Source organism: Balaenoptera physalus (genome assembly GCF_965194825.1).
Source record: "Balaenoptera physalus genome assembly, contig: HAP1_SCAFFOLD_1171, whole genome shotgun sequence".
NCBI lineage: Eukaryota > Metazoa > Chordata > Mammalia > Artiodactyla > Balaenopteridae > Balaenoptera > Balaenoptera physalus.
The window spans coordinates 2,984-107,898 of NW_028125623.1; the positions used below are offsets into that span (position 1 = coordinate 2,984).

Sequence of the window (104,915 nt, forward strand, 5' to 3'; positions counted from 1 at the left end):
TGAAGAATAAAAACCATATGATCATCTCAATAGATGCAGAAAAAGCTTTTGACAAAATTCAACACCCATTTCTGATAAAAACTCTCCAGAAAGTGGGCATAGAGGGAACCTACCTCAACATAATAAAGGCCATATATGACAAACCCACAGCAAACATCATTCTCAATGGTGAAAAACTGAAAGCATTTCCTCTAAGATCAGGAACGAGACAAGGATGTCCACTCTCACCACTATTATTCAACATAGTTCTGGAAGTCCTAGCCACGGCAATCAGAGAAGAAAAAGAAATAAAAGGAATACAAATTGGAAAAGAAGAAGTAAAACTGTCACTGTTTGCGGATGACATGATACTATACATAGAGAATCCTAAAACTGCCACCAGAAAACTGCTAGAGCTAATTAATGAATATGGTAAAGTTGCAGGATACAAAATTAATGCACAGAAATCTCTTGCATTCCTATACACTAATGATGACAAATCTGAAAGAGAAATTATGGAAACACTCCCATTTACCATTGCAACAAAAAGAATAAAATACCTAGGAATAAACCTACCTAGGGAGACAAAAGACCTGTATGCAGAAAACTATAAGACACTGATGAAAGAAATTAAAGATGATACCAACAGATGGAGAGATATACCATGTTCTTGGATTGGAAGAATCAACATTGTGAAAATGAGTATACTACCCAAAGCAATCTACAGATTCAATGCAATCCCTATCAAATTACCAATGGCATTTTTTACGGAGCTAGAACAAATCATCTTAAAATTTGTATGGAGACACAAAAGACCCCGAATAGCCAAAGCAGTCTTGAGGCAAAAAAATGGAGCTGGAGGAATCAGACTCCCTGACTTCAGACTATACTACAAAGCTACAGTAATCAAGACAATATGGTACTGCCACAAAAACAGAAACATAGATCAATGGAACAAGATAGAAAGCCCAGAGATTAACCCACGCACCTATGGTCAACTAATCTATGACAAAGGAGGCAAAGATATACAATGGAGAAAAGACAGTCTCTTCAATAAGCGGTGCTGGGAAAACTGGACAGCCACATGTAAAAGAATGAAATTAGAATACTCCCTAACACCATACACAAAAATAAACTCAAAATGGATTCGAGACCTAAAGGTAAGACTGGACACTATAAAACTCTTAGAGGAAAACATAGGAAGAACACTCTTTGACATAAATCACAGCAAGATCTTTTTTGATCCACCTCCTAGAGTAATGGAAATAAAAACAAAAATAAACAAGTGGGACCTAATGAAACTTCAAAGCTTTTGCACAGCAAAGGAAACCATAAACAAGACGAAAAGACAACCCTCAGAATGGGAGAAAATATTTGCAAATGCATCAACGGACAAAGGATTTATCTCCAAAATATATAAACAGCTCATTCAGCTCAATATCAAAGAAACAAACACCCCAATCCAAAAATGGGCAGAAGACCTAAATAGACATTTCTCCAAAGAAGAGATACAGACGGCCACGAAGCACATGAAAAGATGCTCAACGTCACTAATTATTAGAGAAATGCAAATCAAAACTACAATGAGGTATCACCTCACTCCTGTTAGAATGGGCATCATCAGAAAATCTACAAACAACAAATGCTGGAGAGGGTGTGGAGAAAAGGGAACCCTCTTGCACTGTTGGTGGGAATGTAAATTGATACAGCCACTATGGAGAACAATATGGAGGTTAAATTTTAAAACCAAAATGCTAATAATTCCTACTTAGAAAATTATTAGTTTAGTAGCATAATGTTACTTTAAAGTATTTTCAAGCTCCCATTTTCTCTCAGAGATGAATTATTTTACTCTCAATATTAAGGCAATATATACCATTGAGTAGGTTACATGACATTGTCTACTAAATTATAACCTTCCTCTTGCTCTTTTCAAAGACCTGGATAACAATAAATGTTTGAAAACTTAATTTTAAAATGCTTACTACACGTAGACAAAATTACACTACTCCCCAAAACAAAAGCTATAAGCTAAAAACACAGGGCTCAGTGAAGCAGAAGACATTTCTGTGAAGCCAATTTTTCAATTTCTGATACAAGTAAACACATGATACGAAAAAGTGAACTCTAACATAGATGCAAAGCTAACAGACAGCACTTTAACCACTCCCCGTACGGATCATTTGCAGCAAGCCTCCCTTAGTTATCTAAAAAAGCTAAACTGAGTATGACTCTGCTCAGCTCTCTGGACTTGAACGCGGCAGTTCATGCTTAACCTGGCCTGTCCTAGAAGACGAATGGCCCAGGCAGCGTTGCTGAAAGTGTCAACCACTGTGACACCACGCGCCATAACACACAGGCACAGGAAAAGCAAAGACCACTCAACCCAGCCTTTCTCCACCTCTGAGCGGTTGTAGAGATGAGAGAACAACACATCAAATGCAGGAAAGTACCGGCACCCAGGCTGAAATTCCACCTCCGATCTGCAAGTGGACTTTCCATGACTGGCTCGGGCTACTCCACGTGACTCCCAGAGGTGTCTGGGGACAACCCAGACACCCTCAACAAGGAGGTTTCTCAGGCATCCCAGCTCTGAAGCAGGTTCTACACCCAGGAGGGGGAAGGGGCAGGAGGGAGTCGCTGTTACCCCATCAAAGACAGCCCCCCCCGCTCCCCGGGGCTGCTAAGGTGGGTGGGAAAACACATTCGCACAATAGCACATTTAGCAACACCCGAGGACAATGGCTTCACAGCTTGTTGTTCACAGCCCTTCTGAGAATCCACAGCTCTCCTCAGAACCTAAGTCCAGAAAAACATACACGCATAATTTTGCCTTCCACTTCAGAGGGGTACACAGACACACCATGCTCCCCTCTACACGCAGCCAGCCTGTGGACCCCAGGTTCAAACCCTGTCCCACCGTCAGGCAGACAGAGAAGGACCATGGAGTAGTCTCACTTCTCAATTCCCTAAGCATGTCTAGCCTGCACCAACCATGTCCCAGAACCATCCTGGTCCTCAAGGACTGTAGTATTAGCTTAGCTAAGAGGAAGAAGTGACACAGCATAAGTTTCAACCGTGTGGGTCAGGTGAGCAGGGGATGGAGTATAGGAGACCTGCTGATAGGAGGAGTGAGGAAATTTCCAAAAAAGTCAACTGAATCTGGTCTGACCTAATACTTCCTCAAAAGGGACCCTGAATCATCTTGTGAGCCATCCTTAGGGCTTGTCCAAGGGATGTCAGCCAACCACAGCTCTCAAGTGAACTAAGAAAAAAAGGAAAGAAAGGAAAGGAAGGAAAGAGATTTAGGAAGTAGCTTATCCATATGATTTTTACATCTTTCTTCCCCACTATTTCTCTCCCTTGCAAAACACAGTGAGCTTAGTCACAAGGAATTGGTGTCCTACAGTACAGCCTGTAGGAAATGAGCCATCCCTTCCCCTACCCTTCACTGCACCTCTCAGAGTCACAGCCCGAATGTACAATATAATGGCTACAAAAGTTGGGCTGTGATTTGTATTCGTAATTTCTATCCACTGAATGAATTAAAATGACTCTGCGGGGTATCTCAAAACATCTGCATTTTATGGTGTTTCATATTTCCAGATGCAAATATTTTACTCAATTCCTGTGCACGTCAAACCTAACTCTCTGGGTGGGAAGAAGGGATTTGGCTCCAATGACAGAACAGCACAAGATTCAAAAACTATTTTAGGACCTAGTTCAGGCATTACACTATTTATTTATATCTACACTCAACTATTAGGCTGCATATATCATCATGTAAGAACTGATGTGCACACATTATACTGCAAACTATATAATGGCAATGTTTATATGCTGCAGTACAGTTTCTCTAGCCCTTAAGAAAATATCAGAGTGCAATGAGAAGTAGCCCCACTGCCCATATAATAAACAGGAAAGCCCAGAACGTACGATATGATGTTCAGAAGCTGATATTTGAAGTTATCTTCACCTCCTTTCCCTGGCTCCCCCTTGTTCTCTTATGAGAGTTAAAAGAGAATGAGCTCATCAGAGACAACAAAAATAGGAAGAAAAAGAAATTAAGCTAGTAAATAAACAGCAAATTGGAATATCTACTCCAGAAAAAAAAAAAAAGTGAAGTCTGCACGATTATATGTCATGTTCCTCTACCTAGTTTTGCTGAGGAAGCCAGAAAGACATGGGGGGAGGTCCCCACCCAGGCATCAGGGAACCTGGCCCTGAAACCTACTCCCTGTGCCTCCCTGGCCAAGCTGCACCTATCAAATCTGCAACTCAGTTTCCTAATGGATAAAATGACAAACCTAGGCTGGGTTGTTTACATTCCCTTCAGCTCCACGCCCATAATTCTACTGACAGTAGAGAGAAGAGGCACCTGTGCCACAAAACCTTTTCGCCAGGGAAGAGTGTTCCTTTTGCACCATGACCCATTTCCTCAGGTGCTCAGACTCCAGGAACCACCTCCAGTAGAAAAGCTTGCCAAATAACTCTGTGTATTTGGGGGACCGTGGTTCGGACTTCAAAGTTTCTGCATCTCCCAGGAGGGCACGACACAGCTGAGGCTGAGAAGCAGCATCTGAGGGCCAGGGCCGCTAGGTGGGAGCACAGCTCAGACCACCGGGGCCTAAGTGAGGTAGCAGCAGTCAGCCTGGAAGCTGCAGGCAGGAACCAGCACGGGCTGGGAAGGGGCAGAGGCAAAGACCACCCCCATGCCCACCCCAACTTTACCCGCTGCAGCGTCTCAGGTAGGGCTCAAACCCAGGGAGCAAAACTGCAGCCACATCTGCTCACATGGGCTCACATCTGCACACACACGGGCGTGCACAGTGGTTTCAATTAAAAAATAAAATAAAAGGTTACTATTTAAAAATCAGGGGAATTCCCTGGAAGTCCAGTGGTTACGATCTCTGGCGGGGGAACTAAGATCCCGCAAGCCGTGTGGCACGGACAAAAAATTTTAAAAAATAAAAGTGAAACACCTGGATGTAATTTGAAAATAAAATAAAAATCAGGACATTTCAAACAAAAGTCAGAATATCTGGAATCTTCTATAGGCTGGAACCTAGTGGACCCTGTCCCCATAGGACTCAGCTCTCCAGGAACCCATGGGACACCTGCCTAGCTCCTGGGGGCAGGAGTTTGAGACCTCCTGCTCTAAATCTTAACCCATTAAGTGTGGATAACACTATCCCAAGGGGCTTGGGTGCTCAATGAGAAGGTCAAAGCCCACGATAAAGAGCCATGCAAGCGAGAATTATTATAATACATTATCTGCAATAACAGCTCCCCCAGGACCCCTTTTTAGGAAATGGGGGGGAAAAAAAGCACACTTTCCGGCCAATTAAGATCTCTGTCAAACTGGTTACCTGAGTACTTTCGTCAATTTTGGAATTCCAAAGGCATTTATATGTGACTAAAACTTGAAAGTGCAGAAAAGTTTCAGCCTTCAAGTTTATATTCTGCTTCCACCCCTGCCCCCAAATCCTTGCAGAAACTATAAACTCTTCCGATGTACGCAGCCGCCTTTACAGTTCAATAAGGAATTGATCTAAGCAGCACTGCCTTTCGCATTTGAAAATCAAGGCGGTTGGGGACATCGAGTTAAGCAGCTAACGGGCAAAAGAATTGGGGCAGACTCCGTCCAAAGTCTGTCCAACAGGTGGGACGCTCATCAAGCGCAGACTTGCCTTCCAAGAACAAACAGGTCGCGTGGCTCAGCTTTCCTGGGGTTGTGACAGCGACAACCTTAGTCCCTTCCCGCGACAGGTTGGGGGGAAGCGCTAACGGAGTGAGTTATAAGATAATATGCTTCTGGAGTCTGTTTCCCAAGTTGCTGGAGATTTCTTTAGCTTTAGAGCTATGGAAATGTCATAAAAGCGGGGGAGGGTACTGGATAACCAGAATTTTAAAACGCGCCTTCCGGAAAAACTTTTGTCATCGGACACATTGGATACAAAAGTGCCTTCACCGACGACCTTACTTAAAAGCAAGGGGGCGAAGGGCCCTCCGCCGGCTCCTGCTCCGCCCACCCCACCCCACTCCACGCCCGCCCGTGGGTGCCGAGCCTGGGGCCCCAAGCCGCCCCGCCGTCCCCGCCCCGCGACCCGCACTCACTGCTCAGCCGGGCACCGCACCACGGCTCGCGGCTGCCCCCCGGCCACCGCTTTCTCGCCCTCCAGCGCCGCGGCCCCCGCCTCCCCCGCCGGCTTCTCAGCACAGCTCTCCCCCGGCCACGCTCCGGGCTGAAGCATCGTCCCCCGACTCATGGGGCCTCCGCCGGCGGCGGGGCCGCAGGGGTTCGGCCGCCTCCCAGCGATCCGGAGCCCCTCCCGTCGGGGCACCCGGCAGTGGCCGCCACTGCAGCGCTGCTGCCTGCCGGCTACCGACGGCGCACAGGACGCTTCCGCGCGCGTCACCACCGCCCGCCCCGCGGCCTCTGACCCGCGACGAGTGGGCGGGGCCCGCGACGGCCGGGAGTCCTGCGACGCGGAGCCTGCGCCTGCGCCTGCGCCTGCGCCTGCGCCTGCGCCTGCGCACGCGGCTGCGCCTGCGCACGCGGCTGCGCCTGCGCACGCGCCTGCGCCTGCGCACGCGCCTGCGCAGCGCCTGCGCACGCGCCTGCGCACGCGCAAGCGCACGCGCATGCGCCTGCGCGGGCCGAGCAGCCCGAGAGGACCGCCCACGCGAAGCGCTATGGCGAGTGCTCCACCCCCGCGCGCCGCCGGCCCGCCCCAGAGTTCCCCGCGCGTGGTCATTGACCTCAGGCTCGCGGTAGCTGTTCGTCCTCGCGTACCCGGGCGTGAGAGAGAGAAAGCGCTGGACAAGTGGCGGGACTCGGCCTCGGTGAGGAGGAAGAGGGCCGGCCTGGGGCGTGAAGGGCACTAACATGTTTGGGCGCCTTACAGTGTCGCTCTGGGCTTCGGAGCCTCGCCCTCCGCCGGAGGAGTTTCCTCGGCTGTAGAGCGAGGGATGTGGTCCGAGTGGGTGATGTGCGGCTTCCCCGGCCTCCCAGGGGCGATGCCGTCACCACCCGCCCCGAGCCTGGAGCCCGGCGGGCTCTGGCCTTCGGCATGGTGCCGCGCTTGTCGCTCCAGAGCTGAGTTAACAGCCATCCCCTCCGTGAGAAGGGGGACACGGTCCTACCCAGCCGGTGGGCCAGCGTAGCTGCTTGTGTGTGTGTGTTGTTGGACTACATTCTTTCAAATAGGAAATTTGGGGGGCTTCCCTGGTGGCGCAGTGGTTAGGAATCTGTCTGCCAATGCGGGGGACATGGGTTAGAGCCCTGGTCTGGGAAGATCCCACATGCTGCTGAGGAACTAAGCCCGTGCTCCACAACTACTGAGCCGCCTGCCACAACTGCTGAGCCTGCACTCTAGAGCCCACGAGCCACAACTACTGAGCCTGCGCTCTAGAGCCCGCGAGCCACAACTACTGAGCCTGTGCTCAAGAGCCTGCAAGCCACAACTACTGAGCCCACATGCCACAACTACTGAGCCTGCACTCTAGAGCCTGCAGGCCACAACTACTGAGCCCACGTGCCACAGCTGCTGAGCCTGCACTCTAGAGCCCGCGAGCCACAGCTACTGAGCCCGCATGCCACAACTGCTGAGGCTGCGCTCTAGAGCCCGCAAGCCACAACTACTGAGCCCGTGTGCCACAACTACTGAGCCCGCGTGCCACAACTGCTGAGGCTGTGCCCTAGAGCCTGCGAGCCACAACTATTGAGCCCTCGTGCCATAACTACCAAAGTCCGGAGCCCATGCTCTGCAACGACAGAGGCTGCTGCAGTGAGAAGTCCATGCACCACAACAAAGAGTGGCCCCCGCTCACCGCAGCTAGGGAAAGTCTGCAGCGACGAAGACCCAACGCAGCAAAAATAAATTAATTAATTAATTAAATAAATCTATTAAAAAAAAACCAAATAGGAAATTTGATTGAGAAGGAGCAAGAGCAAAGGGAAAATATTAACAGACTTCAAAGATGAGAAGACAAAAATGTTTCCTGTCCAGGGAGGGAATAGCAGAGTAGCTGCTAAAGATGAGCAGCAGTCATGGGTGCAGGGGGCAAAGAGCACAGGGCCAAAGTATGGAGGAAGGGAATGGCTTGGGCAGTTCGGAAACCTACAAGGGGTTCTGGGGTAAAATGGGTTCATAATGGGGTTTTATTGAAAGATGAACCTGGAAGAAGGGTACTGGAGACCAGATCTTGAAAAGCCTCCTTCAGCTAACGGGAAACCTTGTGTTTGATCCTCCTTGAAAGATCGGAAGGAGATTATTTTAAAAGGTCATTTTGTCTGCAGTTAGAGAAAAGGTTGGAAAAGGGACAGGGAAACCAATATAGGGAGACTATGTAGTAATGGGCATCAAAGGGAGAAACTGGCTGGAAAGAATACTTGCATTTTATGGCAAAGAACTGTGGCGGGTTTTCCACTTTAATTTTATTTGAAAAAGTAAAATACACATGCTAAAAAAATTCAGAGCATACAAAAGAATATGCAGTCGAATTTTGTATGGATGTTAAGGGTGTGGGATTATAGTGGGATGACTAGTGTCCCCTAAAATTCATTCTCCAACTGGAAATGCAATGTGACCTTATTTGGAAATAATCTTTGAAGATGTAATCAGGTAAAATGAGGTCCTGCTGGATTAGAGTGGGTCCTAAATCCAATGTCTGGTATCCTTATTTAAGAAGAGAGGATGCAGACATATATAAACACAGAAGGAATTAGGATATGTGAAGATGGAGGCAGAGATTGGGGTGATGTAGCTAGAAGCCAAGAAATGCCAGGAGCTGCTGGTAGCTAGGAAAAGACAAAGGTTATTCCAAAGAGCCTTCAGGAGAAGCATGGCCCTGCTGACAACTTGAGTTCAGATATCTCCTCTCAAGAACTGTGAGAATAAATTGCTGTTGTTTTAAGCCTCTCGGTTTGTAGTACTTTGCAGTAACCACCCTAGGAAACTAATACAGGGATAAAGATGAAGGCTTGTAAAATACTATCAGGCTGAATTTATTGATAAGAGCCTACAAAGCAGATACATTTTACCTCAAAGGGTTAGAAAAAGATTAAGTTTGTTTGATTGTTTGCTGAGTATGTCTCTTCCAGTTGTACCTGTGGAACTAAGAAAATAACCACAAGATGGCTTTCAGAGCCCAATGGACTCACTGTGAGAAGAAACTGGCAAAAACACCATTGATCACTGACTTCCTTCCACCCAAAAGTGTCTACACTAAATGAAGTTGAAGTGCCAGAACTGCCAGATCTCCAAAGTCTTGGGAAGATGGGAATCTTAGAGTTGATTTATCATGTAAGACTTTCTCACCCACCTCAGGAGGGTCCAGAGGACATTACCCTTCAACATGACTATGAGAAGTAATTTGTGAAGTGAGTCCCAGCACCTTGAAGAGATCTGCAATTGCTCCTCTCTGTATTCAGATGTATCTTACAATGGAATCTGTTATCATCAAACAGATTCTTAAATGCAGTGGTGATGATGGGATCTCAGGGTGGCAGGTAGGGACCAGTGTGGTTGCTGTAACGGACAGCTGAGCCAAAGCAGTAATCAGAATTATCTGACTCGCAAAGACCTATGGTATTGGCTAGTTGATCATGGTGTCCCTAGAAAAGAAATAGATGGATAATTACTAAATTCTTACTTGGTCTTTATAAGCAGAAGAGTTCTGGGAACTCCCTGGTGGTACTCAGTGCTCTCACTGCCGAGGGCCCTGGTTTAATCCCTAGTCAGGGAACTAAAATCCCACAAGCTGCACAGCGCAGCCAAAAAATATATAAGCAGAAGAGTTCCAGGTCTATGAACAGAAACCCTAACTTGTGTTACCAAAACAGAAAGTCACAGCCCCTCAATCAGTTCCCAGGCTTGAGCCAATTTACATACCCAGAACTCTGAATGAAGGGGAGGCCAGGTCTTCTTGAGGAAGGACCCTACTTCAGTGCCAAAAATGTATAGTGTTAATTTTTTCCCCAGCCTACCCCACAGGGTCCTATAGCCATCAACAAGAGTGACTGTGCATTGGGGGAAAGGAAATAACCAGACTTTTGGGGCTTAGTAGACAGTGGGTTTGACCTAATTCATGGAAACCCAAAATATCACTATCTACCTATCAGAGTAGGGGCTTGTGAAGGTCAAATTATCAGTGGAATTTTAGCTCAGGTTCATCTTATATTAGGCCCAGTGGGTCTCTGAACACATCCTGTGGTTATTTCCCCAGTTCCAGAATGCATAAAAAAAGGACGTGCTCAGCAGCTGGCAGGATTCCCCACAATGGTCCCCTGACCTGTAGAGTGAAGGCTGTTACTGTAGGAAAGGACAAATAGAAGCCACTAGAACTGTTGCTACCTATAAAAATGTAAACCAAAACAATACCACATTTTTGGAGGGATTGCAAAGATTAGTACCACTATCAAGAACTTGAAAGTTGCAAAGGTTGTGATATGCATCACATCCCTTTTCAACTCACCTATTTGGCATGTGCAGAAGACGGATGGATCTTGGAGCATGACTGGATTTTTGTAAATCCGGTTATGTGATGATCCCTGTTGCACTGCTAAACCAGATGTGGTTTCATTGCTTGAGCAAATCAACACATTTCCAAGTACCTGGTGTGCAGCTATTGATCTGGCAAATGCTTTTTCCTTTATATGTGTTGAAAAAGACCACCGGAAGGAGTCAACTGACAAGGTCAGCAGCACACCTTCGCTGTCCCACCACAGGTTATATCAACCCTCCAGCCCTATGTCATGATTTAGTCTGCAGAGACTAAATCCCCTTCCCCTTCCACAGAACATCACACTGGTCTATTACGTTGATGATGATATGCTGATTAGTCCTGGTAGACAGGAAGTACCAATTACTGTACACATATTGGTAAGATATTTGCATGTCAGAGGATGGGAAGTAAATCCCCCCCAATTCAGAGGCCTTCTACCTCAGTGAAATTTCTAGGGGTCCCTTGGAGTTGAGTATATCAAGATATCACTTCTAAGTGAAGGATAAGTTGTTACATCTGGCCCCTCCTACTGTTAAAAAAAAAGAGGCATAACACCAAGTGAGCGAAGAGAAGTCTCTGCAACGGTCCAGGCTGCTGTGCAAGTTACTTTTCCACTTGGGTCATATGATTCAGTTGACCCAGTGATGCTTGAAGTGGCAGATAGAGATATTTGGAGTCTTTGGCAAGTACATATAAGTGAATCACAATGCAAACCTTTAGGATTTTGTAGCAAAGCCCTGCCATCCTGTGAAGATAACTACTCTCCTTGTGAGAAACAAGTTTTGGCTTGCTGACGGACCTTAGCAGAAATGAATACTTACCCATGGGCCAGGTTACAATGCGACCTGAGCTCAGTGATCAATCATACTGATGGTATGTAACCTTGATATGATCGGATGCAAAGGGCACCGCACCTCTGTGATCTTCCAAACACCCATAACCCCAGTCTAATGAGAGGAACACCAGACAAATTGCAAACTCCATTAGAGGGGCATCCTAAAAATTACTTCACCAGTTCTCTTCAAAACTGTCAAGGCCACCAAAAACAAGAAAAGTCTGAGAAACTATCACTCAAGAGGAGCCTAAGGAGACATGACAGCTAAATGTAATGTATTCTGGATGGGGTCCTGGAACAGAAAAAGACATTAGGTTAAACAAAAGAAGTATGAATAAACTATGGACTTTAGTTAACAATAATGGATCAAAATTGGCTCATTAAGTAATAAATATACCATACTAATGTAAGATATTAGTAATAGGAGAAATTGGGTACAGGGTATATAGGAGCTCTGTACTATCATATCCATTTTTCTATAAATCTAAAACTATTCCCCCCCAAAGTCTATTATATTAGAAAGAAATCAAACTCAAATCACCATGTCACAAAATGATAAACCAAGACTTTCCAAAATAAGGAAGAATGTCAAATCATGTTCTTATTTTGTACTTCAATAGAAAGATTTAAATTTAATTATTTCATCTTTAATCCTTTAAAATTGCTATTGTGTATGTGTTTTATAGTATACATAGTACATAAACACAGAGGTATGTGTGTGTATTTTTAATGTATATGTGCATATTGGGAATGTCCAAAAATTTTTTAACCAGCATTACAGAACTAAATTATTAGAGAACAAGTGTGTAAACTAAATAAGTCACAAACTAAATCAGAGTTTCTAAGAGGGAGTTGTGAAACATAAGCCCATGGACTGTGATATAATTACAGTTAGCCTATTGTTATGTCAAGATGAATAAAAAATAGCAGAAAAATCTATAAGCCTAAGTAAAAGCCTATATAATAACATTGCTAGAGACAATTCCAGTTAGTTTCCAGCTTCTTCTTAGAATCAAACATTCCTAAATTAGATAACTAAAAGTAAAATTGTGATATAATAATGTGTAAGTCCTTAGACTTGGTAACATATTTTGAACCATCTCAAACTGATATTACTTCTTCAATGGTCTTGCCTAGAATAGTTAATGCATGAAAGATTCTGAGCTCCTTTTCTTTGAATACTTCAGCCCTTATTTACAGTAACTGTTCATGAAGAATACTACTGAGCCATTACAGTTTTTATTTGTTGGAATGATTGATTTTTTAAATTCTCTATAAGGAACTTAGTACAAGTTGGATGCATATCTCCCTCTTCAATACCAAAAACTCGTATTTTACAGCAAAGTTAAAACACCCTATATTTTTACTCTATGGAATTTCCCAATGTCACAGCTATAAAAAATAGACTACAAGTGTATTCCGTACATCAGTTTCGAAAGTAGTCACAGGTACTTTTTAGTTTATTCTAGTTTCACAGGTTCATGTACTATACTCATGCTTGGCAGGAAGTATCACTAGTTTCACTTAAAAATTAACTACTCTAGGAATACCTGTGTATTTATTTGAAAGACACCCCCCCCCTTTTCAGCATGTCTCTTGATTGTAGAATGCTCATTATTTTTAAATAGGACTTTGGGGGTGGGAGCTACTATGTCTTTGCAGTTCTGAGACTAGAAGAAATAACTTTACAGGGAAAAAATTAGAAATAGTTCATTAAAAAATATCTTGCACTAGTAATAGTTTACCTAAAAACCCCCAAAATTGTCCACAAGAGTTTTTCTTGGGAGAAGTGTGTCATCATGAAATTTTATCATGAAATTCAAACCATTTCATACATAAGGAGACGACAGAGGATGATGTTATAAAAAGACTTGGAATTCTGGAAAATATTAAATGAGTCTTTTGCCTCCAGCTAAACAGAATTTCATCCTAAACAAATAATTCAGGCAGCTGATTATCTTAAATTATTTGAAGAGCTTCTAAAATGGAATTCCATACCCTTAGTGCCTTAATATCTGCTATGGACTGAATCATGGCCCCTCCAAATTTATATGTTGAGACCCTAACCCCCAATGTAACTATATTTGGTGATATGAGTTGAATATTTGTGTCCTCCCAAAATTCATGTGTTGAAACCCTATACTCAAATGGGGTGGTATTAGGAGGTGGGGCCATTGGGAGGTAATTAGGATCAAATGAGTCAGGAGGGTGGAGTCCTCATGAATGAGATTAGTACCTTATAAGAGTCACAAGAGTATCTGGTCTTGCATTTAGGTCTTTAATCCATTTTGAGTTATTTTTGTGTATGGTGTTAGAGAATGTTCTGATTTCATTCTTTTACATGTAGCTGTCCAGTTTTCCCAGCACCATTTATTGAAGAGACTGTCTTTCCTCCATTGTATATTCTTGCCTCCGTTGTCATAGATTAATTGACCATAAGTGCATGGGTTTATTTCTGGGCTTTCTATCCTATTCCATTGATCTATGTGTCTGTTTTTTTGTACCATACTGTTTTGATTACTGTAGCTTTAGAGTATAGTCTGAAGTCAGGGCACGTGATTCCTCCAGCTCTGTTCTTCTTTCTCAAGATTGTTTTGGCTCTTTAGTTTCTTTTCTGTTTCCACACACAGTTAAAATTTTTTTGTTCCAGTTATGTGAAGAACGCCATTGGTAAATTGATAGGGTTTGCATTGAACCTTTAGATTACTTTGGGTAGTATGGTCATTTCAACAATATTGATTCTTCCAATCCAAGAACACGGTATATCTTTCCATCTGTTTGTGTCATCTTCATCGTATAGTTTTTGGAGTACAGGAACTGCTAGAGGAAAATATAAGCATAACACTCTTTGACATAAATCGCAGCAATATATTTTTGGGTCTGTCTCCTAGAGTAATGGAAACAAAACCAAAAATAAACAAATGGGACCTAATTAAACTTAAAAGCTTTTTCACAGCAAAGGAAATCATAAACAAAATGAAAAGACAACCTACAGACTGGGAGAAAATATTTGGAAATGATGCAACCAACAAGCGATTGAGCTCCAAAATATACAAACAGCTCATACAGCTCAATATCAAAAAACAAACAACCCAATCAAAAAATGGGCAGAAGGGACTTCCCTAGTGATGCAGTGGTTAAGAATCTGCCTGCCAGTGCAGGGGACATGGGTTCAAGCCCTGGTCCAGGAAGATCCCACATGCCGCGGAGCAACTAAGACCATGTACCACAACTACTGAACCTGTACTCTAGAGCCTGTGAGCCACAACTACTGAACCCGAGTGCCACAAATACTGAAGCCTGCACACCTAGAGCCGTGCTCTGCAACAAGAGAAGCCACCACAATGAGGAGCACATGCACTGCAATGAAGAGTAGCCCCCACTCGCCTCAACTAGAGAAAGCCCACACACGGCAACGAAGACCCAACACAGCCAAAACTAAATAAATAAAAATAAATAAATCTATTTTAAAAAATGGGCAGAAGACCTAAACAGACATTTATCCAAAGAAGACATACAGATGGCCAGCAGGCACATGAAAAGATGCTCAACATCGCTAATAATTAGAGGAATGCAAATCAAAACTGCAGTGAGGTATTACCTCACACCAGTCAGAATGGCCATCATCAAAAAGTCTACAAATAATAAATGCTGGAGAGGGTGTGGACAAAAGGGAACCCTTGTGCACTGTTGGTAGGAATAAACTACTGCAGCCACTGTGGAGAACAGTATGGAAGTTCCTTAAAAACTAAAAATAGAGTTACCATGTGATCCAGCAATCCCACTCCTGGGCATATATCTGGAAGAGATGAAAACTCTAAATCAAAAAAATGCATTCACCCCAATGTTCATAGCAGCACTATTTACAATAGCCAAGACATGGAAGCAACCTAAATGTCCAATGACAGATGAATGGATGAAGAAGAGGTAGTATATTTATACAATGGAATACTACTCAGCCATAAAAAAGAATGAAATAATATGGTTTGTAGCAACACGGACCTAGAGATTATCATACTAGGTGAAGTAAGTCAGAGAGAGAAAGACAAATATCCTATGATATCATTTATATATGGAATCTAAAAAATGATACAACTGAACTTATTTACAAAACAGAAATGGATTCACAGACACAGAGAACAGACTTACACTTACCAAAGGGGAAAGGAGAGGGGATGGATAAATTAGGAATTTGGGATTAAAAGATACACACTACTATATATAGAATACATAAACAACAAGGACTACTGTATAGCACAGGGAACTATATTCAATATCTTGTAGTAACCTATAATGGAAAATAATCTGAAAAAGAATATATATATATATATACACATATATATATATAACTGAATCACTGCTGTACACCTGAAACATTGTAAGTTGATTATATTTCAGTAAAAAATTATAAATACCAAAAATAAATTACATTTATTAATTTTTTAAAAAAGAGTCACAAGAAAGTTTGCTCTTCCTCTCTGCTCTCTGCCAGGTGCAGATATAAGGAGAAGTCAGCAGTCTACAAATCAGAAAACTTTCCTTACCAGAACTCAACCGTACTGGCACCCTGCTCTTGAACTTCCAGTCTCCAGAACTGTAAGAAATAAATTTCTGTTGTTTAAGCCATCCAGTGTATGGTAGTTTGTTACAGCAGCTTGAATTCACTAAGACATTTAGAGATAGGACCTGTGAGGAGGTGATGAAGGTTAAATGAGGTCATAAAGGTGGGGCCCTAATCTGACAGGGTTGGTGTCCTTATAAGAAAAGGAAGAGACACCAGACTTCTCTCTCTACCATGGAGGACACAGAAGGCAGCCATCTGAGAGCCAGGAAGAAAGCTCTCAGCAGAAACCAAATCAGGTAGCACCTTGATCTTGTACTTCCCAATCTCCGGAACTGTGAGAAAATAAATTTCTGTTGTTTAAGCCACCCAGTCTATGGTATTTTGTCATGGCAGCCCAAGCCAACTAAGACAGTATCATAGAGTACTTCTTTATACTTACCTTTTAGGACAAGCATCTGGGTTCCTTTGGAAAGGAAGCCCAACATTCATACTGTACACTGGAATTTAGAAAGAGCTAGAGGGACAAATTGTAGAAGTTTCCTAAGAAAATAGAGGTAAGGAAGAGATTCTTAGTCATTTCTGTGCCCTAACATAGGAAATCTTCACCTCCTAGAGTAATCTGATGTTAGGTTGATGATTTTCATATAACCTCATCTTGTCTCCATCAAAGTCAGAGGAGAAAACATCACCCTACTATTACCAAAAACTCTCCACTTGCAATAAGGTAGGTTGTCAACCATACTTGGTATGACTTAAAAAAGTCATACCAGGATATTGCTGACAAAGTAACAAGGGCTTTCTAGATCTTTTGCTAATCATTGTCTCATGAATTTTTTCTTTTTACTTGCTCCAGAATTTTAGAGGATAGTTGACTAGGTCTTCTCCAGAAGATAAGGCGGCATAATTTCATTATCATTGCATCATTTTCCAAAGACCCTGGCAGCTAGAATTCACCTTAAAATAATGATCTTCAAAGTGGGGTACCTCTATCTCTTGAGGTACACCAGGGCCACTTCATACAGCTGTGCAGCATAGGCCCTGGGGTGAAAGATACCTTTCACAGCTGTACGAGGGCATGGATAGGACTATTTTCCTTTCTGACCACTTCGCTTATGTTCACCATGTTCTTACTTTACAAAAACAAAAGACTGCTCTCTTATCCATCCCAAATCTTACTACAGTGTGTCTCTCAAGGGCTGTGTTGCCCAATACAATAGTCACTAGTCACATGTGGATATTGAGCACCTGAAGTGTAGCTGGTATGAATTAAGATTTGCTGCTTGTATAAAATACTACAAGGAATAGTACCAAAAAAAAAAAAAATGTAAAACTACCTCATTTTTAACTTTTTATATTGACTGAATGTTGAAATGATTATATTTTGGAAATATTGCATTACATATAACATTAATTTCACCTGCTTCTTTTTGCTTTTCAAACAAATTTTAAATTACATATATGGCTCACATTGTATTTCTAATGGATGGCACTTCTACTTTCAGAGAAGTCTCCAAAATAAGGCATCAAAAATTTGCATTCAGGCTTTGTGTCTTTCCTTTTCTTCTCTTTAAGAGTGGGTATTTTGGTATTCAGTGGAGCAGTTTGGCCAATATGTTCATTCAGATATAATGTAGAGTGTGGTTATAAGAGTGATGATAATTTTACTCAAAGAAAGCATTGCTCCTGAGGGAGAGTGTTGAGAGAACCAAGCAGAGTATAGGTAAGAAACATTGGTAGCATCTTAGGTCATCCAGGTGACATGCAAGGCTCTCTGCCTTACTTAGCACTCTTCCTTAGAATTAGTGTTTATAAGTGAGATGATTGTCCTATAGTAGTCCCAGATTGACTGTAAAGACTGGATAATCAATCCTTTTGTAATTCAGGGGGTTTCTAATTCTTTGCTTTCAACAAATTTGATGGAGAACCTAAAGTTGATGATTTAAAATAACATTTAATGAGAGATTACTGTGAGATACTTTTGGCATGCAATTCAGAAGTTGAAATAATTGAATGACTTTACTATAATAAAACTATTTTCATCTATTTATGAGAACAGTGTCTCTGAGTGCTTATATCTGTAAAACCCCAAAATAGGAATTGAATCTAGATTAAATTGTATCTCTTTCTAACAATAAATAACATTCATCAATAGATTTTGAGAGATGTATCCAATAAAATTTTACTAATTATGTGTAATTATTATCAAAATTTATCATATATTGTTTCAAATTTTAACTACTGATAATTATGATAATAAAACTTTCAGGTAATTTTAATTTTTAATTTTAATTTTAAAAGACTTTCAAACATAAAAATACACTGCATTACATAAAATTCTGGGAATGGAGAATGGAGTGAAAATAATATTTCATTGAGAAAAAGGAATGATGTGAAAGGCAGTCTTTTTTATGAATGATAGTGAATTTCTAATAAATATGTTATTTTGATGGTACTGGAAACATAAGAGTCATGTGATGATTTTATTTTAAAATGTCAACATTTATAGTATAATGGAAATGACATTCTTTAAAACTACATTTCTAATGGAAAATTTTAGATGTCAACTTTCAAAAGTGGAAACAGTTTCACAGTTTTTCAAAACTCTTCTAGGGACAAAGTGAGCAAAAAGATTCAGATGACTGCCTCAGATGGCAGCTAGTCAAAACCATCTCATCTGATAGATGTAGCAGCTGAGGACCACAGGTTCTGTTCCTGAACCAGAACCCAAAGCCACATTTAGTCACTGGCTCCGCAACTCCATCCCATCTCCTACGCAAAGAGGGCACACGGGGTTCTGAGAGAAAGTCCATGTTTATTAATGACAAGGTACCTCTAAGTAAGAGGTCATCTCTTAAATGTATTTGAGTTTAGAGCTGTCTGACATCTGTGGTAGCCTGTCACCACCAGTCTCATCAGGATTCTTTCTAAGGCAATCATTTAGAAATATGAGGTGTCCATACATCTATCTCAGCAAGTTGGGTTGTGATTTATCTAACAACTGACTTCCCTAACAAAGCTGGAAGCAGCTTAGGGGGAGTAGATATTCATTGTTTTAGTTGGCTTGGGCTGGGCTGCCGTAACAAAATACCATACACTGGGTGGTTTAAACAACAGAAATTAATTTTCTCCCAGTTCTGGAGCTGAAAGTGAGATAGGGTGCCAGCATGGTCAGGTTCTGTTGAGAGTTCTGTTCCTGGCTTGCAGACAGCTGCCTTCTTGCTGCATGTGCCTGCCGAGAGAAAGCAAGATCTGGATCTGGTCTCTCTTCCTATCCTTAAGGACGTAATCCTATTGGATCAGGACCCTACCCTTATAACCTCATTTAACTTTACTTCCACAAAGCCCCTACCTCCAAATATGTCACATTAGGGGCTAGGGCTTCAACATACGAATTTTAGTTGGACACAAACATTCAGTTCCCAACAGTCATAAATCTTTATATACCTTGTTCCTAACCCAACGGATGGTACTAGTGAGCATTAATAAATTTCTGCTGAATAAATTCATATTAATTCCTTATATCAGTGTCATAGTGGCAATGTAGTACAGCAAAGAGAAAACTAGCTCTATGACCTTGGGCAAGTCATATAACATCTCTGAGCCTCAGCTTCTTCAGATGTAAAGTCTAGATAGCAACTCTTATCTTATAAATATGTTATGAGGCTTAGAAGGGAGGTGTGTCAAGGGTATGGAATCGTATGTGTGAAATAATAGCTCTATATAATACTTCTGCTTAACATTTTATAGTTTGTGAAGCACTGCTGTATACCTCATTCTACTGAATGAAGACCTGAATGCCTCAGACACTTCTAGCACCAAGCTTCATGATCTTTAAGGTCTTGGATGAACTGGTATAGTGAAAAGAAAATAAGGTAACCTTGGACTTCACTAGGTCATAATTTCTGTGTTATGCAATGAAGTAATTCACTGCATTGGTCTAACTCTCGGGGTGATCAAGAGGGCAGGTTAATAAATCTTCCCGGCAGGGAGAGGAAAATATTAGGTGTTTTAATGTCTATTCTTTTGCAAAATTAATCAGTTACTTGCTATTTCCTTAAATAAATTATTTTTCAGAATACTTATAGCCAAAGTTTTGTAAGTCCAATCACGGACACTAGATGGCACCATAAGAACCTCACCTGCACCAATTCCTGACAGTCCAACAGCTCTTTCTCACAATTTACAGCCTGAAGATTTTTAACATAGAGTCTGGGGTGAAGAAAACTTAGAGAAAAGTTCTTTCATTTCTATGTAGAGACTATAAGTTTTCTCTCTAAGAGGTTGATCTCCTACTGTGAAGAGTACGCAGAGGATCAGGACTCTCATGGGAAACTACAGACAGCGTGGATCAAGTCAGGAGACGTGGTCTGCGTCCCAGTGCCGATGCTTCGCAGCTGGTTTTCGCGGAGAAGGTCTATTTCCTGCCCCGTATGCATCTCATGGGATTGCTGGGAGGACCATGCAGAGTCATGGATGAGAACTGCCACGTGCTACAGTTAAAAACCAGGGTTCTTTCTACCTCTGCAGCCCCTCTTCCCGGGAGGCTCGTGCCTTGCACCAGCTCCGGGCCTCTGCTACCCGGGCCCCTGCCTGCTCTGTTTTCAACCACAAGCTCACTCCTCAAGCATCTGGAAAGGACTCTGACATCAGATCTGTTTTTCAACTTTCACTCAAGCAGCTGGAACTCACGCTTCTTCGTGTCCTCCACACCAGTGGTGTTCAGCTTCTCTTCAGTAGTCCTGTGGCTACTCGTCATCACCTGGAAGTGAACCCCGTAAAACCGTCAGCTTCACCTCCCATTGTTCCACAAGTCATCCCTCCTTTCCCCTCCCCACCTGCTCATCCCTTTCACTGCGATTCCAGCTCCTCCGCGTCTTCCTTCTCTCCCTGTTCATCAGCCCCCGCTTCTCTGCGCATAGAGCCCCTCTTTCTCTTCTCGCCTAGGCTCTTTAGTCTCCCACCAGCACCTACGCCTCCCTCACCCCAGTCCTCCGAGGCCTCCAGCCCTCAGGCCGCCACGGGACCAGTGCAGCCCTTGGTTTGAGGCAGGGCAGAGCGCCAAGTGGAAGAGCACAGGCGTAGAATTGTTTTATTGCTCTGACAGTAAACAGCTGCGTAAGTAACTCTGCCCACATTACTGACCCCTCTGAGCATCGGCGGTGGGTATTTTCGGGGGATGAAGACATCTACCCACAGGAGAATTAAGGGAGTTAGTAGGTAAGAAGAGATGTCCTAAAACATATTTTTATGCCTTTATCTTTTGCCTCTTCCACATATGTGACCTCCCCCTGCGATCCAGAGGTCCTTCTCTGGAGGGCAAGTGGATGAATTAGGTAGGCTAGGATTATTAGAGTAAAACACAAATGAGAGGCAGGGTGTAGTTTACTTCTAAAACAGGTAACTGAGATATAAAACTAAAGGCCTGAAGAAAGTAGGGCCTAGAGATTATGCCAAAGTATACTTTGGAAACAAAACAGGGGAGAACCAGGTATACCTGCCTTCCGTTCCCCACCACAAGCAGAAAGGATCATGGGGACCACGGAGGAGGGGCCTCAAAGGAAACGGGCAGGGAGGGCGGAGGAGCTGGGTTGTCCCTGTATGGTCAGCCCCCCACGATGGCGGCTCCCTTGCTCGCTGTGCGTCCCCTGCCTGACCAGTCCCTGCCTCACCGACCCCTACTCACCTGACTGACCTTCCCTCCTCAGTACATGGCTGCATGCTCGCCCCGGCCCAGCTGGGAACGCTCATTAGATCAGAACGTCCGCACCTTGCTGGCTCATCAAAGGGGCGGTGAGGGGCAGGCTCCCATGCTGGTTTCCCTGGTAACCGATGAGCCACGCTGACGTCAATTCCCCCTGTAACTGGTAACCTCCCTCTCCCCGTGGTAGTGAAGACGGCCGCTGTCTGCCCCACAGGGTGGGGAGTCGCGCCCGGACCTCGCTTCCCACAGGTAAGATCCTCCTATCCATGAACACCATTGATGTCTCCGTCACTGATTCTGGGGTCCTTCTACGGTCTTCAAGCTGGGCAAACACTGGGCTTACAAGCCTGCGGGGTGCAGCCCAACAGTCCCTTTTCAAGAGTCCTACACTCACCTAATCAGGAAACCTAGGTGGGTCCCTTAACCCCCAGAAGCAGGGATGTGGAAAGAAAATCCACAGCATATATATAGTCATTTAGCCCTCGAAACAACTCCACAAAACCACTGTTACCCACGTAAAACAACACCACAAGACTATTATTGGCCCCATTTTACTGAATAGGAAAGTGACAGGATTTTGACTCAGGCCAGCTGACTTCAAAGGCCGTGCCCTTAACCATCACCCTACACAGCCTTTCAGTAAACATCAGTTCCCTACACCCACCCCAACCCCACCTCTACTCAATGCCAGGGTTAGGAAGCTGAGTTAGGAAAGGTAGGCTGCCGTGTGTTTCATGCTGTTACGGTTTAAGGTCTAAACTCAGCTGGGCCTTCGGTTCTGCTTCATCTCCTGTTGTTTGTGCTTCGTCGGCTCCCTTCACCAGGCCCTGCAATGGGCCTAAACCCTCCACCTTCCCTGCCCCGCTCACCTCCAGCAGTAAACTCACCTGTGATTCATAGACAAAATCAGTGCCGTTAGGGGTGGACTCCTGCAGCTTCCCTCCTTCCCTCAACTAACTTATCTTCAAGGGAAGCCTCTCCTCCTATCCAACCAGTTTTCGAAGGAGAGGTTCCTCTCTCTCTCCTCTTTCAGACCGCTCCCTCCTTTGCTCTTGCACCCCCTCCAGGAGTTCTCTCAGGTGTCTCTTTTTCCAGTATGTTCAGCCTTCCCCCTCTCTGCTGGGTCCTTTCAGCATATAAACAAGGTAAGGTCTTTCCTCTCCTTCATGTCATTTCCATCCATAATTGTCCTAGATGTCAGAAATTTCCAAGCACCAGTCCCTGAACTCTTCCTAAGTAGTGATGAAATCTCACTAATTCATGATAAAAAGTTGAGCAAATAAGGATAATATAGGGAGTTTCTCATTAAACTAAAGTAATTCAATTTAAATGATTTTTTGTTCTGAAATTATGACTTTTTTTTAAATGTTCTGTTATTCTTTGTATAGGAGGCCCTCTGCATCTGTGGGTTCCATGTCCTCGGATACAGAAGGCCGACTGTACCACACCATTTAATACAAGGGACTTGAGCACCCGTAGAGCTTGATATCCTTTGGGGGTCCTGGAACAGATCCCCCAAGGATCCCCAGGGATGACTGTATGCCACCTATCAGAAGTGTGAAGACTTCACTTGAGCAACGAACAACCCTCTTTGCTGTAAGACGTTGAGATTTGGGGCTTCTTTTTTACTGTGCATAACCTAGCCAAGAAGTCCTCAAACTCTTTGGTCTCTGAACATCTCTACACTCTTTACACTCTTAAAAACTATTAAGGACCTGTATTGACTGTGTTTCTTTACTTTCTGTCTTCTCAATGCTCTGGCAGCTGGGACCTTGCTAGTGCAGGAGAGACTGCTCCTTTGAGGACTAGCTAATTCCTAGAGATGACCAACTCCCCCCTTGTGAATATACCTTTCATGTGCAAGCTAACCAATCCAAAACCATACCCCTCCGCCCCCATTACCACCCCCTTTACCCAGCTCTCACAGGGCTCTTATACTTTGGGCCAATACAGCGATATGTTGTTTTACTGCACTTCACAGATACTGCATTTTTTACAGATTGAAGACTTGTGAAAAACCTGCATTGAGCAAGTCTATTGGTGCCATTTTTCCAGCAGCATTAGTTTTTAATTAAGATATGTACATTGTTTTCTTAGACATAATGCTATTGCACACTTAATAGACTACAGCATAGTGTAAACATAATGTTTATATGTACTGGAAACCAAAAAATTCGTGTGACTTGCCTTATTGCCCCATTTGCTTTATTGCAATAGTCTGGAACCAAACCAGCAGTATCTCCGAGGTATGCCTGTGCTCACCTGTCCTGGTCACCTCAGGGCCAGATCCAGGAAACCCTAGGACAGCCCCTACACCTAAGAGCCTGCTGAAATTATTCAAACTAGCCAACCCTAAACCTGCTTACCCTGCCTTGCCTGTTCCTTTCTGCGAAAACCACAATAAGGCTCTCACCCATGCTTTCCCCTCACTCCTTCAACCTTCTGACTGACTAGTGCTTCCCGGGTGGCCCTGTGCGGCCCTGTGTGACATGGCAGGCCTCCTACTCTTGGGAACAGACTTCCCTTTAGTGACAGTCATCTCCTGGTCTATTGACCTAACCATACCTAAGTAATAATAAAGCCAACATTTTAAAACAGGACCTCAGTGGGCTTTTGTTTATGTGGGTTCTATATATTGATATTTACTGTTTTAGATATTAAAACTGAGAAATTTTAAAAATATGTAAATGAATCCATTATACATTAGCATAGTAATATCTTAATGAAAAATATATTTTCTAGAACAAAAAAATAGCTGTGAGAAGAGTAGCACTGTTTCAGTTTTTACAAATCTCTTTAATGTCTCGCTAAGCAGAATAAAGCTGGATTTTGGGGTCTGCTTCTGCATTCAAAGAGCTGCAGTATCACATTCTGGAAAACTCCACAATACACTCATAAGAGATTGAGAATGAAAAAGGCAAATAACATTTTAGCATTTAATCATTGATTTTGAAACTGACCTCATAGACCCACGGAAAATGTCCCCAGACCACACTTCGAGAATGCTAACCTACACAATATTGACTAATACAAACAAGTTTTTTAGAATTTAATTTTTTTCCAGTTGTATTGAGATATAAATGACATAGAGTACTGTATAAGTTTAGGTGTCCAGCATAGTGATTTGACTTACATACATCATGAAATGATTATCATGGTAAGTTTAATGAGTATCCATCATCTCATATAAACACAAAATTAAAGAAATAGGGAAAAAACATTTTTTCCTTATGATGAGAACTCTTAGGATTACTCTCTTAACACCTTTGATATGTATAGTACAGCAGTGTTAATTATCTTTATCACGTTGTACATTACATCTCTAGTACTTATTTATCTTATGACTGGAAGTTTTGTAACTTTTGACTGCCTTCACCCAATACCCCACCCACACCCGTGCCTCTAGTAACCACAAATCTGATCTCTTTTTCCATGAGTCTGTTTGTTTGCTTTTGAAGTATAATTGACCTACAACACTATGTTAATTCCTGATATATAACATAGTGAATCAATATTTCTATACATTTCAAATTGATCACCACGATAAGTCTAGTTACCATCTGTCACCATACAAAGATATTACATAATTGTTTACTATTTTCCCCACACTGTACATTTCATACCCATGACTCATTTATTTTGTAACTAGAAATGTGTACCTCAGTCCCCCTCACCTATGTCTTATCTCCCCCTCAACTCCTCCCCTTGGCAACGACATGTTTGTTCTCTGTATCTATGACTCTGTTATGTTTGTTCATTTGTTTTGTTTTTTAGATTCCACATGTAAGTGATATCATAATTTGTCTTTCTCTGACTTATTTCACTTAGCATAATACCCTCTAGACCATCCATGTTATCACAAATGGCAAGGTTTCATTCTTTTTATGGCTGAGTAATATTCCACTGTGTGTGTGTGTGTGTGTGTATGTGTGTATCCATTCATCTGTTGATGGGCACTTAGGTTGCTTCCATATCTTAACTATTGTAAATGATGCTGCTCTGAACATAGGGTTGCATATATCTTTTCTAATTACTGTTTTTATTTGCTTTGGATAAATATCCAGAAGTGGAATTACTGGATCATATGGTAGTTCTATTTTTAATTTTTTGAGCAATTTCCATAATGTTTTCCATAGTGGCTACACCAATTTACATTCCTACCAACAGTGCACAAGGGTTCTTTTTCCAATCCTTGCCAATACTTGTTACTTGTTGTCTTTCTGATAATAGTCATTCTGACAGATATAAAGGGGATATTTCATTGTGATTTTGGTTTGCATTTCCCTGATGATTAGTGATGTTGAGCATCTTTTCATGTGTCTGTTGGCCATCTGCATATTTTCTTTGGAAAAATGTCTATTCAGATCCTCTGTCCATTTTTTAATTGGGTTGTTTTTTTGATGTTGAGTTGTATGAATTCTTTGTATATTTTGGATATCAACCCCTTATCAGCTACAGTAAGTCCCCTGCTTACAAACAAGTTCCTTTCTGAGAGTGCATTCATAAGCCCAATTTGTTCGTAAGTCCAGCAAAATTAGCCTAGGTACCCAACTAACACAATCGGCTATATAGTACTGTACTATAATAGGTTTATAGTACCTTTCACACAAATAATACATAAAAAACAAACAAAAAAAATAAAGAAAACATTTTTAATCTTACAGTATGTTTCCTTGAAAAGTACAGTAGTACAGTACAACAGCTGGCATCGAGGGAACAGGCAAGAAGAGTTACTGACTGGAAGAGGGGGAGGAGGTGGGAGAGGGTAGAGCTGAAGGATCGTCAGCAGTAGAAGACTGAGGGCAAGCTGCAGTTTCACTCATGCCTGATGTTGATGGAACGCACATTCACACCTTTGAAAGTTCAAAACTTGAAGGCTTGTATGTAGGGGACTTACTGTATGTCATTTGCAAGTATCTTCTCCCATTTAGTAGGCGGCCTTTTCATTTAGTTGATAGTTTCCTTATGTGAAAAGTTTTTAATTTGATGTAGTCCCATTTGTTTATTTTTGCTTTTGTTTCCCTTGCCTGTGGAGACATATTCAAAAACAATATTACTAAGACCAATGTCAAAGAGTATACTTCTTACTTTTTCTTTTAGAAGTATTTTTTTTTTAAAGTTATACACTTTATTTATTTATTTATTTATTTATTTATTTATGGCTGTGTTGGGTCTTCGTTTCTGTGCGAGGGCTTTCTCTAGTTGCGGCAAGTGGGGGCCACTCTTCATCGCGGTGCGCGGGCCTCTCATTATTGCGGCCTCTCCTGTTGCGGAGCACAGGCTCCAGACGCGCAGGCTCAGTAGCTGTGGCCCACGGGCCCAGCCGCTCAGCGGCATGTGGGATCTTCCCAGACCAGGGCCCGAACCCGTGTCCCCTGCATTGGCAGGCAGACTCTCAACCACTGCGCCACCAGGGAAGCCCACTTTTAGAAGTTTTATGGTTACAGGTCTTACATTTATATCTTTAATGCATTTGAGTTTATTTTTGTGCATGGTGTGAGTTGTCCAGTTTGCTTCTTTTGCATGTAACTGACCAATTTTCCCAACACCATTTATTGAAGAAACTGTCTTTTCCCCATTGTATATTCTTTCCTCCTTTGTTGTAGATTAATTGCCCATATAACTGTGGGTTCATTTCTGGGCTGTCTTTTCTTTTCTACTAATTTATATGTCTGTTTTTGTGCCAGTACCATGCTGTTTGGATTACTGGAGCTTTGTAGTATAGTTTAAAACCAGAGATTGTGATCTCTCCAGCTTTGTTCTTCTTTCTCAATATTGTTTTGGCTATTTGGAGTCTTTTGTGTTTCCAGAAATTTTTTTAAATTATTTGTTCTAGTTCTGTGAAAAATGCCATTAGTATTTTGATAGGGATTGCATTGAATCTGTAGATTGCCTTGGGTAGTATGGTCATTTTTAACAATATTAATTCTCCCAATCCATGAGCATGATATATCTTTCCATCAGTTTGTGTCATCTTCAGTTTCTTCAGTGACAAGTTGGTTGTTTAGTAGCGTATTATTTAGCCTCCACATGTTTATGTCTTTTGCAGTCTTTTTTCTTGAAGTTGATTTCTAGTCTCACAGTGTTGTGGTCAGAAAAGTTGCTTGATAGGATGTCAATCTTTTTAAACTTACTGAGACTTGTTTTGTGGCCTACAATATGACCTATCCTGGAGAACATTACATGGACACTTGAAAAGAATGTGTATTCTGCTGCTTTTGGATGGAATGTTCTATGTATACTTGTTAAGTTCACTTTGTCTAATGTGCTGTTTTAGGTCAGTGTTTCCTTATTGATTTTTTATCTAGATGATCTGTCCATTGATGTAAGCAGGGTTTTAAATTCCCCCATTATTACTGTGTTATTGTCAATTTCTCTTTTTATGTCTGTTAATATTTGGTTTATGTATTTAGGTACTCTTATGTTGGGTGCATATATATTTAAAATTATCATATTTTCTTCTTAGATTGATCCCCTTATCATTCTGTAATGCCCTTCTTTGTCTCTTGTTATGATCTATCTTGTCTGAAATAAGTATTGCTACACCCTGGCTTCCTTTTTGTTTCCATTTGCATGAAATAGCTTTTTTCATTCCCTCACTTTCAGTTCGTGTGTGTCTTTAGATCTCTTGTAGAGAGCATATATTTGCGTCTTGTTTTGTATCTATTCAGCCACTCTTTTATTTTTAAATTTAATTAATTTATTTATTTATTTATGGCTGTGTTGGGTCTTTGTTTCTGTGCGAGGGCTTTCTCTAGTTACGGCAAGTGGGGGCCACTCTTCATCGCGGTGCGCAGGCCTCTCACTTTCGCGGCCTCTCTTGTTGCAGAGCACAGGCTCCAGACACGCAGGCTCAGTAATTGTGGCTCATGGACCTAGTTGCTCCACGGCATGTGGGATCTTCCCAGACCAGGGCTCGAACCTGTGTCCCCTGCATTGGCAGGCAGATTCTCAACCACTGCGCCACCAGGGAAGCCCCACTCTGTCTTTTGATTGGAGCATTTAGTCCATTTACATGTAAAGTGATTATTGATAGGTATGTACTTATTGCAATTTTGTTAATTGTACGGGGGTTATTTTTGTAGTTCTTTTTTGTTCCTTTCTTCTTCTTTTGCTCTCTTTCCTTGTGATTTGATGACTATCTTTAGAGTTATGTTTGGATTTCTTCCCCTTTTTTTGGTGTGTGTATTATTATAGATTTTTGATTTGTGGTTACCATGAGGTTTATATATAGCAATCTATATATTTACCTGATTGTTTTAAGTTGCCAATCTCTCAAGTTCAAACACATTTTTAAAACCTGGGATTTTTACTCCCAGTCCTCATGTTTACTGTTTTTGACATCATGTTTTACATCCTTTTGTTTTGTGTATTCCTTAACTACTTATTGTGGATATAGATGATTTTACTACTTTTGTCTTTTAATGTTCCTACTAGCTTTATAAGTAATTGATTTACTACCACTACTGTACATTTGTCATTACCAATGAGATTTTTCCTTTCATAATTTTCATGTTTCTAGTTGTGGCCTTTTCTTTCCTGCTTAGAGAAGTCCCTTTAACATTTCTTGTAAGGCTGTTTCAAGGTGATGAACTCTTTTAGCTTTTGCTTGTTTGTAAAACTTTTGATCTCCCTTTCAAATCTGAATGATAGCCTTGAGGGGTAGAGTATTCTTGGTCATAGGTTTTTTGTTTCATCACTTTAAATATATCATATCACTCCCTTCTGGCCTGCAGAGTTTCTGCTGAAAAGTCAGTTGATAGTCTTAGGGGAGTTCCCTTGTATGTAATTTGTTGTTTTTTCTCTTGCTATTTTTAATATTCTCTCTTTAATTTCTGCCGTTTTAATTACAATGTATCTTAGTATGGTCCTCTTTCAGTTGATCCTGTTTGGGACTCTGTGATTTCTGGACCCGAACGTCTGTTTCCTTTCCCAGGTTAGGGAAGTTTTCAGCTGTTATGTCTTCAAATATGTTATCTGCCCCTTTCTCTCTCTTCTCCTTCTGGGACCCCTATAATATGAATGTTAGTATGCCTGATATTGTACCAGAGGTCTCTTAAGCTGTTGTCATCTCTTTTTATTCATTTTTCTTTTTTTCTGTTCAGTTCGAGTGATTTCAACTACTCTCTCTTTTAGTTTGTTGATCCATTCCTCTGTATCATCTAATCTACTGTTCATTCTTTCTAGTGTAGTTTTTATTTCACTTATTGTATTCTTAAGCTCCATTTCATCTTTCTTTATTTTTCCTTTTTGTTAAACTTCTCACTGTATTTGTTTATTCTTCTCCCAAGTTCTTCGAGCATCTTTCTGTTTTTTTTTTTTTTTTTTTTTTTTTTTTGCCTATGCCATGCAGCATGTGGGATCTTAGTTCCCTGACTAGGGATTGAACATGCGCACTTTGCAGTGGAAGTGTGGAGTTTTAACCACTGGACCACCAGGGAAGTCCCTCGAACATCTTTATGATCAGTACTTTTGAACTTTTTATTGTGTTGATTACCTAGCTCCATTTCTCTTAGTTCTTCTTCTGGGGTTTTATCTTATTCCTTTGTTTGGAACATATTTCTCTGTTGCCTCATTTTGCCTAATTCTCTGTTTTTATTTCTATAGGTTGGTTACTTTTCCCAATCTTGATGAGTGGCCATTTGTAGGAGATGTCCTATGCATTTCAGCAGTGCACTCCCCTCTGGTCACCAGAGCTATATGCTCTCGGAGTGCTCCCTATGTAGGCTCTGTGGGCCCATTACTCTGAACTCTTTCTCAGGTAGATTGCCTATCTCCACTTCACTTGGTTCTTCTTCTGAGGTTTTATCTTATTCCTTTGTCTGAAACATAGTCCTCTGTCACCTCATTTTTTCTGAGTTGCTATTTGTATTTTATATATGTGGTAGATTAGTCACGTTTCTCAACCTTGGAGAAGTGGCCTTTTATAGGAGATGTCCTATGCATCCCAGCAGTGCACTCCCATCTCATTACCCAAGCTATATGCTTGGTGGTTCCCCCTAAGAGGGCTGCATGGGTCCTTCTGTTGTGTTAGGCTGACTATGTGGGCGGTCTGGTAGGTTTGGTTGGCCCCTAGTCCAGTTGGTTGCCAGGCCCTGCCTTCTGTGGATGCTGTTGGCTGCTGTTTAGTGGTGCCTGGTTACAAGGCAGCTGGTTGCAGAACCCTAGGTGGCCCCAGGGCTAGTGTTGGCTCAGTGGTGGGCAGAGTCAGGGTCCAAAAGACTGGGGTGGTTGCCCACCCACTTGCAGGTGAAGCCAGATCCTGCAGTTAGTGCCAAACTACTTGCAGGCAGATCTGGTTCCTGGAATCTGGCTGCAGGCCTAGGGATCCCAGAGCTTGTTTCAGATTGTTGGGAGGGGGAAATTTCCTGACACAGTTGTGTATGGGGTCCAGGATGTTCCAGAGATTGCACTGACCTGCTAATGGGCAGGGCCGGGGTTCAGCTGGTTCCAGGGTAGGCTCTGGCTTGCTGCTGGTAGGCTCAGTCTGCAGGCTGTGGGATCATAGTTTTCTGCTGCTGGTGTCTGCCCTCTGAGTGAAGCTGGTCTAGAGGCTAGTGCAGGCTTGCTGGTAGGAAGGCCAGTGCCTGCCCACTGGTGGGTGGAGTTGGATCTTGGCCCACTGGTGGGCAGGGTCATGTCTAAGGGTATTTCTAGAGATGGCTGTGGGCTCAGGAAGTCTTAAGGCAGCCTATCTGCTGATGGTTAGTGCTGTGTCCCCACCCAGTTAGTTATTTGGCCTGAGGTGTCCCAGCACTTGTGCCTATAGGCTGTTGGGTGGGGCCAGGTCTTGGCATTAATGAACCAAGATGGTAGCCACCAACAGCAGTGTTCAGGTGTTTGAGTGTCCCCCAGTATGTCTGCCACCAGTGTCTATGCCCCCAGGGTGAGCCATAGCTGCTCCCTGCCTCTCTAGAAAACTCTCCAAGACCAGCAGGTAGGTCTGGCCCAGGCTTCTATCAAATTACCTAGCCCGGGGTCCCAGTGCATATGGGATTTTGCATGCCCCCTTTAAGAGTGAAGTCTCTATTTCCCCCAGTCCTGTGGGGCTCCTGCAATTAAGCCCCCCTGGCCTTCAAAGCCAAATGCTCTGGGGGCTCCTCTTCCTGGTGCTGAACCTGACACGGGGAGCTTGACATGGGGCTCAGAACTCTCACTTCCATTGAAGAACCTCTGCAATATTATTATTCTCCAGTTTGTGAGTTGCCCACACAGAGGGAATGAGATTTAATTATATCGTGAGTCCACCCCTCCTACCTGTGTCGTTGTGGTTCCTTCTTCTTTTTTTTTAAATTTCTTTGTTTTATTTATTTATTTTTGGCTGCATTGGGTCTTCGTTGCTGTGCACGGGCTTCCTCTAGTCACAGCAAGCAGGGGCTACTCTTCATTGCAGTGTGCGGGCTTCTCATTGCGGTGGCTTCTCTTGTTGTGGAGCACAGGCTCTAGGTGTGCGGGCTTCAGTAGTTGTGGCTCATGGGCTCTAGAGCGCAGGCTCAGTAGTTGTGGCGCACGGGCTTAGTTGCTCCACGGCATCTGGGATCTTCCTGGACCAGGGCTTGGACCTGTGTCCCCTGCACTGGCAGGTGGATTCTTAACCACTGCACCACCAGGGAAGTCCCGTGGTTCCTTCTTTATGTCTTTAATTGTAGAAGATCTTTTCTGGTGGGCTTTTGCATCGATGATTGTTCTGCAGATAGTTGTGATTTTTGTGTGCTTGTGAGAGGAAGTAAGCTCAGGGTTTTTCTATTTTGCCATCTTGGCTGCTCTGTTCTTCCTCATCATAAAAGGCCACCAACCTTATTGGATTAGGGACCCACCCTTATAATCTCATTTAACCTTACTTATCTCCCTAAAGGCCCTGTCTCTAAATACAGTCACATTGGTCATAGGGCTTCAACCTATGAATTTTAGACTGGGGCAGGGGACACAATTCAGCGCATAACAGGAGGTGAAAATTGAAAACAGTGAGTGTGAGGGGAAAAATAACCAAGGCAAAGTGATATAATGTGTTACCAGGCTGGCTACCACTTCATACAAAACTTCAAAAAAAGATAAAGAAAAGGCTGGTCATTGCTTGGCACATTGGACTCTTCCAGAAGGGCTGCAAGAAAGAATTCCATCTCAGACTATTCCATGGTAGGAAGATGCTACCTGCCTGACTTCCCACCCCCCATCCCCGCCTCCTATTTCCTGTAAGTCAAGGTTCACCCCCATGGAAAGCTAACTCACCATATTACACGTGTGGTGTCATCAAGCCTTTCAGTGGCCACTCAGGAGGCTAGATTCCATTCTGCATGGTGTAGCATTTCATCCAAACCCAGAAGTTAGGGAGGGAAACAGCATGTGAGACTCCAAGCCTGGACCTTTAACTCAGACTTCAGCCAGTCTGACAAATGCAGCAAAAGTGGTGCTGGAGGGGGCACAGTCTAGGAGTTCAGCCATGTCTTTTGAAGGAAGGAGTCAGTTAAGACAGTCAGAGGTGTCTGATTCAGAACTACTACTGTTCTATCTAAGTACAGAGGTGGCTATCCTAAAGTCACAACATTTCCTGAAAGGAGCACAATCCTGAATGAAGGTCATTGGGAAAGTATATTTTGAAAGTCATAGAAACAATAATTACATTTTAAATGAAATGTAATGAAAGTATTTAATAACTGAATAATATAATTCATCCAATTTGAACCTTGACAGATGAGTCTTAGCCTAGAACAAATATTACATTTGATATACTCTGTATCCAACTGTTAATGCTTGTTACTACACTGTATCCTTCAGATTTGCTTAAAAACCAATGGAGTAAATTATACTATAGTTTATTTTTCGCATGAAACATGTGAAACATCAAATTGCTGTGAAAAGTGTGAGAACTCAAGATACATGCAGAATGGCAGTCAAATTGAGAGCTGTCTTATCTCATCCAGGTAATTTTTAATTAAAGTGACATTGGGAAATGAGAAGGGAGATGACATGGGTTATACTTATTACAGGCCATCATGCCCTTGCTGTTTTAAAGAACAAAAATATATGACCTCTACTAGTTGACACTCAATAATAAGGAATGTCATGACTGCCTGCCAAATAGTCTTAAATACTGAACTGTAGAACATCTTCATTGCCATTACATCTTTTATGAGCTTTCAAATTACTTATTCCTGTTGTATTCATTGTTAGTTTCTAGGTTTATCACATGCATGTGTGTGTGTTTGTGTGTGTTTTGTGTTTAGGGAATGGAGCAGTTATTTCAAGTGGCTTATGGGAAGAGAGCAGACATGCTTAGCCAACCATATTAAATCTGTCCAAAGAATTGAAAATGTATATATAAGTTGTCACCTCCAAAGTAAACTGGAGTCAATGACAGAGTAGACAGGGATAGCCAGGCAGGTATGTGTTAGGTGTGGCCACAGGAACAGCATTCCCAATGGCCTTAACATCTGTAAAGCATACCTACAAATTCTGTGAACCAGAGGCAGATAATTAAGATGATAGTTCTGACGGCCAGAAGTCACACAAAACTCTGAGATCCACACACAGTACATCACGTCTCCTCAGTTAGAAATTTGTTCTTTTACTGATACCCGAGCACCCATGACCTCCAACTATCAATCTGTAGCCCCATCTTCTCTATCAAGTTCCAGACCATATATTCTACCTCGAAGTTCCACCTCAAAATCATCATGCCTCAAACTGAATCTGTCACAAGTCTCACAAACCTGCCATTCCTTCTATATTTCCTATCCTAGTTGATGATATTGCAAGTCACTTATTCTCTTAAGTTAGCCATTTAATTCATCCTTTCATAAGTAGGTTTTGGTGGTCGGCACTGGGGATATAACAGTAAACACAGCGAAATCCCTTTCCTTATGAATCTTATATTGTACTGGTGAAATGGGCACTAGGTAAAACACACAGGGGGGTGTGTGTGCACGCACGTGTGCATGTGTGTGTGTTAGTGTCAAGCTCTATGGGAAAAAAAATAAAGCAGAGTAAAGGGATAGTGAATGACAAAATATGCTATTTTATATAGGTTATCAGAAAAGTCCCAGTTTTATTAAATTCCTCTCCCTTCTTCACCTCCTGTGTCCAATTGGTCATTAAACCCTGCCATTGATCTCCCTGCCCCTGGTGTCTCTCCTCCATCTCACTCCATTTTCCATGCTTCCATCCAAGTCATTCTTTTAAAATTCAAATGACTGTTCCTATTGACGATTATTGATGTGACGTTCCACTTTCTTCATGATTTGGTCCATCCTACCTTCTAAACTATAACATCTACACTCTTCAGTTGCCTGTGAGAATTAATTTCTCCACCTATATTGGTTCCAAATGTAGATAGGAATAAAACAGCTTTATCAATATTTGTTTTCCATTAGTCTCTCAATTATAATATGATCTCCTTTGGGTAAAGACTATACCATCATTCTTTATGTCCCCACACCTGGCCTGGTTCCTGGCACAGAGTTAGTAACAAGTAAATATTTGCTTGGTTCGTTTGAAGTGCAAAAAAAATTTCTATTGAAATTAAATTTTCTTCTTCTTCCAGTAGAAGCTAGCTCTGGCAGAATTTCAGAGTGTCTAATTGTTACCTGATTATCCAGAGCTTTATAACTGTTGCCCTTGGAGACATCCCAGCAGAGTGATATTATCTAGACCACCAGGTGATAGGAAATTTTGTTCCCCAGGTGTCATAATAATTCCTAGTGAGTCCTTCCCAGAATTTAGCTTTGTGAACTCCAGGTGAGCTTTGTCAGTTCTGCATGCACTCTGAAATTCTTGACAAAGGAGAGGGTGGAGGTTGACAGAGCCCGTGTTTTTGTAAAGCTCTCATCTTTCTGACGTTATCTAGGGCAGGGTAATAACTGAAGTGGTGACTTGACTGAGAAGACTCTTATATGAGGATTTTTGTTGTAGACTATGTCTTCTCCATAACCCAGTAGTGAACAGTGGTTAAAGACAAAAACCAAAATCAAAAAAACCCAAAGCAAAATAAAAAAAAAAAATTCTTGCTTTACTGTAATTCTGGTGACATCAGCAGAGAAAAGTTCAAAGCCAATTTTAATCATTCATATAGCATCCTCAAAAGATGAAAAATTAAACCAGCAGTTTACTATCTTCTAGAGATCACAGTGACATCAAAAATAGAACTCAGGTCTTCTGACTCCCAGTATGTATTTATTTTTTAAAGTAAATGTACATAGGAATTATTTGGATAAAATGTAAAAAGTACTTCAGATGGCCCTGTAATGACTTTAAGATACTAGGGGAAAACACTTTGAAAGCTAAATAAATTAATAGTGAATTTCAGATGTTTGTAAATTTAACTATTAGATAACTCTCATTTCTGTCCAACAAAATAAGCATTTAAAAATAAATATTAATAAATATCATTTACCCTTATGAACATATTAAACTTTGAATGTTTGAATGATTCTTCAATTATATTGATAGCAATTATTGATTTTTAGCAGGAGGAAGAACATTCCCTTAACTGAAACAAATAATGGAAAACTACCCATGGAGGGAAAATATATTTTTAGCTCAGGGATATGAGAGGTAGAAGATGTTTTTCAACTCAGTGTAGGTATTGGATCAATGCTATATTTGAAAGTTTTTAAAATTAAATTTATTTTATTTTTAATGATGTACAGTTGATTTACAATGTTGTGTTAGTTCCTGGTGTGTAACAAAGTGATTCAGTTATATATATATATATATATATATATATATATATATATATATATATATATATATATATATATATATATATATATATATATATTCTTTTTCATAGTCTTTTCCATTATAGGTGATTACAAGATATAGTTCCCTGTGCTATACAATAAATCCTTGTTGTTTATCTATTTTATATATAGTAGTTTGTATCTGCTAATCCCAAACTCCTGCTTTATCCCTCTTCCACCCCCTTTCCCCTTTGGTAACCATATGTTTGTTTTCTATGTCAGTGAGTCCATTTCTGTTTTGAAAATAAGTTCATTTGTATCATATTTTAGATTCCACATATAAGTGATATATGATATTTGTATTTCTCTGTTGGGCTTACTTCACTTAGTATGATCATTTCTAGGTCCATCCATGTTGCTATAAATGGCATTATTTCATTCTTTTTAATGGCTGAGTAATATTCCATTGTGTATCTGTGTGTGTGTATGTATGTGTGTGTGTGTATGTGTGTGTGTATATATGTGTATGTATATATATATATATATATATATATATATATATATATATATATATATATATATATATACCACATCTTCTTTATCCATTCATCCATCAGTGGACACTTCCGTTTCCTCCGTTTCTTGGCTGTTGTAAATAGTGCTGCTATGATCACTGGGGTGAGTGTATCTTTCCACATTAGTGTTTTCATCTTTTCTGGATATATACCTAGTAGTGGGATTGCTGGATCATATGGTAACTCTATTTTTAGTTTTTTAAGGAACCTCCATACTGTTCTCCATAGTGGCTGCACCAATTTACTTTCCCACCAACAGTGTAGGAAGATTCCCTTTTCTCCACACCCTCTCCAGCATTTGTTATTTGTAGACTTTTAAGATGATGGCCATTCTGACTGGTGTGAGGTAAGATCTCGTAATTTTGATTTGCATTTCTCTAATAATTAGTGATGTTGAACGTCTTTTCATGTGCTGTTGGCCGTCTATATGTCTACTTTGGAGAAATGTCTGTTTAGGTCTTCTGTCCATTTTTTGATTGCGTTGTTTGTTTTTCTGTTGAGTTGTATGATCTGCTTGTATAGTTTGGAAATTAATCCCTTGTCAGTTGCATCATTTGCATATATTTTCTGCCAGTGTGTAGGTTGACTTTTCATTTTGTTTATGGTTTCCTTTGCTGTGCAAAGCTTATAAGTTTGATTAGGTCCCATTTGTTTAATTTTGCTTTTATTTCTGTTGCCTTGGGAGACTGACCAAGAAAACATTGCTATGATTTATGTCAGAGAATGTTTTGCCTATGTTCTCTTCTAGGAGTTTTATAGTGCCCTGTCTTATATTTAAGTCTTTAAGTCATTTTGAGTTTATTTTTGTTATGGTGTGAGGATGTGTTCTAACTTCGTTGATTTACATGCGGCTGTCCAGCTTTCCCAGCACCACTTACTGAAGAGACTCTTTTCTCCACTGTATATTCTTGCCTTCTTTATCGAAGATTAATTGACCATAGGTGTGTGGGTTTATTTCTGGGCTCTCTATTCTGCTCCATTGATCCATATGTCTGTTTTTGTGCCAGTAACATGGTGTTTTGATTACTGGAGCTTTGTAGTATTGTCTGAAGTCTGGGAGGGTTATGCCTCCTACTTCATTCTTTTTCCTCAGGATTGCTTTGGCAATTCTGGGTCTTTTATGGTTCCATATAAATTTTAGGATTATTTGTTCTAGTTCTGTGAAAAATGTCATGGGTAATTTGATAGGGATTGCATTAAATCTGTAGATTGCTTTGGGTAGTATGGTCATTTTAACTATTTTAATTCTTCCAGTCCAAGAGCATGGGATATCTTTCCATTTCTTTAAATCATCTTCAGTTTCCTTTATTAATGTTTTATAGTTCTCAGCATATAAGTTTTCACCTCCTCAGTCAGGCTTATTCATAAGTATTTTATTTTTTTGGATACGATTTTTAAAGGGATTGTTTTTTTACATTCCCCTTCTTTTAGTTTTTGCTTGTCTGAGAAATTCTTTATCTCTCCTTCTATTCTAAATGATAATCTTGCTGAGCAGAGTATCCTAGGTTGCAGGTTTTTCCCTTTCAGGACTTTGAATATATCTTGCCACTTCTCTCTTGCAATGGTTCTGTAGAGAAATCAGCTTATAGCCTTATGGGGATTCCCTTGTGACTAACTCTTTGTTTTTCTCTTGCTGCCTTTAGAATCTTCTCTTTACCTTCAACTTTTGCCATTTTAATTATAATATGTCTTGGTGTAGGTTTGTTTGGATTCATCTTGTTTTGGACCCTCTGTGCTTCCTGTACCTGGATATCTGTTTCCTTCTTTAGGTTTGGGAAGTTTTCAGCCATAATTTTTGCAAATACATTTTTGATCCCCTTTTCTCTTTCTTCTCCTTCTGGGATCACTATTATGCATAGATTGGCTTGCTTTATATTGTCCCATAGGTCTCACAATGCTTTCATTTTTTTTTTTTCATTTGTCTTTCTGTCAGCTGTTCTCATTGGGTGATTTCCATTATTTTATCTTCCAGATCACTTATTCATTGTTCTATATTATCTAGTTTGCTATTTATTGCCTTTAGCTTGGCTTTTGTCTCAGCAGATGAATTTTCTAATTTTTCTTGACTCCTCTTTATAGTTTCTAGCTCCTTGTTACCGTGATCTGCATTTCTATCTATAGACTTTCTTAATTCCTTCAGTATTTTTATTACCTCCATTTTGAACTTGTGATCCAGTAGGCTGGAGAGGTCTGTTTCACTGTTTGTTCTTTCTGGGGATTTCTCTTGTTCTTTTAATTGAGACTGGTTCCTCTGCTTCTTCATTTTTCTTATATTTCTCTGACTCTGAATTTACCTACTGTGTTCTTGAGGGTGTGGGAGCGTCCCTGTGTAACCTGCATGAGTCTTATATTTTTGGTGTGAAGACTGTTTTTAGTATGGATGCCTTCCACATCTTTCCTCAGTGTGTGCTGAGTGTTGTCTCCTTCATAGGGGGCTTGATTGGTGTTGTGGTGACGACAGCCTGCACTGGATGTTGAGTGGGGCCTCCTCTTTGCTCTGTGGTTGTCACAGCAGGGGCAGGGTGTGCTCCTTATTTGTTGAAGTATTAGCTCTCAGATCTGTTTCTGAGCTGCAGTTTGAGGTCGGTGGTACTGGAGTACTTCCACTGCAAGAGGAGCCACTGAGTATTCCTTCATAAGAGCTTTCCACCTGGAAGTGTGCTCTCTAGGGTTGCCTATCACCCATGCATGCTCACAAAGTATACTGCCCTTGGTCCCACCTCAGCTGTGGGAATTCTGGCAACCAACCTGGATGTCCCTTAGGCTCCGTGCTCACAAAGCCACCAGCACAAATATGTTGGTCAGGCACTGCAACCCACCATAGTTCTACCCCTTGGTGCTACGGAATCAGCCCATACCCCAGCTGCACCTCTGCATGCTTAGACTTGCAAAGCCTGCAGCTGCTAACACTAGACCCACCCTAGCCATGGGAGCACCAGTAATCCACTTGGATGTCCAATAGGTGCTAAGTTTACAAAGGCCCTGGCGGTGTAAATCACCAATGTCATACAGCTGTCGGGATATGGCTCTGCAGATTTTAGCCCTGCTTCAAAGTCACATGGACCCAGGGATCAGCTCAGACTTCAGCCCCACCTCTGCGTGTTGGCAACCCACTGGCACTTGCATGCTCCCAGAGCTTGTAGAGGCAGAGCCATGCCTGCTGTAGGCACACACAGAATGAGGCTGCTCTGTCAGGGCCCTACCCCTCACTTCCTGCACATGTTAACAATGGGGCTGCTATGGCAGACCTGGGCTCTGTCCTGAGCACACCCCCAGTTGCGACCTGGACCACACTCCAGCTCCTTCGAGCCATCTCCCTGCAGCCAACCCCAGTCCTCTCCCCAGGTCTGTCCACTGAAGCCTGAGTTTCAGCACCAAGATCCTGCACACACCAGCAGATGCACATCTCGGGCTGGGGAGAGCAGTGAGGTGTCCAGGACCGTCTGTCCTGGTCTGTCTCTGTTCTGCCTGCCATAAGCCAGTTGCTGGACTCTCCTGTGAGCCTCTGAAGCTCCCTATATGTCCCAAATGATCTCCCAACTGGTGAAGGGAGTTCCCAGGGTGAGGGAAGCCTTCTTTCACAGCTCCCTCCCAGGGGCACAGGTACCATCCTAATTCCTTTTTTTTTTTTCTTTCACCCTATCTGGTTAAATAGTTATTTTTCTTGTAGTTTTAGTTGTATGAGATCTTCTGCCAGCATTCAGTAGGTACTCTGTGGGAATTGTTCCACATGTAGATGTATTTTTGATGTGTCTGTGGGAGGAGGTGTGCCCTACATCCTTCTATTACACCATCTTGATCTCTCAACCTTGAAACTTTTTAAAGGAATAAAATTGATCTCAGTTAACTCACTAGACTCTTTTTCTTATTCTGCTTTCCAATAAGGGGGAAAAGCTCTTGCCGATGTAAATATTTTCTAATTAAAAAATAGTTTAATCTTTCTCTGATTGTGTGAGAGGAATATATTTTATTGCCAAAGAATAAAATTTGAAAACAGGAGTTTAATACTTATTAGTATATAAAACAGTTCTATGCTTCCATTATTTTTTCCCCTGGCTATCATTTTCAAGCAGAGTTTGTTTTATTGAGAGGAGAGTAGGTTCCACACAATGAGAAAAGTACAGTGTTATAGTAAGGCATACCTCTTCTCCTGCAGGGAACAGATGCCACACATTCTGCATCGTCCAGTTTTATAAGCAAGCCTTTTACCAGAGAACCACTAAAATTTTTCTTTCATATAATATTTGCCAACAATTATGTTGTAAATGAGTTCCTTCCTTCATAATGAGCTACTCAGAGCATAGATGCTGGAATTTTTTTTTTCTTTTTTTTTTTTTTTGTATTTCTGTTGTTCTTTTTCCACAATTTTTAAATTGAAGTATAGTTGATTTATAATATTGTATTAGTTTCAGGTGTACAGCAAAGTGATTTGATTATACATATGTATATATATATCTATATCCTTTTTTAAAATTCTCTTCCATTATAGGTTATTACAAGATATTGTATATAGTTCCCTGTCCTGTATATAGTAAATCCTTGTTGTTTACCCATTTTATATGTGGTAGTGTGCATCTGTAAATGCCGTACTCCCAATTTATCCCTCTCCCCTTCCCCTTTGGTAACCATAGGTTTGTTTTCTATGTCAGTGAGTCCATTTCTGTTTTGTAAATAAGTTTGTTTGCACTGTTTTTTAGATTCCACATATAAGTGACATCATATGATATTTGTCTTTCTCTGTCTGACTTGTTTCACTTAGTATGATAATCTCTAGGTCCATCCATGTTGCTACAAATGGCATTATTTTATTCTTTTTTATGGCTGACTAATATTTCATCAGAGAAGGATCACTGTGTTGAAAACAGTCATTTACACTATCAAGAAAGTGAAAAGACAACCCACAGTGTGAGCAAAATATTTCTAAATGATATATTTGATAAAGGATTTGCATCCAGAATATATAAAAAACTCTTTCACCTTAACAATAAAAAGAAAAACCACCCAAATTTTTAAAAATGTGCAAAAGATTTGAATGGCCATTTCTCCAAAGAAGATGACAGGTGTCCAATAAGTACATGAAAAGATGCTCAACATCATTAGTCATTACAGAAATGCAAGTCAACCACAATGAGATACAATTTCATACCCACTAGGATGACTAATATTAAAAAAACAGACAATAACAGTTGTTGATAAGGATGTGGAAAATTTGGAATACTCATACATTGCTGGTGGCAACTGCTTTGGAAAAGTGTTTGACAGATCCTCAAAATATTAAAATGATCATATAACCCAGCAGTTCCATTCCTAGGTATACACACAAGAGAACTGAAAACATATCCACACAAAAAAACTTGTACATAGATGTTCACAGCAGCATAGCCCAAAAGGAGAAGCAATTTAAATGTTCATTAACTGATGAATAGAATGTGGTATATTCATACAATGGATTATTGTTTGTGAATAAACTTAATGAAGTATTGATACATATCACAACATGGATAGTCCTCAAAAACAGTATGCTATGTGAAAGAAGTAAGTTACAAATGGCCACATATTGTATGATTCCATTTATGTGAAAAGTCCAGAATAGGCAAATCTATAGAAACAGGAAGTAGATTCCTGGTTCCAGAGGCTGAGGAGAGGGGTTTCTGTGGGTTTTTTTTTTTTTTTTTTGGCAGTAATAAAAATATTCTGAAGTTACATAGTGGTGATAATTCCGCAACTTTGTGACTATACTAAAATCTAGTGAATTATAGCATTAAATTTACCTTTTTAAATAATAACTCAACAAAGCTATAATTAAAAATATTATAAAGTCCTTAAAATATTTAAAACGGAAAATTTTTTATAAATATAATTTTTATTGATAGTATTGTCATTGGTAATAGAAGCCCAGAAGAAAATATGTAGGAAAACTGGTTAAGGCCATCCTCTGACCTATTCGCCTCATGGCAAGTTCAGCACCAAGGACAGCTCCCCTGCCTGCCATCTTTTCAAAACTAGCTTACAAAAGGCTACCAAAGTCCTGCAAAACTTTTCTAAAAGTGACATTTCTATTATGCTTTTCTTCTTTTCAACACTGCTGTATATTATGGCAGCTATGCTTGCCTTCATTTGTACATTTCATAAGCAGTTGACCAGAAGACAAAGGATCTGCTACAACATTAATCCACTTAGCAAAATATATCATTATGTGCCAGGCACTCACTCAGCATGAGATCTTAGACAAGTGACTTGCCTCTACTAGCTTCATTTTCTTATCTAAACCTTGTGAATAATTATACATGAATGATAAACTAAGACAATATTTGTGAAATAAGTCATATGACTTGTATTCATGAAAGGTATTTTTATTACTGAATTGTTGAGCAAATCATCCCATTGCATTATTAAGCAATTTACTTTATTCTGGGTGCACGTAATATCCTGTGACACTAGAAGCCCAGACTAATGTCTGGGTCATACTCAGGCTTAAGATTAATTCTGTTAAGAGCCTTCATGGTAAGAATCATCTTCTTAAGCATGCTTCACATGGGCGCAAATTTCTAAGACATAACCCTGGCCCTGGCCTCGAAATGGGCCCATTTTCTAAAGATGAGGAAAGGATTAAAAGCTAAGTATCCAATCCTTCACCTTTCTAAATTTAGTCCAAAGATTAACTTCAGCACATAATTGCAGCTACATGTCCCCTACACATATTTGCATGTGATCAGTCCTGTCATAACAGACTTTATCTGTATGGTAGATGTTAATTCTAACCTCATACAACACTGTTATAAAAGAATTGTGTAAAAAATAGCACTTCAAAATATGAAATTATATGGAAAGTTCCCACAAATGTTTGAACAGAAAAATTGTGTCAAATCATGTGACGTCATGTTTTCATCTGTATGAGTGCGGGTGGGAGAGGGAAAAGATGACCTACAAAGACCTAACTAAAAATGTATGGTTCAGTCTCACTGGCTTTCATTATTCTCATTCTTACTCAGATGGTTCAACTTTAGCTGCCATTTACCAATCTTATTTGTATTTAAAAATCAACATAACTAGAACAGGATGCTTAACTCTGCCAAATTCCATGAAGCCAGATGCTGCTTCCTTAAGAAGAAAAAGAAGTTCATAAAAATTATTGATCTTTAAAGGGAACAGAGTGGAAGGCAGTCATTTGATCTCTCAACGTCCATTATTTCCTTTGCTCTGGCTTAAGTAAAAATGTTGTGTAAGAGGTCAGAGTACATTTCCGTAGGAGCCCTGGAGTTTCTTAACACAAACGTCGTAAATAGTACTTCTCTTTCTGAGGAAAAGTGCATCGCTCTGAGCAGGCACACACAGGAGCCCCTATCATTCTGAGAAGCTGGGGATGGATCTTGAGTCCAAATGTTTTCAAAAGCAAACATTTCCGATTTCCATTTCATTTATTCTTTATTTAACCCTTACTTTCTCCTTCAGTGATTATTTATTGCTTTCTTCAACTATAAGCCCATCTGCAAGATGGCTATTCTTTTGTGGTGCACAGAATTTCAACAGTTTGCTTTGTTTCCTTAATGATTTTCCTGACTCGCCCACCTGCCTATACTCTTCTTCAAGGTTTAATTTAAACGTGCCATATCATTTCATATCACCCAGCAACATTTATTATATTTAGAATATCTTTTCCCCAAATGTATTAATGTGGTTTCTTTCCGGTCAGTTTTAGAGCCCCATCAGAAAAAAAACCCAACCCATAATAATTAATACATACTTATGGGAGCACTTGAGATGGGAGACTGAAACTGAAATTTATATTGAAAAAATTCATATAATATTTATAAATAAGCCACCAACACAAACCACTATATCAAATTCCTTCAGGCTAAAGGCAAGCCTTATCATGTCTATTATATTGGGCTTTGGATCATAAATTCAATTCCCACAGATTCATAGCACAAAAGCATTTGCAAACCTTGCCCTCCTCGGTTTGGACCCCAGACTCAGGAATGCAGTGGGATCTTGTGTTGCAGGTAGACTCCACATTCTTGGTATGACGCTCAACCCTGTGAAAATTTCCCCATGATTCCTCTTCCTTTTTCCAGTACCAAGAAAGGTATGTTTTGGTCACCCAGTGTCCATGAGCCCTTCCTTAGAACACCCTGAATTCTTTTGGGGAAACAGCCTTCCCTCTCTATGTGCATGTGATTTTGGTAGAACTGTGATTACAGGAAGCAGCCCTCCTGCTACCAAGATCCTAAAGGGTCCTGAGCACCTCCTAGTAGGTCCTAGTGTATCTAGAGAGTGAGCACATGATGAGTCCAGTGCTTTTTTCTGGGACTTTGACACTTGCGCCACTGATGTAAGTTTGAAGTAAGACTGGAATTCACTAGTTCCAGTGGAAGCAACCCAACCAGACTGCGGCTGCTATGTACCGTCCCTGGAATTCTGCTTCCTCCTTCTGGAGCTGCCTCAATTCCAAGACTAATTTTCTGGTCTTCCCAATGATTTTCTTTAAGTCAGCCAAAGCCAGTTCCTGCTTCCTGCAACCAAAGAACTCTGACCGACTCTCGCTTCAGGTGGAGTTTCTTGCCATGTTTAATGACTACCTACAACAACAGCCAGTGCCCTGTGCTAATACCAGATAAGATGCTAAAGCATTTACAGGGCTGGAACTATCTTGGGAGAATTATTGCACAAAAGGTCTTCACTCACTTTCCTTCCACGAAACTAGAGAGTCAAAGAACCACTCACTATAAAAGGAATTTGGGTCATGATTTTCTGTATCTTCAAACTTCATACATTTATTTTTAAATTTTAATATTTTGTTATAAAAGCTATACGGAAGGTCGAGAATCTAAGAATGAAATTAACCACAATCACATCCTAGGTCAATTCAGTGTTTTCACTTGTTCGTGTCATCTTCTAGTCCTGGTCTATGTTCAGAACACATTTTTATTATCAACAACACTGTCATAGATTCTATTTAACACTTCTTGTTATTTTATCATGCATATGTTTCCATTTTGTCAGTCTCCTTCTGTTTTTCCCTCACCTCTCCCTCCTACTACTCATAGATAAACAAATGCTAACAGCAACTCTGTATGTTGTTTTTCCACTTCACAGGGCATCAGGAATTCCCTCCAGTCAGCTGGATCTAATTCATTCTTTTTATTTCGAGTGTTTGTAACCATTTACATGTAATGGTTGTGATTAAATCTACCATCTGGATGTTTGTTCCCTATTTATCCCATCTGTTCTCTGTTTATTTTTTACCTTTATTTCCTGCTATTGGTTTCTTAGCTATACCTCTACCTTTTAGATTTTAGTGGTTGTGCTAATGTTTATAATACATATCCTCAACTTACCAAGTCTACTTTAAATAATAATATTTGACTATTGTATAATAACCTTATAACAATATACTTCCATTTTCCCCTTCCATCCTTTGTGCTATTGTTGTCATACATTTTATTTCTGCATAAGTTATGAACCCAACATGTTTGTTATTTTTGCTTTGTATAGTTAATTAGTCATAGAAGAAATTTAAAAATGAAAAAATACTTTCATATTTACCCACATATTTACCATTTCTTGTACTCCTCATTCCTTTGTTAGATCCAAGTTTCCATCTGGTTTTATTTTTCTTCTATCTAAAGAACTTCCTCTAACAATACTTATAGTGATTTTAACTGGCAAAGCCCCTCAGCTTTTGTTTGTCTTAATAAGTGTTTATTTCACCTTAAGGTAAAAATTTTAAAGAAGATTTTTGCTGGATATAGAATTCTATGTTGACAGTATTTTTTTTTTCATTCTACAATTTAAAGATGTCCATTGTCGTCTGACTTGCATCATTTCTGAAATCTGCCCTCATTCTTATCCTTATTCCTCTGTTCACCATGTGCCTTTTTCCTCTGGCTGATTTTAAGATTTTCTCTTTATCACTGTCTTTCAGAAATTTGATTTTGATGTGCTTTGATGTTATTGTGTGTGTGTGTGTGTGTATTTGTGCTACTTCAGGTTCCTTAAGGTTCTTAGATCTGTGGGTTCATAGTTTTTATTAAATTTGGAAGTTTTCCAGCCATTATTTCTTCAAATATCTTTCTGTCTCCCTCTCCTCTCCTCCTGCCAACACACACTTTTCTGGGACTCCAGTCAAACATATAATGAACCACTCTATATTATCCCCAGGTCATTGAGGCCTGATTTAGTTAGTTAGTTAGTTAGTTAATGTTTCAGATTGAATAGTTTGTACTGCTACATCTTCAGGTTCACTGGTCTTTTTCCATGTCTAAGCTGCAGTTAGTCCCACCAAGTGTATTTTTTCACTTCAGATATCTTAATTTTCATCTCTAGAAGTTCCAATTGGTTCTTTATGTCTTCACTATCTCTCCTGATTATATTCATATTATTTAAAGATCCTTAAACATGTTGAGCATGTTTGTAATAGCTATTTCATTGTCTTTGAATACTAATTCCACCATCTCTGTCATTGGTGGGTCTTTTTCTATTGACTCTTTTTCTCCTCCTGGTTATGGGTCATATTTCCTGATTCTTGGCATGTCTAGTTATTTTTTTTGGATCCTGAACATGGAGTTGTTAGGTCATTGAGTATCTGAACTTAGCTATCCTCCTTTAAAGAATGTTGGTTTTGTTCTGGAAGGTAGTTAAAGTCCTGGAAGATCAGATTGGTTTGATCCTTTCATGGCTTCTTTTGAAGTGTTTAAGGGTATATCTGGAGTAGTCTCTATTCTGAGCTAGTTTAGCTCTACTACTAAGGTGTGACCCTCTGGGTCTCTTGAACAGTCACTTTGGATGCTGGTCTCTTGAAGGCATAGTGTGAAAGATCCATGGCTTGACCTTGACCTGAAAGATCCTTGGCAAGAGATTCATAAAATCCTCTCTCCACATGGTACAGCTTGAGACCAAAGAGTTGCTGTGAGGGAACATGGAATTGAGGTTGCCTACAGTTGCATAGAGGGACCAAACGTATGGGTGGATGCTGAGAAACAGAATGCTCCTGTAAAGAAAAGTGGCTGGCGGATAGTGGATCATTAACTACCAGGTCAGTAATTCAGTGTGATACTTGATTCTCTCTGTATACAAGGACTTGGCAGCTTTTTGGCCTGCTACATAGATAATGCTAAACTTCCTGGTCCCTGTTAGGATTAAATGGCACTGAAGATTGCATTAATCTACGAGGTCCTAATGTATCTCCTTAGGACCATCAGCCTACAAATAGGAACTTTGAGGCATTGCTACAATTTTGAAGCAGTTGTCCTTTACCACATGTCTTTGCTTAATTCCTAAACTTTATAAAAGTTGTTAAATGGTTTTATGTTGAGAGATTTCTTCATATTTGAAGAAGCATATCTTGTTTCACTCATTTGAAAATGCCTTTGGTTACTATTTTTCATCACTGTCCTTTGTTCAACACAATAACTGACTTAGAAAATCTCATTATCTGGGGATGGTTTAAGAGTAAAGTAAGGGAGATGGCTTGGAACCATTTGAAATCATTTCACCATATCTATTTACTTCTTTTTCCCTGAGCTGGGGTAAGTATAGGTTTAGCACCAACAATATCTATTTATAAGGTGTTTGCTTCTTCCCACATGGATATTCAACTTGGTGTCTGAGGTTAGTAAAATGAAGCTTTAAGTCTGACTGCTTTTGTTATTGTGATTTTTACAGCATTGTTCAACACATGTACTCATTCCATTAGGTCTTGCCGACCATTAGCTTGTGGGAAATAGTTCCTCTTCTCTGTATGTTTAAGCCTAAACTTACATTGGCTTAGTTTAGTTGCATTGTTAACCTTTGAAATGTAGGTAATTTTAATGTCCCCAACACAGGCTGACCCAGAAATAGATTTAGTGAATATTCATATACAACACCAAACTATCTTTCCTGATATCCACCATGAGGCTCTCCAAAGATTTCCCGTTGTTTTTATTTACTTAGTGTCTAGAAAGCCACAAATGTAACCTGACGGCTGAGAACAACCAGCAGGTTTACGCTTCTAAGGGCCTGGGTTCTCTGCTCTGTTCCCTGGCTCCAGGCTGTATCTCAACAAATATAATATCCTGTAGAAGGAATAAGAGGCATAGGGAAAACAATACCTCATTACAGTGAACATTAAACTAACCTGTGATAGAGCTGTTGGGAATACTGTGCATAAGGTTCCAGACAACCTTGGTGCTTAGGTTTAAGAGTGCAGGAGCCAATCTCCACTGTCGGTAAGAATTTACTACCCAGGGCACAAAGAGAACAACAAATTAAGGAAGTCGTCATGGAACTTGGAGGAAGCAGACAACGCCAAATTTACCCTTTGCAACATGAAGTTCAAGTACTGGAGCCAGAGCACTTTACAGAGCTAGCCAACCACAGGCCAAAAATGGGGCTGAAAACACACGTAGTTGAGGTTTAGAGGACAGAACTGTAAATCCCCTTTCCATCAAAAAGCTGCAGGAAAGCTCGCAGGACTTCGGTCTGCATTTTAGAAACAGCACATGTGTGTCTTCTAGGCTATTTAAGCAGATCAACAGCAACAAACCTGCACACGAAGGGAATTACTCCGGACACCTGTAACTCTTTTTTCTTCCTATCTTCCCTCCGACCACTAAGAAAACTGCCTCATGAGGGCAACCTTGTGTGACTCTTACCCTAAAGCTCTGATGTCACCTGCATTTGTCTTTGTTCTTCTCTGATGAATTCTAACATTTTCTATTGGTGAGGATGCTAATTGGATGATTACCAACCTTAATTACGAGGTGCTCTGAACTACGCTGATTCTTCTTCCTTCGCTGAAGGTCACTCATGTGTGCACCTGAGCTGTGAAAACTCCACATGTATTTGATATGGTTTGAGGCACGCCCTGAACACACCTGCTTCCCAGAAACTTTGAATCTGTGCTGCAGGCACCCGGGCCCCATGCCCTGGCCACAGATGATTGGATAGAGTTGTGCACGTGGTTCAAGGACCGTAGGTCGGCTGAGCCAATCAGATTCTACTTCTCAGGATTTCGGACTGGTGAACTAAGATGCAGCTTCCTTCAGTGGCAGGAGCACCCTTGTGTGCCCAGAGGATGAAGAGTGGGAGATGGAGGTGGAGAGAGACAAAGAGAGGAAGGGAAAGAAAGGGAGATCATGTACAGAGTGAGGCGGGGAAATCTTGAGCGATGAGACCATCTCTCTGTGGATCATGAGAGACGCTGCTGGAAGCTTTACTTCTTGGCTCTCTAGGTCCCAGGTGCCTTCCAGGAGGACTGGCTGTACTTCCTGCCCTGTCGGTCTGTGGGATGCTCCTTATGGAACTGACTTAAGTGGTTTTCTATCCTCACAAACTAACTGCTTGAACAGAACCCAAAATATGTTAGAAACATACTTCTTGCGTTTCTGGCAAGACTGGCTTTTAGGCTCAGGCAATATTTCATATTAATCATAAAACAGTAACTTGGGCTCATAAACATTTGTCATTCACACTAAAATCCCACACAGAATTGGAATTCATGGAATTGCTCAAAACTCTTCCTTATTACAGACGTTGAGCCCGTGCCCCCTCTTCAGGCCACCATCGACGCGGCCTGTGAGGGTCAAACAAACACAGTGTGCCTTTCAGATGCGTGAAGACCCTCAGGAACCAAGGCGTGATGGATGCGTCTGGTGGAGAAGAGACCATTACAAGCCACCTGTTGTTTAAGAACTCTCTCCTGTCCCATTTGCCACCAAAGTTATTTCCTCTGTGTTGGTGATAAGCTTCCAGGCCTTCATTTTTCCTGACGTCAGTTGCGCACGCCAAGGGGTGTGTCCTTCTGCTTCTGACTTTGAGGTGGTCTCAGGCTGCTATGCCCTTGCTTCCCTGTTTGCCACACCAGCCCCACCCTACACCCTACCTGCGACCTGCCAGGAGGCTCTGCAGAGTCCAGGCCGGGGTCAGGCCTCTTCCACCAGCAGTGCAACATGGCACGTGTGTTCCCCAGACATATTAAGGTTCTGTTCATTCTTAGGAGTCCGTGACCCCAATAAGTAATGTTTTTTCATGAGCTATATTTGTTTAAGAAGCTGTTTCTCGGTGAACTCAATGTCCTTGGTTAATTTTAACCTCACTAGAGATAAAATGTTAACAATACTCGGTTTGACCTCTTATGTCTATTGTGGCCATTCCATAGGTCTCTCTGACTGGATGAATATGTCGGGGTATCATTAACTTCAGGAAGCTTCTCTCCCCAGGACTACATCTAAAAACTTGGTCTCTTCAAGTCCTGGATCAATAAAAAAGAAGGAAGAAAATCATCACACTATGAGATTCTTTGCTTCTTCAAGAAGGTTAACAGCTGAGCATGGCTTTCACTATCAACCTGTGATTCGGAATTCATTTGATATTAGTATGAGCACTGTTCTAGTCACAACAATGTAAGACCCACACTCCTTCCCACAGGAGCTTGAAATCCAGTAAAGAAATAGATGTGATGAAGATTTTTGTTAAGCATAACGAACTGAAATCACAAGGAGGTTCTTGCTGATTTCCGCTAAGAGAATGTAGAAACCTATGGAAGGCGTCTCAAAAAAGCAGCAAATGTAACTGGGACTATCTGATGGCTGATCCAAGGACCTCCGCCAAGCAGAGGGTACGACTCAGAGGAGAGATCCCAGCCCCCATTCACCTCCTCAGTCAGGTGCCCTGAGCAAGGCGCGTACTGGACAATTCTACACAAAAGTTGGACCAATAGCAAAACAACAAAACAAAAGCACTGCCCTCCCATTCTGGGCAAAATCCCAAACTCCCAGATAACAACAGAAGCTATTGATCCTTGCCTGAAACTCATGTTTCACTGCTACTAAAGGGTGCTCTACAGACCAGTGCCACATAGCAAACTCTTTCTGCCCCTCTGCAAGAATGTGTACAGAAACTGAGAGCAAGTGTTTAGAAACTTTTACAGCAATTTGATCTCAGTGTAACATTTTAATTTAATTTTACAAAAGTGCCAGTCTGCAAAGAATTGGAAATTTTAAGAACGGGTCCATCAACACAGATTCACCACGGATAGTTTTATAAGCACTGTTCTGTCACAGTTTTCAAAGGGAAAAAGCCACTCTACTTCCTCCTTTAAAAAGAGAATCCTGTGACATTTCCTTTTCCTGTACAGTATATGGAGTATCTTCCAGTCTGCTAGCACCTTGAAAGACACACAGGAGGGACAGCTGAAATGCAACCAGTAATACAACTGGCCTCACAAGCAGACTGAAGTGTCCACTCTTATTATCTTGTGAAATATAAGCCAAGTGGAAAAATTAATTTCTCATTTACCACTTTCTGACTAATGAATTTAAACATAGATCAAATACACACCAGTGCTGAGTTTTTCTTTTAATCTATTCAGCATGCTTAATTATAGCTAAGGGTAGCTTCTGATAAGAGATATAAACATATATTTATCTTTCCTATTTAGCTATAATGATACGAATATTTTATAATAAACATCATTTTCACCAGGTATCACCTCATCTCTGCTCCTTTTTTATTTAAGGGAGTCATAAATGTGTCTACTTGGAATCACATACGGAAAGTTCCAGAACATTCATGCAGCTTTTCAGGTCTTCGCCCCCACTGTCAGTTTGCACCAGCTGCTTCTCATCACCTAGCCCTGGTGTCCTTCCCATGAAGCTCGGTCCAACAGAGAAGCCAGCACCCAAAGGAAGTCCATGTACACACTGAGCAGTGGACAAAAGCCGAGACTTGAAGGTACGTGAACTAGATCCCAAGTTGTTTCCCAGATTCTGTCTTTGGGGATGACAGTGATAAAAAGACATGGGGCCAGGAAAGTCTCAGGCTTTTGTGTTTGTCCTTATAAAGGTGCTGATGTATGGTAAGGAGCAATGGAGTAAAGTTATACGTTGTCCATGAGGCCTTCTAGCATTACTGATTTGACCTTCACCCCACCTTTTCAAACTCGAGGATGAGTAAAACAGAATAGTAAAATGCTATGCTGATAGTTTTAACTACCATCCTCTATATGGTTCTGTCTAGATGTTCCGTCTGAGGTTTTATAAGTTAGAAATAAGAAAATAGTCTTTGTTTACGAATAGGCTATTTCAATGGAAAAAATATTTCTGTACCTCAGGAATGCTTCTTAGGACACATTCCTTATTTAAGTAAACTACTTGTACAGAAATGGGTTTTACAACCCATCTAGACTAAGTTGAAAATACTTCAAGCGAGCATTTAAAAAAAATTTTAGGAAATTGTCTTGACTAAATTTTCCAAGTGACTAAGTGACACTGGTGGCAGCAAAATGACTTAAATAATCTGAGACCTGATGACGTTGACTATGAGGACCAATGGATCAATTATATTCAGAACTTGGGTTTTTTTGTTTTTAAAACAGAGAGTGGTATTTTCTCCAGAGACACCGGATAGGAATATAACTTGATCGTCCCACATGTGGTCCACTCATCCACGCTGGCTTTGAATCACACTCATCCCACGCTGAGCTCTTGTTTCCTCAAGCGCATTCTATGGTCTTCCAGTGCAGACAGACAGCATGCACTTCTGGTGGTTCTACACAGCCTTCTGGTCCAGGGCTGATTGAATATGTGAGTAGTTGTTCTATCACTTATAAACCATGTTGATATTAAGCATAAATGTAGTCCAGATAAGCTTTCATTTTCTTAGCCTAGAGGAGTATGACAGGATTAAAACCAAAGTGAATTGAGGGACGACTCAACTGTTTTCAGCAAATAATATAGAAGTGATTGTACCATTTGGACCCACTTAATTTTGTGTCTGACTATAAAACAAACACTGTGACAAACAGGATTTGAAGGAAACTGAGTGACTATAGAGAAAAGTATACCTAAGTATAGTCAATACTAAGGTAATGAAACAATATTCAACTTATGACAAGCAACCCAATAGACCATTAAAGTTTTAGATCTATAAAAATATATATATTTAAAATTTACACAGTAACAATTTACATAGTCTTAAGCAGTGTGAAACACATTCTTATAAAAAGAATCATGCAGCTTTAGAAACTTGCTATTTAAGAGAACTAATTCTGAATTAGTCATTCCTTTATTCCTATTTGTATAGGTTTTCACATATCAAGTCAGTTATCAGTTAAAAAACATATACCTTCTTTAATGTGGATTCCCAACATTTTCAGAGTACTCATAAATTAGATTTTTTTCTTCCTCCCCAAGGCCTGCCTGGACAGAATTAAAATGGTCTTTCTTAGATCTCACTAAAATATGAGAAAATCATCTGATATATAACAAAAACAAATATTTCCATCCAAAATTCATCTGCAGAAAGTCCCTGGAAAATTAACAGGAATGCCCCTGATCTGAGCTGCTCTTCTCTCCTGGAGACTGGGCTGAACCTATGCTAGCTCTGTCTGGGGCTCTCCCATACACCAGAGAAGGCCCTGGGGCTTTCCCCTGGCTCCCCCGTGGGTGGAAATGACTTTGGTCAGGGCTGTGAAGGCCCACATCCAAGAAATTCAAGTCACTAAGGTGGCCCTGAACTAATACAGTTTCTTGGGGACCTTTCAAATGATAGTGTTCCTAGGATGAAACCAGAAGCCATCTGTAGTTATTTCTTTACTTTGGAGACAAAGCAAAACATAATTTGCATGACTCATTTGGTCACCTAAACCTCCCTCACGTTGGACTTTACATTGAGGGTCTTTTAAGGCTGGAGGAAATACTGAGATTAGAAGGGCACGATAGAAAGATAATGTGAAAAGGAAAAGAAATCCAGGTACCAGGCAGGGGAATTAAACTTGCTTATCAAAAAAGTCAGTCTTGAAGATAAAAGTTCTAAGGATGGATGGTGGTAATAGTTGCACAATGTGGATGTACTTAATGCCACTGAACTAAACATTTAAAAATGGTTAAAATGGTAAATTTTATATTATGTATATTTTACCACAATAAAAAAGTCAGTCTTGTACTAATATTCATACAACCCCTCAGTGTGGACACACATGGCCAAAATTTAAGAGAGAAACTTATGCTAACATCAAAAAAGGACAAGGGCATACATTTTCATTTTTGCTAAAATTCCTCTCATCATTTGAACCCTATAAGGTTAGAGAGACATTAAATGTTGGCATCACACAGGAAATTCACTTCCAATTTACTGTTGGCATTTAAAAGTGGTGCTAATTTATATGCAGTTCCTTTTAATTAGTTTGTTACATTCGATTATACAACTGAATTAAAAACATAAAAATACCCAGTACCTCTTCCCTTAAAATCTTCTGTTCTGATGCTTTCCCATAACACAGCAATTACTGAGAAGTCATCTTTATTTTTTACTTTCATTGTATCAAAATGTTCTTCACAATCTGGTCTTGCCCCTCTTTTTAAAGAATTCTTTTCCCACCCTGCCCCATCCCCCCAACACAGTTAAGGATAAACATCATGGGTTGATATGTCACAGAGTTATAGGCTGCCCATCCCTGTGAAAAAGTTCTTCCTTTCAGTCCTGGATTGATGTGGAAATCATTGCACTGGATAAGGAGATGCAAGGCCAGTGGGAACACACACGTGCCAGGTACATACCTGGACAGGCTCAGGTGGAGCCAGGAGTCCAGAGCAGCAATTCTACGTGTGTCAGTCTCAGGAGAACTGCTGCAGGCTGTCATCATATCTGCTTGTGAACACAGAGGGGAGAGTTCATTTTTTTCTTGGTCACAGTAACACATCAAGGGGATAACTTGCAACAGTGTCAATTAAATGACTGGGGTGATGCAAAGCCATAGATGCCTCCAAGCAGGAAAGGGCTGTAGAGCTCACGTGAGAACTCCTGCTTCGCGCACCTGTCAAGGTAACGCACAGCCCCTGGAGCTGAGCTCGCTGCTCTGCAGCTCTTCACCCGGAGAACAAAACGACGGCAGGCACAGCACTGGCTTATGCAGTACAGCTTATACAGGTGATCGTCCCCATTACAGAAGAATCTGATTGTTATTTTCATACACCACAGCATTTAACATACCTCTTTTTTATTTACAGTAAAATATGGAAATGTGAGAAAACGTTAGCGTCAAACACGTTAAGACGTTCTTAGAAGGGGTGTGTAACCGTGAAGTAGTGGATCATTAGCCAAGATTCTAAAGGTTATTTTGTATTCAACATTTGTTGAAACTCAAAACAGACGAGCAGAGTACCTCCAACATAAAGATTACCAAAATAAACTGAAAAAGTATTTCCAAAATAAAGATGACCAAAAGCTAGTTAGCCTGAGTATATTAGTTGTCTACTGCTGCTGTGTAACACATTACCAGAAACTTAGCGACTTAAACAGCATATCATCTATTGTCTTACAGGTCTGTAGGCTAGAGGCCTGACACGGGCTCCACTGGGCTCCAATCAAAGTGTTGGCAGGGCCACGTTCCCCTCTGGAGGCTCTAGGGGAGAATCTGTTCCCTCGCCTTTTCCAACTTCCAGAGGCCACCCACATTCTTTGGCTTGTGGCTCCTTCCTGAAACTGCAGTAACTTCCTTCCTGTATCTGCTGTAAGTAACCAACGCCAGCAGTGTTGCATCTGTCTCTGACTGTCCTTCCAGACCTCACATTTCCCTCTGACTGACACTCTCCCAAGTCCCTCTTCCACTTTAAGGACCCTTGTGATTATGTTGGGCCCACCTGCAGAACCCAGACTACTCGCCCTATTTCAAGGTCAGTGGATTAGTCCCTTAATTCCACCTGCAGCCTTGTTCTCCTTTGCCATTTGACCCGACATATTTACAGGTTCTGGGGATTAGGAGGCAGGATTCTCCCTACACACATTAAATACACATGTAAATACACATTAAATACACCGTTTAATATTTTTGTGACAGTACAATGATTGATTGTCATTCAGCTGCCTTAATCTACAGAACTGATCTCTGATCTATATAAAACATATTAAACTAGCCAGATGCGATAGTAAAAAAAAAAAAAAAGATGTAAAACAAATTGTACAACATTACAAAGTAGTGGCTATGTGTACATATGTGTTTAGATATATATATATAAAATTATACATGTTTATGTGTGTGTGAGTGTAAATACACACACACACACACACAATTTTAAAGTTAATCAAATGGCTCTGGAAAATTAATATACCATAGATATTCCTGGGAAGGTAATGCTTATAAAATAAGGCCATGTTTATGAAGATCCAAAATCAGTCAAAGATAAGATTCTTAACAAAGAACATAAAGATTATAGACAAAGAAATTCCTTCCCTTTAGTCCTTTTCCCCTACTTGTTTTCTTCTCGCTTTCTTCCTGTTGTTGTTCTTCCCAAACTAAATGTCCTTGTGCTCTGTTGTGGGTGAAATGACCAGAGCCTTTACAAACAAGGTCAAACCACCAACCCACAAATACATTAGTGCAGGGGCTCTGGAGGAAATCACTGGAAACAAAGGGAAGGCACGTGGGTCTCCGTCCAGTGTACCTGTAATCCTGGAAAGGGAGGTCCCGATTCCTCCAGTGGCAGCAATACTAGCTTTGCTTTTCTAGAAACAAACATTACTTGCAAGTGTGACCACTGTCACCGGCGAGAGCTGGTGCCCGGTCCAGGCAGACTTAAAAGACAGGAATGTGATAGTGGCGGTCATTCTCAGTCAGCAGGGAGACCTCCGGCCACTCCCTGAGCGACTCCTCTGGGTAGCAGACTTCAAAGTCTCTGGAGTTAAACCTGAACAGTCTGAACACTTTTATCTTTACTTCCAGGGAGTATCCAAGTACAAACATATCAATCTGGGGAAGAGATGAAAGAGAGGTCACAGATACACATTTCCAAATTCCCACCTCTCACCAGCGGAGGGCGAGTATTCTTCTGCAGCTCATGAGATGACGATGTACTTGCTGACAGACCCACACATGGACCAGGGAGTGGGCACGGGGCTGGGGACGAACGTCCGCGGTGCGGAGGGCAGGGGACAAGCGGAGAAATTTCTCTCTCTGGGGAGTAGCGTGAAGAAATCACAGGGAAAGCTGCCTGGAAAAAAAAACTAATAAAGGAATGCTTACAGTAAAAGTTACACTGTTTGTTTTTCGAACGGTTTTTTTTTTTTTATCGTTTTAAATCAATTTTTATTAAAATGTCAGATGATTTTGAGCACCTCCTAGGAAAGGAAAGGAAAGCAAAGCAAAGCAAAACGAAAGCCCTTTTCTATGGGGAAATAAAAGCATTGTCTGGACTTCTTTTAAAATTTCAATAACTTCTATTTGTCTGCACTAAGTAGCCAAATGCTCTCCCAGATGTTGCCTCAGTTTGCAGCTGGACTTGCTCCTGGGTAACCTCTGTTGTGGGAAAGCCTGTTACCGCCCGAGAGGCAGCGGGAAGGTCAGGAACGCTCCCAGCACTGCCGCCCGCCAGCCACAGGGCTGCAAAGACGCAGCAGCCAGCACCGGGCAGGAAGGTTTATCACTCTTCGTTTCCTCATTTGAGGGCACTCATACCCACCCGCCACCTCTTTGCAGCTGGATTTATCATGGCTGAAAGCAAACTACAAACAAACAAACACCTATGTGCTCAGGTGTTGCCAGCACCGTCCTTCATCAAACACACACGATTCTTCTGCCCCATTTACCTGCTCTAGTCCACACGTGTCACCTACAGAGTTCAGGTGATTCATCATGAAGCTCAAAGGGTCGGAAGAGGTTTCCCGGGTAAACAGGAGTCGAAAAAGACTGGGAATGACATTTGTGGTCTTCATTTGTTCATAAGCCTCAGTGACTTGATAGAGCATGATGAACTTCAGAGCTTCGTAAAGTTTACACTCCAGGATAGCATCAGAAAAAAGGGCGTTGCACATGCTTCCTCGCTTGTGATAATCTTTAATTCCACTAAATTCAGTCCACTAAAAGCAAACACAGATGTAAAGTGAAACTTAAACGGCAAAGGTGAATACATACACTGTTGCATAATTTTTAAAGTACTTATAAAACAAACCAGAGATTAATAGAGGGGAGTCGAACTTTAACTTTTCATTTTATATCATCATTTGACACTGATTTTTTTAACCCTAAGTACTTACTACTTTTACAATAACAAAATATTTCATTTAAACTAGTTTTTCAAAAAAGCACCACCTACTAGGTAAAATACTAAACAAGTCAGTTTCCTAAAGCTGCCTCTAAGGGTGTTGGGTTACACAAAGGACATTCCAGTGAAGAACAGTACTAATTAGTATTCTTTCTTTACCACTCACTGTGTGCCAGGGTGGGGTACAAAGCAATCTACGTGCATTCTCTCATTAAATCCTTACAATAACTGTACAGGGTTGAGACTATTCATATTTTAGTTTTACAGATCAGAAAACCATGGCACAAAAATGGTATTTCCCAAGGAGGATTCATTTCAATGATCTAAAATCTGTGTTTATTAAGTGCAGGGAAAAAAATCTTAGTCAAATTAGTCCCCAAGTTACTAATAGGCACATTTCAGAAGGGCATTTCCCAGTGCCTTGTCTGGACCTTGCACCGCATTTTTCTGGGGAAACAACAAAGGTACGTGATTGTTAAGGTTTCTGACCAGTCCACAAAAGCCCTCTTAGCCCATAATAGGTCTAATCATCACGTAGAACAACACTGCTCTCGTTCATCACTTGGAAGGAGAAAGAAGAGCAGGAAAGGAAATGGTCAGTTACTAGAAGACTATTTCTGCCTGCACTTCCTACTTGCGGGACATAAAGGGGCATGCCTGACATGCAGAAAAGGGGCTGCGTGTGGGATGCATGCTTTCATTCCTAGTTTTCCCCCCTAAAGACTCACCTGTGTTTTCAATAATTCCACACATTTACGTAATTTTCCAAACACATTCGAACCTGTATACTTCTCAGGACCAAAACTGTATTGCTGGATCCAATTACAACCTTGTGAAAAGAGCAGTTTTTCAGGAAGCTTGAAAAGGAAGTAGATGCCAACAGTGATCAGTATCTCAACAGGTCTGACACACAATTTGGAATATGTCACAGGAGATAATCTTATCTCATTCAGAAATCTTCATTTGAAAAGACTGTAACAACAGTTAAGTAAAAACGTATAGTCTTGTTTTAGATTTGTGGATTAAGTGATTTGGATCATCTTAATTCACAGTTTCACAACTGATGAAAACCTAAATGAAGATTACGTCTACAGAAACAATCTTTTTGGATAAAACATTTCCCGAACTTCCTAGGTATCTCCCTTTAGAAATTATTTTTAACCAAGCACCGTTAGAGTGACATAGTACATCAGGGAAATGTGGATTGTAGAAGGATGCACTTTGGGGTTCAAACCTGGCTCTGTCACTCGCCTGCTGAGAGACTGCTCAACCAGCACTGGTTATGTAACCTCTCAGCCTCATCTCCACTGTAATGGAGACAATGACGCTTGTCAGAAATCAATGCAAGTACTAGCCATTTTGCAGGACTCTTGTTGGGACTAAATAAGATTATAGAATACGTAGGAATCTGATCCACTGTGGGTGTCTGATACATTTTCCCACCCAGCCGAGCTTGTGGAGCCCAGGGCCTCGGCTAAGTTCTCTGTCCTCAGCAACTAGCAGCAGGGCTGGCACACAGCATACACTTAACTGCTAGATGCAATCAAACTACCAATAAAAACAGCTCCAAACGGAAGATGTTAAGGAAATAGACCGTGTGTAGTTACATATATGCAAATACTTTATATTTCTTTGCTCCTCCATCCTTAAATGTACATCTGTGGTTAGGCATACTACTTTCAAATAAAAATTAAGGTTATTCATAAGACTGTGCTGCTTTACACTGTTAAGAAAATGAAAAAAAACAAGGTACTGACTGGGAGAAAATATTTGCAAATGACATAGCTGATGAAGTACTCGTATTCAGAATATATAAAGAATTCTCAAAACTCAATATTAAAAAAACCCAAACAACCTAATAAAGAATGGGCAAAAGATCTGAATGGAGACTTCTCCAAGGAGGTAATGTTGATGGTAAATAAGCACGTGCAAAGATGCTCAATATCATTACCCATTAGGGGAATGCAAACAAAAAACAATGACACAAATGCACCCCTATTAGAATGGCTAAGAAACAAAACAATAAACCTGAGAACGTGGAGCAACTGGAACTCATACGTTATTGGTGGCAAAATGGCAGAGCCAGTTTGGAAAAGAGTTGCCAGGTTCTTATAAAGTTAAACATAAACCTATCATGTGACCCAGCTATCTCACTCCTAGGTATTTACCCAAAAGGAATGAAAACTTACATTCATACAGAATCCTGTATGGGAATATTTATAACAGCCTTATTCATAATTGTCAACAACTGGAAGCAATCTGGGCACCTCCCTGGTGGCGCAGTGGTTAAGACTCCGCGCTCCCAGTGCAGCGGGCCCGGGTTTGATCCCTGGTCAGGGAACTAGATTCCACATGCGTGCCACAACTAAGAGTTCACATGCCACAACTAAGAAGCCTGCGAGCTGCAACTAAGGAGCCCGCCTGCCGCAAGTAAGACCCAGGGCAACCAAATAAATAAAGAAACTGGAAGCAATCCAGATGTCCTTCAACTCATGAATGCATAAACAAAATATGTTATATTCATATCAAGGAACACCATTCAGCAATAAAAGGAGTGAACTCCAAATCCATGGAACAACATGGATGAACTACAAATGCATTATGCTAAGTGAAAGAGGCAGATTCAAAAGGCTACACACCGAATAATTCCATTTATGTGACATTCTGGAAAAGGCAAAACTATAGGGACGGAAGACATATCAGTGGTTGCCTGGGGTTGGGGGTGAGAGAAGGACTGACAAAAAGGGATACGAGGGATTCTCTGGGGTTGAGGTTACACACTGTGCTTGTCAACACTCAAATAACCATAGAGTAGAAAAGTGAATTTTAGCAGACCACCTAACTTATAAAGGACAGATGCCCTTCTCAAGAAAAGATGCCGGCATTAAAAACAAACACAGTTGAGTGCGACTATCCTTCTGAGATGATTTGTTTGCAAACTGACATGAGAGACAGAGGACTGGGCTAAAGGACCTTCAGTCTCCTGATGCCCTGTGCACAAAGCCACCCACAGAAGACCCCGAGCACCTGTGTTGCAGTCCCCGTCAGTGCGGCCTTTCCCGAACTTCCGGTGTGAGAACGTACCTTCACAATATCTTTCTCTTTCATCCAGGATGGGAAAGAGAGGCCCTGGCTGAAGACTTGGAAGAGCACCGACCTTAGTGCGTCGTAGTTGTCTCTCCTTACTTGTCGGACACATTTAATGTGCCGCTGCCAAAACAGCTCCTTGTAAGCCTATGAGCACGAGAGGAGAGGCTGTCGTTAATTCCACTGGACGAGAGAGAGTAAAGAAAGCAAATCCACTGCATCTTCAGCAAGGTGTTACTCCCCAGTAAAGCGGACAACAGAAACAAAACAATTATAAATTATGAATGCGAACACGTGTAATTTTCAAGTGACTTTTGTGTGTATGGAGTCCATGTCGTGCTATTTTAGCTGGTAACTTCCTGGAAGCCCAGAGCCGGGAAATGTCATTCTGGGGAGATGATGTCTACAACCTGAACACAGTGAAAAATACTATATATACTTTTAAGCCCATGCTAAAGTGTCATTTAAATGTACTTTTCTTTTTCCTTCTCTCTCTCGCTCTCTTTTTTTTTTTTTTGGCTTTAGCTAGTGACAAGGTTGGACAGCACTGCTGGGAATATTTACCAAGATTGGTCTGATGGAAAGTTCTAAAAATCCTCAAAATGTTTTATGTCAAGGTGCCTGAATCCCTTCAAGGACAGTCCTTGCAGATGTGTTCATAGGCCTGGCCAGGAGGGAGCTGAAAAGGGTATAACGCTCAAGTGTCCTGAAATTACGGGCCTAATTTACCTAAGTCCTCGAAGGCACTAGCTCTAGGTGAAAGGCCTGAACGCAATGTCTAGCAGCTGTTTGGCTTTTAATTAGAGCCACGGTTGTTCCTGGTGTCACATTTGGTAAAGCAGAATGGAATGCGTGTTTCCCGATTTTTACACACAAATTCTCCACCCACCACGAGCTGTATAAACAGACACACCTTCCTCATCAGCTTGGCATGGGGTGTCTCTCCTTTCCATTCTCTTGCACAATAACTGAGTATATCAACTTCTGCCTCCACGCTGAGGTTCCCTGAACCAAATCAAAGATACAAGGTGGTGAATTTTCCCTTTCCTTTCCCTTCTTGAACCCTCTCTGCACTTTAAAAATAAGGAAACATATGCATGAAAATATTGACTTTTGAATCTCCTCTGCAGATATCCAATCCACCTAAAAGATAAGGGAACGATAATATCAAAATTCTATTTTAAACAGCAAGGGCATTTTTGAAAATTAAAGATGACATAGCCACATACCTTTTCAGCCAGTGCCCTAAATATAAATGTAGCCTTCTGAAGTAGCAGAGGGTGCCCACCAGAAATGAAACTGCCAACGTCACTGACCCCTTTGCTACTCTCCACGCGGCATCTAAGGCTTGGCTGGTGACGAGCGTCCAGGAGTGAACTTGGTCATTTCCTACAAAAATTTAATAATAATAATAATAATACTGTATAGCATGGGGAACTATATTTAATATACTCGATAAACCATAATGGAAAAGAATATAAAAAGGAATGTATATATGTGTCTAACTGAGTCACTTTGCTGTACGGCAGAAATTAACATTGTAAATCAACTATACTTCAATAAAAAATAAAATAAATATACATCACAATTACACAAGCCTGCTTTGTTTAAGGGGGAAAAAAAGATACACTGGATAATTTTACCTGTAAAGAGTCTATCATTGATTTATATAAACATTTTTTAAAGCATTTGAAAATTCAATCTAAAAATTAAAGAAACACCTAGTTCTCCTATAATCAGTGTCACATATGAGGATATCTTTGTTCTACGGAATTCAAGAGGAACAGGGCACATAAAGAGCGTGGGTTTCGGAATCCCTCAGACCTGAATTTAAAACCCGTTTCTCCTACTTATTCAGCTGTCTGACTGTGGGACACCTCATTTCTCTTACCCTGAATTTTCTTGACTGTAAAATGGGAGTGAAAATACCGACCTCGCTGGAGAAAGATGGAATGAAATCATTTAAGAACCAGCACAGTGCGCCTTGCACCGTGTAGAATATCTGTTAAATCCAAGAATGACCAAGGGAGTCTGCTCAGCACCGAGCCCACAGGAGTCAGTCACACCAGGGGCGTCTCCTGCCGTGTGGCCACCACCCACTTTTGCCCACGGCGATACTCTTAGGTCATTACGGGCCGTAACACATGCCATCATCTGAACGCACAGAACGAGACTCAGACAGCAGGCACAGAGACATCGTTTCCAGAAAGTGGGCCACTTAGAATAGTCGTGGATGGAGCTAGGTGTGCAGCTTACAGGGTACACTACGATTCCTGATGTGACAGGAGAGAAAATTCACAGGCCAGGAGAGCCCAAACTACGTACTTGCAATATTTTACTATGTGCAGCAGATTCCTAATTATATTATGTTTGAACACGTAAAATGCTGAAGTACAAATGAGGAAGAGAACTTTTGAATGGTGGCCAAACCTCCTGGGGTTCATTGTGCAACAGTTCCCTCCCTGGCACATTGGTTTAGTAAAATTCCAATGATTAACTGTAGTAAAAGCCTCCTGGATTCGGAATCTACAATTTTAGCATTTTTGATCGTATGGATATTTGATATGTGTATCTCAGTAAAGTTGCTATACATTCTCAATAAAGAAATATATATACTCTCAATAAAGAAAGAATTTACCAGCAAATAAAGAAATAAAGTTACCAACAAATAAAAATATGCATGTTTATAATTATTTAAAAGTACATTTTTTTATTATTCAATTAAACTATTTATTTTTAGATTGTTGTACATTCATATGCAGCTCTGAGAAATAAGCTTGTAAGAGGCAGAGAGACATCATGTACACTTTACTGGAAAAGTACATTTTCAAAAGCAGGTACTTACCTGTTTAAAACAATTGATTAGCTGTTAATTATGTATTTACTTCTACTAGATATTTAGTACAAAGTTTTTAATGAATTGCTTAAAAACGTAAGCTATAATGCCTTTGCATCTATAATTCAGACTTTTATTAAAAAGTCTACATTATTCTTCTTAAAGAATGTATAATATTTTAGTATAAAGAGAGAGCATCATATGTGTACATAATCACTGCCTTGTTGACGAGCATTTGGATTGTTTCCCAGTTTTTCACTTTTACAAACATTTTCCTCCAACAGTCCTCGTGGACTCACGGTATCTTTTAGGATAATTTCTAGAAGAGGAAACTCTGGGTCAAAGGGTGTGCACATTTCCAGATGTTACAGACGTTGCCAAAGTGCCCCCCTCAAACAGTTGACACTCCCGCCACATGTACGAGCCTCCGTTTCCCTAAACCCCAGGACCGGCTATGATTCCTCACTGCAGTAACACGTTCACAGCTCTTCCTCTGTGAAGAGCCTTTTAGAGCATCTGCCTGCTCCCCACCGGCTCGTCCTGGTGTTTGCGTGCACTTGGAGGGCTGGGGGCTGGCTGCTGGCCCCTCCACGGGGCACTGCTCTCACCCGCCGCACACGGACTCCAATCGACGGGCTGCATTCTTAAAAGATACTGCCCGGCCCCTCGGGGCACTTGATTCGAGACCCCTGAAATAGGGGCTTCTCCTGAGCGTGAGGCCTCTCGACAGCTGCCAGGGCCTCCATGGGGACCCACCGCAGATTATGGTCTCCTCACACCTACACACACGTGCGTGCGCATACACACACACACACACACACACACATGCACTTCCCTAGCCTACTGCCCTAATCCTTGAAATTAAACCCACCTCCAACCCAAGAAAGGGCGATATGATCAACTTCTCAGAAAAAAACATGTGAGGGCTCAACACCCCCTTCCCATGCAAACCAAGAATACGAGCCTAAACTCCTTGTATCCACTCTACCCAGTGCACCCACAGGTACTGGTCAAGTGACTCAAGCCAAGAAGGGCCAGGGAGCGTATCATGGGGGCTGGTGTGGGTACCAGGGAGCGGCCTGGAGGCGGGACTCAGGAGGTCACAGGGGAGTGGGCTGCGGCTCAGAGACAACCCCGAGGTGTTCACATAACTTCGTATGAAAATATTATCAGGAGTGGGGCTTTGACAGTTCAAAAGAGCTACAGTTTGAGCTTTTGCTACGTGCCATACCCTGTGGCAATCGTTTTACAGAAATTGTCTCATTTGCTCCTAGAAACGCAGTGGCGTAAGGAGGCCCTGGTCCTGCAGTACACGGGGTGGGTGACTCCATGCCCCCACGTGCCTGTCCCTTAACCCCGGGAAGGAGGGCAGCAGGACAGCCCAGCGCCGGGGACGCAGGGCGGCTCAGGGGCTCCTCTCGCTGGTAACACGGAGGCCCCCTTGGAGCTGCGAGATGGTTTAAGGAAATGTTGGGAAAAGTGCCGAGCTCGTGGCCGGGCACACGGCAAGTACCCAAAACATGTTCATTATTATTTTATCACCTGAGGACACTGCGAGGGAGAGAACGATGAAATAAGCCGCAGAGCTAGAATTCAAACACACGGGGCAATGCGATGCGGAAGCTGGACGCTGTCCCACTTGCCTACCCTGCCTCTGAATGATGGAGCTGAGTGAATCCCAAACCAGCTCTGCTACAGCAAGTGGAATCCAGACTCTTTAAAAAGAGAGTTTAAAAAATCTCTCCTGCATGTATCAATAACTGGATTACAACTCAAAACAACAGACACGGAGGAGAACGCCATAAATGAGGCACCCAGCAAAATACTATCATGATCACAGCTTTGATGATCTCCTGAGTCAAATCTCATTTCCCCCAAAGCAGCCGAGACGGGATAAGATCTTCCATGTCAGAATCTTCCCGGGGTCCCCCTCGGCCAACCGGCCAGGGAGAAGTCAGCACCAGCCCGCCCAACTTCCCCTCCCCTACCCGGTGCCCTGCCTAACGGGGAGCTGGCCTTGGGGGGCGCCCCCTGGACTAACAGGAAAAGAGAGAAGTCCCACCACCATGGAGTCAGTCTTTCAACATAATAAACAGAGGAGCGAGAACAAGGGCAAGAAACAAGGGGAGTGGGGACGAGGGGTGGCTTTGGCGACGAAGAGGCGGAAAACAAGCGTTGCCAGGAATTATGGATTTGATCCTTTTGAATGCTCATCAAGAGATAAAAACGAAATTTCTTTTTAACCCTTTTGGGCTGGACCGCTTGGGTGGTGGCTGAAATGAGGTGATACGTGAGGCACCAGGCATTCCTATGACAGCGGAAAGTGGATGAACTAGGTCTTACACCCCCCCCCAGTCATCACCATTGCCACCTGCTGAGACCTCAACCCACACAATCCGAGGTAACACTTAGGTAGTTGCGATGTCCTTTGGGTAATGACACCAGAACCTCCTGAAGCCAGCAGTGTGGCCATGCGACACTAAACTCCGATCTGTGATCACTCAGACTACACGTGGCAGATGAGACCACTGACTGGAACTGAAAACATTAAAAGCCACTGTTTTTTTGTGGTAAAACTCTACTTAGCCTTTTTCTTTCCGTTCTCTAAACTGTACCAAAACTGAAATAATTCAAACACTCAAACAGGAAACCAAAAAGAAAAAAACAAACCTGAAAACAAAACTTAAAAGACCCAGAGGAGCCGGAAACCGAGTGATCACGCTGACAGCACTTTGCCCCAGCCTCAGGCTGGCTCGCAGGGAGAGCCCCGGGGTCTGGCTCGCCGCGACACCTGCAGTGGTGCCCCGGCTGGAGCCCGGCCCCTGCCGCGCCCGCCTCCCCGCAGGCCGCCCCTGGGGCTGCAGCGGCACAGGGAGCTCGCTCCACGCTCGGCTCCTCTGCCCCCGGGTCCGGCCCGCTGACGTTCTCCTGAAGCAGAGGCGGCGGCAGAGGAGGCGGATCAAGGGCTACGAGCGAGCGGGCTTCGCGGGGCGGAGCCTAGGCCTGAGCTAAACAGGCGGCAAAGGCGATCTAATTTCCACATTGGAGACAGCAGGGGCAGCGAGACATATCACATGGGAAAATCACCTTGTTAAAAACTTTAAGGTGAAAAATGCTAAATTTAATATAATAAATACAACAGATATTTCTATCAGCTTCAATGCCATATTCTGGTTGATTAGCAGGAGATGGTACGAAGAGTGGCCAAGAGAGATGAATGGGTTGGGAAGCAAATAGGGCCCGGGACGGCCGTGCCCCTTCTCTGTGGCAGGAGTGGTGAAGGGAGGGGGGTGCCCCAGAGAGGAGTACACACAGGCCACGTGGCACAGTGGACTGGGAGGGGCCCGGGAAGCCCCCCTCCCTCCTGCCCCGCGCCCTTCGGTTATGCTACTTCTTCCTACCCTGGGCTGGGCGCCACGCTGGCAGGCAGTGAACTGAAAACACACATGCTCTGGCCCCAGGGAGCTCTTGGTCTGGTGGGAGATGCCCTGCTGTCAGGAAAGGCTACTGGTCAGCTTGCCCAGGCCCACAGGTTAGCACGTCCTGGTGTCGGGGTCCGGCCGAGACACAGAATAACACGAGGCCCTCATGCTGGATGCCAAGGTGGGTCATCGCTCTCAGAGCGGAGTTCTGAGAACCTCAGAGGCTCGAGAATAAAGCAAAATACGGTACATTCGTCCAAACATATAAACTAAGCAATAAGCAAACAGAACGATAAACATACAGAACAAATCCTGTTAGGTCATCAAGGCTTCTGAATAATTTAGAGCAAATGGGAGACTCCTAGAGAAAAGTCAGCACAGTGGAGTGAAAGGCTGCGTTTAAATGGTCTTGGCTCATGCAAAACCATAGGTTAGTTGGGGGTTTTTTTGTATCAGCTATGTGGGAAAGAGAACAAATATGCTCTTAATAAATCTTTGAAATGGTGAGGTCAAAAGACTTTCTACACTTTTGAACTTCAGGTATTAATCCTGCTCAGTTAAGAAACCATGGTCTCCCACTTAGTAGAGTTCTATAACCAACAACTACGAGATCAGTATCACTGAGGAAGAGAACCACCAACGCGAAAGTTTTTATCTCGAAAGTCATGACCAGCGAGACACACAAGGGTAGCCCTGTCATGCAACCAACTTATCAAGGCTACGCGCGCAATCCCACATCCCATAGGACTGGGCATGCTTCACCCAAGGCTCCTGCCAACCAAGAGGCAGCAAACACAGCAGGAAATGCTCCTTGCCAAACACTGAGGGGACTGGGTGCATGTTTTTAATAACACCATAGCTCAGGGTATTTTCAGGTACTGGGCACAGCGTTAGGTGTGTAAAATTCCGCCCATCACTTTAATTTTCTAACCATGTGGCAGAGGTTTAAAACCCACCCAACTACAGAAGCACAAAAGCAGTAGGTGGGATAGGCTCCGGGGACCCCAGAACTCCAGGTCACTGTACCCAGCCAGGCAGACGCCCTGTCCCTGGTCTGGTGGAGACGGCAGGCTGGCGGAACAAGCCTGGGACCCAGTCTTTATTCTGCCATTTTCCAGCTGCAGGACCTCAGATGAATCACTTTGTCTCAACAAAGAGGCAAGAGGTTGGTGTGACCAGAGCTGTCACCACCACTTGACTCGTTACTGCTTGGGGTCACGAGGAACGTGTCTGATTCTTCCTCCACACCACAGCCTTTTAGACCTTTGACAGAAACACGGGATGCTTGGGCCGAAGGGGCTGGAATCCCACTGGTTCTCCAAGGCCTGAGTCACACCAGCCCCTCAAGCAGAATGAATCTCTCCCGCGGTTCCCCCCTGCGCGCACACACACACACACACACACACACACACACACACGCTGTCCACACTGCAGGCGGGTTCCGGTTCAGTGGATTCATGACTGCGCCCCCCACTGGCTGGAAAGCATTTCTGAGGTGAAAGCTGAAGCTTCATTCGCTGCGGACCTGGCCACCTGATGAGATGTCACACGCACACTTCATCTTTGAAGCCCAGAGAAAGCAAGCAGAAGCCTGAACTTGAACCCACGTGTTCTGACCCAAGGTCAGTGCCCTTTGAATCAACTACCCAACCGCCCTTCCTGAGTAATTCTCTTCCAAGAATGCAAAACAATTAACAAGCATGAACTCAGAAGGCAGCTGTCATTCCCACTGTGCCTTTTTCTCTTCTAGATCAGACACGCCCCCTTCTCTCCACCAGGCCTCACTCGACATGATTTGGTGGCGAGGGGCAGGGGGGTAGTCTCTTCATTATCCCGGTCACCCTTCTCGGGACCCACCCCACACTCAGAGTGAGACCGCAGGTCAGAACACACTGCCCTGAGTGTGACCCAAGCGGGAGAGAATTCAACCACGTGACCACTTCTTCACGCTCCATCGGGAGTCAGCAAGTTTTCTGTGTAGGGTCAGAGAGTATTTTAGGCACTGCCAGCCATCTGGTCTCCGTCCCATCCACTCAGATCGTCCCCGACAGAGGGGAAGCAGCCATCAGACAGTACACAGCGGGGTGGTGTTCCAAGAAAACTTTTTTACAAGACGCTGAAATTTGAATTTCATATAAGTTTCACATGTCAGGAAATGGTATTCTTCTTTTGATCTTTTTTCCAACCATTAAAAAATGTAAAAACCATTCATAGGTCACAGGCCATATAAAAACTGAGTGGGACAGATCTGGCCCGTGGGCCGTGGTTGGCCAGACTCTGCCTAGATGATACATTCACACTAATGCAGCCTGCGATTGTATTAGTATTCAGCCTGCCATCAACCTAAAGCCGTTTAGACCTGTTGCTGGAGCACATCTCCCCATCTGCCGAAGGGGGAGAGAGAAAAGGTGCTTTCATCCCACTGTCCTCAAACCTCCAGGGGGAAGAACTGTCCTGGAGATCTGATACTGGCCTCCACCCCTCTCCCCTCTCCCCTCCCTCTTTCTTGAGGGAGGGAGACTTACCTGATGGCAGGTGTAAGACCCTCTGCTCAGCTCAGCCCCCTCCTCTCCACTAGGATCTGCCTGCCTGCCGAGAGGTGCCCTTGGGGCTGCTGTCTCTCTGGGGGAGAGGCCTGACCTTTGAGGGGAGAGTACAGCTCAGGCACTGCCTGCAAGCCCATCTGGCCATATGACTAAGACACAGGGATTTTATCACCGAGCCGATATTTTAAAAATCCCTGACTTCCGTGTCTACCTTTCAGTTAGTTCAGAACCTGGGAAGGGAAGCAAGGGATTATCCAGATCGCATGTGCAAGCTCTGTGCATTTTAGACCCAGGAGCTGACACACATCCCTGCTAAATTTCACGTTACTGGACTTGGCTCACTGCTCTGACCTGTCATGGCTTCCATGGTGCTCTGTCCCTCTCTCAACTCTTAGACCTTTAAAAACTAAGCTTGTCTTCCACATCCCAAAATAGATCATTTATGAACACGTGACCAAGAGAGAAATAAGGTACACCCTGAGACAAGCCACTTTCGCCACACAGTGATTTTTCCATTAACCAGAATCATTTGGCCTCTGTCGCTACTGGTTACTCATCCTTCTAATTGGCTTCCCTTCTCCAACGCCATTTTCCACTCTGAAGCCAATGGTGTGTGTTCTGTTGGTTTGTTTTTTGTATCTTTTTTTACATTCAATGGATGTGTCATCTCCTATTCAAAAATCTTTCTGGCTTTCCTTGCTTATAGGAAAGACCCACTCCTGGCAGCCAGTGGAGTCATCTGGAAAGGCCTCTAAACAAGTGAGAGAGTGATGGGGCATCGCCTATTGCACCATCCCAGCCAGAGGCCTCGGAGAGCTGGTCTTCCCATAACCAGGAACCGGTCTCACCACGTAACCCCAGCCACTGGTGGAACCAACTGAGAAGTCGGGCTGGGCCCACCACTGATGGGAGCCCAGGGCGGAGGTCTCCCTGTCCCCCTCCCCTAGTCTCTACCCCTCGCGGCCCCGTCTACCTTTACGTGGTCCTTCAGATCTGCTCTCCTGAAAAGAAACCAGAGGCTTCAAAACAAACTGGCCAAACATTACAGAGCATCGTACTCGAAGTCTACGGATGCGCCACATCCTGACCAGCGGGGCTCTTAGAAGGACGACCCTCGGGCCCCATGGAAGCAGAATCTGTGTTCTACAGGATCCCCAGCGATTCAAGCGCAACCAAGGCCTGGGAGGCGCTGCCACCGAGACGGAACCATGCTTGCCCTGGCTCCACCTGTGGAGAATCTATTTATTGGCTGGGCGCCGGTCTTGTCTTTAGTTCCCAGGTGATTGCAATGTATCACCGGCGATGAGACGCACTACTCTGGAGTCAGGGCTTCCTCCGTCCTTGGCTGCTTCTGTTAGCTCAAATATACTATCACACGCCTATTGATTTCCAAAACTACCCTTCGGGGAAATCGTGACAGATAAAGAAAAGTCTCACTGGTCGTGTAATCCAACTACCAGTAAGTGCTGCCTGTGTTCTGTGCCTCTTTCCCTTTGGCCAAGGTGAGGGGCTACTTTTACTAGTCAGTTGCTATTTTTCCAAGGCTGGGATCTATGCCTACCTAAAAAAGAACTTTGCTGAAATTAATAATAAAGGAACCCAGGGCTTCCCTGGTGGTGCAGTGGTTGAGAATCTGCCTGCTAATGCAGGGGACACGGGTTCGAGCCCTGGTCTGGGAAGATCCCACATGCCGCGGAGCAACTGGGCCCGTGAGCCACAACTACTGAGCCTGCGCGTCTGGAGCCTGTGCTCCGCAACAAGAGAGGCCGCGATAGTGAGAGGCCCGCGCACCGCGATGAAGAGTGGTCCCCGCTTGCCACAACTGGAGAAAGCCCTCGCACAGAAACGAAGACCCAACACAGCCAAAAATAAATAATAAAATAAATTAATTAATTAAAAAACCACTGTTTGTGGTATTTAAAAAAAAAATAGTAATAATAATAAAGGAACCCAACTACTAATGTGACCTCTGGGGAGGCTGACCAACTCCTCCTGGCTTGCCTGGGGGTCCCCCAGTTTTAGTGCTGAAAAGCTCCTCGTCCGAGGACATCCTTGGTCTCAGGCAAACCAGGACAGGTGCTCACCCTGCCTCCAGGGTCCCCCTTGGTCTGACCCTGACTCTTCCCTACTCTCCCACCTCTTCCTCTTGCTCCAAGATGACTGGCGGCCCTCAGTTCCTCCATCAGGGCTCACTCCTGCCTCCCGGCCTGCCTTTGCCCGTGCTCTTCCCTCATCTGGAATACTCTTCACTTTACTCACTCTCCAGCTCTCAGCTCAAATGTCACTTCCTGGGGCCAAGCTTCTCTGACCCGATCCCAACCCCCAGGCTTGGTCACATCCCTGCTACACTCTCTCACAGCACACGGTGTCCTCTTCCTTCACAGCACGCATCACAGTTTATACAACTGTGTTTGTGTTTGGTTAGTGTCTGTCTCCCTGTGTAGGTGCATGTCTTCAGGACTGGGATTGTGTCTGTTTTCTCTCTGCTTTCTCGGTCCCTAGGAACACGGTAGACAGTTAATAAATATCTGCTGAATAAAGAAGATGAACTGATGTAGTCAGAATCCAGTCCACACGTCTCCACGACAGAGACTGCCAGCCAACCCCAGTATCTGTTCTCTCTTCTTCCACAGGAATACAATCCTGACTTTGGCTGGCATTCCACCTTCCCTACGTGCTGGGTATAGCCCTGTAAGTGAATTCTGGCCAAGAAGTGCTATGTGCAGTTTTCAAAAGGTTCTATTGAGAGGGGTGTGTACTCCTTGCCCTCCCTCCTCCCTCCTAGCTGGAATGTAGGTGTGATAACTGACATTCAGCAGCCATCTTGGATCAGGAAGTAGCTGTGGGCGTGAAACCCCTGCAGGGTGGAAACAAAGTGGAAGGAGCCTGGGCCTCTGACACTATGGAGCCCATTCCAGCCCTGGGGAGCCATGTCTGAGCTTTGCCATAAAAGAAATAAACTTAATTCACTTATTTGGGGTTGTTCTGTTACTCCACCATACCTAATCCTGCCTAACAGCCTCTCTCTTGCTGGTCCCTTCTGACTTCTAACATGCATGTCAGAAATGGTGTGGGAATTCCCTGGTGGTCCAGTGGTTAGAACTCCGCACTCCCACTGCAGGGGGCACGGGTTCAATCCCTGGTCAGGAAACTAAGATCCCACAAGCCATGCGGTGTGGCAAAAAAACAAAAAAGAAAAGAAAAAAGAAAAAAAAGAAATGGTGAGCCACCACTCTGTTTTCCCTTCCCTTAAATACACTCATGTAAATATAAAGCAGGAAGTGAGGCTGTGAAGCGGTCACCTAGTGGGATGGCTTCAGGGTAGTGGAATGAGCAGGCCCCAGGGAGTCAGGAACTCAGCTCCAGGTCTGGTCCTAGACAGTCGAGCAACTTGGACCTCAGCTTCCTCCCCTATAAACAAACACAAGGAGGCCAGGCCACTCACCACCGTTCTCCTCCAAATGCCTCTTTATGTTAACATGTTTCAGAGTTATGTTAGTGGAATAGTCACGCTGTGGTACAGGCACAGGATTTTAAGTAGTTGTGAAACAACTGAGGTTCAACTAAACTCAAAACATTACTCAAAACTTGCCCTACAGGAAAGATGCCTGAGCGTGTACAGAAGATACACGAGACCTTGATAAATGCCAGCAAATACTCCACCCGAGACATGCGTGCTTAGATCTGCAGGTCTATTACACCAGCTGACCTGAAAGCAGAATTCTGATAAAGAGCCTTTTCCGCAAGGGCTTGTCTGGGACCCCAGTTTCTAAATGACAGCAAGAAATAAAAGAGGAAGGTTGAGGAGCCTGGGGGAGCGGGAAGGGAAAGGAGAATTGTACCATCACATGTTACAGGCTCCAAACTTTGAATGAATCGGTGAGGTATATGTGGGAGAAGATGCTGGAATATCCAAGCATGAGGAACAGTGCAGTACAAGGTAGGTCTATAAGCAGTGGCCGTACCAGTCCTCTGTCATGACAATCAGCTGAGTACCCCAAACTGAGTTTAACAAATGTTTAAGAAACAAAAGAGAGGGCTACACCGTGGATAAAACTGATCTAATAAACTCTCAGTTTGAGTGATTTTTCTCTTTATTTCAGATTTCAGAGGAAGGAATCGATGCACCCGAGTCTTGCACTGCTTCAGGTGCAAAACTGAGGGACCCAACATTTATATTAATAATTCGATTGGCTACGTTTGCATTTCACGGTTCGAGGCCAGCCTTAGCTACAAACTGAACTCCCAGTTCATTTGTTAAATACCAAGTAAAATGACACAGAGCTGATCGGGTCCGCTGACTTCAGTGCCACTCAGCCCTTCACATCTGGGTGGTGACTGACTGTCCTCGCCCACGCCGGCCTGGCTGGCCATCTCTTCCACTTCCCCTGTCCTCTCAGCCATTCTGCTGCTTCCACAGCATTTCAACCTATCCTGGCAGGCGATTTGGAAGACACAGAGCACTCAGTTTTCCTGTCACTTTAGCGATCTCACAGCAAAGTTGAGGTCTTCTTGTCACAGATCAACAAATATAACCACGATGTGCCTGCTGTCACTCACTCTAAGACCCAGGGAAAGGTTCTCTCTTTACAGGGAAGAAGTTCAGTCCACTTCAGCTTGGGAGACACAACGCTCCGGGGAACCCTCTCTGCCCCGGCTGAGGGGAGAGACACACAAGGTTCAAAGCCCGCGCCCCTGCCCACCTCCGCTCCTGAGCCACTTGGGAACTGGCCTGTACCCACGAGATCCTCCACGCCTGGGGGCAGCAGGAGCTCAGGTCCACTGTAATGGGCACATGAGAAGGCAGGATACTTTTTTTTCTTTCAGTGAAAAAGACAGCTGTATTTGATTTACATTTAACAAGATTTACAAAAAGGGGTAGGGGTGGTCCTGGGCTCCTGGCCCCCCCAGATCTGGGCAGTGCCTCCAGGACAGCCTGTCTGACAGGCCGAGACCGGGACCCCCAGGTCTTCTGGGTCCCTTCTGGCCGCCTGGGCCTCAGCGTCTGACGTCCAGCTTGACCTCTGAGGTGGGCCCACGGCACGGAGCCCACCCGGAGTGCGGGTGCCCCACAGGCCAGGCCAGGCCGGGAAGGCATCTTGTGGCTCTGGGGGCCGCAGGCACTCAGGCCCCACCCAAGAGGCCAACCCCAGGTATCTGGGCAGCTGCTGGTGCCCAGGGAAGAGGGCTGGGATTCTGCTTCTAAGTTGGGAGAGGACTCTTGAGAAGCTAACTTCCAATTATCGATACATTATTACTCCCTCTGCCAGAAGACTAACCCTAACTAATAGTCAATAAAAATCAATAACACTGGCAAGCAGAGAAAGAGCTAATAAGGTGTTTTAAATTACTATGTAACTAACATCCAACAGTTCCACATAAACTCAAAGTCAGAGTCACCTGGTTAAATCAACAATGAAAGACTTACTATTAAATTCTTAATTCAGAGGTTTATTGAGCATAGCATCTTACGTGCTACAGTTTCTGGGATTGTTGTTTATTACCTGGGAATCCCAGCAACAGTACTAACAGACAAGGGTCCTTAGAAATGAACATAAACATTTTATTATCCTCTTATTTTAAACATGATGGCCTCTGTCTATTCCGGCTCAATTAAATGAAAAAGTAGAAAAATAGAGTATGACTAGAACAAAAGATCACTGGAAAAATGAGTGTATAAACCAAAACTTTTCCCTGTTGACTTACTGTAACGTGACATTTAAGTGTTCTTCCATTCAATTAATTACAAATCAATAAATGTGTATATAACCTCCGTCTTGAGAACAGATTGTCCTAAGTAACTGAACATGGACCAGAGGATTCAAGTGGGCAGGAGAGAAAGGTCAGATACAATAGTCCATTAACTCCTTTAACTGGTACATAAAGACTTCAGAGCCACGTATAAAGAAACACACGTGTAGGAAGTTTTAACTCGATAATGATGACTTTTTCTCCCGCACACAGACCTGTGAGTTCCCTTGAGCAACAACGATGGTATTAAGTTGATAAGCCAACTTTGCTTTAGAACAGCTTAACTGTGATGAGGTACCTTTGGAACCTAGAGTGCTCCCAGGTATAAGCCTGAATGTTTTAGGAGACAGAAGCGGGCGATGGTTAAGAACATGCTGCGGGAGGAGCCGGGCTGCCAGGGCTTGAATCCCGGCACCACTTACTAGCTGGAAACTCTGAGGAAATTCCGTGACCATTCCGAGCATCACAGGACGGTGGTTGTAGAGATTACATAAGACTATGGGCAGTGTCTCCGTGTCCAGCACCGTGAAGAGAGCTCCAGTACCCACTGTTACTGTGGCAGGGACAACGCTGGGGGCTGCAGACACATAGGACAGCACCCACCCGCTCCGGGGAGCCAGGTGAAAGGTCACTTTCAAATTCAGTCATTGTGCCAATCAAGAATTTCTACTTAGCTAAAACACATGGTGCCAAAATTTACACTTTATTTGCTATTTAATCCATCTCACAGAAACGTAAGAGTAGAAGTATAAAAGTGACAAAACAGGCTGGCAAAAAATAGCAACTGTGGACCACTTGGTTGTAAGCATTCTCTTGTAGGCTCTGTTGCGGGCATGTGTTTTCAATTGCAGTGTTGGCTTTCCTTTTCCTAAGCCCTCAAACTATTTTTTAAGGAGGGAAAATGTTTCCCTTTAGGCTGAAGCTGAGGAAAGAATTCTCTCTGCTCTCACAGTGCTGGCACACCTTGAACTTGGTGCACTGGAAGGGAAAATTCCTGACAATTACATTAAGCCCAGAGTAGATACCCTTCGGCGCCCCCCAGCCAGCTTTTCCCAGCTGTGCCCCACCTCCGCTTCCAGCTTTGCTCTGCCGAAACAACACAGGGAGAAGGGAAGAAAATCACATATGAAAAAGTTCAGATGGATACACCCCCAGGAAATATTTGGCTAATTCTATAAGAATCCAAGGTGCAGAAAGGTTGAAAATTAGTTCATTCTCCAAACTTCTGAGAGTGGGAGATACGTCAATCACAGAATTCTAGACTGGGAGGGGCTTTATGGATCAGCTAGCCTAGTGCCCTCATTTTATGGACCAGGACCCAGAAGCTTCGAGGCCCACAGTCCTGGGCAAAAGGATGTCTAGAACTCATGTCTTGTCTCCTAGAACCGGGCTGTTTTCACCACACCCGACACTTTGCTGTGTGAATCAAAAGCTCCTGCTGGGACCAAGAATCCGGACTAAGAAGCAGTCCCAGTAACTTCCCATTGACGCTGCGGCACCTGGAACAGGCGTGCTCCCCAAATTCACTCGTGGGCTCTCACCCCCGGGGTGGCCTCCAGGAAAATACACAATCGGGAATGTGCTCCAAGCTGAGAAGCAGATCATCTTCCTCAGACCTGGGGCTGGAAGCATGGCAAGGAAAGCACCCTTCATTCGTCCGGTGAGGGCCCAGCTACGCACGCAGAGGGCAGAGACGCCGCGACACAGGTGGCGCGCGGCGACCTCGGCCACCTGTGCCATACTGGGCTGCCGCTCCTGCCCCTGGTGAGATTTTTGTTTCAAAAGCCAGAGTTTTCTCTGTTGCTCATCGAGTCTCGACTGCTGCGAAGGTGTGGGCCACATCCTCTGCCAGCAAAGCGCGAAACCCGTCAACTTCCCTCCGACAACAATCAAGGGCTCGGAGGGGACACCGAGAAGGGGACACCGGCGCACGTGGGCGCCAGGGCCCGACCCCAGCCGCTGCCGGGGCACCCCACCCCGCCGCAACGCATCCCAGCCCGCAGGACCCGCTTTCTCTTTCCAGGAACCCGCCTGCTCTGCCTCGGAGGGTCGCTCGCTGCCTCGGCCCGACGGCGCAGTTCCTCACTTAGGGGCGACCCCCGCCCCCGACGGCCCCCCAAACCCTGCAGCCCGTCCCCCTCCCCGCCCCGGGCAGGGGCGCCCCGGACCTCCCACCCCTGGGATGGCGGGCCCCGAACCTTCCAACCCAGGGTTGCGCCGACGGCCGGCGGGGGCGAGCGCGTCCCGGGCGCCCGCGGCCCCCGCCCCGCCCCGCCCCGCCCCACCGGGCCCCGGGCCCACCTGCGGCGGGGTCGCGAGGTCGTTGCCGCTCCTGCTCCCGCGGGGGGCTCCTCCGCGCCGCCATGGCGGCCGCGGGCGGCTGATGGGCGCGGAGCCTCGACCGCTGGGTCTGTCAGAGGCAGCGGCCGCCGGCCGGCGCCCGGTCTCACTTCCCTGCGGCTGGCGTGCGATAGAGGCGCCGGGAGGGGACCGCAGCCTGCGCTCCCGCCCCGGGAGCCCGCTCGTCGACTGACACACCGGGCCACCAATGGGAGGCCGCGGCGGGGGCGGGGACGGGGCCAAGCGGGCGGGCCTTGCAGGGTGGGCGGGGTCTCCGCGCCTTCTGGGTCGCCAGCCCGGGCTGCGCAGAGCCGCTGGTGCTCCGCGGGGCGGGGGTGGGAAAGCTACTGCTGGGATGCAAACGCCGCTTCTCGGGAAACATCCTGGGGAGTCCACCTGGACGGGTCCTACGACCTCCCTGGCACTTTATATCGAAGGCCCATTGAGTGGGAAGGAAGACTGGTGGGTGGGATGGTGTGGGAGAGGGACTGGTCCCATTTTCCTCTCATGGCAAGGTTACAGCATTCCCTTCCCTGGCCCATACGTTAAACCGCTGGTCGGTCAAGGTTATGGGTGGGCGAGACTGGAATCCAGCTGTTGACCCAGGGCCTGTTCCACTAGACTGGGCAGATTTCCTGATCTTGATTTCCCTCCGGCTCAGCAGAACGGGGTTGTGCTTACTTAGAACTCAGTTTAATTAGGAGCGGTTATTGACAAAGCTGATCATCTGTTAAAGTGGTTTATCACAAGGAAAAAACAAGGCAGTAGCGAATAGTAAAAATAAACAGTCCAACAATAAAAAGGCACTCACAACAAGGTCCTTTCACCCCTGATTTTCTTGTCAGATGACCTTTTTTTTTCACGAGAAAAAGGAAGAAACTTAAAATCTTGGTGAACACTTCCTCCTTCTCCAATACACACAATTCCAGAGACAAACAGACTTGCATGTGACATGGTTTGGTACCTTTTGAAAAATTCCATAACTAAAGAAAGATGTGGGAAACACCCTGGAATTTTAGGTGGCTCCAGTATATTTAGGGCAATGTCTGCAAGTAACCACTTCCCCCCTCTGAGTCTCAGAGCAAATGATTAGAGGATCCCACAGGTCTTTGGCAACTTCAGGAAAGTTCTGAATCAGAGCAACAGCAATTAATATAATGCTGGACATTTACTGAGAGCTGACATCAGGCCAGGCACTTTGATAATCTTTTTATGTATTATTTTACGTATTATTTCACCTAATCCTCACACTGGCCCAGGAGGTAGGTACTATTGGTTGTTTTGTTGTTGCGCTGGGTCTTCACTGCAGCACGCGGGCTCTTCGTTGCAGGCTTCTCTCTAGTTGCTGCCAGGTTTAGTTGCCCGGGGCATGTGGGATCTTAGTTCCCAGACCAGGGATTGAATCCACATCCCCTGCATTAAGGGCGGATTCTCAACCACTGGACCACCAGGGAAGTCCCAAGGTAGGTACTATTGTTATCTTCAGTTTACAAATGAGGAAACTGAGGCTCAGTAAACGCTAGTGCAGAGTTTGAACCTAGGTCTGATCTCTCAATCACCCCACCATTCTGCAACCCATGATTCACAGAAGATAATAAGAAACGTTCCCAAACTCTGCTGCATGTTTAGAAAACAAAAATCCCTTCTATCCAAGTTCGATTTTAACCTAGAGGGGTACTTTTCCACAGCCATAAACCATGATTTGCGTGTATAGAGCCATGTTATACAAAATAAATGACTTAAAATTGCTGTGTATAATTAAACCTAAACAAAGTTATGAGCTGTGATGAGTACAAATTGTCTATTCTAGAAGCTGAAAGTACCAGGCCTAATTTCTTGTGATATAATAAAATTTTCTTGAGTCCTTTAACCACAAAACAAATGAGCCAGTAACTTTCCCCTCCTCCCACAAGAGAAAATTTATGAACACAGCTGTTTGGACTCAGCCTAAAATCCTTTCAATTAATTCACAGTCAGGTTTCCGTGGTTTGCTGTAATGTTCACTGTTATTCTGAAAGCTGAGTGGAAGGCCTCTTTGTGTGGTACTTACAGACCTAGGCTTTGGAACCAGACTGCCTGGCCTGGCTGCATACTAGCCATATGGACTTGCTCAATTATTTAAACTTTTTGTGCCTCAGTTTCCTCATCTGTAAAATGGAGCTCAAATGAGTATCTTCCTCATGGGACTGTTATGGGGATGAAGTAATTAAATATATCCCAAACCCTTAGAGTAATGCTTGGCACATAATAAACACCACATAACTATTAGTCAAATAGAGGATGTGACTACACATAGAGATTTCTGATTGGCTTTCTGGTCTACCCAAGTGTGATTTACTACCTGTCTTAACAGTTACGAGGCTATCGATCTTTTTTATCAACATGGATTGTGAGCTTTTTAAGGGCAAGAATTCTGATCTAGAATCTTTAGTGTCTAGCTCAGTGATTGAATTTTTTTTTTTTTTTTGTATATAGACTGTGACAAACCTTTATTGCCTTTACTAACACATATTCTTGCCTTCTACATTATATCACATCTTGAATACACACGCTTAAAAAAAAAAACTATCTGGCTGGTGCTGCACTAGAAAAATAACTATCATTGAGCCCAGTATAATAAAATCATATTTCATGGACCTATTATGTAGAACTTGAATTTTTCTGAATGGGTGAGGCCATACTTTCATAAAGGTTGCACTCAGCAAAGATGCCTGTAGCAATTGTCTCAGCTGAAATGTTGACACATATTATTATACTCACGGAAATATTGACCTTAGAACAACTGAAGACAAAGTCAGTGCCTAGCATTGTGCCTAGAAGCACATCACTTGATTGTGACGCTGGAGAGTTTGGACTGAGTGGCCAGGGACAACGGCTACTCCAGTTAGTCACATGGACGATCCTGATATGGTCCACATCAGAAGAAAGAAAGGGGGGGGGAAGAGGGGGGAGGCTCACTGGTCAATAAAGCATAGCAAATATTTTCTGAGAATTTTTGTTTTCATAAAGTTTTCTTGACCATTTGAACTCTGAGAATGGAACGTGAATATCCAGAACCACTGAAGACATAGCAAAATGTATTCTCCATTGCTATGCCAAACTTTTCATGTTACTCAGGGGTCACTCGTTCATATCTGGATCAGCCTCAGGCTAGGACAAGTTGACGTTTGTTCTGAGAACAGTGGAACTCGTTACACCTTTGGGCAATAATTGCAATCTTCATGTCTATTGAGAGTTTGCTTGGTTGACGGGCTTCTGGTTAAATATCCTCCTCTAGCTGGGAGGTTGCAAAGGGAGTTGCTGGTCGGTTGCTGTAATTCCTGCCCCAAGAATTGTGCCTGGCACATGGAAGGTACTTATTCAGTATTCATTGAATGAGAATGAGTGAATGTGTGAGTGAAGGCAATGATTGGACTTACTACTAAGAATCCGTGGAATTTTCCCAACTGTACTCACTTCCAACTGTCCTTATCCAAATTCATTGTCTTTCTTTTTGGTGGTAAAATATATGTAACATAAAATTTACCATTTAACTATTTTTAAGTGTATAGTTGAGTGGCATTAAGTGCATTCACATTGTTGTGCAAATATCACCAACCATCCATCTCCAAAACTTTTTTCATCTTCCCAAACTGAAACTCTGTACCCATTAAACTGTAACTCCCCTTTCCTCCCCCTCCCCTAACCCCTGCCCCTAACAATCATCATTCTACTTTATGCCTTTGACTACTTTCTCAATGTGACTGCTCTAACAACCTCAAGTGGAATCATACGGCATTTGTCCTTTGGTGACTGGCTCATGTTACTTAGTATAATAATGTCTTCAAGATGCATTGCTGTTGTAACACATGTCAGAATGGCCTTCCTTTTCAAAGCTGAAAAATATTCCATTGTATGTGTATATCACATATTGCTTATCCAGTCATCCATCAATGGACACTTAGGTTGTTTCCACTTTTTGGCGATTGTAAATAATGCTGCCATGAACCTAAGTGTACAAATAACTGTTTCAGTCTCTGCTTTCAATTCTTTTGAATATAAAGCCAGAAGTGGAATTGTTGGATCATGTGGTAATTCTATGTTTAACTTTTTTTTTTTAATAATTTTTGAGGGGGGGGGGTATTTATTTATTTATTTATTTATTTATTTATGGCTGTGTTGGGTCTTCGCCTCTGCATGAGGGCTTTCTCTAGTTGCAGCAAGTGGGGGCCACTCTTCATCGCGGTGCACGGGCCTCTCACTATCGCGGCCTCTCTTGTTGCGGAGCACAGGCTCCAGACGCGCAGGCTCAGTAATTGTGGCTCACGGGCCTAGTCGCTCCGCGGCATGTGGGATCTTCCCAGACCAGGGCTCGAACCCGTGTTCCCTGCATTGGCAGGTGGATTCTCAACCACTGCGCCACCAGGGAAGCCCCTATGTTTAACTTTTTGAGGAATAGCCATACTTTTTTCCACAGCAGAAAATACTCCCACCATAAAGATTATATTCTGCATAAAGATTATATTCTCTCCACATCCTCACCAGCACATTTTCAATTTTTTAAATAATATCCATCCTAATGGGTGTGAAGTGATATCTTACTGTGGTTTTGACTTGCATTTTCCTAATGATTAGGGATGTTGAGCATCTTTATAGGTGCTTATTAGACGTTTGTACATCTTCTTTGGAGAAAGTCATTTAAGTCCCTTGACTACTTACTGTCTTTGAAAACATTATGCCATCATTGTTGATATCTATAAAAATTAAAATTTGAGAGACCCTTATCTTTACTTCGGTTCTGCATTGTATCAGGTAGGGTCAGTTTTTCTAACAGAGGGCAGTGCGTAGAGGTTAACAGGTACTGATGCTGATGATGATGGTAGAGCTTAATTGAGCACTCATGAGGTGCCAGCTTCTATTAAGTGCTCCACATGTATTAATTAATTCAGCCCCCCACTTGAGATATGTACTATTATTATTCCCAATATACAGACAAAGAAACTGAGGAACTAGGTCATTCCGCTAGTAAATGGTAGCTGGAGAGTTGAACCCAGCTTCTGGGGCCGTATGGAAAGTATCTCCTTAAAAAAAAAAAAAAAAAAAAAAAATCACTTCTCGGGAACTCAGTGATTCCCTGAAAGCCACGTCTGTTCTTTTTCCTGAATGAGCTGACGCTCAGAGAGCCCTGGTCCACCTGCAACAGCCCAGTCCTGGGCCTGGCTGAGATGCACCATGTCCCCCTTCCCAGCATGAGGCAGAACAAATGTGCGAGGCCAAGATCCAAGCTGGCGTTTCACAGCCAAAGCTGAGAAACACAGAGGGTCAAAGCAGGAATGGGGAAGCCAAGGTGCGAAGCCTAAACCGGCAGAGAAACCAGGAGAATCCTCGAGAGAGGGGCCAACGTGGCAGGAGTAGAAGCAGGTCTAAAGAACTCTAAAGCTGTCCAGAGGGCACAGGCAGAAGCTTCTGTGACTCCCGACACTGAGGCCTTAAGCTGTCCCAGCTGGGGCCTCATGCGACAGTTTAATCTGTGTTCCTTGGTCTGGGATTTTGTCTACTGTAAAAATAGTATCAGTCAACTCAATTACAACACTATCCTATCAGTCATTCACACCTTAGTGTCAACAAGCCTTGGTTCCCACCAAGAGCAGAGGTTGGTAAGGAGAGTGCAAAGAGAGCCTAAGAGCTGGCGAGAGGGATAAAGGAGATCAGCTGAGAGCCATAAAGGGAACTGAAGGATGTGAGGGTGCTGTGTGAAGAACTTCACAATTTTGTGTACGTCCAGACCAGAACTTGCCAGAACTTAGTGTTTCCTTTTTTTTTTTTCCAGCAAATTAGATGGCTTCACTTGTTCCTAAATTCCTGACATCTGCCCTGCCTGCAGTTTGCATAGAGCGGGGCTTGCTCACCGTCTCCAGCCTTTGACCTCGGTGTTTGCACTCCCTGGGTGTGCTTTCACCTGGCTGACTCCGGTGGTCCTTCCAGACTTGGCTCAAGCCTGCTGGAACCCCCATGATGAGTTAGCAGCCTGGCTCCACTGCCCTCTCATGTGTTCCCACTGTTCCCACTGCACCCAGTACTCATCTCCCCACACTTGACCATGAGTTCCCAAGGCCAGGGACAAGATCTCAGTCTCCCCTGGGTCTCCTGCTCAAAGTCTGGTGGACACTGCATGAGCTCTTGCAGAATACAGAATGTAGGAATCATGCCTCTCTTCAGGGGCTTGCCATGCACTTGCCTCCTCTTGGCTGGGCTCAATGAGTCTGCAGATCGATTCCTTCTCTTTCTCTGCAAATGGGCTCTGAGTACTCAGATGTCCTTGTCAACGAATTCGTCTCCTGAAGGTTGGCACTTCCTCTTTCATGCCTGGTAAGCTCTTTGAGATTACAGAGACAGCAGGAGCCTCGCCACATGAAATATACAAATGAAAAAACAATTTTGCTGTAAAATTTGACGATTAAGTGAAAATACATGAAAAGGCACGATCTCTAAAACTTTTAGATGTGTTACTGGGCTTGCAGCTCTGACTAGCCAACAAAGCATATTTTTATATTTAGTTAAAGAGGAACAGACAAACAGCAGCCTTTGTGGCTTTGTCTACCCCCATGCCACCCTCACTTTTATAAGTAAATCCAGGAGCAGGGAAGAAAACCATATTGCTCTTTTTCTCTGAATCATTTATTTTTCAGGCTCCCTGGGCACGCACACTCTGTTAGTTGACTGCTTTTCCAGCCTGACGTTTTGCTTCAGGGTTGACATTTAAGAGAAAGCCGCTGGAAAAGAGTGAACCTTGGAACCATTTAGATCTGGCTCTCCATCATCAGTTACTTGAAAGATAATGGGAAATCGCTTACCCATTCTAGGTCTCAATTTCCTTTACTGTAAAAGGAATAGAATGTACTGGATATGATTTCTCAGATCCCATCTAATCCTATAATCATGATTCTGAGATGAAGATTTCCTCCAACAGGTTGTTTTAAAAACTTGTGGGGGCTTCCCTGGTGGCGCAGTGGTTGAGAATCTGCCTGCCAATGCAGGGGACACGGGTTCGAGCCCTGGTCTGGGAAGATCCCACATGCCGCGGAGCAACTAGGCCCGTAAGCCACAATTACTGAGCCTGCGCGTCTGGAGCCTGTGCTCCGCAACAAGAGAGCCGCGACAGTGAGAGGCCCACGCACCGCGATGAAGAGTGGCCCCCGCTTGCCACAACTAGAGAAAGCCCTCGCATAGAAACGAAGACCCAACACAGCCAAAAAAAAAAATTAAAGTAAATAAATAAATAAATAAGTCAGGAGCTCTTTAAAAAAAAAAAAAAATAATTAAAAAAAAAAAAAACTTGTGCATTTTGGGACTTCCCTGGTGGTCCATTGGTTAAGAATCTGCCTTCCAATGCAGGGGACACGGGTTCAATCCCTGGTCGGGGAATTAAGATCTCACATGCCGTGGGGCAACTAAGCCCGTGCGCCTACTGAGCCTGCGCGTTCTAGGGCCCCCGCGCCACAACTAGAGAGCCTGCGCCGCAACTACTGAGCCCACACACTCTGGAGCCCGTGCAGCACAACTAGAGAGAAGCCCTCGCGCTGCAACTAGAGAAGCCCGCGCACCGCAACGAAGAGCCCGAGCACCGATCCCGCGTGCCGCAACTAAGATCCCGCACGCCAAATTAAAAAAAAAAAAAAAAAGTTAAAAACTTGCGGTGCATCTAAATGATTACATATCAGGAAGCAAATAAAACTCATAGTGTCAAAGATATTGATTGACACTGGAAAGACATATTTGTTTCTTTTTGGGGAAGAAACGCTCTTTCTTCCCTTCCGGAGGGATTGTTACTACGTGGGTTAAAGGTGCAATGGGGACTTTTTCAGCCCTTTTGTCACTATAAGGAAATACCTTGCATGATATTAACATGTATATGGAGGAAGTGTAACCAAGAGATGGAGAAAGAACCCTAGTACATTGTTTGAGCTCCTCTATTCAGCCATACCCGAAGCAGTAATACTCCTGTATCTTGCAGTTACATGAGCCAAAAAACTCCCCTTACTCCCATTTTTTTTTTTTAATAGCTCAAGCCTATTTAAGATAGGTTTCCTATCGGTCACAACTGAAATAATACTAATACAGTGTATGCAGCCAAATTTTGTAGAAAAAAATATTTGTGCACAGAATAATATTGGAAGAATAAACCCCAAAATATTAACAGTTGTTATCATGGGTGATAAGATTAAAGGCTATTTTTTATTTTCTTCTGCTTACTTCTTAGTATTTTTCAAATGTTCCAAAATTATATATTACTGGTATAATTTTTAGTGTTATTTTAACACATGATCCCCTAAGAAACTGGGGGGACGTTTTTGTGTTATAGAGAATCTTGCCTCCTTGCTTTGGCCCTTTTATCTGAGGTTGGTTTCATACACTATTGATGTTTCCTGTGGAATAGTCACTGCTCAGGCCCTGGGTGGGCAAACTTTCTGTAAAGGGCCAGATAGCAAATAGTTAAGGCTTTGTAAGCCACATACTCTTCATGGTAACCACTCATCTCTGCCATTATGGCATGAAAGCAGGCGTAGATAATTCATAAATGAATGAGCATGGCTGTGTTCCAATAAAGCTTTATTTAGGAACACTGAAACTCAGATTTTATGTAATGTTCACATGTCACAAGATATTCTTCTTTTTTTAATTACTTTCGACCATTTAGAAATGTAAAAACCAATCTCAGCTCCTAAAACTTACAAGACATGTGCTGGGCCGTAGTGGGCCTGCAGGATGTATTTTGCTGACCCCCTGCTCTGTAATAGGATTTCTGTCATCACACTAGCTTTTGCTTCAACTTGAATGTCTGTGACATTCTGGGTGGAGTTTCCATTAGGAACGATAGTCCTACAGTGTCTGGCATGGTTTTTTAGCAAATCTCAGGGGCTTGGGAGCCGTCGATGATGCTCGTGTCTCTGCAGGCATTAGTGTTCTTTCCCTTTATTGAGATGCACGTAGGAATCTTCCTGCGTTTCCACCCTTTATGTTACAGTCAGAATCCCCACACCTCTGCTCAAGAGAGCAGCCATGTGGCAGTTCTCAGGGTGGTCAAGCCCTACTTTGGAATCTGAGCCTGAAGCTGATGGAACTTTGAAGGATTTTTTTGTTCATGGCTGCCAGACTGGCTTTCTACTCTGTGATGATCCCTAAGTGGAAGAAGTTTATTGCTCAAAAATATTAGGTAAATGATCGGCCAATGGCAATTTCAATTTTTAAAAGAACATTCGAGCTGGGAACATTTTTGAAGTTTCATTTTAAGAAGGAAAAGACAAGTAAAGGGGTTTACATTGATTGCCATCTTGGTGTGTTGGGAATGTTTCCAGCTATACCTAACAACAAATCTAAATTATGGTGAATAAAATGAGTAAGAGTCTCAGGTCACAGGAAGTCCAGAGGCAGGCATTGTTGGTGTTGAATCCACTGCTCAATCCTGTGACTCTCTCGGTCCTTCCAACATGAAGGCTGTTGATGCTTTAAGCATCGTGTTCAAATTCAGGGAAGGGAGAAGGGGAAGAGACAGCACCAGCTATAGGTATCCTTCCCAGAAGCCGCCAGCAGACAACCACTTAAGTGACATTCTACAGAATGGTGTCATGTGACTGCCCTGACTTCAGTGGAAGCTGGGAGAGAAAGCGTTAGCTTTTTCAGCCTCTAAGGTGGAGGCAGCAATAGAGACAGGAATTAGGAGGAGCTGGTGGTTGGCATAACATTTATGTGGTACTGAATAAAATTCCTGAGAGCAAGCAAAGCTATCTCACCCTACACCGTGGATCAGACCACTCAAGGAAGCACAGACTTCATCTGTCCGTGCATTGGAGTATCCCCAGCCCCTAGCACACCGAAATCACTTAATAAGCATTTGCACAATGAATGAATGAATGAGCCAATGACAAGACCTCCTGGAAACTCATTGTTGGTATGATCTATCCTTTTCTGGATAACACACCAACAAAGAACCCTTTGGTTCACTCATGCCTCTCCAATCTTCAAGCGTGGTTGAAAGCTGCACCTTGTGACAGAAAGCCCTTACACACAGCTCACCAGCTGTCTCTGCTCATCATTTAAACCCTGCTGAAATCCTACCTGTTCACGGGCATCTTCCTTGACTGAGGAGAGGAGACACTGCTTCCACCAGCTTGCCCAGTTCAGAATGAAGCTTGTTTAGTGGCTACCTAGAGCCGGAAATCAGGAGACATATTACCACAAAGAGGATAGAGATGGGGGTTGCGGAGGAGCGTCACAAATCTTCACTCAGCCCTTCCCATGTCCCAGATACTCCGGGGGGGATTACATATGATTATTCACACTTTATCAATGTGGAAAAGAAAGCTCACACAATTAAGTGTGAGCCTTTGAGAAATGTCATGGGTTAAATAAAACAAGATAAAAAAAGGAAAATTTTAAATTACCAAAAGTTGAAAATTGGTAGACGGTGGTTAACAGTGGCAGGTTCCCTGAAGGCATTGTCTCTTCTAACCTAACATGACCAGAGGAAAAGAAAACAAGGAAATGGAAAATCAAAGAAGGAACAGCAGTAGGTAAAAAAAAAAATTGCATCACATTTTTAGATGAGGGAAGGTAGACAGAGAAGGGATAACTGAACAGAGGGAGAAAGCTTCCCCCTTCGACGCCCACTATGAAGAAACCAAGAAGAAGAATAGCTAAAAATAATCTTGATAATATATACTGAACGATTATTATATTCCTGGTACTTCCGGGTGTTTTACATGCATCATCTCATTTAATCCTCACCAAAATCTCACCAAGTAGGTAAGATTATTGTCCCTATTTTACAGATGAGGAAACAGAGGCACAGAGATGTAACAAGATGCTTAGAAACTGGATTAATCAGAGAACAAGAAAGAATTCTTGGAAGTTAAAAATGTGATAATCCAAATAAAACATTCAACACTGCCTGGCCCAGAGTATAAGTTTAATCAAGGAACACTTACCTTCCAGTTTCACTTTTCTTTTCCATTATTGTTTTATGATCTACACCTGCATCCAAGACCGAGCACCCTTTATATTATTACAAGCTCTTATTGGACAGAGGATAAGATTTTAGTATCTTGGATAATAGCACAAACTCGACTCTAGATCCCTCCTTTGAAGGGAATTGACTGAGGTGAAAAGAAGCCCATCAATTTTCCTAAGGTCGTGCAACTACTTAGTAGGTACAACCAAGAATACAGCCCTGGTCCCCTGGCTCCCAACTGAGTGTCCCTCCATCGGTCTTTTCTTGGCTCAGCACTGCAGTGGACATGCGGGGTGGGTCAGCTAGGCCCCTTCTTTCAGGGCATGCCCACCCTGATGTCTGAAAGGGAATGCAAATCACAGGGACCATTAGATCACCTCATTGCTCTGGTCAAGAAGGGGTCAATGACCCACAAAGAGCCAACTGGAGCCTTCCCTGGGTTTGGAATATGGACATTAGAATAAAGAAGTCACTTTTCACTAGGGTTGCTAGTAGAGGAGAAGGAAAAAAGATCTTTTTCCTATACTCATCTTAGGCACCCCGGCTGGGATCCTATAAATTAGGCAGGCAAAAGACAGATTAAAAGAGAAAAACAAAACAGAAGTTTTTTCTCATGTGCATGGCACATTACATGGGGGCACCCAGGGATGAGTAGCCCGAAGAGGTGGCTAGAATTTGGGCTTATATGCCATCTGAGGCTAAACAAAGAAGAGGGGTTTGGGGCTTTTGGACAAGGGAGGCACTATGAGAAGGTGACCAGGAAAGCTGTGCTAAACCAGGGTTGTTTAGTAAGGTTTGTTATGCAGATTTAAATCTGGTGCCTTCTCCATTGATAAGAGTCAAAAGTCCTTCTCTTCCTACTACAGGAGAGGGAGACCTCTTGACAAATGGAAATTTACTTCAAAAATATAAATTTCCTTTACCAAAAAAGCCAACTTGTGCCCTGTTTTTAGAGTTTTTCCTGTGTCTGCTGATTCTCAAAAGTCTTTATTTTTTTTTCAGTTCTTATTGGGGTATGGTTGATTTACAATGTTGTGTTAGTTTCTTCTGTATGGCGAAGTGAATCAGTTAAACATATACATATATTCACTCTTTTTTAGATTCGTTTTCCATATAGGCCATTACAGAGCACTGAGTAGAGTTCTCTGTGCTATACAGTAGGTCCTTATTAGTTATCTGTTTTATATATAGTAGTGTGTATATGTCAATCCCAATCTCCCAGTTTATCCCTCCCGTCCCCTACCCTTCCCCCTTGGTAACCATAAATTTGTTTTCTACATCTGTGACTCTATTTCTGTTTTGTAAATAAGTTCATTTGTGCCTCAAAAGTCTTTAGCTCAAAATAATTTGGGTGTGGCATGTTCTGGTACCCTTTCTTTGTTGGGGAGGATCTGCAGCCAGAGTGGCCACAGCCATCTTACTGTATCAAGTCTGATGGCAGACCATGCCCGGAGATGGAGACAGAGATAGACGGCCTTGGTAATGCCACTGAGTGTGGCCAAGGGAAGTCCCTAGATGACAGCTGTGTGTGCAGCTGGTCTAGAGATCAATCAGACCAGTTGAGACAGGAAGCTGGAGAATTCCAGAAGGGAGGCCTCCAGGGAGAAAAGTGGAATTGGTTTTGTATTAATGCATTTGAGCTTTTGAAAAGTAATACGGTAGGTACCTGGTGGAGCTGATGGCACACTTGGAAAAAAATAAAATATGAGTACATAGGAAACAAGCAAGCGGATGAAGTGAGGCAATGAACTCCAGGAAGAACAAACAGTTGTACAAGAAGGGAAACATATATTACATCATAATTCTTGGCTCATCGATGGGCAATATTGACATCCTTATAATAAGGTTAGAAAATTGTGACATACCATGCTAGTGGGATGGGAGGAGATTAAAAATGTGGGAAAGAGTAACAGAAATTTTCATCTCTTGTAGCAGGAAGTCAAAAGATAATGTCTAAAACGATAAACAGTAGAAAAGGTATATTATTTAGAAATATGAAAAGAAATACCAGAAGAACTAGGAAAAGAGTTGAAGTTATGGAGCACAAAGCTTGGGAGTTTTGCTGTTGTTACAAGCTTTTAAAAGCTATGCGGTTTTTAAATTTATGATTACTGGGGGGAAGGGTGGGGGAGGGATGAATTGGGAGATTGGGATTGACATATACACACTACTATATATAAAACAGATAACTAATAAGGACCTGCTGTATAGCACAGGGAACTCTACTCAGTGCTCTGTAATGATCTATATGGGAAAAGAATCTAAAAAAGAGTGGATAGGGGAATTCCCTGGCGGTCCAGGGGTTAGGAGTCTGCACTTTCATTGCTGAGGGCATGAGTTCGATCCCTGGTTGGGGAACTAAGATCCCACAAGCCGCATGGCCACACAGCACAGCCAAAAAAAAAACAAAAGAAAAAGAAAAAAAAGAAATGGAAAACTAAAAAAAAATTAAAAAGAGTGGATGCATGTATAACTGATTCACTTTGCTCTACACCTGAAAATAACACAACTCCAATAAAAATTATTTTTAAAAAGCTATGTGGTTTTTAAAGTTATACATACTATTTTATACATATTATGAATATAAAATAGAAAATACTTGTACAGTAAATATGTGTATTTATATATAACCATACATACAACTATGTTATATACATATTCTTACTAAATACATATAAATTTCCAAAAAGTATTTATTTTGGAAAAAATATAACATAATCAGTAGTCCCTCAGAAGCCATAAATGTGAGTGGGGTCATTATCTTACTCGATGTCGGCAAATAAGCACAAGAAATAAAGTCCTATGCCTCCCTCAAACACAAGTCTCTGTGAATACAGTAAAACTTAATGATATAGAGGGAAGAAAAGGAAAGGAAAAAGGTTTTCATTAAAATCAACATCTTTACAACAAAACAATGCAAAAAGAGGTCTTTATCTCCATGATGGCCTTGGAACTCCACCTAATAGAGAGGTACCCAGGAGCTGGCCCCATGCCCTTTAGCACACCATGTTCAAGGGCAGGGCTGAGAGCTCAGTCCATAAAAATGTCAACAGCTTAAAAATAACAGCTATGAAGTGTGGGCATGTTATCTGTGCCAGAGAAAAATGAAGAAAGTTTCCATTTTCCAGGCACTCAGTATTCTCAAGACTTCTTTTCTTGCTGCAGTTCTTGGGACTAACTCCCTACAACCCTTTCCCTTTGATCCCAGCCCTCCAAAGTCCTGCCAGTGATGCACGGGACATTTGTGATGCTCTCAGTTCTGCCCTGAAGGCCAAGAGAATATCCCTGAGCTGTGTGAACCGCGAGAGAGGGTTGCTAGTTGCCTTTCTGCCCAGGCTGAGCTCCAGAATCACGTGGGGTATGATTTGGGAACTCCTGGTCTGAAGCACCATCTCTAACTACACCAGGAGGACCTCTTCCACGCATGGGATCACAGGAGAGCAAAAGATCTGAATAAGAAGTGGGATCCGCCCTGTGGAGTGCAGCTTATATGATGTATAAGGGAGGACCTCGTGGTTTTGAGTGACTGAATCCTAATTGGAGTTATCGCTCAATGAATATTACCTAGTTTTAGTATAAACAAATCCAGTGTTTTATATTTGGAAGCCTTTCTTGACACCCAACAGCTCGGATATTGCTGCTAGGTCTAAAGGAACTGGCTTAAATTTAAGGCCAAAGATGAGGGTAGTGAGGGTATGAGGACACGAGGCTCCAGAAATACTTAATCTCCTCCCGGATACGGTCTCTCGAATCTGCATGTCACTGGTCTCATGCTTGGCCCCTTTAGGAGCATTGTCAGTGACTCAATAATTACACATACTATCTTGAAATTATTATCTTGAAAAAGAAAAATAAAAACAGTTGTGCATAAATAATCACAATATTTAAATTGGTTCAACATACTACAAAGCAAGGCTCAAAGACACCCAGATCCCTGATCCTTCAGGGAGGTGAAGTCGGCCATCTCCCTGTCCCCATCCCTCTTCCCATCTCCCTCTTTTTTTTTCAGCTTTATTGAGATATAATTGACACCTACCATTGTGTAAGTGTAAGGTGTACAGCATGTTGATTTGATACACTTATATATTGCAGTGGATCACCACCATAGCATTAGCTACCATGTCTATCAATCACTCACATAATTGCCATTTCTTTTTCGTGGTGGAGAACGCCATCTCCCCGCTTTGCTCACTTAATTGAATCTCTCATCCTACTTCTTTCCCACCTTCCACATGTCCTCTTTATTCCTGTGAAGAACTAAACAGAAATTTTAAATTAGGTCATTGCTTTCCTGACCCATTTACAGGTCAGGGTATTTCTCAGCAGTTCACATTTCAGACACGTTTAGGATGGAAGAGACATTGGTCCCAGCTAGAGACCGAGGATGGCTGGCAGCCGTCTCCTGAATGAATTCTGAATGAAGACGGTGTAGAACCCAAGTTTCATGTGGTTTTTACTCTATGGCTGGCAGCTTGAACTGCTGGTAAGCACGTCCACGCCCATTCTGGCTCCCACATGGCAGCAAGTTCACTTTCACCTGCTCTGCAGCCACTATGCTACTGGTTCCACCCTGACCATTTGCTGTTTGCCCCGGGAGCAGCTTGGGCAAACAGAGGAGATGGGTAGGTGGGGCAGGAAAGGGCCCTAATTACCCCCGACTAAAAACACAAGGTAAAGATGGTTTTATAGCAGGTAGCAGTGCCAGCGACAGTCTTACCCTGCAGGGCCCACAGGAAACCAGAGAGGAACCTGAGTCCACCACACTGGGTACTCACTGCCTCTAACTGGTTTGCTTTGAAGCAAAGTCTCATAAAACACTTCAGCAGCCACTCAGACAGAAGGGACAGAAATCATGGAATAAGCGTTACCCTGTCCTGTTGCTGGGTACCCTTGGAGTCAAGCATGGAAAATTTTTCCTTTTCTTCTTTCTTTGCTTCCTTAAAAAAAATAATAATAACAGACAGCTGTCAGTGACCACAGAAGTTCAGCTTTGCTTTTTTGGGTTGACTTGAGGCTTGTTATTGCAAACTGGGCTCACTCCCTGGAGTCATTCTTCTGCCCCCAGTTCCTAAGGCTGCCCTCTGTGTACAAAGACAAAACTCAAGACATCAGTGTTCACAGGCAGAAATGTATTCTAAAGCCCTCCTTAAAAAAAAATTTTTTTTTGAAGAGCTTTCCTCCAAACCTCTACAAATGAAAGGGTTGAAATTTAGAACTGCTGCGATTGTCCCAACTACAATTTGAGGATTTTCTGGTGGGAATTCACTTGGGCAACTTGAAGGTCATATATACACTACCAACTGTAGAATAGATAGCTAGTGGGAAGCGGCTGCATAGCACAGGGAGATCAGCTCGGTGCTGTGTGACCACCTAGAGGGGTGGGATAGGGAGGGTGGGAGGGAGGGAGACGCAAGAGGGAGGGGATATGGGGATATATGTATATGTATAGCTGATTCAGTTATACTCCAATAAAGATGTTCAAAAAAAAAAAAAAGAAGTACATCTAAAAAAAAAAAAACAAACTTGAAGGTCAGAGGCAAACGGGCGGCTTCTGTCATTTACAGGCATCTTCAATGTAAACAGGGAGAGTCTGAGAGTCACTCAGCTCCCCACGTGGTTAGTTTCCTGGGAGAGCCGCATGGACTTTCAATTTCTTGGTCTCTGCTGATAAAGAAGAGGAAAAGGGAGGAGAGAGCCAAGGTGCAGCATCCAGGGGAGGGAGCTGGGTGGGGACCTGGTGTGGGCGCCCCTCCCCCTCCCCCAGTCGAGTTTGCAAAAGCGCAGTATCTCCAGGGAACAGACTGAGGCGTCTGTGTGGAAAAGGAGGGGACCAGGCAAATCAAGTCCACAACGGGTGCTGGTCATTAGGACACCGCCTGGCTTTCTGCCCCTCTGGCTGCACACTTGAATCACCCCGGGTACAAAGTGATGACTGTGAGGGATGGAGAAGGTCCTGAGGGGGGAAAAGGACTTGCCCACTGACGGAAGGTGTTTCGCTCTCCTGCTCTTTGGTTGCCTGGGTTAATCCTCAGCATTGCCGGCCAATAGCAAGGGAACCCCGCTGGGCAGTAGTAGTTCCTTTGATTCAGAGAAACCAGATTTAAATGCTATGCTATTTCAGTTATCCTGAAAGGACTGGAGCTCTAATTTACAAGGTCTTTTAGTTTAAGTCCTTCCCAAATTGGAATCACCCGAGGGACTTTGGAAAACCGAAACCAGATTCCAGACCACCAGCCCCAGAGATTCTAAGATGGAGGTTGGAATGGGGCTGAGGTTTCTGTGGTTTAAAGTTTCCAGGTGATTCTGATGGGCAAATTCTCTGTTTAGAAAGTGGGCTAAAGCTTGGATATGGTTTATTTTCCTATGGGTTATTTTTCAGGCATTACTAGGTTAGTAGCCAGAATTGGGTAACTGTCAATCAGGTGACTACTTCTATTAAGTAGAAGGCCAACATTTATGAGATGATCCTATAAACTGATTAACAAAGACGTGCACACACACTGGGCATGTAAAGGAGGATGAACAGACCAGGGAAATCCAGTCTCACTGCATCACTTGGCTGTCACTCCCTCCAAGGGTTATAATCTACTCTTCAGTACAACAGTGAACATCATAAATAAAAATCATAAATTTTGTTGTTGTTGGTTAGAAGTTACAGGCATAACATACAATAAATAAGAGAGTATCTTCAAAAAGATGATGTTATTAAGATTTATAAGTTGGGGTATGGCATTTGGGTATAAGTTTGTCCCCATAAATAAAAAGCATTTTTGTGTAGAAGATTTAAAATGAATGTTTCAGGGACTGATGGTCCCCCTAGGAAGGTGAGAATACTTGGACTGATGTGTGTTGAGTTTGTCCTACAAGCCTGGATGATAACACTGTTGTTTTTAATAAGCAAAACCCTCACAGTAAAAAACCAAGTTGTGTACCTAACACTAGCTAGTCGTACCTAAAGCTAGATGTCAGCTTTCCAAAAATTAGAGCTCACCTCAAAAAAAAAAATAGATTTACCATATGATCCCAAAATAGAATTACCATATGATCCAGCAATTTCATTTCTGAGTATATACCCAAAAGAATTATAAGCGGGGTCTCAAATAGATATTTGTACACTCATGTTCATAGAAGCATTATTCACAATAGGCAAAAGGAGGAAAGAGCCCATGTGTCCATCAACAGATGGATGGATAACCAAAATTGTGATATATACACACGACAGAACATTATTCAGTCTTAAAAAGGAAGGACATTCTGACACACACTACAACATGGATGAACCTTGAAGACATTATGCTAAGTGAAAGAAGACAGTCACAAGAGCACACATACTGTGTGATTCCACTTACATGAGGTACCAAGAGTGGTCAGATTCATAGAGATAGAAAATAGTCCGCAGGCACTGGGGAGAGGGAAGAATGGGGAGTTGTTTAATGGGTACAGAATTTCAGTTTTGCAAGATGAAAAGAATTCAGGAAATGGATGGTGGTGATGGTTGCACAACAATGTGAATGTACTTCACACCACTGAATGGTACACTCAAAAATGGTTAAAATGGTCAATTTCATGTTACGTACATTTTACCACAATGTTTAAAAATTAGAACAAAATCAATATAATTTTATTAGTTATGCTTCGGGGGGGGGGGCGTAAAAGAAAAGAGACCCAGTCTCCTTCCCTATTGTGCAAACAGAGGAGCATGGACCACCACAATGGCCAACTTTAAGATCATGATGAAGTAGGACAAGCGAATTTCTTTTTAACAGAAGTTTATGTTTGATTGTTTGTTTAGGGATGTCTCTCGCCTGAATTTTCACATTATCTAAGCGAGTTTTCAAAAATGTACATACAAATGTAAATATTCCAGTGTGCCCCCAAACCCAGGCAGGTATTGCCCCTTACAAGCCCACTCTAACAGCGTGTGTCCTTTTAGACTTAATAGGGGCCGCATCCCGGTGGCAGCATCACAGGAGGGTAGAGCTGGGAGACCGGGTTGGGGTAATACCGCCCTTCTTCTCCGGCTTCTCTCAGTCACCATCTCCAGCCAACGTAGCAGAAGCTCTTGTAAGTGACTTGTGAGCAGGATAAGCAGCTGCTCAGGTCGCTCTGCGCCCGCACCTGGCCCTCCACCCCGGAGAACAGCCCCCAGCACTTCTGCCCCCAGCGGCTGAGTTGAGTTACACGTTTCCCAAGAGTCAGTGTTGTCTGTTCCCCACCAATTGCAACTGATTATCACAAATGTATAAAGAAAAATTCACATAGCCCACTGAAGATGTGATTACAAGAAGAGAGTTGCTTCTATGAAAACTAAGTTGAAGGCTATTGGCTAAAAAAAATTAATTAATCAAAAGGCTATTAACTAGAGATGAACAAGATAATGATGGAAGAAGATGGGGGTGGGTAGGGAGAGTCCAACAAATCTATTCAGATACCACTTAAAGGAGAACAGCCTGAAAAATCACAGCCTGAAAAGACTGTGCATTTCAGGTGTGGTTATTTAAGAACAGTGACATAACAGTCCCACAGGCAGACCCGTGGGCAAAGCAAAGGCCTTGGTCTCACATCGAGAGATGGGGGAATGAATGGACATGTACATACTTTAGTTAAGGTAAGATGTGGAAGCCATGCACGAGTCATCTTTTCAGTTCCCTGCGCTAACCAGCTTTTCCAATAACTGGCTACTCTTGTGGTTCTAGGCCACTTCTCCCGCCTTGTTCTCTCCAGACCTATAGTTTGGTTTTTCCAACGACTAACTATTGGGTTAACAAAGCCAACCAGCTATTGGGTTGAAGGGGGGCAGATGGGAGTAGTAGCTGCCCTTCCACAACCAGACGGAGGGGCACCATCCAGGTGTAGCTCCTCCCAGCGGCCGGGCTGTGGGCAGTTCCCTCCCCCATGTCTCAGTTTCCTCATCGGTGGAATGGGGCAGTAACAGCCCTCACTTCACAGTGTCCTTGCGAAAATAAATGAGAGGGTGTAAGTGAAGTGTTTCGTGGTGTCTGGCACACAGTGACTTAACCAACGGCGATGTATTTTCCACAGCTCTGGAGGCCAGAAGTTCAAGATCAGGGGTCGGCAGCGTGGGTTTCTCCTGAGGCTTCTGTCCCTAGTTTGCAGGTGCCGCCTTCTTGCTGTGTCCTGACACGGTCTTTCCTCCGGTGCCCACCCCTGGTGTCTCTCTCTGTGGGTCCAAATTTCCTCTGCTTATAAGGTTACTCACTGGTAGCCTTGGATTGGGGCTCATCCCATGGCCTCATTTTAACTTAACCACCTCTTTAAATGCTCTGTCTCCAAATACAGTCAAATACTCCAAATACTGGGGGTTGGAACATCAACAGTGAATTTGGGGGGGTGGAACCCAATTCAGCCCATAACACTCTTCTTTCACCCTCCCAAATATATTTCCATCTCTCCCACAAGGATGTGAGTCCTCCAGGGGCGGGGACTTGGTCTCTCCTTGCTGAGTCTCAAGTGCCTGGAATAGGGCCTGGCACACACAGTAGGCGTGCAGTACATATCTGCTGAACGGCTAAATTCAGAATTAATAAAAGGGACCCAGGTTCTTCTCATAAGAAGTTCTCTCTTTGGGGTTAACTCACTCTCCTCAGAGGTAAGTACTAAGTTGAAGTTCTAGTTTCTACCAGGGCTGTTTCTCCCTCCTTGAGGGCGTGCTCTCTCTTCTCTCCCTTTCAAGATGGCACGTTCAGGGATGCTCCAGGCGCCCAGGGGTCTCTGTGCCCCTTCCTCCATGTTCTCACGGCCTCCTCGGCAGGCAGACTGGTCGATGTCCTGACGCCAGAGCCCCCCACCCCCTCACGGCCAGCCCTGCCTGGGGCTCGGAAGCGGGCCTGGTGTGCCTCACCCCCGGCCCTGGCCCCTGCCTCTTGCCCTCCTGCCCTGCTCGTCCGCTGACCCACTGCTCCACTGCTCTGTGCCCTCCCACCTCCCATGCATGGTATGTGCATGCCTCAGGCTTTGGGGCACTAGTACCCTTCTATCTGGATGCTTCCTTCACCCTCCTGCTGGGAAGCGGGGTCCTGGTGGGAGGGGGGACGCACGAGTGCCTCAGGCCCAGAGAGGCGGCACGCCCAGCCATTTCTAATTCGGCCGACGGAGGTTGGCTGTGGCGTGATGCCTGCGTGAGGCCTCCTCCGGGAACCAGCTTTCTGCTCGGGGGTTTCCTGCCCCACTTCCCTCCCCTGACTTGGTGTTTCTAGCTCGTCCTCACCCCCATGGGATTCCGATCCCAAGAAGCAGTAAAGTCTCTCTCCTTCCTCTTCTGGTCTGTTGGGACTTCTCTTACCATCAGCCTTCTTCCCTATTTTGGCCTCAGGGCTGCTCTTTTTTTTTTCCCCTGGAGGCAAGGCTGCCAGAGGAAGGAGAAGGGAAAGGAGAAACAACCCAGGGGACCAAGAGGAAAATTCATCGGTCGGCATTTCAAAAACAGCTTTCTCATTACACCATAATGATAGAAACTTTTCCTCTCCTAGTTGCTGAGGGAGAAGTCAGCAAGCCAGGGAGGGAGCAGGGAGCCCTGCCTCTGTCTAGAATGCTCTGTGTCTTTCTCTTTGCACCCTGGAAAGCACCGTGGGCAGCTCGGCCAGGAGACCAGGCACCGACCACCATTCTGACCACCCGAGTGTAGCTATGGGGAAACCGTGGACAACCCCCCTATGCCCCACACCTGAAGGGTCAGCCACTGACCACCCTGACCCTCAGTAACAGAGTCCCAGAATGAGGAGTGGAATTCCAACACGTACCATCGTGTGCTTAACCGAGGAGGGGGACATCATCTAACCCAGGTCTTTCCCTTTCAGCCAACGATCAAAAGTAGATTCTGTGTGAAGCTTCAAAAACTGTAGACAGTAAAGAGCCATCACGGACCCCATCCTGCTCTAGACTCCTCTCCCCACCCCCATCCCCGTTAGAAGCTGCTGGTTTATTCTTGTGGTCAGGACAAGCTGTCTCTCCAGATTTTCTAGGGCATTCCCCGCCCCCAGCCTTCTGGCAAGTGTCCCACTGAAAGAAAACTGAGAAGTAATTCTGTAACGTCGTCTGTAGAATTTCCTCTTTGAGGGCTGACTGTTGGTAAGCAGTTACAATACCAGGAGGGGCTCTGGGCACTGTTCAGAGCTTCTCAAGTGTTCCAACCTAACTTCTGGAGCCTGGAAAGGCTGGTGGGAGTTGTGTTGGCTGGCATTTCCAGATGGGCATTGCCATAATGCCATGCGATGTCTGCAAAACAGGGCAGAACATACAGGAACCAGCTGTGAGAAAGCATCCCTAGGGGGATCATCTATAGTTTAAGTACGGCTTAATGATTCTCTCGTGATGGCAGAATGCATTTGTAAATTTAGGTAACGCTGTAGCCCACAAAATACTGGGCATGTGGCAATGAAAGCTGACGTCCCTGGCCACACCTTGTGCCCTCGCTGTTGAGAGGATGCTTATTGGTGTTATCCTGGATGTGACACAGAATTTCCATGCAAGTGTTAAGAGAGAAGAGGTCCTGCCAACCCAGGTGGTCTGGAGCATAGAGAAGAAAGTACAGACTGGACCAAAATAGAGTCTGTCTTCTGGGCACAATGGTTGCCGTCAGACCTTCAGTTTGATTTATAACAGAACCCCATTGATAACCTGTGCCAGTTATTGTTTATTTAAGTATGCAAACTATTCAGGACTCTTGCAGCTGGGAGTGAAGGAGTCATAACTAAAACTGCCATTAACAAAAAAGGGAATTCATGGCTCACGTTATGAACACATCTGGGTTGTTTCTGGTTTTAGACGTGGCTGAGTCTGGTGTTTAAATCATGTCATCATCATCCTTTCTGTTTTATCTAATGATTTTTTTCTGTTCTCAGTGTTATAGATTTCTTCTCTTATCTTTATATCCTATACTACAAATTTGGAAAACGATCAGTGTCACCTGGTTTGCAGGACCTCTTTCATTAGATAAAAGTCCATGAAACCAGCACCCAGATCTCTGTTTCTAAATAAACATTCTCCTGTAAAAGGAACCAGGATGCCTTAGAGGAGTGGCAGGGGTGGGGAAAATACAAGATGAATCTGAAGCATCTTTAGTACCAGAAGGTAAGGAAGTACAAAAAAAAAAAAAGATAGGGGTATGTCAAAGGGACACAGGAGCCAACCAGAAAGAGCTCCCAGAAAGAGCTCCCAATGACCAGAGCTGGGACAATCTGAACAACAGATTAGGGCATGTTAATCAGGCAATACAATAAGCAGTCACTATAGTTATAAATATTAACATTTTAAAGCACATGGAAGCAACTTAGACTTTAGAAAACAAGACATCAAACTGTAAATCCATCTATATAAAATTTGCATAGGATAAATAGTGAAAGGTCATAAAACATCCAAAACGTCAAGAGGGGTGATGTTGGTGATGGAATCCCTTCTTAGTTTCCACAATACTGTATTACTTTTAAGTAATTCTTAGGAAGATTAAATTCATAATGCAAATAATCACTCTCTAATCGCTTTTAAGACTATAGATGTTCTTGCCTGAGATTTGCTTCAAGACCTGCTTATCTATAATCAGTCTGTGCTGCAGACTTTGAAATATAAATTTATGTTGTGTCTGATGACATGTCAAGAAATTCCAGAAAGAAAAGGGAACCCTTCCACACTGTTGGTGGGAATATAAGGTGGTGCAGCCACTACGGAAAACAGTATGGAGGTTCCTCAAAAAACCAATAATAGAGTTGCCATATGATATAGCAATCCCACTCCTGGGCATATATCTGGACAAAACTATAATTCAAAGAGATACATGCAAAAAAAAAAAAAAAAAAAAAACATACATGCACCCAAATGTTCACTGCAGCACTATTCACAATAGCCGAGACGTGGAAACAACCTAAATGTCCATCGACAGACGAATGGATAAAGAAGATGTGGTACATGCATACAATGGAACACTACTCAGCCATAAAAAAGAATGAAACAATGAAACAATGAAATGAAACAATGAAACAATAAAAAAGAATGAGTGACAACTAAAGTACAAAGGACAAAACAACAATACATGGTATTTTACTTACAATAATGGCTAATTGGCATAATTTAAGTCACTTTGAAAAGGTAAAGATTAAAAAGCTGAATTTAGAAAATAACCAGTAATAACACAAAGCAACATACATTTAAAACACTGACAGAATTAACAGGAGTTACAGAAAAATATACAATGAACCACAGCTATTTCAAATAGGATTTTCGCATAATTAAAAACAAAAAAATCAGTAATGCTATAAAAGCTTTATTTTTTATTGAAGTAAAATTGATGTATACCATTATAAAAGTTTCCGGTGTGCAACACTGTAATTCAATACACAACGGGATCATCATCAAAAGTGTAGTTATCATCCATCACCACAGAGTCGATCCCTTTTACCCATTTTGCCCACCTCTCAACCCCTTCTCCTCTGCTGTATCTCTTCTAGATATAAAAGTTTTAAACTATATTATTATCTAACTTACCTAACAGAAATTTATAGAATACTACATCTGGCAGCTAAAATACATAGTCTTTGGGGCTATAAAACAAGTCTCAATAAGTCACAAAGGATCATATGTTCTGTGAACATACATAAATGAATAAATGCTTTCGCGAAGAATAATGAGATAATCTTATGTGTTTGAGAATTAGCAGTACGTGTCTAAATGAACACTTGTTTAAAAAAATGCAATGGGAATTTAAAATATATTATTGACAGTATGGAAATAGAAATGTACCTTATCAAAACTTATATGATTGAGGCAAAACAGTCTTTGGCTATACTTTATCATTTAAATATGAAAGTTTAAAAAATCAATCAGCTAAGCCTCCATCTCAAGATTCTAAAAAGGAAAAGGGGAAATTTAAAACCCAGAGGAAGAAGAAGGATAAAAAGTAGAATGATGAGAACAAAGATCAAAGATATAAAATAGAGAAAAATAACAAAGCCATAAGCGTTAATCTTTGAAAGTTTAATAAAATTGATAAACTCTGTAGTAGTAGAATAATACCCCCTCCCAAGTTGTATAAGTGTTATTTCCCAGAACCTGGGAATATGTTCCCTTACATGGCAAAGAGACATTGCAGATGCAGTTAAGTCAGGATCTCCATAGCGTTTCCTGAATTACCCTGGTGAGCCAGTGTAATCACAAAGGTCCTTATTTTGAAAAAGAGTAGACGAGGGAAGCAGAAGTGTCGGAGTCAGAGAAGGAGATGTGACAGTGGAAGCAAAGTGAGAATGATCTCATTTCAGGCTGTAAGTATGGAAGGGGGCCAGTAGCTGAGGATTGGGGAGAGCCTCTAGAAGCTGAGAAAGGCAAGAAACTGGATTCCCAGAATGTGCAGAAGGAATGGGGTCCTGTAAACATTTTAACTGTAGCTTAGCTAGACCTATTTTGAACTGTGATCTCCAGAACTGTAAAATAATCAATTTGTGGTGTTTTAAGTCACTAAGATTGTGTTAATTTGGTACAGCAGCAACAGGAAACTAAGAGAAACCCTTAGCAAGACTGATAAAAAAATGTAAAGTACACACAAATTAACGTTAACTGAAAGCAGTATAGTGGTGCCAATACACATATTTTCAAATTAAAGGAGAATAAGAGAATAGTGTATTTCCTTCTTGATTTTCAATACTGTATTTAGCAGAAACCAACTTTATTTATTAGCATAAGGACATAGGGGCGACAATGAAAAACAACAATCATAAGGAGAAAAAAGAAAAGAAAACAAAATGTACTATTTAATTAATTGTAAATGGATTAAAAAAATCATCCATTTTTAATTTGCTGTTTGTTAACTTTTTTTTTTTAACATCTTTATTGGAGTATAATTCCTTTACAGTGTTGTGTTAGTTTCTGCTGTATATCAAAGTGAATCAGCTATACATATACATATAGCCCCAGATGCCCTCCCTCTTGCCTCTCCCTTCCCCCGTCCCTATCCCACCCCTCTAGGTGGTCACAAAGCACGGAGCTGATCTCCCTGTGCTTGAGTATCTTTTTAAAACAGCAAGATGTCCGGATCCTAATATCAATAAAACAAATTAGGACCATAAATGACTCCATTAAAA

General features: G+C 42.9%; 1 protein-coding gene and 1 long non-coding RNA gene across 11 annotated transcripts; one reads left to right on the plus strand and one right to left on the minus strand.

Annotated features, from left to right (window-relative positions):
• The first annotated feature begins 6,645 nt into the window (after positions 1–6,645).
• On the plus strand, positions 6,646–57,654 carry LOC309653798. Of its 7 annotated transcripts, XR_014259511.1 has the most exons (6): positions 47,827–47,876; positions 50,982–51,440; positions 52,341–52,555; positions 53,199–53,406; positions 56,145–56,333; positions 57,543–57,654. It is a non-coding gene; the product is annotated as an uncharacterized lncRNA (long non-coding RNA). The 7 variants fall into 7 exon arrangements; XR_014259507.1 differs by lacking the exons at positions 47,827–47,876; positions 57,543–57,654 and adding an exon at positions 6,646–6,825 and having other exon boundaries at positions 56,145–56,665; XR_014259510.1 differs by lacking the exons at positions 47,827–47,876; positions 57,543–57,654 and adding an exon at positions 21,823–21,837 and having other exon boundaries at positions 56,145–56,665.
• Positions 53,350–79,022, minus strand: LOC309653796 (inactive ubiquitin thioesterase OTULINL-like). 4 transcript variants are annotated; one of them, XM_082478594.1, is made up of 10 exons: positions 78,804–79,022; positions 63,177–63,336; positions 63,059–63,090; positions 62,861–62,952; positions 61,945–62,094; positions 59,589–59,717; positions 58,406–58,675; positions 57,621–57,810; positions 55,381–55,468; positions 53,350–53,486 (listed from the first exon to the last, which is right to left on the minus strand). In XM_082478594.1, exons 1-10 carry the CDS (start codon positions 78,865–78,867, stop codon positions 53,474–53,476), a joined length of 1,188 nt encoding a protein of 395 aa, XP_082334720.1. In that variant the 5' UTR covers positions 78,868–79,022; the 3' UTR covers positions 53,350–53,473. The 4 variants fall into 4 exon arrangements, with proteins under 4 accessions (XP_082334720.1, XP_082334719.1, XP_082334721.1 ...); XM_082478593.1 differs by lacking the exon at positions 53,350–53,486 and having other exon boundaries at positions 55,121–55,468; XM_082478595.1 differs by lacking the exon at positions 53,350–53,486 and having other exon boundaries at positions 57,628–57,810.
• Positions 79,023–104,915: the final 25,893 nt, after the last annotated feature.

Bases quoted from the DNA above. Each gene is read 5' to 3' on its own strand.
- LOC309653796 (XM_082478593.1), bottom strand. From the start codon at position 78,867: ATGGCGGCGCGGAGGAGCCCCCCGCGGGAGCAGGAGCGGCAACGACCT. The intron at 62,953-63,058 runs GTCAATATTTTC...GATTTGGTTCAG, and splicing joins TCTGCAGAGGAGATTCAAAA to GGAACCTCAGCGTGGAGGCA. The intron at 59,718-61,944 runs GTACGTTCTCAC...TTCCTTTTCAAG, and splicing joins AAGAGAAAGATATTGTGAAG to CTTCCTGAAAAACTGCTCTT.